Consider the following 137,060-nt stretch of genomic DNA (forward strand, 5'->3'; position numbering starts at 1 on the left):
TGAAGAGTCAAGTCGCAAAAAAAGGAAGCGCAAATGACTAACGAGTATAGAAAAGAAGACTCAAACTCACTAGTGGTCAGAGAAATGCACATTTAAATGACTTAACGACTAACACCCAGCAAAAAGGCAGAACTAGAAAAGTGAGTAATGCCAAGTGTTGGCAAGGACATGGGGAAATAGGAACCCTTGTGCTGTTCTTGTAGAAGGATAAACTGGTGTAGCCTTTTTAGCATTACTTAGTGAAAGTGGGCGTACCTATGCCATTTGACCTCATGATACCATTTCCGAGTCCATATCTCAGAGAAATTCTCATACAAATCCAGAAGGGGATACGCATAAGGAAGTTCAACACAGTGCTGCCTGTGGTAGCAGGGAGCTAGTGCCCACCTTGGTGTCCCTCTCTGGGGGAATGGATAAGTAAAATGGTGTGGATGAATATTCCACAATACTACATCATCCATCAGAAGCAATGAACCAGACATACATACGGCAACATGGATAGACCTTAGAAATACAGAACTGATTGATGAAAAGAGAATGAGGGTTATAGTACAATGCCTTTTATTTCAGTTTAGAATGCATAATAAAACTACCCCATGATCCAGCAATGCCACTTCTGGGTGTACATCCAAAGGAATTGAAATCAGGATCCCAAAGAGACACGTGCACTCTCATGTTCATTGCAGCTTTATTCACGATGGCCAAGCCATGGAAGCAGACTCAGTGTTCGTCAACAGAAAAACGGATAAAGAAAATGTGGTATGTACATACAAGGGAATATTATCCAGCCATTAATATTAATATTAATATTTAAAAACAAGAAATCCTGTCATTTGCAACAACATAGATAAACCTGGAAGATATTATGCTAAGTGAAATAAGCCAGATACAGAAGGATAAATACTATATGATACCACTTATATGAGGAATCTAATCAAACTTTAGAAGCAGAGAGTAGAGTGCTGGTTACCAGGGGCAGTGGGGAGGGGGAAACGGGGAGGTAGTAGTCAAAGGGTACGAGGCTTCGGTTATACAAGAAGTCCTAGAGAGCTACTGTATGCCATAGGGCCTATAGTTAACAATACTGTATCGGATTTTATGCGTTGTATAAAATTGCATTGTATAAATGTATTGTATAATATATATATAATATATATAGATGCATTGTATAAAAATATGCTAAGAGGGGAGAACTTATGTCAAGTGTTCTTACCACATACACACTCACAAAATAATAATAGAATGCACCCATATTTTAAACAACACTTCATTCTTCACGAAGATGTGCATTGTTAAGGAAACAAGCAAGCTCTCTAGAGTGCATGTGGGGGAGGGGGCAAAGTGGATGGAGACTGAAAAGGGGATTGGAGAAAGAGCCAGGAAATAAAAGCTGCAGCCCTGCACAGGCCAGTGACAGTAGCATGCCACCAGGAGATTAACCTGAGGCCCACACAGCGGGAAAAGAAAACAAAACCAGTGACCCAGAGTTTGAGTCCTGACTCAGCCACTCACGAGCTTGTGACCCTGGGCATGAAACAGCACAGAACACTCAGCTTCCTCATCTTTTTTTTTTTGTAAAGATTTTATTTTTCCTTTTTCTCCCCAAAGCCCCCCGGTACATAGTTGTATATTTCTCGTTGTGGATTCTTCCAGCTGTGGCACGTGGGATGCCACCTCAGCGTGGCCCGACAAGCGGTGCAATGTCCGCGCCCAGGATCCGAAACAGTGAAACCCCAGGCCTCCGAAACAGAAGCACGTGAACATAACCACTCGGCCAGGGGGTCGGCCCCTTCCTCACCTTGAAGCGGGGAAAATACATAAGGTGGTTGGGAGGACTTGGGATCATGCTGCACAAAGGGCTCGGCCAGAATTGTTGTTCAATAAATAATAATAATAACACCAATGATGGTTTACTATCCTCACTGGTAGTGTTCATGGCTTCAGTTCTGCAGAGCCACACGCCGGCTTGGTGTCAATATCTCTCCCTTTGTTCCTCTCTCAAGTGGGAGGAGAGAAAGGCAGAACCCGTCCCCAGCCCCTGGCTCTCTAATGTCCCTGGCCTCCTCATCTGGGCAGCAGCTAAAGGACAGACCTGCAGGGCAAGGTGAAGGCCTATGATTGCATATATACATATGTACGTGTATACATGTGTTTATTTCAACTAACAAAAGGCTTCTCATCCTGTCCTCACTGGCTGCTCCCTTTGGATCAATACTTTACTTAGATCTTTTGTGAAATGAAATTTATATTCACGCCCCACGGTTCCCTTAGTAACAATCTCCAGCAATCAGATCTGCTCTCTGGTGGAAATGGCCTTTGGAAACCGCCCGTGCAGCGCACGGTTGCACAATCTTACCTTTGCCAGAAACTGTTTTCTGATGTAGCCGGTATCTTTTCCAGAAAAAAAAAAAATTAACTACATTTAAGCAGACTTAACAAGGCCTTAAAATAGATATAAAGTGGTTTTACCCCACAAGGGGAATTCTTAAAATACTAAAGTACTGTTTTTAAGCATAGTCAAGTACTTCAGAAAAACTAATTTACATTCCAAACAATTTCTATGCTAATTACAAATGATTCTTTCCCAACCACTAGGTAATATTTTGTGTTACTGTATGTACCTGAAACGGATAAAATTACTTCTCTTTCTTTCTCTTTTTTTTTTAACCAATATTCACTCATTCAGACTGGCCTTTCCACAATTCTTCCAGATTTGCACTTTTATTGTATTTCCGGTATGAATTTGAGAATTTGATCCTATGGTATTGAGGTGAAAACATAAAAACAGATTTATCACAGTTGCGTGATAAATGGGAGGGTTGTGACTCTCAGATCTCGACTGATTTTGTCTTTTACTGCAAAAAAAAATGGAAGCCCCTGGATGCTGTCAACTGCTGACACCAGACCTGGCTGACACGGGCTGGCCTGCAGCCACATCTCGCCCTCCTCGGGTCTCCGTTTCAGCTTCCTTGCTCTTCATGACCCTTCACTCTTCTGGATGAGTCCTCACCTTGACCTTCTCTCTCCCGTCCTTCCCACCAGGGTGTAAACTTGCTGCAAACACAAAACTCTCAACCCCACGCCTCCCACCACCCCAATCTCTCTCCCCTCTCCTCATGGTCACATCTATTGGAGAAGTCTCTGCTTCCTCACCTCCCACTCCTCAGCCCACCACCTTCTGGCTCTACGGTGGAAACTGATGTCTTGGAGGTTACCACTGGCCTCCTCGTTGCTAAATCCAATGGACCCTTATCAGTCCTTCCTTATTTAACTGGGCAACATTTGACTGCTGACCAGTCCTCCCTCTTGGCTTTCCTGCCACAGCTGCTGGTCTCCCTCCTGCCTCTTCTCAGACTTCTTTGCAGGCTTCTCTTTGCCTCTCCCGTAAATGCTGGTGTTCCTGGCATTCCATCCCAAGGCCTCCTCTCCATCTACACATGCCTCCTGGGGGAATTCATCACACCTCGGCTTTAATGCTCGCTGAGGACATTCAGATCTGTGTCTCCAGCCCACACGTCCCTCCTGAGCTCCAGACCTCAAGCCCCAGCTGCTTCTGGACGGCTCCTTGGATGTCTCCCAGGCATCTCAGATTCATCATGTCCAAGACAGAACTCAGTATCTGTCACACCCAGACCGGCTCCGTCTCTGATGTTCAGAGAATGGTATTGCTAGCCAAGCAAACTCATGAGATTTGTTCATGACTCCTTCTCTCTATCGCCCAACCCCCTTAAATCAATCAATCACATGCAAAGTCTTGTCCATTCCACCTCCCAGTTATTTCTCCAACTCCATCCACCTCTCTCCATCCCTCCTCTGGTCCCAGCTACCAGCAGCTCTCACGTCGGTTAGTGAAGTCTCCTCCTGCATCCATCGAGCCTCTCCGGTTCGGTTCATCCTTCACACAAGCTGGAGAAGTTCCTCTAAAATGCAAATTGATGTTCCATAATGCTCTTCATGGAATGTCACTGCCCTCAGGTTAAATTGTAAACTGCTTGTTTTAACAGGTCCTTATTGCTTGATCTGACTCAGCCCACAACTCTGGCCACATCTCTCTCCATGGCTCTCCTCCCTTTTTATGCTCCAGCCACACTAGACTTCTTCCTTTCAGCTCCTTAGACCTGCAGTTTCTTTTTGCCTCCAGGCCTTTGTACATACTGTCCCCTCTGTCTAGGACACTCTTGGTCTGACTAACTTGCATTTATCAGTAAATGTGTGTGGTGGTGTGATGGAATGGACTCCGGAGGGAGGCAGACCTGGGTTTGAATTCCAGCTCTGTTGGTTTTGTACCGTATGTATGACCTTAATACTGTCAACTAATCTCTCTGAGCCTCGGTGTCCTCATCTGCTGAAAGAGGAATAATAATACCTGCTATATCTGACATAGATTGATTTTTCCTTTCAACTACCTGATCCACCTTCTCCTGTCCACTCTCACATACTTTTTCTGGGAATTGCCTCTCCTCCCCTATTTGTATAAGAACAGCGGTGGTTCCTAGCAGCCATGTTCACACAGCATGGTGAAGCACTCTCCCTCCAGATGATTGGGCCAGATGTTCGCACCTGGCCTACGTTGAACCATCAGTCCCTACCTCCTGAATGAGGAGCTGGGACCCAGAGGGAGTCACACTGGAGTCTTTCCTGTGCGGCTGGACTGAGCGTAGACCCAACGGCTGTCAGGAGCCATATGTTCCTGTGTGGTTGGAAGCAGAGAAAGTGATTGGCAACAAAGAGGATGGAAGTGGATGTACAGATGAAGCAAAGGCCCAAAGAGGAAGAGAACATGGAAATAGAGAGTCTTTCTCTGATGTGCGTTTGACATCCTGGTCACCGTGACTGACTGAGACCAGCTGCACTGAGCCTGGGAGAAACCCCCGCATCCTTAAACTAAAAAAGGAAAAAAAAATTTTTTTCTTAAATAGCTAGACTAGATTTCTGTTAGTTGGCACCAACAAAGTCCTAAGTAATTTACCTGTCTTAGAGAGTTCTTGTGAAAGTTAGAAATGAGATATGTACACATATGGTAAGTATTCAATATGTAGTAACAATAATATTATTACTAATATATTCAATGGATGAATGAGGTGAGGACTACGAAGGGATGTCAGAACTCTCTGCCCCCATTTCTCTAGAATAGTTTCAGAAATAGCGCCCAGTGCTTAGCACTATATCATCCCATGAGTATTTTTTGTTAATTGAAAAGGCAAAGTATCATATTTTGGTAATTTTGAAAGAAAGGAAAAAAATTACACATAATCTTGCCCTACCACATTGAAGCAAATATATTCGTTTTTGAAAGCATACATACTTTACATACTTATAACCATGAAGCACATTCCATTTTGTGCCCGGTATTTTTCACTTAAGATATCATAAACATTTTGATATTTCTGCACAGACTTCATAATCATTTTAATGATCGCATAATATTTAATGTGGTATATTATGTAATTTATTAAGCCATTCTGTGTGTGTGTATCTATATATATATATTCTGGGATTTTTTTTATTATAAATCATGCTGCAATGTATATGTTTGTGGATAAGCTATTTTAAATTAGCTTATGTTGATTGTTTTAATTACAAAAGTAATATATAGTCATCTTTGATGATAGAGATAATCAAGAGGAAAATATTTGTAATTTCACCATCCAGAGATAACTCTTGTAAACATTTTGCTAAATATCCTTCTAACTCTTTTATATGCATAATTTAAAATAAATATTATACTACACATATTTTATAACCTGCTTTTCCCCATTTTAACTATATATCATACACATCTTTTTGTATCATTAAATACTGTTCTACAACCTTTTGTATAGATGTACCTTACATGAGCAACTCTCTATTTTTGAATATTCATTTGTTACCATATTTTACTCTTTCAGCTGAACCTGTGATGGCGTTCCTGAGTCAGATCTTTATGCGTGTGTCCGATTACAGTATATTTTTGGGATGAATTCCTACAACTGGGGTTGTAGAGTTAAGAAGTATGTGGATATGCTCAGGATAATGTCTGGGAGTGGAATTATGAGGTCCAAGTTTAGAAATTCTTTTTTTTTTTTTTTTTAAAGATTGGCACCTGCGCTAACATCTGTTCCCAATCTTTTTTTTTCCCTTCTTCTTCTTCTCCCCAAAGCCCCCTGGGTACACAGTTGTATATTCTAGCTGTGAATGCCTCTGGTTGTGCTATGTAGGACTCTGCCTCAGCATGGCCTGATGAGCGGTGCCGTGTCTGCGTCCAGAATCCCAACCAGCAAAACCCTGGGTCACTGAAGCGGAGCACGTGAACTTGGCCACGGGCTGGCCCCCGAGTTTAGAAATTCTTTAAGGCTCTTGATCTGTTGCTCTTTTCCTCTTAAAAAAAGGCTGCCTTAATTTTCGAGGGTGGAATTTTAGTAGGGGAGGAGAGGAGAATGCTTTTTTGTGCTCTCAGAATCACCTCCCAGAGGAGACACAGATGGTGTGCACTGGGTTATGGGGACCAGCTCTTGCCCTCTTCCCTCCCTCCCTGTCCTGCACCCCCCAGGGCAAGCTGCCCTGTGGTCCCAGGCATTTCAGGGTAATGGCAAAGACCAAAAGACTTGGGTTCCACCTGCTGGTTCCAGATTTTACTGGCTAAATGACTCAGGCAGGTCACTTAGGTGTTCTGAAGCCTCAGTTTCCAGATTTGTTAGGTGAGAGCAATTATCTTTACTCTGGAGTCGTGCAGTTTGTCTCAAAGGTGAAGAGGAGTAATCAATCACTTATGAATCCCTATTCGAAGCCGTGCATTTGGTCAGCCCCACAAGGAAGCAACAGTGTTCAGTTCCAGGCTCTGTTTCTGACAGGATGATGAGGACATGGTGGCAGAGCGCTGAATCATGGAAGTCACCCACCTGGCCAGTGGTGGGGCAGGAGGGGAGTGAGCGCCATACACTCCTCCCTCCGGCCCCCCACCGTCTGGATGGAGCCTGGGGGCACGAATGGCGGCCAGCCCACTGTCGTAGGAGCTGCAAAAGCAGCGGTGGGATTCTTTAGCTTTAATCCACAACCCCTTCCCCCGCCCAGACACAGGCGGGTCCCTGTAGGTTCCCATGACAACAGCACGCCTGAGAAGGACCAGCTTGGGGAAAAACCAGATTTCACTGTAAGAAAAACTGGCCAGAAGCCACGGGCAGGGCAAGCTGGGACACGGGCTGTGGTGGGGCTGGGTCCTGAGACAAAGACCACAGAGGGGTGAGCACAGGCTCTGGGCTAGTTGAACTGTAGGACAACACCTGACATGTTTTGAGCACGTCCACGGCCAGACGCCAACAAACGTGCTGTATACGTATTGATTTGTTTGATCCTCATGACAAACCTATGAGCTAGGACCATTACTATCCCTCTTTTACAGGCAAGGAGACCAGTGTGGTGGGGTTAAATGCCAGCAGTCTGATTTCAGTGCCTGCAATATGGACCCCTAGAAAGTCCTAACTCTCCTTTCTACAGGCTTGGGCAACTGACAAAGGACAGTTTCATTCTATCCTCACCAAAATTTTGCAAGATAAAAATTATTCCCATATTACAGATGAGGAACCCAAAGGTCAGAAAGATTAAGTGATGGGCCTCGAATCACACAGCTAGTAATAACAGAGCTGGGGTTTAAATTCAGATCTGTCTGAACCCAAAGCCCACGGTCTTTCGTCTACTAAGGTGCCTGGAGATAGATCTGGGTGTTCATATCTTCACATGGGTACATTTGCCCATCAGCTTAGAGGGGCAGCTCATGATTGCTTAGTATAGTGGTAGGCGGTGGGGGGCATGTTTCTGTGCCTTTAGCACCCTACCAACCCTCTCCCAACCCACACACACATGCGCACACACGTACACATGCCCTGGCCTGCTGACGCGGTCCTCCTCCCAGCCAGGAATGGGCCCGCCTACTCACAACAAGCTTCCCAGGCAGGCGAGCCTGCCCACACCTGCTTGCCTCACCTGGGAGAGGCTGCTAGAAGGCACAGCTCCCCACCCCAACTCGTTGTGTGAGGCCAGCCTGGGGCTTCGCCAGGGAGGGAGAGACTTCGGAGGTCTGTGAGGCCGCTGGGACTTTTGGGTTTTTTTTTTTTCCCTAAACAGAGTCAGGAGCCTAAACTTCAGAGCTTGGTGCCTAGGCTGCTCTAGGTTAGAGAAGATTCTGTGGTCCCTAAAGAACGCTGTCCCTATTGTTCTTCCAGCGTCCATTTTTTGACTTAATATATTTAATTACCTGTCCCCTGATTTGATTATTCTCTGGATGGTGGCCTTTGGTTTTTGAAAGTCCTACAATCCCTGCGGTAAATGCAGTGGCCTCTGTCTAACTATCTGTCATTCTGTTGCATCTCTGACAGCCTGTTCCATCTTTTCAACCGGGAGCTTACCTCTAAGGTCTTGAAGTAAAATCGTGACATTTGCATAAGATCAGTCATTGCACAGATATTGATCCTGTGCCTTCCCTCTAAAGGCAGGGTAGACATGGGAATCTAAAGACACATTTAGACCCGCCCTTTCCCATCTCCACAGAGTCAAGGGAGGCAAGTCCTGCCAAGTCGCCTCTCAGATGCTGAGCTAGATAAGGGCTAGGGACCTGGAGGCCAGTCCTGAAGCAGAAAGCTTCCACCCGCTTGTCCACTGAACGCAGAGTTAGCCTGACCTTCAGCCTGACCATCTGCCTCCATCTAGTTCCCCTCCAAAGCACCCAAAGTCCATCCTTGGGGAAACTTAGAAACCATCCTAAGAGGCCAGGACACTCCAGCTTTCTCCAGCAGCTGACAGGTCCTGCCATGCCCGGGCATAAACCCTATTTCTGTCCCGTGCCAATCTGCCGAGGATCAGGTAGGTTTAGCACACTACAGCCAGTTCCCAGTTTCTCAGTTGTGTAGAAACTAGCCATGAAGCCTTTCTTTTTTTTTTTTTCTGCTTTCTCTCTCCAACCCCACCCCCACCCCCACCCCGGTACACAGTTGTATATCTTAGTTGCACGTCCTTCTAGTTGTGGGATGTGGGACGCCGCCTCAACGTGGCCTGACGAGCAGTGCCATGTCTGCGCCCAGGATCCGAACCCTGGGCCGCCGCAGCGGAGCGCGCAAGCCCCTGAAGCCTTTCTTTAGGGGACCCAGATGTCCATCCACAGGACAGCATGGACTCCAGAGCAGAGTGGGCAAGGGGGAGAGAGGCTGCAGGCTCAGGCAGAAGGACAGCGGGAAAGCAAGGAAGTGCAGGCTGGTGGGAAAGAGGGCAGAGCGGGGGACCATGGCCAAAATATGTCCATATCATGCATATTTTTTCCTCTTGTGGGGATGGCAGGGTAGGGCATGCTGGCAGTTTTGAGTACTGAGCACCTGTGCCTGCTGCCCACCCTGCCACGGCCCCCACGAGCCTGGCCCAGGCACACAGGGGGCATTTAGTAAGTGCACGCTAGAGCTGGCGGTTATGTTGATGAGATGATGGCACAGCACTCAGTCTGCAAAGTCCAGACTTCTGTCTCTCCCACCCCCTGGGAATTTCATAAATAAATCCCTGGACCTGTTCCAAGAAGAATTTCAAGGCTTCTCTGCGTGTGTGTGTGTTTCCAGAAACACAACAATTTTACATGCTGCCTGGTGTGCAAACTCCTAAGCAACTCATGGAGAGGATGAGGCTGGGCAAAGAGAAGGTGGAGGTCCCAGGCTAGACGGGCCAGGAAACCAGGAGGTAACAGCGCAAGTTCAAACGGAGGCCCTGCCGTTGGCTCCTGTGCAACTGGCTTCGCCAACCTGGCTCCCAGACGCAGACGCCCAGCCGCCCCGGGCTCAGGTTGCTCAGCCGCCCCTCCCCCACCCTTTGGCTTTGGCAGTATCCTCCACCAGGTTTTTGCAAAGTGCTGGGGTCTTAAAATAGCATAAAGGCACTCACACACTCAGACTATAGTGTCAATTCCCGTACCACAGAATGATCAAAAAGGAGGGAGAGTAAAGGGTAGAGGGAGAACTCCAGGACACCTTCTGGAGCAGAGAGCAGGGTGAGTGGTGAGGCCAGGCAGGAGGCAGGGGTGGGCACTTGGGATGAGGAAGGGGATGGAGGAACTGGGAGGAGGAAACAAGATAGAGCCTGTGTCTGGGTGTGTGTGACAAGGTGACAGGGCTAGTAGTCACATCTAGGGTATGTGTGTGTGTGTGTGTCTGGCGTCATGAAACCAGAGGCTGTGTTGGTGTGACCCATTTGGTGAGGGGAATCTGAATATCCCTCCTGGGCTGTGAACCCCTGTAGGGCAAGAACGAAGAACTTCCTCTTAATCATTCCCAGGGCCTGGTCTGGTGCCTGGCTCATAGACACTCTAATAATGTTCCCAGGATAAATGAATGATGGATGGATGCGTGGATTTGCTAGAACAGAAAATGACAGCAACAAAGACAGTCCAACTTCAGATGGCAAAATTAGAAATGGGCCCCCCAAAGTTATAAGTTTGATCAATCAGTAAGAATTTACTGCACGTCAGGAAGGAAACGGAAGTTGTAAGGTTTATGATCTCTCTGGGGAAGGAGAGAGGAACACACCCTGGAGGGAGGAGGGCTTCCTGGAGGAGTCAGGCCCTGAGCTTGTTCTGAAGCATGGGTAGAATTTCTTGAGCTGGTATTCTAGCCAGGGCTCCTAGGCTACAAGGATCAACACACTCAAACCAGTGGAGGTGAAAAGAGGATTTCCTGGAAAGATACATGGGAATCTCAGAGAAACCGGTAGTGGAAAACACAACCAGCTCTCATGGGATCTGATAAGACACTAGGCTGGGTGTGTGTTGAGGACAACTTGACTGTTCAAGTGGGTGAGGCTGGAGGGCGTGTGTGCACACGCACACACCCACAGGCTCACCTCCATAATCTCTCTCTCTCCTTCTCCCTGCCTCTGCTCCACTCTCCTCTCCTGGCTTCCTGTTGCCACATGGCCCAGGGTGGCTTCCAGGTACTACTCTGTAGCTCCTGCCACCGTCGAATTAACTGTTTCTACACTTCCTTAGTTCAAACGCTCATGAGAGAGAAGCTGAATTGCTCAACCAGTCTATTTATTGCTTTTCCTTGGTTCAGATGCCCAACCTGGTGCAATCATCTGTGACCAGAGGGCAGACCGTGTACTCACCTAGGAGAAGGGGGCGTAGGCAGGTGAAAGGGATAGAACTCTTGTAATCCAGATGGAAAAGAGGGAGCAGGGGCTGCCCAGGCAGGGCAAAGACTATGAGTGAGGACTTGGTGGGTGTGTGGGTGTGTGAGGGTGTGTGTGTATGTGTGTTTGTGTGTGAAAGGGGGAGGGATTGAGAGAGAGAAAGGAGCCAGGACAAGAGAGGAGCTGGAAGGACTAGGATCAGCTGGGTGATCTTGGGCAAGTTATTCCATCTCTTTATGCTTCAATTCCTTATCTCTACAATGGGGTGAATAGTGGTACCTCTCTCATGGGGTTCTTGTCAAGATTAATTAAGTAATCCACATAAAGCTCTTAGGAGGCTAAATGGTCAGTCTCTGAATGCTATTTTTAAGAGTAGGGGAAGTAAGTCTGGATGGACATTAAGTTTTCATCATGTAGAGGTCTTGACTGCCAGTTTTGGTTCAGTCCTGGACAAGTCACTTATCTTCTCTGGACCTCAGTTTCTCCATCTGTAAAACAATGGGTTCAGACGAAATAATTTCTAAAATCCCCTCCAGATTTAGAATGCCGTGCAGGTGGCCTCGTGTTACGGGCAATAGGGAGCCTGTATGTTCTCAACAAGGCAGACAACCAAATGAAGGGGGCTGTCTCAGAACATGGCCATGCCATGGTGTGCCTGGTGACAGCAGGGAGGGTGGCCAGGAGGTAGGGAGTTTGCAGCACTAGCAGAACCAGAGATGTGTGCTATGAGGCCTCACTGAGGGCATGAAGAAGAGGTGGGCCAGTTAAAGCTCAGAGGTCCATAACAAAAGGTGAATGACCAGGAGAGCCATCCTACTTGGTCACTAGGCATGACGGGATAGAACGTGAGGTATGAATCATCAGGGCTGAGGGTACCAGGCCTGTTTACCAAGCAGGCATTGAGGTGGAACGAGGTCAGCGTGAGGGTTAAAGAAACAAAATCTAAGATCATGCAATGGCCTTTGGAGCAGAAAGTGAGCAAGAAAAGCCTGGGAGGGGTTTTCTTCAAGAACACCATAGCTCAGCACCATTCCATGGGACCAGTGAGCACAGACTGCATGTTGCTGACAGCGTCAGGTCTCTGACATTGACTGTGGCCTTTGGGCTTCTCAAGCCCATACCAGTCCCTCTTACCAGGCTCCCATCCCCAGCCACCAACCACAGCACATTCAAGTTTCTTCCATTGCTTAAGCTGCCTTCCCTCCGCTTGCCTCAACTCCCCGGCCCGTCTGTTCTCCAGCTAGCCTCTATAGCTGCACCCCGCCCCCCCCCCAACACTTCAGCCTCCAAACATCCCCTCATCTGCTCCCACTCTGGGATGCTGAGCATTTCCAGAGAAAACTGTACCATCAGAGGCTTGTTATGACCTCAACTTTATGTTCTGCAACTGGGCCCCAGTGCCACTCTGGCAATCCTTTTCTGCTTTTCTGTATCCCTGGACACCACTCCCATCTCCACAGTGGCTTTTACAAATTCTCACCACTCTCTTCAGGCACATCCACCATCATATGTCATCCTGCCTCCTGATCATATTGTGCCAAAACAGAGGGCCATGCCTGCACCTTGACTGAGAACCCCAGGGGGCCCCTCTCTCACCTATAAACTTTCTGTGTTCATCTCCTTCCTCCAGCCTCCTAGAAGGTAATATTTCCCTTCAGGCCAAGGCTACTTCCTGTGCCTCTGGATCTTGATCCTGTGCTCCCCATCCACCCTGGGTTCTGGCTCCATCACTTACTCCTTCTTCTTCCTGTATCTTTGAACTCCTCTTAGCTCCTTTATTGCAGTCTAAAGGTGCCATCTCTCTCTTCTTATTAATGCAACAAAACACAGCAAACACTTCTGTGACCTTGTGTATCCTTCTGGAAATCCCCTTTCCTCTCTTTCTCTTGTCCAGTCTTGTCCATATTTTTTAATTGAATTATTTAGCCCATTCACATTTATTGTAATTACAGATATATTTGAATTCACTTTCACCATCTTATTTTATGCTTTCTATTTATCTCACCTTAATATCATCCTTTTTCTTTCCTTTCTTGCCTTCTTTTGGATTATTTTTTTCTCATTCTAGTTCCTTCCATCTCTTAACTTGAAAGTTTTATAATTATTTCTCTTCTATTAGCGAATATCTGACAATTAATAAAGTACACACGAATTCATATGTAACTTATACATTTTTTATTTAGCCCTCACTTTTGAAATACATTTTCTATCAGTATGCAATTCTAAGTTGATGTTATTTTTCTCTCAGTCCTATTTAACTGTTTTTGGATTTTTGATGCATAGATTATATTTCTTGGAATTTTGTCTGTGAGAATTCTTTGTAACCTGAGTTGAAGGCGGGTTCCTCTAGAGATGATTTGCTCATTTTTATTCTAGGTATTACCAGGAGGTACTACCAGCCTGGGACTACTTGAATCTAAATTTTTTAGACCACCCAGGTAGGGTGAATTTGGAATGAAATTAAATCATGCAGGCCAGCTTGTGGCTATGAATTCTCAGGGAGGATTTTCCCCCATTCTCACTCTGAGCAGAGGTTCAAGTCAGGCAATTTTCCTTGCAATCTCCTGGAGGAGTGAATTATTTCTAGTTCATCCTTCGACTGAGTGTATTATTATGCTTTGTAAAACACAGCTTTTTGCAGAGTGTTGCTTATTAGACTCCCCACCTTGGGCAGGCCTGGGCTTTGTCTCCTGTTCTCTGTATCCTGCTCACCTTTGAAAAACAAAGTTCAAGTTCACCTAGTATGCAAATACTCTCAAGGTGGAAACCAGCTTTGGTGTTCTGCTTTCCTCTCTCTGTTCCTTAGTTTTTAACTCGAGCATTCTTCACTTACTTGTTAGTTTACTGAGCTTTTTGAGTTGTTTCTTCAGCAGAAAGTTTGTTCAGGGAAACTGGTCCATCATTCTAAAGAAAATCCAAGTCTCTCCCTCCCATCACAGCCATCTTTTAAAGAATGGATGACACTCAGCCTTTCTAAGCCTTCACCTTCCATTCATTTGTAGCTCCCTGAAATCAGGCCTCCACCCTATCTTCTACTGAACCTGCTCAGGTAAAGCTCACCTGATGGGCTTCAAGTTATCAAATCCTGGGCACTCATTTTACTTGACCTTTCTCAATATTAGACACTACTGATCTCTTGAAACACTCTCCCACCTTGGTTTCCATAATTCTGTTCTTTCCAGGTTCTTTTCCTATTTCTTTGACTGTTCCTTTTCTGTCTTCTCTTTCCTGTCTGTGTTGCTTGTACTTCCAGAATTCTCTCAGTCCCTTGAGCTGTTTGAACAACTGTGATACACTGCTGACTTCCAAATCCATATCTTTGTGGCTCCACATACCTATATGAGGCCCTTCAAACTCAGTATGCCCAACAGGGAGCTCATTATCTTTCTCCCAAACCTGCTCTTGCTAATCTGCTGAATGGAGCCACCAAGCAGCCAGACACCTAAGTTAGATTATCCTGGAATCATATGGGGCCATCCCCATTTCCTCCTCACTTCCCACATCCAATCAGTCTTACAGTTTCTACCTACTTAAAATCTCTTCAATCTATTTCTTTTTCCCATCTCTATTGCTGCTGCCTAGGGTCAGGTCCTCCTCCTATCTTATCTAGGCTACTGGAATTGCCTCCTCTTTATTTCCTTACCACTTGTCTTGCCTTCCTCCAACCATCTTCACAAACCTCAAGTTCATTTGGTTCAGCAAAGTGGTCTTTCTGAAACACAAATATGGTTTTTAGCCCTTGCTTAGAACCCTTCCAAGAATTCTGCAGACAAGGACAGTTCCAAGTGTTCTTCTGTGTCTGTTTATCTCTCCAAAACTACCTTTCTGCTCCACCACCGGGCTCCTTCACCCACCACCCTCTGGGTGTGCTGCCATTGCTGCTCAGGGCTCCCCTAACTGCCAGGCAATTTTACCTTGGTATTTTGCTCATACTGCTCCCTCTGGCAGGAACAATCTCCTGCCTTCTCCTGCTCCATACAAGCTTGCCTATCTAGGGAACACTCTTTCATATTCCAATAGTCAGTTGTAGCACAACCTCTTCATGAAACCTTTCCCACCTCCTCAGCTTGTCCTTGCAGAGTTGAATCATCCACGCCCTCCTAAGTGCCCCCACTGACTCTTTACAGGTGTGTGCTATAGAATACATACAACACATTGTGGCTTTTCTTTTCTTATGCTCATCTCTATTAGATTGTAAATTCCATGAGGGCAAGGACCACGACCTATCTATGGTTTATATGTCATGCCTGGTATACGGTAGGTGCTCAGTAAGTGCTTGTAGAATGGATGAATGAAGATGAGCTATTGTCCTCTTGGGATTAGTGACCCTGCTGCTTGCCAAGGCAAACTGTGCTGAATCCCCCAGGAGGTGGAGTGTCTTGGTGCATTGTGACCAAGATGGCAGCTGTAACACCAGACGGTCTAGTCAGTGGAGCCTGGGGACTAAGAGCAGGGCAGACAAGTAGTTCATAGATTGTGATGTGGGTCCAGGCCCAAGATGAAGAAGGATTTCAGAAATGGACACTTTGCTGAGGCCTTCAGCGAGGGTAGGAGAGCCAGGCTGTGGGAGGGAGCACGTGTAGATTGGGTGGTCTGTTTCCATGCAGCTCAGGCAAGGCAGATGCGTCATCTAGGAAAGGTCTGACTTGAGGAGATGCCCCAAATGCTCAGAAATAGGGTGTAAGAGATATTACTACCCCTGCCCCCAACCCCATCAAGTCTAATTTCCCACCTTCAGCTGGCTCTTGAAGACCAGTCCCTGGGAAAGCATGAGATGCTGCGATGATGAAGCAGCACAGGACTGGTAGGCTGTGGCTTCTACACTTAATTATACACGAGCTTGGGCAAGTGACTTACCTTCCCTAGGTCTCAGCTGCCTCACCCGTAAATTGTGCACAGCCTGACACGCCTCAGCCACTTCACAGGATTGTAGTAAAGGTCAAATCATCACCATCATCATAGCTATTCTTCTTATATTACTTCCTATGTGTCAGAGACTATGTGAAATGCTTTACATACCACATCTTCATCCATCCTCACAAGATCTCTATGAGATAGCACTACCATCAGCTCCATTTTACAGATGAGTGAATAGAGGTTTAGGGAGGTAACAGATCTTGCCCAAAGGCAAATGCTGTCAAGTGAGCTGATGGAGCTGGCATTTGGTCTGTGGACCCATTCTGGTTTCCCGGGCTATACTCAGGTATGTGGCTGATCTTGCATTCTAGGAGTTAAGTAACCACAGGTCTCCTCGGGGACTCCTGGTCTTATAGCCACAGTGGCAGCACTTAGCAAGGTTTAGGGAAGGACACTCCCTCACCCTTGGCCTCAGAGACGTATTCCTGAGGGATCAGCTTTCCCTTCCCAGCCAGAGGGGTAGGGGAAGGCACTGTGTTGAATAGTGTCCCCCCAAATTCATGTTCACTGGATGGAAGCTGTGAATGTGATCTTGTTTAGAAATAGGATCTTCACATATGTAAATAAGCTAAAATCCCTTGAACTCATACTGTATTAGGGTGGACCCTAATCCAATGACTGGTGTCTTTGTTAGAAGAGAGAAATTTGGACACAAGGATACAGACACAGAGGGAGGACGGCCATGCGAAGACAGAGGCAGAGATTGAAATTATGCTTCCGCAAGCCAAGGAACACCACGGACTCTGGGAACCACCAGAAGAAGCTGGAAGGGACAAGGAAGGATTCTTCCCTAGAGCCTTCGGAGACAGCATGGGCGTGCTGACACCCTGGTTTCAGATTTCTAGCCTCCAGGACTGTGAGAGAATAAATTTCTGTTATTTTAAGCCACCAGTTCATGGTACTTCGTTCTGGCAGCCCTGGGGAACCAACACTGTAACCTAGTGCTGTGTTTTCCACAGCTGGGAGCCCCAAGGGTGAGTGGAGCAGAGTTTAGGAGACCAGTTAGATGGAGTGGGGGAGGGGGAGCTCAGTTGGGGGGGGATGAGGGAGATCAGTATAAAAATAAGGTGTTTACTCATCCAGCTCCACTGACCAACTTGTAGACAGTGCCTCTGCACTACTTTGCACGTGTGTGTTTGTGTGTGAGTTGTGTCTGGGGAATGTGTCTGCAGCCCTGTTTTTTCTGGATGTGAGGATGGGCGTTCTTCAGGTTGGTGACAACTTATAAGGTGAGGATTCCTTTTGAGAATCTCCCCCTGGTTTGGTCATTCGCTCCACCCCTAGATCTCAGATGATGAAACTGGGCTTAGAGAGATTAAAAACTTGCCCAAGTTTTCATGCCAGTTAGTTAGAAAAGGAGAATTCAGACACAGAACTCTGGATCCAAAGACCTGCCCTTTTCATGATCTCTAGCTCTTTCTCAAACTAAAGATAGTGAACTCTTTACAAAAAGATACAGGTAATTCAGTTTACCTTTTATAAGTATTTTTTTTTCTAAATTTGAAATTAATACCTATTTGTAAAATATTTAGAAAATATTGAAATGTTTAAAGAAAAAGTAAAAAATTAATCTGGCTATAACTACTGATCATATTGGGTCATTTCCTTTCAGTCTTTTTTCCTTCCAAACAGATACATATAATCAACAAAATTAAAATACTGTAAATAGTTTCCTATTTTGCTTTTTCATCTAACACCATGTCATGAACATTTTCTCATGTCCTTAGTTTTTATAAACATAATTTTTAATTACTAAATAACGCTCCATCACATGGATGGGTCATATTTTGTCTTCCATTATTGCCTACTTAAGTTTCCAGCTTTTTACAATGATCAGTATGCAACAGTTAACATTTTTCAGAAATATTTGTCCTCATCTCTATTATTTCTTGAAGACAAATAGGGGATAATTCTGGGTCAACGGGTATGAATATTTTAAGGCATTTGATACATATGCCAAATTGTTTACCAAAAGGGTTCCACCTACCAGGAGAAGGAGAGTGCCTCACACAGCACCCTCGCCAAGACTGAGTACTATCATTAAAAGCCTCGGTGTGCTCTGAAAAGGGGCATCCCACGATTCCATCACACGGGTTGCTGTGCGTCCAGAGGATTGCAGGGGGCCACACAGGGCTCTCCACACCGAGACCGGTTAGGCGACGGTGCCCATGACCCCGGTGGGACGTGATGGGGGCTTGAGGCTAGGCAGTAGGGATGAAGGGAACAGGAACACGCACGGGACTCATAGAACATTCGATGCCGGGGAGAGCGGGTCGGCACAGATAGGATAACTATGCGCTGTGTGGGGTGCAGGAGAGGGCGGAGGCTGCGTGTCCGGCCCGGCCTCCTCCGCGCCGCGCTCGGCACCCACCCGCGAGGTTGGCCGCGGCGCGAACCCCTCCCATCCCTTTAACAGGGACACTCCCCTTTAAGGCGGGCGCCTGCGCGCACCCGGCCCCGCCCTTCGGGGGCGCGCGCGGCGGTCGCGGCGCCGGCTCCGCCGGGAGCGCACGTGCCGGCGCCGGGCGGAGGAGAGGGAGGCGGGAGCGGGGCCGCGGGAGGAGGGGAGGCGCCGGGGGCGCGCGCGCGCGCTGGGCGCTGCTGGGCTGCGGCGGCGGCGGCGGCGGCGGTTACTATGGCGGAGTCGGCCGGAGCCTCCTCCTTCTTCCCCCTTGTTGTCCTCCTGCTCGCCGGCAGCAGCGGGGCCGGGCCCCGGGGTATCCAGGGTGAGTCCCGGGGCGGGGGGCGGGGGCCGGGATGGAGAGGGCCGGGCGAGGGCGAGGCCTCGCGCCGCGGCCCCTGGCGACAGCGCGCCCCCTCCCCACGCGCACAATATGGCCGGGCGGGGGGCGCGGAGGAGTCGGGGTGACCCCTGGTCGGCTTCCCCCGACCCCCGAGGCGCGGCCGCCCAGCCAGGACCCAGCTCACGCCGGGCCCCGGGGCACCCGAGCCCCCTTCCAAGAGGAGCTGGATTCGGGGAGCTCTCGGGGGTCGCGATCCCAGCACCCCCATGTTCCATAGAGGGAGTGCGGGCTTCCTTCCCCAAGATTTGCAGATCATGTTTGTGCCCCTCAGCTTGTCCAGGGGCGGGGGTCTTCATTCCCTCCCTCCAGATGCTCCCGGGGGGCGCCTTTTCTCCCGCCAAGACTGTGGGGCTCGGGCGATGGAGCCTTTGCTTCCCCGAGGTATCCTGATGTTGAGAGGCCTTGCGCACCTCAGATGATAGGGGAAGGGGTCTCTAACCTTTCCTTCGGGTCCTACACTTGGGGTGTCTCTTCCCCTCCCTCTCCTTCCTCCCTAATGCTCTGGGAGACGGAGTCTCATTTCCCCTTCGTTCAGTCCCTTAAGTTCAGTGGGGCAAACCCCCCACCTCCAATACACACGCCCTGTGGAAGCTGTGTGGAGGAAGTGAGACGGAACAGGCCCCTAAAGCTTTTTGGAGCTTGGCTCTGGAATCTCTCTAACCCTAGGAAACCTGGTTCCAGAACGTTTAATCTGCATCTAGGTGTATTTGCTTTCCGCCTCGCCTCTCCCACCCCACCCCAGGGGGCCCATTCAGTTAATCACTTTGTGGATGCCTTTTCAGGTGAAATCCTAGAACCTGCCTCCAACCCCCAAGATTATTTAAAGATCCCACCACTGGACCGTCTCCTGGCCCTTGGTCAGTACTTAACTTACCTTCCCACACAACCCCTCTGCCCATCCCTTCCCCCCACGCACTCCTCCACTCTCACTCACCCCTTACCTCCCAACCCCCACGGCTTTCTGCTCCCTGATACCACCTCCACCCTGCCCACTGTAGAGGTGGGTAACCTTCTGTGGGACACTCAGCTGGGTGTGTTGTTTATGAGGCTTTGGGGGCTGAGAAGAGCAGATGAAACCCTAAAATATTTAATTTAAGAGATTCGCCTCAGATGTGTTTTGGCATTGGGGTAGCAGATGAAGGTTATATTTGGCAGTTAGATTGAAGTGATTATTGACCCACAGATGGATCTGGGAGAGACGATCAGGATTGTGTTCGCTCCTGAGGTACAAAGCCTGCTGCTTTGACTTCTCAGCAGCCCCTAACCTTCCAGCCATGGGAGCTCAAGTGCGTGTTCCGTGGCTCTCCTCGCCACTAAAAATAATGATTCTCAGGTGGATTCAGGCTTCTTTAATAAAGCAGACAATCAAGAAAAGACATCATCGCACTTTGGAGTCTCAAAAACAAGTTCATTATCTCCAGCTTTGATGTTCCCTCCCAGTGGTGCAGCCTGTGCAGTGGGGTCTTTGTTTACTGGCTAATGCTTCTGTTAAGCACCTCGTGCGTGTTCCTGGCTCTGCTGCTCCGTGGCGTGGGTAATGTGCTGCAGGGTCTGATGAAGACGATGCAAGTGTATGAACACAGCCTGACGTTTGTGGTGAGAGAATGGCTTTCATGAATAATGTTTGCTGGGCCTCATTATGGGCTGTGTTATTGAAATGTGTAACATAGTGTTATTTCTCTAGTGAGGTAGTAAATAAGGAGACTCAGCCTTCAAGTTTGTCATTTTATATGCATATGAATAAATCTTTAAGTTCCTTCCATAGGAATTTTTGTCCTGTCCCTAATATATCCGAGATCTTTAACAGCCATTTTCCTGTTGATTTGGTGGCGTGTTTGTGGGGTTTTTCGTGTTGTTGAGAGCCTAGTTAAGAATGTTTAATTGATAATCCAACTGGTTCTGAATGGGGCAGAGTTCATTTTTTTGTAACCTTCCTGAAATGGATGTTTGTTGGGGTGAGGATGGGTGGGCATAATAGGGAGTTGGTTTCTTTTTTTGGTAAATTGGAAATTAGGTTGTGTGTCCAGCAAACATTCTCGAAGGCCTTTAAACTTCTTGGCCAGACACTACAGTTTTTTCCGGGACACGTCTAGTTGCCAATAGTGCATGCTACAGAGACCACTGTTGCAAAAGGCTGAAAGTAAAACGTCAGTTCTGGGAAAATAGAGGCTGTGGGATACCAAGAAGTTGATTGCTTTCCTCCCCAGCACTTCCTCAGTTGGGCTCCGCTAGGTGGGCTGGAGGAGTGGCCGAGCCTGGCAGCCCTGAGCCTGGTCCTTGGACGTGACATGAGGGCAGCAAGCATAGGTGTTTGTGTTAATTAGCGAACTAACAGCAACTTAGCAAAGGGTCAGTAATAAGGAAAATGAGTTCCAGGTTATAAACAGCATCCGTTTGGTTGGTATACCATGTTTTAAGGCCTAGCTTTGGAATTTTCACATTGGTGTTTAAAAATGTATAATTGAACCAGTTAGCAGGAGAACGTGACATTCACTTAAGACAAAAGCGACGAGGGAGACATTTGAGCTTATGATAGGAACATTTTGAATTTTTATGAACAGACTAAAAGTCTAATTTCTGGCCGAGACTTGTAATTTTGTTGAGTGGATGTAGATTTGAAGTTCAGTGCACGTGAACTCTTGTAGAGAAGAATTGTCTCTGGTTAGTTTTGTTAAAAGAGCTCCTGGAACAGATGTGATTAAAACATAATCAAATGGCTACTGTGGTTAAAGGTTAGAGCCAGAGGGAGGGAGGAGCCTGGTGTTCGGCCCCAGAACTTTGCTCCCGGACAGGTTGTCCTTGAACAAGTCACTTAACCTTCCTGCGACTACCTCAGTTTTCCCTCTGTAGACTAAGGAAATAGTGCGTGTTGCTCTTATTGGGACCTTTGTGAGACTGACTTACTGATAGCCAGTTGGCCGGGAGGTATTTTTAGACACAGTTTCTGACTTCAGTGAACAAGCACTGTTGGGTTACTTTTTATCTTATGGGGCAGAATCACACACCCTTGGGATTGCTGGAAGCAGCACATGTCGGTGTGGTTAATTTCTCCTTTGTGCACTCTGGTGGACCCGTTTCAGATTTCCTCGAGTTGATTTGTGTCTTCTGACAGGCCCGCATGCCGTGGACCGGGCAGCATACCTGTGCTGATCAGAGCCAGTCCGGAGGGAGTGACCTGCTTTGGGCTTTATTGGTTTGGCAACGTTTTAATTCTTACGCAACTCTGGGTATGTTTATGACACTATGTAAATGTTACATAAGAACATGGAGGCTGAGAGTGGCCGGAATGGCGACTGTGCACACAGGAAGGTTACTGAGGACTTCATCCGAAAGGACCTTGGGCGTCTGCTGTCAGGGCAGGAGGAGGTTGCGCTTCACCTTCCTCTAAAAGCCTTTTCAGATGATTGTGTCTTTCAGGTGGACTGCTGTGTTATAAATAGGTTTATTCTCCACCGGTGAGCTAATTGTAACCTTGCCACCAAAATGTGAATCAGGAAACGGGGAGACAGGAGACGCGCTGCTGCCTCCAGCACGTCCTGTTGAATTCGTCCTGTTGAATTCGCTTGTTGCGTTTTGAAACAGGAGTTGAATGGCAGGAGTCTGTTCTCGCAGTAACCCAGGGGCATAGGGTGTTGAGATGGAACGCAACTCTCAGTTCATGGCGCTTTAGATCTTCTTTATTTTTGAAGGTTAAATTAGAATACCAAAGTGACTCTTTTGTTTTACTTTTGAAATCCTTATTGTTTACTGTTCAGTTTTTGCTCGGAGCAGCAGTGAACATTAATTCTGGAATCCCGCCTCTTTGTCTCGGATTCTTGTGTTATTTGTCTAGTACAGTAGGAGTTGACGTAAAGGCATCTTATCTCATTCTCCTCTCTGTACTTATAAAAAGAAAATCCTAGAGTCCTCTTTCTCGTCAATCCCCCTGACGCTGGAAGTGCTACAGGCATGCGGAGCCCATCATCCTGCCTGGCCTGGGGCTCCTCAGACGCGGTCCCCTGCGATGTCACTTCATTTCCCCCAGGGCCAGGTTCCAGCGCCTGCTCTTGCTGTGTGCCCTCCTCAGTTCTCAGTCTCACGTGTGGTCCGACCTGCGCTTGGGCTTCAGGACGCACCATCTCTGCTCCTGTCTCTTCTCCCTGCCTGCGGGCTTCTCCATCATGCACAGATGGAACCCAGAGCCAAAATACCGTTTCAGAGTGTTTCTTTCTTTCCCTGACTCTGTAGAGTTGCCAAACTGTGGTTTAGCTGTGAAGTTTCCGTCCCAGGCCGTCTTACCTGCTCCCTCCGTTTCAAAGACGGGGGCGCTTCAGGCATCTCTGCTGGTCTTTTCGGGTTTTCTTCTCTCTCCGCTTAGTCCTAAGCCTGCATTTGTCTTGCTAAATAATTAGAATTTAACATAATGAAAGTAACTGCCTTTCAGTTTAAAGTGTTGGTCATTCCTAATTTATACAATTACATATGGGACGTTTCTTTGTTCAGTCGCATCTACCTGGAGTGGTTCTTGGCATGGAGAAATGACAGAGAACAAGATGGGCAAAAATCCCTAAGTCTGTAACTGTCGTGAAATTTACAACTAAACTGGCTTAGACTGAAAATAAATAAGTCACCACAGTTTTCAATCATGAGCGCTGTGAAGAAGATAAAACAGGGTGATGTGCTGGAGTGCGCTGGGACCTGCCATTTCACGTCTCTCTCAGCGTCATTGTTTTATCTGTAAAATGGGGTTAATTCAGTGAAGTCTCGGTGCTCGTGGTAGTTAAGCTCTATAAATTCGACTCTAACTCTGAATTACTGGATACTGAACCATTGCTCCTAGGGGAAACACAGGGGTAGGTTCCTGTGAGCCTCTGGTGACATTTTCATCAACCAGTCAGTATATAACCTTGTTTTGTGTGTGTTTCTGCTTAAAGACACTACTTAATAGACAGTCGTGTGCCGTGTAACAACGTTTTGGTCAATGACAGACCACATATACAACGATGGTCCCATAAGATCGGTACCATATAGCCTAGGTGTGTAGAGGGCTGTCGCATCCAGGTTTGTGTGAGTACACTCTATGGTGTTTGCACAAAGATGAAATCACCTAACGACACATTTCTCAGGACATATCTCCGTCGTTAAGCAATGCATGGCTGTAGATTGTTGGTTCGTTACATTGAACTCAGGGCCAGCAGCACTATAATGCGTGCTTATCCCGAACAAAGCTTATCTAATATACGGGTTTTCTCTATAAGGCGCCTTGCTGTCTTCTTGAGCTTAGGAGCACTAGACAGCATTTACTCTTGGGGGCCATTTTAAATAGTGAAATCACCACCAAAAACCACGAAAAGGCAAAAATCATGGCTGTGAATATTCCATGAACAGGATGCGTATTTACCGTGCGAGGGCTCAATCGGGAAGGCAGAGTGTTGCCTTGTTCAGCCTTGGCTAGAACTGTGTGCACGGATGACTCAAATTTCTCACCACTGTGCACGTGTACGCGAAGGACTGAAGGCACTGAGAGTATTGATTTTGGGTCACAAATAAATTGTACCAAGTAGGCAGATCCACATGTGAAATCCATGAATGATGAGGAGCCACTGTGTTTCATTAAAGCCATACAAATAATTGTAGTGGAGAGAAAATTATGTGGAATTCCAAGGATTCTTAAATGGCTTCTGTAAACCACGATTTTAATATTATACAGTTAGAAGTCCCGTTTCCAGCCTGTAAATAAACTAAACAGATATCTGTATATTGGGTACTACTGTTGTGATCTAAAGATTCCTTTAACACATACATATGGAGCACCTACCACATGCCAGGCACTGTTGCAGGTGCTAGAGATACAACAGTAAACAAAAGGAGACAGGAATGCCTTCCTTCTTGGAGCTTATCTTCTGGCAGTTGAGAGCTATAATAAGAAAATAAAATATAAGGTGATTTTACCTACCACAGTGTCCCGTCCCCTCCCCCCCCCCCCATTCCTGGCCTTTGGTATACACATATATTCTCCCAGTTGTTAAATCAAACACTAATCTGGGTACTACTGTGAAGGGATTTGGTAGATGTGATTAAGGTCCCAAATCAGTTGACCTTCAGGTCGGGAGACTTGTGGTAGACCTGACCTAACCAAGACAGCCATTTGAAAACAGAGGATTTTCTCAGCTGGTTGCAGAAGAGGAAGTCAGAGATACTCTAGCTGGTTTGGAAGAAAGTAAACATCCGTGTGTGAATTGCCCGTGGGGGCCACGTGGCCAGGAACTGTGGGCCAACAGTAGGAGCTGAGAGTGGTCTCTGGCTGTCAGCAAGGAGAGAAATGGGGACCTCAGTCCTTCATCCACAAGGCAGTGGAGATTGCCAACTACCAGTGAGCTTGAAAGCGGTCCCAGCCCTAGATGAGAAAGCAGCCGTGGCCAACACCAGTCATGCTGTGCCTGGACTTCTGACCTGCAGAAACTGAGAGATAGTAAATAGGTGGTGTGTTTTGAAATGTGTGTGTGTGGTGAGTCAGAGGGTGACGTGAGGAGAAGGAAATAGGAGAAATATCCCAAGATAGGCTTGTGAGTACTTGAGACCTGGTCCCCAGCATGTCGGTGGACCTCGTACTGAACAGAAATCCTTTGATCACATGTGGCTTCCCTCTACTGCCGGTTACCTTTTCCTAGATACTCGTTGAGTGTTTGGAGGAGAGAGAAGATTATGGGTGTTTTGAACATAAGGTTTTTAGGTGGTTGGGATGTTTGAGTTGAGGTATGTGGGTATTGAAGCGTATTTTTTTTTGGTAAGTATTTGTGGTGAACTTGCCTTGCCCCAAATCTTTGTATTGTCTTGGTGTGAGTTTGTATGTTACTTTCTGTACTTGTAGTAGCTAAGATTGAATCGAATGCAGTCAGTGTTCATTTCTAGTATCCAGGACCAAGCTGAATGTTGAGAGGGATACTGAGGAAAGAATCTCTCCTTGCCCTTTAGAAGTTTACACACAGATTGACTTTTCTTCTGCTGGTTGGAGCAACCACAGAACTACGAAAAACTCCCACCCCTTCTCATTCACTGGGATGACAGTAGTAATAAAAGCATCTGATTTAGTGGATGTTTACTATATACTTAAGTGTTATGCTGAGCACTTGCGTTACATCATTTACTCTATACAGCTATTCTCTGAGGCACTCCTATCCCCATTTTACATGGGAGAAAACTGGGGGGTAGAGAGGTTAAGCGGTGGGCCTGAGGTCTGTCTGACTTCAAGGCATGTGCTCTGTCTAAATACTGCACTCTATATTATGATGACTCTCACAGTGATTTTCTAACCGGGCTGCCTCCAGTCTCCCGCTTGTGCTCTCTCCTACTGCTGGGTTAACTTTGGAAAACGCACCTTCTGCATCTGGTGGTTCCACCACTTTTATGTGGCCTCCAGGATCAATTCCAGACTCCTTAGCCTGGCATCTCAATCAGTCTCATCTGGCCCTAGTCTCCCTTACTGCCCTTGTCTCTGGCTGGAACCTTGGTATTGTTGTGGCATCTGTCCGTTTTCTGTGGACCTAATATGCCTTGTGCTTTTCATGGCTTTGGCTTTCTCTACCTAGCCAAATCCAGCATCCTTCAGTGTGGGACCTTCTTTGTCCTCCAGCCTTCCCCAGTCAGTAATTCCATCCTCTCTCCTTTTCTCTTTGGTCCACACTGGTAGTATAGAGGTTCACACAGATTTATAGTTGTCTGCTCCCCGCCCCTCTCACCCTCTACCCCTAGAAAGTGGTGCTAGGAGCTGGCTTATTCTTTATATGGCTTTGTTCTGTCACAGAGCCTTGCGTATCTTAAGTACTTAATAAATTTGTTTAATTGAATCCATTCATTTCTTTTCCGTCCTCTCAGCAAAATCAAGGTAAATAATTCCAGTTCTGTCCTGCTGTAATTTTATTATCTCCTGTATCTACAGTTTTTATCCCAGTCACTCAAAAGTGCCACAAACAATTGTGAGTTACTTGGAACATGATAATCTCTCTTCCTACCTCACCTCTTTCATCTCTGTTTATTCTACCACCTACCCATTTTAGTCCAGCCAAATGGACTTGATCTCAACCTCATTAGTTTTATTCTCAGCCCTGGCTGCTTTTTTTTCCTCCTTCATTGTCCCAGTTGCCTGAAACAACCATTCCTCTCCCTCTTCTACTCAAAACTGTGACATACAGCATCTCCTCTCTACTCATCCATAGCATAGTAAATAGGTCAGGAGGCAGATACGGAATACCACTGGTAAATAGCCTCCCTGCCCTCATGAGGCAGGAATATGTCTGTCTAAGTACAACAAAGAAAGAAAACAGAATCGTTTTATGTTTTCACTATAACTGCAAGTAAAGGAGAAATACCAAATCACTGGTAGGTGTTCTGAATATGACGGCAGAGTCTGTCCACTTAGATCCTGGGAACGTGGGACACGCTCCATCGTAATGGTGCCGCTCGTTCCAGTTTTAGCCGACATTCTCCTGGGCATCAGGTGGACCCTTGCTGGATGTTCGGGTATTCACAGTCAGCCATAAATTAAGTTGCAATGACAGGTCTCCTTAGCATAAACATCAAACGTCTCTTTGGAGGGAGAACAAAGCTCTTATTCTCTAGACCTGAGGCTTAAGGGTGAGCTTGTTTAAACAGCTCTCTAGGTTGGGTTTGTCTCCAAGCGGAATGTCAGAAAGGCAGTTTGTAGAATAGGTAGCGTGTGGAGCTGGCTTCCCAAACACCTTTCTCTTATGCAAACCCCATTCCGAGACCTTTTCCCAGATTGGAATTAAATACCAGGCTTATCAAGTGTCTTATTGTTAGACCTGTGGGTTTTTCCCCTCATACAAATAGCTTCCTTTATTAAGTCAGTTATATTTTTTTCATACATGCTTTTTACCAGTGCAGTTTTTGGTTGTTTTAGGTACCACCAACTACACGTGTAAAATTTGACTTTATTATGGCTCTTGGGTACTTGAGAGTTTTTGTTTTGATGTATTTTTAAAATTTAATTTTGGGGCCGGCCGGGCGACATAGTGGTTAAGTTCACACACTCTGCTTCAGCGGCACCGGGTTCACAGGTTCGGATCCCAGGCGCGGACCTACATACTGCTTGTCAAGCTGTGCTGTGGTGGTGTCCCACATATAAAGGAGAGGAGGATTGGCACAGACGTTAGCTCAGGGCTAATCTTCCTCACCAAAAAAATAAAAAAATAAATAAAAATCTAATTTTGATGATTATAAAAAGTGAAAATGTAATTTGGGTTTTTTTTATCGGTAGCATCTGATTGCTTTACTCTAACGCTGCAGGATTTCCCACTTAGGTTAGTTGGAACTTTGGCTGCTGGTCCAGTGTCAGTTCCTAGTTGTTGCCCTCCCACCTCACCCCCTACACCCCTCCTCAGGAGAACCAAACCTTACCTCGCTTGTGACAGTATAGTGCCACACACCTCCATTTTTTTTAACCTGATTCAGGATTTTCGTAAACATTTTGGCAGTTGTCTAGATCAGTAGTTAGTGAACGACATTTTTCTTTGTGTTTTTAAAGCAGTGGAACCCTTTTAAAAATGAAAAGTGTAGAAACATGTATAAAATGGATAAACGCTGAGCCACTCTAGCAGAGCCCCCTTTGCTCTCAAATTGTGAGGCTGAGATTTATCTAACGAGGCTTATTCCGCACACTGCTGTTTGCCAGGCACCGTGCTGAGCACCTGCATGGACCTGGTGCAGAGGGGGACACTGCTCCCCGCCCCGCGCTGTTCACAGGTTCCTGGACATCTTGGGCAGCCCAGGGATTCAGGAAGGACACGGTCTGAAGAACGTTGTACCTCTAGGTTTTTTTCCTGTGTGTGTGTTAGGTTTTTTGGGTTTTGTCATTGAGATTATGTTATACATATTGTTTTACAAAGACTTATGGTATTTTTTAAATTGTGGTAAAACACATGTAACAAAATTTGTCATTTTTAACCATTTACAGTGTACAATTCAGTGGCATTGAGTACCTTCATAACGTTATGTGAACCATCAGCCCTGTCTAGTTCCACAACTTTTTCTTTACCCCAAAGGAAACCCGTAACCCATCAAACAGTCACTCCCCGTCCTCCCCCCGCCGCAGCCCCTGACAACCTCTAATACGCTTTCCAGATGTTTAGTATAAATGGAATCATACAACATGTGGTTTCTTTCACTTAACATAATGTTTTCAAAGTTCATCCATATTGTAGTATATATCAGTAGTTTATGCATTTTTATGGCTGAATAATACTCCATCCTGTGAATATACTACGTTTTGTTTATCTGTTCATTATTTGATGGACATTTAGGTCGTGTCCACCTCTTGACTCTTGTGAGTAGTGCTTTTGTAAACATTGGTGTACATATTTTTGTTTGAACACTCGTTTTGAATCTTTTGGATACGTACCTAGGAGTGGAATTGCTGCATTATATGGTAATTCAATGTTCAACTTATCAAGGAACCATCAAACTGTGGTCTGCAGTGGCTGCACCATTTTACAATCCTCCCAGCAATGTGTGAGCATTCCAGTTTCTCTAAGTCTTCACCTACACTTGTCACTTGTTATTATCATATGTGACTCTGAAGTGGTATCTCATTGTAGTTTTTATTTGCATTTAAATTTCAAGTTCATTTGCATTTGTTGGACATCTTTCCACATGCGTGTTGGCCATTTGTGTATCCTCTTTAGAGAAATGTCTGTTCCAGTCCTTTGCCTATTTTTTAGTTGTTTTTTATTGTCATTGAGTTGTAAGAGTTCTTTACATATTCTGGATATTAGACCATTATTAGATATGTGATTTGCAAATATTTTTTCCCATTCTGTAGGTTGTCTTTTCACTCTCTTGATGTTTTCCTTCGATGCACAAAAGTTTTAAATTTTGGTGAAGGCCAGTTTATCTGTTTTTCTTTGTTGCTTGTGCTTTTGGTGTGATACTTAAGAGACCACTGCCAAATCCCAGCTCACTAAGATTTACCTCTGTTTTGTTTTTAAAAGTTTTAGCTCTTATATTTAGGTCTTTGATCCATTTTGAGTTAATTTTTGTATATGGTGTAAAGTAAGGGTCCAACTTCTTTCTTTTGCATGTGGATATCCAGTTGTCCAGCACCGTTTGTTGAAGACTAGTCTTTCCCCCTGAATGTACTAGACACTCTTGTCAAAAATCAGTTGATTACAGATCTATAGGTTTGTTTGTATAGGTCTGTTTCTGGACTCTCAATTCTATTCCTTGATTTATATGTCTATACTCATGCCAGTACTACACTATTTTGATAACTGTGGCTTTGTAGTAAGTTTTGAGATCAGGAAGTGTGAGTTCTCTAACTTCGTTCCTTTTTTGTTTTTTCTCAGATCATTTTGGCCATTCAGGATCACAGAGTTGTATAGAGTCGTGGTCTTTGTTCTATCCTAAGGAAGCTGTAGGGGGTTTGGATAAGGTCTGGGGAAGAAGAATTAAAATAATCATGGGTTGTAATAGGCCCTTGTCAGTTTGGCCTGTCTGATGGATGCTGTCATCTGGAGGGCTGAGGGCTGAGAGGCAGTTTATGATCAAGTTGTAAAGTCATGAAGGGCAAGGGTGGTGCAGGCTGGCTTGGGCACTAGCCTCGGACACCGTAGGACTAGAAGGGGGCCCAGGGAAGTCTGGAGGAGACAGTGTGGTGTACATCAACAGGCCAGTGCTCCACGAGATGATCTTATTATCCCTGAGGGGCAATTCATAGAAGCTGAAAATCAGGAATACTGTAGACATAAACCATTTTATATATATATATTTTTTAAAGATTTGCCTTGAGCTAACATCTGTTACCAGTCTTTTTTTTTTCTTGTTCTTCTCCCCAAAGCCCCCGAGTACATAGTTGTATATTCTAGTTGCAGGTCCTTATGGTTGTGCTGTTTGGGACGCTGCCTCAGTATGGCCTGACGAGTGGTGCCATGTCTGCACCCAGGATCCGAACCAGCGAAACCCTGGGCTGCCAAAGCAGGGTATGCAAACTTAACCACTCAGCCACGGGGCCGGCCCATCTTAAGCCATTTTAGAACTCTTGTGGGCCTCTGCCTTCCAGGACAGACGGCATGCCTCCTGCCTTCTGAGGCTGGTGCCACTGCCCTGTGCTCTCCCACACTCTGTCTCTGGGATGTGGTCTGAGGCAGGAGACTGGGCTGAGTGGCCTTAAGGTTAGCCCTGTATGGTGGTCCTTGGGAATTCTCAGGGAGCCGGGTCTCATTGAGTGTCCACCCAGTGTGTGCAGTGGGTCAGAGAGCAGACCCAACCCGCTCCAGTGCCCCTCTGCAGTGAGGTCATCTTTGCCGAGACCTGGCTGTGTTAGTGCCCCCATAACATGCAGCTGGACACTCTGCCCAGGTCGGGGCTTGTCAGCCTTCCTCAGAACACAGCCTCTCTCGTAAATCAAATTTGTATTTACATGCTACTACAGACCACGTGCTAATCGTGTTTTGGTACCATGTTCAAATCCTGCCAAAGTGGTTTTGTCTTTGGTTCAGGTTTGACTGACTTGTTAATAACAAAAGCTGGGCTGGCAGGAATTATCGTCCTGACCACTTGTGTGTGTGTGTGAGAGAGGAAGATTGTCACTGAGCTAACATCCGTGCTAGTCTTCCTCTATTTTATGTGGGATGCTGCTGCAGTGTGGCTTGAGGAGTGGTGCTAGGTCTGCTCCAGGATCCGAACCCATGAACCTCGGGCTACTGAAGTGGAGTGCAGGGACTTACCCACTGCACCACCGGGCTTGCCCCTTGTCCTGACCACTGTTTAACCAGCTTGTGTGTAGAGTGATTTGGTTGGTCCTCTGTGATTGGTTTTCCTGATTATGCTGTTTCTCCCGCGTAACTCTTTGGTTGTGGAGTCTGGAGAGTTTTAGGTGTGTCTTGTTTATAGCTGCATGTGGACCGATTCACCTGGTGAGTCAGTGTGAAACAGATCACACGAATGGCTGCTATCATTAGCCCAGATTTAGCTTTCAAAGAAATCAAAATTAGGTTTGTGATGTAGTCTTAAGAGTAAATTTACAGTAAATTGAGATTTTTTTGTAATCATCATTTATTTAGTTTCAATGAAAAATGAATATTAACAGAAAACTAGCCCTGATGTCTGTGTTTAAAATGCAGAAAAAGGTATATAAAATTTAAAGCAGAACTTCCCAGTGTTGGATCAGTGATCTAAACAATGTGAATTTAAAAGGAAGCTCGGTTCAGTTTTCAGCTGGAGGATTTTAGAGGTCATCTAGTCCGGTCCCTTCTTGCTGGTTAATCAGGAGATAAACGAGGTCCGGTGGGTTGCGTGACTTGCCCAAAGCCACACGGCCACTTACCGGCAGAGCAGAGTCCCCCACAGCACCTCCTTGCTGTGGTCTTGCCGTAACTTGCCACTTCCTAATTAGTAGTTAAAGAGACACAGTTCATGCGTGCGTGTTTGTTTGCGTTTTACGTTGAGAGGAGGGGTTAAAATGTATCAAGCACCAGTTTGCTGAGCACTATTTAAATATATTATTTCGTGTAATTCTTACGTAGTCCTCTGAAGTAATTGTTAACAGCCCCACTTTGCAGATTGGGACACCGGGTGCAGGGAGGTCACTGACTTGCTCAAGGTCGTCTGATTAGTGGGAGAGCTGACATTTGAGGCTTGGGTCTTTCGGGCCTGTCCCTGCCGTGACAGCCCACTGTGACTCTAGTGATAGTAAGGGAACCTCCTCTGGGGCGTGGGCAGTGGTGAGGGTTATCTTAAAATGGATCTTCTTCAGACTCCTCACTCGTTCTGTGAACTGCAGAGATGTGCACAGATAAGTGCAGAGAGAGGCTTTCTCAGAGTCCCCACAGCACTAGGCGGATGTTTGGCTTGTCCTCTTACCATCTCTGTAAGCGAAATGGTATTTTCTGGTTGACCCGCTGAGGCTCAGAGAGATCCAGGGACTTGCCCAGTCTCTTATCACAAACCCGCATGGCCCTGCTCCCAGTTCCGCTCTTCGTCCCGTCTAGCAGATTTCACCACTTTTGTTCTTTCCTGTCTTACACCAAGATTGTTTAAGTACTTCCCAAAAATAATGAGCCACGTGTGGGTGTGTTCGTTCTCCAGAATGAATCACTGTGAAAGAGGCCGTGAACCAACGAAAGGAGAATCAGTATCTGGAGCCAAAGGTTCTGGCTCTCCTGTCTGCTAGTTGACCGACTCTGAAGTGAGCTTTTTTTCGAAAGGCGGCTGCGGGTCTGGCCTGCGTGTCCCACTGTGCTCAGAATAGCCCTCTTGGAGTTGTTCGTTTTCCCGTCTTGCTTCCCAAAATAGACCCGTTGCTGTTCTCTTTGCTGGACACCATGGCACATGTATGGAGAGGGGTGCAGTCCACGGGGAACCCCTTTGTGCCTGAATGTCCCCACGGACACCAGGGGGCGTGGGCATTAGTTTTCTTGGATTAACAGTCAGGACTCCAGTGTGAGTAAAAGAGGTTTGGATCCAGTGTGCTGAGATTCAGAAGTAAATTTAAGTTAGCCAGAAGAGTGAGAGAGGAGCAAATCAAGGTATTTGGGAGGAAAAATGAGGAGGTTCCTTAGTCTTTCTTGTGTCTAAAAGGGTTGGAATCGAAATTTAGGACGAATCTGCTTTTAAAATTCCCTTTATGGCTTGGATCCTAGTCCGCAGGGCACCTGGTTAAATGCCCTGCCTCGAAAGTGTAACTGCCTGACCCTCCGGCAGGAGCTACGCGTTTTGGAAGTCTCCCGGGAGAAAGGGGTCTGGTCAAACTCGGGGAGAAAACGCGACTGGCGAGAGCGCAGCTCCACACTGTCCGTTACCTGCCAGCGCCGTCTCTCCTTTGTTGCTTGGGTGGGAATGGCCGGGGATTGTGACATTTATAGAGAGCCTGAGGAAGGAGGGGTTGGACACTGAGATATTTAGAATCTCTCTTTGGGTTTGAAAAGCCAAGAGATGCCTTCCAGTGTATTGGAGGGAGAGACCAAGATAGACCGTTGACAGCCTGGAGGGTGAGTTGCGACAGGCTGGTTTGTCATGGGGCTGGTCATCGACATCTCTTCTCCAGGGGCCCCAGTCTGAGCATATTCCCACTGGGTATCCAGATCGCATTCACTTAGTGTCCAGTCTGAGGCTCGGGTGGGCCCTGTCACCTCTGCCCCTGATCGGCGAATGCTTCTTTCAGCACTGTGGGTCCCAACTGAAGTCTCGTCATGGCCACAGCCATACTCCTGCCCATCCGAAGAGGTCAGGGCTAGGTTAGGCCTGTGGGAGACAGTGTTGGGGAGGACCAACTGCTGCTGTCTGCGCTATTCTTGTTAGACGGATAAATAAAGGATTTCAGATTCCAGGGCTGCCGAACTGGCTTTCCGAGGCGCCAAATTCATTTACGGTAATTTCCTGTCAACAGCGCACACTTATGTGTAATACACGCCTAGCAAAACTCAGTCCCAGAGACCATTGCACACACAACCTATTTGAAAAATATATATGTATATATATATATATATATATATATATATATATGTTATATTTTTAAAGTGATATCCAGGGCCCTTCAGAGTGGGTTGAATTTATGGAGCACTTTTTATGCATTAGCTCGTCTAATCCTCTCAATAACCGTAGGAGGGGGCGCTAATATCATCCTCTTTGCGGGGGTATGCTTTGAGAGGAGCACCAGCCGTGGATGATGTTGGACTAGTCAGGGGAAGCGTTTCAAAGGAAGTGACGTTTAAGCTGAATTTTAAAGGATTTATAAGAATTAGCCAGGAAAAAAGCATTGCAGCAGAAGAATGTGTGAGAGCCGGCATACTGCATTCAGGAAACCGTGGGCGGGCCTAGTGCCTGCGGAGATGGGGCCGATGATGGCTCCGAGGAACCCTAGGTGGTTTGGATGGGGGCGGGGAGGCGGTGTCCTATATTCTCCAAAGGGAAGGTGCCTTCCTTTCATCCTCAGGCATCTAAATTTAAAGGAAAACTTCTTTCCCAGCCACAGAATAATTTATAATAAGTCTAAGGCTAAGTTCAAAAGCTAGTTTCTCTATTTCTCATAGGCGTGATAGAGAGCACTTAGAGGAAGATGGGGGGCCGGCAAGGCTTGTTTGTGAGCTGAATAAACAGGTAAAAATGTGCCCAATTGACGATATCCTCTTCAGTTGTCTATAAAAGCACCTTGCTTTGGAGCGTCAAGTATGCTAAGGGATTATATTGTAAGTCTGGAAAAGGACCTGGGGTCAGTTCTCACCATTGATGTTATTGTGCATTCCACCTTCCCTGCAGCTCTGCTGTGTGCGTGCACCAGCTGCCTACAGGCCAACTACACGTGTGAAACAGATGGGGCCTGCATGGTCTCCATTTTCAACCTGGATGGGATGGAGCACCACGTGCGCACCTGCATCCCCAAAGTGGAGCTGGTCCCCGCCGGGAAGCCCTTCTACTGCCTGAGCTCCGAAGACCTGCGTAACACCCACTGCTGCTACACTGACTTCTGCAACAGGATCGACCTGAGGGTGCCCAGTGGTGAGTGACACCCTTGTCGGACTATTGGCTCCTCTTGGAGGTAGGGCACCCACGTCATTTGTCCTTCTCTGCTCTTCCTCATTCCCTTGGTTTGATGATAGATAAACAGTTCCCCAAGGTGACAAGGGATGGGGTTCCTCTCAAGTCAGATGTGTGGATTAGAGGATAGGGAGACAGATCATCAGGTTGGTCCCAGAGGTGAAAGCTGCGTTTTGGATGGTGACTGAGCAGCCATAGGCAGCTGGTGAGGAGTGGAGGAGCCAGGCAGTAGTCCGCACGGGAGGGTATGGGACTGATCCCAAAGGAGACAGCCCCAGAGCCGTGTGAAGGCAGCTGCTGGGGTGAGGGTGACAGCAAAATGGGAAGAGGGGCTAGAATAAGAGGAGGACAGTGATGGAGACTGAGAAGTATTAGATGCCACCCCTTTGCATGTCTGCTGTTTAGATGACGTTACTGGGGAGGTCAGAGTAGAAGGAGAGAGATGGGCAGAGCTTAAAGGAGCTGTTGTAAGTGGAAGAGTAGACCCTGGCATGTGTCTGGGGGCGCTGAGGAGGGAATGGTCCCATGAAATGCTGTGAAATTACAAAGTGGGTTGTGGCTTGACTGTTGCAAAGGACACCTTAACTAGAGAGGTTTGAATTTGAGAGCTTCCAGGCAGACCAGAAAGATCCAGGGCACCGTGAACCCACGGAGAGGGAAGGGCATCGGCACTTGGAGCAGGGTTGGGGGTAAACAAGCCCACAGCCTTCCCTTGTTTTACTCTTTGTTCTTTCCCTCTCCTCTCTCACTCGACCCAGGTCACCTCAAGGAGCCTGAGCACCCTTCCATGTGGGGCCCCGTGGAGCTGGTAGGCATTATTGCCGGCCCGGTGTTCCTCCTGTTTCTCATCATCATCATTGTTTTCCTTGTCATTAACTATCATCAGCGCGTCTATCACAACCGCCAGAGACTGGACATGGAAGATCCCTCATGTGAGATGTGTCTCTCCAAGGACAAGACGCTCCAGGATCTCGTCTACGATCTCTCCACGTCAGGGTCTGGCTCAGGTACCGAGTTCCTCAGGCGGCGTGTCTGCTGTGGGCCTTCATCCCTGCTTCTGCGTTTACAGAGGAGGCCTGGCCTTGCACTTGTTTCTACCAGCTCTGAGTCATTTGGTTTCATAATTCCCCTTCTTTTGGAGTCTGATATGCAATAAGATAAGATAATGGGTTCACAGAAAATCTTTCATTCCCCAGATTCCAAAGGTCAAGTGCGAATCTCTCCATTCCAGAAACCCTGCCACTCTTTGAGTCTTGTACCTGTACATCTATTAAAATTCACCTGGTTCCACCTGAGCAGTGGAGTGCTCAATGTAAGGGCCCCTTTTGAGAAACAGGAGAGCGTCGGCTTCCTATGAGGCGGTGACAGCTAATCATTGATCTCCGAGCAGCCCCAAGGGGAGTTTAAGGACGCTGAGTAAAGCTGAGAGCTGGTGCTTGGTGAATCATTGACTGGTACCAGTTGCCCAGGGGTTTTTTGGTGGGGGTTAAAATAAAGGCAGCTCTGGGTTCCAGCATGGCGTCAGCACCATTTCCTGCACTGCCTGTTGATAACCAAGTCTTTCTTAGATGAGGGAACCGAACCCAACAGTGGACCTTGATGTGAGACCAGCATTTAGGATAAAAGGAATTGGGTTGTTCAGGTCTCAGGGTATAGCTCAGCTAGCTGTTAAATGTGAACGTGACTTCAGAAGAGTCTTTTTATGAAGATAAACAATTACTTTAGTGATGGTGATATTCTGTTCTTGTAAAAAAATCACCCGCAAAGGTCACTGTTGCCATTCTAGCTAAAACATACAGAATCATATTTGTGGCATTTCCATGCATGTTATGTATGTTTCCTTGCCATGTGACAAGACTATTCTCTAGGGGAATTATGCCATCAGTCATGGCCAGACGTTCCTCCTTGCACACACGGAGTACTTTGAGCTGTGACATCTCCTGAATTTCAGTGGTTTTGCCTTTATTAAGCTCTGCAGTAGAGAGTGCCAAAGTGATGGATATATTTAAAAGCTGCATATTTTTAGGAAGACAGAAAATATATGGCTTGTTCTTTGCTGAAAGAGGTAGGGCAGTGGTTAGAACTGCGTGACTGACTCTGTGACTTGATTTGCTGCTAGAGGAGGGTAGCTCAGGTTTTCTGGAGTCTTTTTTTTAAGATCAGGACTAGCTGAGGCTAGGGAAGGTCCATGCGGTTACTTAGTCATCTAGAGTAACATCATTAATACCTGTTTCTCTCTGGATGGTTTAGTCCACTTTTAATTCAGAATGTCAGGAGCTTCCAAGGTGTTGGAGTTTTAATACTGTGGATTTGAAGTAATAAGTCCTTGCTGCTTGTGTGACTTTTGAGCCACACCGACAAATCTCTGTGGACCATCCTCTGAGGGATGCGAGTAAACAAAGAGGAGGAAGGGGCTGAGCCAGGGTCGGCTGGGAGAGACGGGGATTTCTGGCAGGGGTCTCACAAGGGAGGACAGGTTTAAAGGGGTCTCGAAGACTTGAGTTGGAAGTTTTTAGGGAGGTAAGAGGGCAGGGAACATTCCAGGCCAAGGAAAACCCATGAAAGTTCAGCGTGTGTCTGGGGAATGGCAGCTGGCAAGTGGCCCCAGAGCAGGAGCGGCTGGCTGGCCCAGGCAGAGAGCACAGTGGGTGCCATGCTGTACCCCCTGAGGGGCGAGGCAGCTACTGAAAGTCTTCGTGTGGGAAAACAGCTTCATATTTTCTTGTGGAAGGAATTCTGGCCGTGGTGTGGAGGATGAATTCATTCATTTACCAGCCTCCTGTTAGGGAGGCCGGCGAGGCGGGGCCGTGTGTGGGTGTGCAGGGCAGGAGCAGGGTGAGGGAGGCGGAAAGGCCGGTTGGAGGTCTTACAGAAGGGCCAGAACTAGGACAGGCACAGAGTGGGTGGCGAGGAGGGGTCTACTTTGGGAAATGTTTTGGTGGTTCTGTACTGTTGTAGTTAAAAGCATAAACTCTGGAGTCAGACAGTCCTAGATTTTAATCCCTGCTTTGCCACTTACTGCTGGTCTCAGTTCAAATGAGTTGCTTAACCTCCCCTATGAGCCTGAGATCTCTCATCTGTAGTTGGGGTAACAACAGTATCTGCCTGATGGGTGTCTGCACGGTGAATGGGAGCTCACGTCCACACAACGGTGGAGGGATTAGGAGCATGTTTGTTTGATTGGCCAGGGAGAGGGGGTGCGAGTTCAGAGTCGCTCATGATGGAGAGGTGGTTGGATAGATCGGAGACTGTGAATGGGTCACACGAGGCAATAAATGGGTGCTATAAAGACAGTAGAAGCCGTCCTAGAATAAGCGTGGGTGGTCCTGGTCTACATCTGGAGCTCCACCCCCAGCAGGACTTGATCTCTGGAAAGGGGTGGGGGCCTTGTGTGCTCGGACCACTGTCTGGCTTCCATGGGCCGCACAGCACTGCCCTCTCGTGGCCGATGAGCAGAGCAGCCAGAAGGCGGCTCCCAGCGCTCAAGCTCCCACTTTGTCTTCTCTGCCCTCTTTCCTCCTCCATCAGCATAAAGCAGGTGTGGGTGGATTGGCCTGCAGGAAGCTAGCTGCAGAGTTGGTAAATCTGGTCAGGCATTTATATTCAATCTGTCATCCGTCCCAGCTTAGAGGAGAAATCGCTTAGATCAGGAACAGCTAATGGTACGCATTTCCCTTTCTGCGTTCACTGGCCTGGTTGCTGGCTGCCTGGATTACCTGGACGTGCTACAGGCGGCCGCAGCTCTCCATGGTCCTGGACCCGTGTAGAATGAGGCCGGTGGGGAGGGCTGTGCCAGCGTATCAGTGAGAGTGAGAGGTGCAACGTTTAGCAGGTGTACTGCATCAGCTCTCCTCTTTCTTCCACCCACAGGGTTGCCCCTTTTTGTCCAGCGCACAGTGGCCCGAACCATCGTCTTACAGGAGATCATTGGCAAGGGCCGGTTCGGAGAAGTGTGGCGCGGCCGCTGGAGGGGTGGTGATGTGGCTGTGAAGATCTTCTCTTCTCGTGAAGAGCGGTCTTGGTTCCGGGAAGCCGAGATATACCAGACGGTCATGCTGCGCCACGAAAACATCCTTGGCTTCATCGCTGCCGACAACAAAGGTAAAGGGCTCGGTTTGGATCCAGGGGATCCCAAAGCCCACAGTAGCCCAGAGGGAAGGGCAACTGGGGATGCGGGACAGCTGTGGGACAGCCAGCTCTGTTTGCCTTCAGAGTTGTCGCCCGTAGAGACTCTGAATGAGGTGACAGTCTTCAAACGTGTCTTCTGCGCAAAGCTTGTGTAGAAACCCAGGTTCTCAAGCAAGCCAGCGGTTATTGAGCAGATAAACGAGATAAAGGCCTCTCCCTACCTGCCCGCTTTCCTTCCCCGACGCTCCCGAGCCCGCCTCAGGGTAGTCCCTGCAGGGCCTCCAATAAGTTTTCCTTGAAAACAACTGGAATGAGGAATTGTGGCCTCAGCCCCTGCCTGGAAGGGATGGCCCCAGAAGAGCGTGTCATCCACGTTCTGTGACGCGCCAGCAGCAAACCCAGCTCTGCCTGGAGCAGCAGCTGAGTGACAGCCTGCCTCCCCCGACGTGCTGCCCGACCTGCTGCCTCATGGCCTTGGGCTCAGCCTTTGGCCTGCTGGTTCCGGAAGCCCCTTATTTCCTCCTCTTCTCCCTCTAGTGTTGCTTTAGTTTGTGAATCTCTCTTGTGTGCCCAGCATGTCCTCGTTCCTGAGGACCTCCCTGACTAGCAAAGAGACGAGTAAATTAACGATTGATTGTGGGAAGTAACCAAACAACCACCTGTTCTAGTGAGCACAAATTGGGGGTGCAATGGGGGTCCGAGAGGTCACACCTGAGCTTGAGGCAGAGGTGGCAGGAGTTGGTCAGGAAGAAAAACTAGTGAGAGGGGCACTCTAGATTCATGTACAAAGGTGAGGTGTGTTGGGCCGGCCCAGTGGTGTGGTGGGTTAAGTTTGTGCGGTCCACTTCAGCGGCCCAGAGTTCACAGGTTCGGATCCCGGCACAGACCTAGCACCACTCATTAGGCTGTGCTGTCGCAGTGACCCACATAAAATAGAGAAAGACTGGCACAGATGTTAGCTTAGGGTCAATCTTCCTCACACACACACACACACACACACAAAAGAGGTGTGTTTGGGAACCTGCCAGTAACTTGGCATGGCTGTGTGACAGCAGGATGGGTCAGAGAGGTAGTGGGGGCCAGATTGTGAAGGGCTTTTCTTTTTTTTTTTTCTTTTGGTGAGGAAGATTGGTGCTGAGCTAACATCTGTTGCTAATCTACCTCTTTTTTGCTTGAAGAAGATTGTCCCTGAGCTAACATCTGTGCCAGTCTTCCTCTATTTTGTATGTAGGACACTGCCACAGCATGGCTTGATGAGTAGTGCATAGGTCCATGCCTGGGATGTGAACCCGCAAACCCCGAGCCACTGAAGTGGAGCACGTGAACTTAATCACTATACCACGAGGCTGGCCCCTGAAGGGATTTTTTGAGAGGACTGTGTTCTATTGTGAGATAGTGGGTAGTAAGGGAAATTTCATTCATTAATTCAGTAGCATTTATTGACTGCTGTGGCTCAGGACTTCTGCCAGCTGCTTGGATTATCACACGTGAGATCATGACATAGGCCCTGCCCTCACCGCTCTCAGGTAGAGGGGACAGCAGGCACGTGGCAGGTGGTGCACGCGAGTCAGGAGGACGACGAGCTGGCAGCCACGACACAGTTTGCTCCTGGGGCAGTGACTTCGAGAAGTGAAGATCTGCACAGCCTACAGAGGGCGCTAAATATTTTTCCTTCCTACAAAACAGCAGACTGCTCGTTCCTCATGTGGCTGGGGGGGGGTTGGAGTGGCCTCAGCTGCCCCCAAGCTGAAGAGTCTTGGACTCGTACACAAGGGAAGAAAGGGGAGAGTGAATATTCTAAAGGATCAGGAGATGCCTTCCCTTGTGGCTTGTTGCCCGGGTCCTCAAGACCTCGCCTGGCGGGCGTGGGAGAGGGGTGTCGGGTGGACCTTGTTCACAGCAGAGAAGACAACGTTGGTACTTTTCCAGGAGCTGCTCCCTTTATTGATTCTGGCCACTCGTGTGAGTAGGAAGCTGGCTGTCAGAACTCACATTAGGGCCGCAGGAGGAGAAAATCGTCCTGGCTTTTTTAACATGATACATTTATTATAGTGTCCTGGAACCAGCACCAGCCTGGAATTTGGGAGATCCCAATGCAATTTCCAGCCTTCCTGGTAACAGCAGCATAGCCTAATTAGTTTACCAGGTTTTGGTTTCTCCCCCGCGAATTCCATTCCCCCCCCCCCGCCCCCCCCCCCGGCCCCGGTGTTTGAAAGTGCGGGCTCTCCACCTTTCCCTGGCTCTTCTGAGCATGAGACGACCTCTTTGGAATCCTTGGAAGTGTGCTCTTTGTGCCTTGAAAAGCGTTTTTTGGCCTGGAATGCAGTACTGTCTGCAGGAGCTCCTTCCTGCTCTGCAGAGCTCATAGCCTGGTCAGGGTGAGGGGCTGAGAGGAAACGGCACGAGAAGGTGCTGGGGGGCAGAGGAGGACCTGGGCAGTGGTGGAGTCTCGTCGTGGTCGCTAACGAGTAGATGAGCAGGTCTCGTCAGGATCAAAGCAGTGTAGCCACGATGTTACCTGTTTCCCTGAGCATGAGCTGCCCCTCCTCCTGGGTGCCTCAGTTTCCAGTTTGTGTCGTAATGGAGCACTGTTCAGAATTCTGCAGCCTTGCAGGAAATCCTGCAGGAAACAAGGGAGCAGGTGTAAGAAAGGATGCTGCTCCTCTGTCCTTCCTGGAACCTGAATCTGGTGGACAGCTGTCAGTGAAACGGGCACAGAGGAAGCCTCGGGGTGGAGGCGAGGAGTGGGCGTCAGGAGCCTGGCTGGGGTTGGTGCTGTGCACACTCCTCGTTCCCGCCTTGGCCGCTGTGCTGGCTGGGACGCCTTCCCCAGAGCTCTCTGTGGTCCTCTGCAGATAATGGCACCTGGACACAGCTGTGGCTCGTCTCGGACTATCACGAGCACGGCTCCCTGTTCGATTATCTCAACCGGTACACCGTGACGATTGAGGGCATGATTAAGCTGGCCTTGTCTGCTGCCAGTGGGCTGGCGCACCTGCACATGGAGATCGTGGGTACCCAAGGTGAGTGGACCCAGCTGAAGGCCCGGGAAGGTGGGTAGCCCTGAAGCCTGTGCCATCCTGATTCAGCTCCCAGAACTCCTTTCTATGGAGAAGGCTGGAGCTGGACCTTGGGAACTGTGGTCTCAGCCTTACTTGAGTGTGAACAAGAGGTGTCTCGGGGTTCTTTTCACCTGTCTTCAGAGCCCCCCGGGACTCCATGACGTAAGTGTTCAGTTGTCGTTCGATGGCCTGCATAGTTGTTGGCTGGTGAGCCAGTGTTTATTGAGTGAGGTCTCAGAAGCCTGCAGCGCATGTGGGAAGGAATGGGACTAAGACAGTTAATCAGACTAACGAGCAGGGGCTTCACTTTTGTCACTTCACACTCATTGTTGGGGAGAGCTGGCTCAAAGACTGCTGGGTGGATGAAAACACTGGGCCTGACCCCTCGCAAAAGGTTTCCTGGAGGAGCAACGCCTCGAGCGACCTTGTTGGTTGAGGGCAGCATCAGCCCTTTGAGGCCCTGCATCTTGTTGGGGTGGCGGCTGGGCTCCCTGAATCCTGGTTGGCCAGGGCAGCAGCTCTTGCTGACCGGGACAGACAGCCAGCATTCGAGTGTGGTCCTGTTGCCAGCCTCTGTGCTGATGTTAGCAGTCTCCTGGGAACCTCGCCAGCGCGGCAGCTTTTCTGGACTGGAGCACACTCGTTCAGGGAAGGGCAGTCGTGCTGGTATTGGTAGTAATATTAGCTAATACACATGCCCTGCTAAGCTCTTTACTCACCTCCGTGAGTACATTTAATCCTCACAACATTCCCCTGAAGTAAGTACTGGTCTTAGTCTTATTTTATGGATGAGAAGACAGAGGTGCAGGTGGGTTAAGTCGCTTCTCCAGGGTTATGGGTTAGTGGGAGGCAAAACCAGGACTCGAACCCACCCAGTCTGGCTGCACAGTCCATGCTTTTACCATTTATACTATCTTTCTGTAAAGATCCCTGTTTCTTTCCCTGCCAGGGAAGCCTGGAATTGCTCATCGAGACTTGAAGTCAAAGAACATCCTGGTGAAGAAAAACGGCATGTGCGCCATCGCAGACCTGGGCCTGGCTGTCCGTCATGACGCGGTCACCGACACCATTGACATTGCCCCAAACCAGAGGGTGGGAACCAAACGGTAGGAAGGCCTCTGCCCTTGCCCTGCACTTGTAGTGAGCTGCCCGCACGGGCCCTGTCCCATCTGCTCAGGAGCAGGGCCTGTAGGGAAAGGAGGTGTGGTCCTCACTCTGAGACAGCAGGAGGTGGAGTTGAGCGCCCACTCCCCACACGGGACTGTGCGGCTTGCACTGAACAGACACAGGTGCCAAGAGCACAGCCCCGTAGGACTGCATACGCGTAGATGGTGGTGGTATTTGGCAGGGGAGGCAGCAGAGAAAGAGAATCTGGAGCAAGATTCGGAAGGGGGTTGGACAGCAGGCCGGCTGGGGGACGAGGGAAAATGGCACTGCCTGCAGGGGTGGCTTATGCAGAGACCGCTGAGGAGGCAGGGAGCGTGGTTTGCCAAGCCAGAGGAGATGTAGGTGAGGGTGCAGACTGGGCACTCTTAAGGGTTATGGGCCTGCCCCCCACTTCACCCCGAGGTGAAGTAAGGAGTTGTGATTGTGGACTGACTTCAGCAGCTGGAGACAGAACTGTCTGGATAGCACAGAGGAGGAGGTCTGTTGATCTGAATCTCAGGGAGTGCACTCCTATGCTGCTGCTTTTCCCTTCCTTTTCACCTGAGTGATTGCACCCCAGGCCCTGGGGGAGGCCTGAGGGACCCCTGGTTTGCCTTTGTGTGGGGGAGCAGCTCGAGTGGTACTGACTAACTGAGGGGCCTTTGATGACTCTGGAATTAGTGTTCGTGTATCTGCAGTCAGGTCAGATAACAAAGGACGCTCGAAATTCACCTCAGCCCGTCACTGTGGGTGCATTCGATAAAGTCCAAGACCCCAGTAGCAACCAGAAAGCATGCGCTGTTACTGCCCTGCCACCCACAGCACAAATACTTCTGCCAAGAAATCAAAACACGCTGGAAATAACTCTCGATGGTTTAAAAATAGAGGTACAAATAGGAGTAGTCTAGTGTCAGCAGACCTGTGCTGAAGCATTAGTAGATTCAAGTCCAGAACATGTGGGAGTCTGCAGTGAAGAGAGTGGAGCGTCCCTTCCCCAAGGGGCTTTCTCGGGGTGGTGCTGTCCTACATGCAGAGCCCCTGAACCAGCACTTGGAGTGAGAGGCGTTGCCGTCATCTGTGCGTGATAGAGTTTCCTTTGCTGCTGCAGATACATGGCCCCTGAAGTGCTCGACGAAACCATCAACACGAAGCACTTCGACTCCTTCAAGTGTGCGGATATCTACGCCCTCGGGCTCGTCTATTGGGAGATTGCACGAAGATGCAATTCTGGAGGTACCTTCCTTTTATACCTTCTCTTTCTCCTGCCTCCCAGTCCAGAATGCTGATCACCGAGGATGCTGGTGTTTTTACTGCCTCCTTTCTTTTTACAGCCTGTCGGATGCCTGGTGCCCGGGCCCGCATCGCACTCAGGGTTCTCATGAAAGATGACGAACCTTGGAGGCAGCCGCGCTAAGGCTTGTTGAATAGTGTTGTACGTTGTGGTAACCATCGTGGAGGCTCATTTGGCTTTTTTTTTTTTTAAACGCATTCTCTTTATCGGTGCACAGAGGGTGGGAAGGCCCTGGTGGGACAGCACAGAACTAGTGCAGGGGTCTCCCATGCACGGGAAGCGGTATGTCCTAACACACCAGCTCTCAGGCCGTGTTCCTGGGCAGCCCTGGGGTTTCATTGACAAAACAATGGCGGTAACGTCTCAGTTTGCTGGAGGAAGCTTGTTAACGCATAGAATTTTCTCAAAATGAGTTTTTCTCGTATAATTTTTTCTTAAATCTTTGACATTTACAACTGTGCATATGTGTCGGAATCTAGTAAAAGATAGTATCAGATTTAGCAGAAAACATTTTTTATCGTCAGCTTAGTACATCAGTATTTTACGATGACTGCTGAGTATTCTGCCACGCGATCCAGGTCAGGAACCGCTAGCAGCCTGCGCTCAGCTGCTGATCTCTGATGGCGGACGCTCCAGGTCAGGGAGTGGTTGACTTAGAAAGAACTGGTGGGTCCCCCTGCAGAGCCCTTTTGTGCATCACTGCCTTTTTCCATCTGTGTGTTTAGTGAGATCCAGATTATGGCGGAAGCACCCAGGTATTCATCACAAAGTTCTGCATCTTAAACTTTGATCGTTTTGTACAGATAAAACAAGTGAAGAAAACTCTGGCCACACAAGTCTTAAACTGTGAATAAGTTAATTTTTTCTTTCTCCGACTGTCCAGAAATTGGGGCCTAAGTATGTAACAATAATATATATATATATTTTTTTAAAGATTTTATTTTTTCCTTTTTCTCCCCAAAGCCCCTCCTGTACCTAGTTATATATTCTTCGTTGTGGGTGCTTCTAGTTGTGGCATGTGGGATGCTGCCTCAGTGTGGTTTGATGAGCAGTGCCATGTCCACGCCCAGGATTCGAACCAACGAAACACTGGGCCGCCTGCAGCAGAGCGCGCGAACTTAACCACTCGGCCACGGGGCCAGCCCCTGTAACAATAATATTGATTTTTATTCACCACTTGCTATGTATAAACTCACTTAATCTTTACTACAAGCCTGTGATGTGGGTATTGTCACTGTTTTGCAGATGAAGAAAAGGAGTCACAGAGAGGTGAGGTGATTTGTCCTGAGTCACAGGGCTGATAACCTAGGGTTCGAACTCTGACAGGCTGAGGCCGGGGCAGAAGTTCCTAACTCCCCTTAGATAGTTACCAAATCAGCCTCTGTTTAAAATCTGTCCCTTAGCTCAGTACAGCAGGACTTTTCCTGGGAAAAAAGCAGGAGAAAGTTACATTGGATTTTTTTTTTGTTATCTTTTTATCATGAAAAATATTTGTTTGTATCTCTAAAAGTTAAGGACTTCAAAAAATATGATACTATTACCACACTTTAAAAAATGAACGTTAATTAATATCCTTTAACATCAGTCAGTGTTAAGATTTCCCCAATTGTCTCCTGATTTTTTTTTAAACAGTTTGTTCAAATCTGGGTTCAATTATTGTCCATCACTGCAGTTGATTGATACGCCTCTTAAATCTTTATAACCCACAGGCTCCATCTCTACTTTTTTTTCTTCTGCAGTTTCTTTTTTGGGGAATCCAGATCGTTTGTTCTGTAAACTTTTTTTGTCTAGATTTTGCTGATTGCCTCTTCCTGAGGTTCACATGTTCTTCTGTTCCTGTGAATTTCCTATGATAGTTACATCTTGTGACTATAATCGTGTATACATAGTTTTTGGGGTTTTTTCCCCAAAATCCTCCTGCTATAAGGCACATAACGCCGGTTCTCTCTCTTTTTGTGATGTGAACGGCCATCGAAGATCATTGTCCAAATTCTAATTCATTAGACGTTGAAAAATGCCAATATTGTGCTTCTGTCAATCGTCATGTATTAGCTAGAAGAGAAACTTCTCCTAATTGTCTATTTGGTTACCAAGATGTATAGTTTGAATAGGAAAGGCAGAGAAAATTCTTAACTCTTTCCATCTCTTTATCAATTGTTCCAAATAATGAGATTGTTCCCTATCATCCTACAAATGTGACTGAGGGGCTTTTTTTTTTTGGTTCTTTAGTATCATGAACTGGTAGATTTAAAACATTTGTTTCTGTTGAGTTATCTCATCTTTGGCCACTTGGGAGTTTTTTGAGTTGATAGCTTTTGACATGACCTCACTAATCTCTGATAGCTTCCTTGCTTTTTGGTATGAGAAAGATGTTCCTGGCTAATCTGGTGTGTGTCTTGTCCACACCTAGAACAGGCTAAGCTCTGCAGGGAGCCCTAGCTCCTCTTAGTGGGACGTGGTGTTCCCAGGTCACAGTGTGGGCGGTGGTGGTGGCGTTTGAGTAACCTCTTCCTCCTGTTGCTAACTCAGTGGATGTTTCTTTCCTTTTCTCTCAGGAGTCCACGAAGAATATCAGCTGCCATATTACGACTTAGTGCCCTCTGACCCTTCCATTGAGGAAATGCGAAAGGTCGTATGTGACCAGAAGCTCCGTCCCAACATCCCCAACTGGTGGCAGAGTTACGAGGTAGGAGCCTCCTCCGCCTCCTGCGACTTTCCCACCTGCCTGACTTCTCGCCTTAGGAAAGGGCTTCCTGACAGTGGGGCGGACCCCAGGGGTACCCTCTGCACGTGTCAGCTCTTATATGCTACTATGTGCTGTTATTACCAGTCCCTGAGGGGCCACCATCCCTTGTCCTGGGTGCTGTAGGGTCCCCTTTGGAGCTGACAGCCTAGTAAGAGAAAAAGGCTCGGTCCCCAAGACACAGGTAAGAGAGGTGGTCACCAAGAGACAGAAGAAAAGCCGAGCGGGAGCTGTTCGACCTGTCTGACTAGAGAGTGGCTCTGGAGCCGCAGGATGAGCTAAGCTCCCGAAGTAGGCATCCGTGAGGCTGTAGAAGAGTGAGGGGCGGGCCCCACGGGAAGACGTGTCTGTGAGGGAGGGGGCCTTTCTAAACTCGGAAGAGGCAAGGAGGGCGTGGAGAATTTGAATTTGGGAGAGATGCAGATGAAGTGGGGAAAGGACAGCATTCGGTGGAAGTGATTGAAATGAGGACAAATGTGTGATACAGACTCGTAATAGGCCTGGGAGTCTGGGTCCTCGAGCCATGAGGGCAGCTGCGTGTGCTGGGCTGCGGGCCCTGGGCTCCTCCCTGGCTCCACTTTTGTGGAGTGACCACCAGAGGGCGGTGCAGCCCTTCCGAACAAGCTGAGCGTGTCAGCCTGAGTGGTGTGCCCGCGTGTCATAGAGCAGCCTTTTCCCCAGGTTCCTTGGGGCCGTGAGGTTGGCTTTACCTCAGGATAGAACTGGGCTTTCTGCCCCCGCCCCACGGCCTTTTCCCTCAGTGCTGTTTTTCTGCTCGGACTGCTTTTGGAAAGTGAGTTCCACTGTTAGAAGGAATTTTGGAACCCACTGGCTAGGACACAGGAGCTTTGTAGCCCCCAGTAGCCGGTAGCAGTCCTTGGTGACCTTCCACATCCACCCCCTGGCCTGACCATCCGGGCGGTGGCGTTGTAGCTCTGCCTCTGATGAGCTTGCTTTTCGGGGCTCCTTTTGTGCTGCCTCACCCCCCGCCCCAACCCCACCCCGCACCTCTGCCTGCGGGCCATGGGATTCCAGCCGTGTGTGTGCACATGCCCGGGCGTGTCCTCTTGGCCTGCTTCGTGTGCTACTTCTTAAAAGAAATAACTGGTAAACAATCATAAAAATAGATTCTCAAACTCAACAGGAAGGATTTTCAGATCACAGGCTGTTTGCAGTTCCTTCTTTCAAGGTCACCCAGCTGACGGGCGGTAGCCGACGGTACTTGCAGAGGTCTGCCCTCTCCAGGCTGCGGCTTTCTCCTTTGCCCGCACAGCCTGTCCCTGAAGGAGGGGAGAGCCAGGGGCGCGGGAAGCCTGCAGAGCCTGTCCCTGGGGTCACAGGGGTGGGGAGATTCTGACAGATGGCACCAAGAAGCGAGGAGGAGCCGAGGAGTCAGGAAGGCCTCCACGGGGCAGGGTCGCGTTGATGCCCTGGGTTTCTGTGTGCAGGCTTTACGGGTGATGGGGAAGATGATGCGAGAGTGTTGGTACGCCAACGGCGCAGCCCGCCTGACCGCTCTGCGCATCAAGAAGACCCTCTCACAGCTCAGCGTGCAGGAAGATGTGAAGATCTAACCTGCTCCCCTCGCATACACGCAGCCCTGGGCAGCGAGAACGACACGCAGCTGCCATGTTGAGCGTACGCTGGAGGCCTACCTCTCGTTTCTGCCCAGCCCTCTGTGGCCAGGAGCGCTGGCCCGCAAGAGGGACAGAGCCCGGGAGACTCGCTCACTCCCATGTTGGGTTTGAGACACAGACATCTTTTATATTTACCTCCTAATGGCATGGAGACTCTGAGAGGGGATGGTGTGGAGAACTCGATGCCACGACTTGAACTGGTCGTAGTGGGAAGTCCCGCAAAACCTGGTGCATCTGGCCTGTAGCCAGGAGTGGTGACGGGTGGCCGGGAGGGCCCAGGGGAAGCTGAGTGTTGCCAGTGCTGAGCAGCACCGAGCGTGTTCCTCTGGGGACCGAGCCCAGCACACCGAGGTGGCCCAGAGGAACCGGAAGTACAGCCTTTCTCACAGGCAGCCCTGGGCCGCGTGCTGCCCTCCCTCACACGGATGTCTGGAGGGACTGCCAGTGGAGACGGACTCTTCCACCTGTCTGTCCAGCCGTGTGTGCATGTGCTGAGGTGCGTCCCTGTTGTGCCTGGTCCGTGCCACGCCCTTACACGTGTGTGTGTGTGTCTGTGTGTGTAGGTGCGCACTACCTGCTTGAGCTTTCTGTGCATGTGCAGGTCAGGAGTGTGGTTGTCAAGCCGTCTCTGCGTGCTGGTGCCTCTGTTCAGTAGCGAGCAGCGTCTGGTTTCCCTGGGGGCCCTCCCCGCCCCGGAACCCCCAGGCCACTGTGGAAGTCCCTTCCCAGGAGCCTGCTCTGCCTGCCCCTGTTGACACAGCTCTCCTTCTCCATTTCAGACCATGGAACCAAAGCTGGCCCAGTTGTCCATGGCAGGCCAGGCTTTGGGGTCCACATGTGAGGGAGGGAGGTGGGATGGGCAGGGAAAGAATCTTGGGGGAAGTCTTGGGTGTTGTGGTCAGTAGCAACCATGGGAAGTGAGCCAGCCCAAGGGCATCGTCCTCAACAGCATCAAGGAAGGGCCAAGGAATTTGAAGCCCAGATCTGGGAACTCAGATTGGAATGTCACATCTGTCTTTCATATCCCAGATTCTGGAAACAGCAGTGTATATTTTTGGTGGTGGTGGGTTTAGGGTGGGGAAGGGAAAGGGGGGCAGGAGTGGGGAGGGAGTCGGGTGGGGGGAGGCGTCTGCATGGGTCTTTTCCTGGATTATCTGGTCACGGTGGAGGGAAGATGTGAGACTTGCGTCCACTGCAGGGACCCTGCTAAAGGCACAGCCCGAGCTGAACCTGTTACTTAACCTGAGCGTGGTGTTTAACGACGTCAAGAAGTGCGGCGGGTGGCGGTTTGGTCAGTGTACCTTAGGTATATGATGACTTTGAAGCCATAACTTTTAACTGGAGTGGTTTGGTTTTTTGTGTTCTTTTTGGTTTTTGTTGTTTTTTTTTTTTTTAAATTTTATTGGGAGGGTCTGGATTTTAACTTTTTTTAATGTTGTTAAGTTTTTATAAAAGGAGAACCATCTCTGTGTGATGATTACCTTTCAATCTATTCGTTTTTAAAGAAATCCCGATAAAAACAACCACAAAAAAATGCTCCAATCAAATGCACGTAGCTCAGTCACACTGGAAGCATCTGTCCCTGAGCCTGCCCCTCGGCGGTGACATCTCTCTCTGCCCTGGGGTCTGCCTCCACCCGCTCCTCGAGTGGTTCTGCCCTCATCCTAGCCTTCTGTGCGTTGCGCAGCGGGTTGCACCTTCTCCTCCAGGCTTTTATTCAGCGAATGTTTGCTGAGTGTCTGTTGGGTGCCAGGCACGGTGCAGCCGCTGGAAGACGTGTGGGAGCAGGACAGCTGCGGGTCCCGCTCCTGGACCCCTGAAGAAGGAGCTGATCTGAGGTGGGGGGTGCCTGCTTTGAGACCCCAAATTTTCTTAGTCGGTTCCGAGAGCCTTTTGCGCCTGGAGTGATTGCTCTTATAGAAGCCCACTGAGGAGCGGGGACGCCCGCCCCCCTCCACCAAAGAAACCGTGGGCAGTGAGACCCCAATCCTGGCATTCATTCTGAGCCCCCTTCCTGCCCCCAGGGAGGCACAGTCTGTCTGCAGCCTCAGAGCACCCCCACCCCCAGCCCAGCAAGCCTCTGCCAAAGCTTGAGGAGGGCAGCACTCTCCCTGCTCTCACCGTCTCCCCGTGCTGCCTCGCTATTTATTTTCCTGGTGAATTGCTTCTGTCCTTGCATTAGAGGACATCGTCCCCTAATCCTTTGGGCCAATTTACTGGCTACTGACTAATTTCCCTTGAACACCAATTGTGTCATTGGGGGACCTTCTTTCCCCACCCCTGCTGACGCCCCTCCTATCCGCCCTGCAGCAGAACCTGGTGGGTTTAGGTGATAATGGAATTTAGACTCCTGCCCCAGTCACAACCAGCCTCTGGGATCTGCCAACACTCCTGGACCAGGGAGTCCCAAGCCACTGGCCCACTCCCCAGGTGGCCCTTCTGTCCTCCCCACACACGCAGTCTAGCTCCTCCACCTCTGGGGAAGACTGAGCAGTTTTTTGGGAAGCTCCCGCCCCCACCCCTGCCACTCTTAACATCAAAAGTTAGGAGTTAGAGAGTTGGGGAGAAACTTAAGCCTAAAGCCGTGGTTTTTGGCCCCTTGAGGCCAACCCTGATCCATAGGGCTACCTGCTCCTCTGGATTCATAGACCAAGTCCAAGCCCGTTCTTACATCGCCATCAAGGCCCCCGAACGGCATTCTCGGTACTTCTGTTTGTTTTGTACATTTTATTAGAAAGGACTGTAAAATAGCCACTTAGACACTTTACCTCTTCAGTATGCAAATGTAAATAAGTTGTAATATAGGAAATTTTTTGTTTTAATATAAGAATGAGCCTGTCCAATTTCTGCTGTACATTATTAAAGTTTTATTCACAGAGCTTTTCTGGTGCCATGTGTTGTACGTATGTGGCCTGACTGCCCGGCGTTTGTCAGCGGTTGGGAATGGGCGATGTTCTGAGGTCGCGTTCCCGCCCTCCCCGGCCGGGTGCTGGTGGTAGCGCAGTTGCAGCCGACCTTGTCCGAGCAGGAGCTGTGCGCTGAATGTCGCGGGCCTTCCTGAGGCCGATCCTCGCTGTTCCCGGAGGGACGGCCTGCATGTGAGAGTAAGCAGAAGACAGACGACACCTTGTCTCGGGCTTTGTCTATATTCGTCTTTTACCTTTTCCCTCTTTATACAAAAGAGAGTCTTGATCCTGGTTAGTCACAAGCTGCCTAGTCTCGAAGGCAGCCTGACTCCCTTCAGTTTTTTCTTTACCCCTTGTAGGTTGAGTCTAAATGAATTTGGGGATGCTTGCTTCAGTGGGAGTCTTCAGAGGTTACTCTGGTATTTTCAGCGTGTGGGTGGCTGTGAGTGTCTCTCTGTCTCCAGGCCGAGGGAACCCAAGAGAGCAAGTCCTAGAATCAGAGAATCTCAAGTTTAGGTGGGACTAGAGGTCTGGTCCACCACCCACCAGGTGCCTGACTCCCCCGCAGCATCCCTGCCAGGTGGCTGTGGGCCACATGCTGTAACCTCAGGACCACAACTTCCACCTGCCAGCCATCTGCGCCGTAGAAAGCTCTTCCTTACGTAGAACTGGGCAGCCTGCATGTGACTTCTATCCACAGGCGGTTCCAAGCTGCTCCCCTCTCTTCCATATAAGCTCCCTTAAAATACTTGAAGGCAGCGGTCATGTTATCATGAAGTTGGCAAAGGTTAGAGTTTCTTCAGTTAATATTAGGAAATACTTATTGAAAACTTACTGTGTGTTAAGGAATGCACCAAAATTTGCATTATGTATACAGTCGTGTGCCGCATAATGACATTTCAGTCAGCAGCAGACAGCATGTACAACAGCGGGCCCATAACATTAGTACTATACAGCCTGAGTGTGCGGTAGGCTCCGCCATCTAGGTTTGTGTAAGTGTCCTCTGTGATTTCGCACAGCTACGAAGTCGCCTAACGACGCATCTCTCCGAACGTATCCCCGTCGTTAAGCAACACATGACTGTGTCAACTGCTTTAATCTTTAGAACAACATATGAGGTGTGCATTGTTGTCCTCTCTTTATGGATTAGGAAACTGAGGGTTAGAGAAGTCAAATAAATTGCCCACGTAGCTCATGGGGGTAGAAAAGGCCTTGAGTCCAGAATGTCTGACCACAGGCTACAGCCCCTTAGCCTCTCACCCTCCTGCCTCCATGGTTCCATGTTCTTCCCCCCAGGCCGGCTGCTCTCCGCTGAACCTGGCTAGAACCTGGGGCCAGAAAGGGCACCTGACATCCTATCCAGGCATCATCTGACAGTACAGACCAGAACAAGAGTCCCAGACTGTGATTGACACCTGCAGGTCACCTCCCAGGACTGCATTAATTGGCTTGGGTTGAGTAAAATCCAGCCACCTCTTCCTTCCTCCATCCTGTGTAGGAGCAGTTGGTATTTTGAACTAACGTGCAGGACCCTATGTGTCTACCCCGTTAAATTCTACCATAGAACCTGCTCATTGCTCCAGCCTGTCAATATTCTAAAGATTGGCACGTGAGCTAACAACCGTTGCCAAATTTTTTTTTTTATTCTCCCCAAAGCCCCCCAGTACACAGTTGTAGATTCTAGTTGTGAGTGCCTCTGGTTGTGCTATATGGGACGCCGCCTCAGCGTGACCTGACGAGCAGTGCCATATCTGTGCCCAGGATCTGAACCAGTGAAACCCCGGGCTGCCAAAGAAGACCGCGTGAACTTAACCACTCGGCCATGGGGCCAGCTCCCTGTCAATGTTTTAAAATGCTAATTGTCACTCAGAATTTTCCATTGTTTTCCCATCTGAGACTGTTAGGCTGGGGAAAATCAAGTAACACTTCTGGAAATTGGCTTTAAGTTTGGCACATATCCCAATAACCGGGATCAGCTGCTAATTAAATTGTCCTTGTGCCTGGCCATAATTCTTTCATGGACAAAGATAACAGCAGAAGCCAGAGTACCTCACTCAAGTGGCAAGGTATTATTGGGGCTGCCGCATCGCTGATCTACCCGTCTGTGGGAAAGAAAGGTGAAGTGGTTTGTAGCAAATTTCAACCCAGTTTAAAAGCCATCCAGTGAATGTCCTCTTGCCAGGCATGGACCTAAAAATTCACTAGGCTATGGATTGCAGTAACTCTTGAAAATCACTACCTCTTCATGTTCCCTTGAAGGTTAGTAACAACGTTTCACATTTGTAAGACCCATGACACAGGAGACCCGAATTCATCTGAATGGCGTATCACTTGGGCTTTTGTTTCACACCTCTTCAATTTCTGTCTCCCAGGCCATGTCTTCTAAACTTTACAGTCTGGAGAACATGCTTGCTAAATACAAAACAAAATTTGGAGTAGAGTCATAGAGGTCAAGAGAGACTCGGGAACATGTGAGGGATGCATAATGAAGGTTGGGGGCGGGAGAAGGCTTTGGATCAAGCCGGGAATGGTGTATTAGGGTTCTCCAGAGAAACAGAATTAATTGGATGGATGGATGGATGATAGATGGATGGACAGATGGATAATTTTAAGGAATTGACTCAACGACTGTGGGAGCTGGCAAGTCTGCCATCTGCAGGGCAGGCTGCCACGCTGGAGACCCAGGGGAGAATTGGTGTTGCAGTCTGGACTCTGAAGGCAGCCTGGAGACAGAATTCCTTCCTCCTCAGGGGACCTCAGTCGTTGAAGGCCTTCAACTGGTTGGATGAAGCCCATCCACATAGAGGGTAGTCTGCTTTACTCAAAGTCTGCTGATTTAAATGTTCATCACATCAAAAACATACCTTCACGGCAACATCTAGGCTAGTGTTTGATCAGACAACTGGCACCATACCCTGAAAGTTGTTGGGCATCCCATGGTCAGACAGAGTGGGATTTAAGGAATGTGGCAGATAGCCCCGGGTCCCTCTGGGAATGCTCCTTGGGAGCAAAGGCTGGGGGCCAATTGGGTAGGAAGGTTTCAGGAACAGTGGATAGACTGGGCCCTCTTTGATAAGCATCTGTTGAGCGACCACAGTGTGTGAAGCAGTAGGCAGAATGCAGGGAAAATCTGGTCTCTGCTCTTCAGGATGGAGAGAGGACCTGTACAGAGAACAGTGAAGGAGATTTTGACAAGTCCCATTACAGGGCAATACACGACGTGCGGTGGGAGCACAGATGACATGTCCCTGCCCTCCAGGGGCTCCCTGCCTGGTGGAATGGACCAGTGAATAGATAACTACCGGAGTGAGGTAAGTGCTATGACACAGAATGCCCTGGGAACACAGGACAGACAGGAGATTGAGGTCGAGAGAGGTGACATGTCATCTACTTTGGAGTACGCATTGGCCTACTGACTCGGGTGGGGGGGTTGGTCAAAAACAGTGTGCCGCCCACCATTTGAGAACCACAGATGTCCAGTATGGCTAGAGCAAGGGAGCCGGGTGCACAGAGGGTCTGTTGGAACTGTCATGCTGAGAAGTCAAGACTTCCGGGGGCCACCAATGCCATCACTTCCCTTGGGACAGCTACCTCAGACTGTGCTAATCAGTAATTTTCCCCTTCAGTCTGGACTTGATCTCCAAGTTTTCCTCAACAGCATGCTTCTGTGGAGTTGTCCCAGAAGTTAAAACCGCGGTGTCATTCCTGATGTGGGGAACAGGCCATTACAGGGTTTTAGGCGGGGGAGTGATGCGACCCCGTTTGTGTCTGGGGGAGATCACAGTACTGACTTTCGGAGGCAGTGGTGGTGGTAGAGGGACAGCTGGAGGAAAGGGGGACGGGGCATGATCAGGTGCAAACAGTGAGGGAAAGAGGGCATCTGACTTCAGTGTGGAGCAAACGGGGGGATCTTAGCCTGGTGCACAGTGCTGTCCCCTGGGAGGAAGAACTGGGGATGAGCCATCAGAGCAGCTGTATTTGCCGGGAGGGAGGAGACCTGGGCAGAGCTGTCATGTTCTGTCCTAGCTAGCTGTACCTGTTCTAAATGAGGTGGGTAAAATAATACACATGCTATGTCCTAGGAATGGCACGTGGCTGCCCTAAGGAAAGCTGGAGAGTTACCCTGCCTGCCTTCTGCCAGTCTAACCTGTTCAAGTCGGAGATACCTTGCCATCCCCACCCAAGAGGCAAGATGGTCCCTGGCCTCTGGGCGGGACTAGACCCAGAGGCCACCATATCCAACACAAGTAAACTCTCACATCCACCTTGGCCCTACTCCCAGATCCCCTAGAATTGGGTCTCCGGGCTGTCTGGATCCCCCCTGCTGCCAGGCCCCCCTGGGCCCCAGTACCACACACAGACACTGTCCCGTGGAAACTGTTGGTAATAGGAACCATTAAGAAAAACAGCCACTCCCTGCCCAGTCAGCTGCCCACCGGCTGTCCATGCCTCCCTCAGTGTCGTGCAGCTGGGGCCCAGCCCCTCATTCCTGACCAGAGAGCCAGCTGAGTCCCTGGCACTCTCCCTCCCACCTCCCCAGCTTAGAACCAGTGGCAGTACCCAGAGAGAAGCCCCAGCAAACTGTTCACCCCTTCCAGGGCTGGGCTGAAATGATGCTGTTAGAGCTCTGACATGGCGTCAGACTCCAGAGGGGCTTGAGGTTCTGGTGTTCTTCCCCGAAGTGCCCTGACTTTCTGATGGCAGCCTAGGGCTTAAGCAGGTCAGTGGGGGCAAGATTCAGTTCTTCCCATGTACTCCGTGGAGGATTGTTGACTGTCAAGTATCTGGGCAAGGGCTTGTCCCAAGGAGAAGGGGTCTTTCTTATCTACATGAGCCAAGCCCCTGCTATCTGTGCCCCCACCACAGACCAAGCCCTATCCCCCAGCTGGGAGCCAGGGCAGCCGGAGCAAAAGGAAGCCAAAGCCGGGGAGCTGGGGAGTGAGGTACAGATTGATGGCAGATGCCTGAGGAGCCAGAGCCATGGGGCTTTTGCACAGAGGCTTCCTTGAGGGAGGAGAACAGAAGGGGGCGGAGCCCCAGTATGAGGGTGGGGAGGCGTGCAGCATGCCCCTCCCCCCATCTTTAAGGGACTGCCCAGGATAGAATGAGAACAGATGCTAGACAAGAGACTCGGGCTTAGGAGGAAGTCTTGGAGGGGTGGAAAAGGCAAAGCTTTCAGGGCCTCGTGCACTATCCGGCGGTGACACTTACTGCCCTGAGGAGGCCTGCCAGCTCTCTGCCCTCTCCCTGATGGATTGCACCTGCAGCAGAGTAGCGCTGGCTGAGATCAAAGACAACTTCCTAACCAGGACACGGGTGAGATTCCAGAACTCGGTGACCAAAGTGGACCATCTCAGTAGAACACAGACCCCTGGGTGGGAGAGGAGTTGTGGGGTATCTGTAAACCCGGCCGGGGTTCCAGGTGGAGTCTGCCACCAGGGAGACATCCCTTCAAAGTCTGGCTTGAAGATTTTCCACCGAGAGACTCCTGGCCACCAGAGGGCATCACCACCCCATCGTGTGGCATCCTGGGCTCCCCATCACCTCGCTGGAGAAACTGGGGAGGCTGGGAGGAGGAAGCAGGCATGGATCTCTGAGCTCTCAGAGCAGCTACCAGCAGCTGAATTAATAAGTCCCTGGAGTCAGCATCTAGTGGGATCTAATGGGTTCAAGCCCCTTTTGCCACCATCTTTCCTTCCCTGGCCTCAGTTTGCCTCTTCCGTTAGATGAGGGCTTGGACCACATGGTATCGTTTCCAGACCACAAGGCCCTTTCTGGCTCTGAAATCCCAGGATTTGAAGAAATCATGTGACGAACTGACAGACATTGCACCTCCTGGGCCCACTCTTCCTCTGGGATTCTCTAGGGCTCTCTGCCTGGCTTTACGACTTGACTTCTCCAGTGGTGTTCTCTCACCTGGATGCGGGGAGGCAGACTCCTCTGCACACTGAGGGGAATCACGGCCTCCATGTCAGCCTGAAGGAGGAATGTCCCCAGAGGGCCATCAGACACAGGTGCTGTGACGCCCGTGCGGTCGGCTTCTCCAGGTCTCAGGCAAAGATGCCTCTTAGGAAACCCTCTGGGATAGGTGGGGCGGTGGTCCTTCCCAGAAGAGGCTTTACAAACAAGCTGCCCTCTTGTGGGTCCCTTCAGGGATAAGCACCAGAGTGCAGAGAATAGAAACCATTGCCTCTCCTACCTCTGCTCGCCTCCCCACCCCCACCCCCACCACAGATGCCGTCTGTCAGGAGCAGGCAGCAGACGGTCCAGGGGTCCATCTGTGCTAATGCTTCACAATAGAGTCCCATGTTTCCCCACCGACACCCCCTCGGCCCCTCAGCTGATGGCCACTTCATGGTGCCAAGGCGGGGAGGTGGGAGGAAGGCACTAAGGGGGTTGCTCTTGGCTCCCGCAGTCCCCAATCCACCCCTGCCCCCCACCCAACAAGCATCCTGCCATCTGGACTTGTGTAATCACTGAGGGGTGGAGAAGCACCCCTCCCACCCACACCTCCTGTAGGGGCTGGGGCCTGGGGCCTGGGGGTGGGGAGAAGACAGACAGAGGAGGCGAGGAGACTGAGACAGACAGGTGAACTGAGATGGACAGGAGACATCCTGGCCTCGCCAGCCCCTCTGGAGCCCTCATGCCTTCCGTCTAATACAGCACATGTCCCACTCTCTACCAGACCAAGAGCCTGTGTAACCCCTGAGCCTAGCCAGGACCTGGCACGGTGCAGAGCTTAAATGTAGGAAGAATGAAGGACTGAAGAAGACGGCATCACATAGCCGTTAGACTGCAAGCTCTGGAACCAGGCTGACTGGGTTTGACTCTCAGCTCTGCCACTGAGTGGCCTAGAACAAGTTACTTAACCTCTCTGGGCTTCAGTTTCCTCATCTGTAAGGGATGATAATGGTACCTATTTCATAGTGTTGTTATGAGGACCAAATTAGTTAATACATGTATGTAAAAGCACATGCAGAACAGTGTGTACGGCACATGGCAAATGCTCAATAAATGTCAGCTCTAAAGGCATAAGACAGATGTGGGAAGACGGGAGGAGGAGGGGACAGATGGAACTGTGCCTCCCCAGCCTCTGTTTCGTGGTCGATGTCAGGACATGGACCCCCAGCCAGTGGTGCTGACGTCCTGTGGTGGCTAGCCGCTCTCTAGACGCCAGACCTGGCCTTCCACTTCCTCTTCTCACTTCTTATTCGGGTACCACTGACGATAGAGACTTCAGCTGGGCCATCCCCACCTCTCCCGTGGCCTGGCAGCCACCGAAACTTAGCCTGCAGGATGGTCCTGAAAATAGGGCCAGAGAATGGCTGAGCACCACCCCCCAACCCTGAGCACCTGCTCAACTTAGTCACATCCCACTCCCCATGAGTCAGCCCCACGGTGAGGACCTGCTGGGAAGGGGTATCTGAGCTCCACCATCAGGAGATGAGCACAGGTTTATCCAGGAGGGACCACTCCGGACCCTCGGAGGGGACAGGCCAGAATGAAGTCGACTGCTTCAGGGTTTCCACCTCCTCCCTTTCCCCTTGACATGGAAAGTGGAGGCAGGCTCTTTCGACTCTTCTAGGGCAGCTGTGTAAAGGGGAAATCCTGGGCCCTGTCACTGCGTGGGGGCTTCTGCAGTGTCAGTTCAGGCATCTCTTCCCTCCTTCGGGGACCTCCCCCCTCCCCCGTCTATGCCGCTCTGGGGGTGCACAGCCCCGCGCGCTCTCTCCCCTTTAGACTCCTAGAATCTTCCCCTGGGCCTCCAAATCCCCTCACAATGACCCCTTACTGTCCCCTCACCACCAGATTCCATGAATCTCCAAAGCCATCCATCCCTAAATTTTCAAATATCGTGCACAAGCCCCTTCACAGACCGCCCCCCCCCCCTCACCCGCATCCCCCAGGTATCATGCAGACCCCTGGCCCCGCTCCGGGATGCCCTGTCCCTCTCGCCTCCGCGACTAGGTTCTACCCCCGTCGAGCGCTCAGGTCCCCACCACGAGTTTCCCGGTCTGGCCGGCGGCGGGCGCTGTGAGCCGGGCTCGGAGAAGCGGCCCCCCCGGGGGCGGGGCCTCCTGCGCTGGGGGCGAGGCCACCGGAGGCCCTCCCCGCCCGCCCCCAGCCCGCCCGCTCTCCAATCCTATAAAGGGAGGCGACCCGCCGTTCGGCCGGCTGGCATCCCCGCGCCGCCGCCAGCCCCGCCGCGCGCAGCGAGCGCCGCCTCGAGGGGCGCCGGAGCCATGACCCTCCGCCGACTCAGGAAGCTGCAGCAGAAGGAGGAGGCGGCGGCCACCCCGGACCCCGCCGCCCGGGCTCCGGACTCGGAAGTCGCTCCGGCCCCAACCCCGGCCTCGAGCCCCCCCGCTGCAGCCGCCAGCCCCGGGCCCCCCGGGGACGAGCTGTACGCGGCGCTGGAGGACTATCACCCTGCCGAGCTGTACCGCGCGCTTGCCGTGTCTGGGGGCACCCTGCCCCGCCGAAAGGTGCGTACCCCACCCGCCACCTCCCGCCGCCCCCCAGCTCTCGGTCCCCTCGCGTGTCCCTTCCCCAGGACCTGCTCAAGCCCGCAGCCTCCCCCGTCTGTGCCTGCTGACCCCAATCTCCCCGCTGACCCCAAGAACATTCCCCTCGGGGTCCACCGAGCCCTCCCCGGTGACCCCCGCGGACACGTTCAGAACCTGCTGAGACCCCTGGGCCCCGTTGTCAACAGGCGCAAGACCCCCCGCCCGATCCCCGCCTTCCCCGATCTCTGTGCCTGTCCATTCCGCGCCCCACGCGCCCAGTCTCGCTCCCCTCCTTCCTGACCCCCCCCCCCAGCACCCTCTCTCCTGCTCGCTCCGTCTGGCCTTCAGCCCCCCGCGCCCGGGGGTCTCCAGGCCCCAGGACCCCTCGCCCGGGCTTCTCCAGTTGGGGCAGGGAGGCCTAGGGCCGGGGTCCCGCCGCTCGCCCGGACACGATGAGGGTCCGAGAGCCCGGGGGAGAGGGAGGGCCGGGCGGGGACGCCCCGCGTGCCTTCCCTGGCCGAGGAAGTACGTGCGGCGCCGCTGACTCCGAGCGCTCACCCTTTCGAGGGGACGCCCGGATGCCCCGGCTCCGGCCGGCCGCCGTGCCCTGCGTCTGAGCTGTGGGGTGCGAGGCCACCGCTCCTGGGCTGCAGCCGCGACCGGACGCGGTGGGAGGGGTCTCAGGGCGCCCCTGGGCCAGGAAGGATGCCGGCCGCACCCGCCCTCTGTCGCCCCCTCCGCGGGGCTCCTCCTGCGGCCCGACAGGGATCTGGGCGGGGGGGGGGGGGGGGGGGGGGGCGGGCCCAGGTTAAGGAGAGGAGGCTGGTGGCCTTTCCCTGCTCAGCCGCCCTCCTCCTCCCCTGGCCCCTGGCTCCCCCCCCCCGCACAATGAACAGCTTGTTGAGAATTTGCATTTTATGAAAATCGGGCAGAAAGACAAAGGGGTCTCTCTATGCTGCCCAGTCCTTCTTCCGTGGCCCATTTGGGAACCGTCCCCACCCCTGAGGCCAATCTTTGGTTCCAGAGAAAGAGAACCCCCTTCTCTTCTTAGCCTTGGGGCAGCCTAGGGGGAGGGTTAACAAGGACACTGACCGGCACGGCCCTGGGCTGTTTGGGGCCCAAAGGACAAGGGCTGGTGCAGGACAGGGATTCTTCCACGGATCAATAATTTAGGGAGGGAGAGACTGCTTTAGTTTCTCAAGGGCCCTAAAGAGGCAGAAACTCTCACATCCCTCCTCCCCCCCCCAAAAAAAGAACTCCCAATCTGTCCTTATGTCTAATGAGACTTAAGGACAAGTTTGAGATCTAAGGTCTCAACTAAATATATGACAATGTCAGAGACCCAGGTGGAGCTGGGCACAGCTGGCCACCAGCATCTGGGATCCACACTTGGTCCTGGGAGAGAGGCTTGGCTCCTCTGTCCCCTGCCTTTCCATGTTCAGGCTAGGACTGCCGGCCCTCCAGACCCGCACGCCTGACCCCAGGCCCCCCAAGCTACTGTCTGTGGCTGAGAAATTAGGAGGAGAGACCCAACTGGCTGGAGGACTCTGAGTGCCTTGATAAGCAAGCCCAGGGGCCCCCTGCCCTCCTCTGAGTAATATCTGAGCCCCTGCAGACCTGCACCCTGGGGTGGAGGCTATTCTATCTAGAGGTCCCACTCCGAGCCTGGGAACCGGCACAGGGCTTAGAGATTCAGGCATCTGGAACCCAGGAGGACTGTTATGTCCCCATAGTCCCCGTCAAGGGGGGAAAGCCTAGGGAGGAAGCTGTGGAGAGATGCTGAGAGAGGCATTCAGCAAATAGTTACACCAGCACCAGAGCAGGTGCGGAACTGGGCCTGGACAGACAGGCAGCAGGAAGGGAGGTGCCGGGTCCAGGGCTGGAGCCCAGGTGAGGGACCCCCCCCCAGAGGAAGGCTCTCAGCATCTGCTCGAGGACAGCCCCTCTCTCATCTGCTCCTTCCTGAGTCTCTGTCTTCCCGCCCAGGGCTCAGGATTCCGCTGGAAGAATCTCAGCCAAAGTCCTGAACAGCAGCGGTAAGTCACCGCCATCCCAGCCCCTGCCCTGGTCCCAAAGGGTGGGGTGCTGGGGTGGGGTGGGGGGCAGCACGACACAGCATCTGAGCCCAGCCAGGGGGATTCATTCTCCCACCCCTTCAGCGTGGCTCCCTTGCTAAGAGTGACGGGCAGGTGAGGGTGTGGGCTGTGGGAAGGGGGTGGCAGAGAAAGGAGGTAGGAACTTTTGAGTCATCAGGTGCTCTTTAGCCCACCCCCGGTGCCTGCCAGTTACCCCTCCCTGGGGAGATCTGGATCTGGGAAGTGGGGGAGTAGGAGAAGTCTTCAGGGCTCCCTTGAGGGCTCCCAACCCCAGAAACCCCCATGGCCCAGACCACAGCCAAGCTGTGTCCAGCTGCTTGAGTCTGGCTGTGGCTGCCTCCAGGATCTGAGTCCTGTGCTGGTCCCCTCCTGTGGTGGCCCCTTAGGAAGGATCTGAGATGAGGCAGCGGTGGGTGCTAACCTCGGGCCCCACTCTGCCTGTGTCCTGGCCTGATTTGGGCTTGGCTTCTTCTAAAATGGATCTGGACTATGGCCTGCTGGCCAGATTGGCCTGTTTGGCCCTTGAGCTAAGAGTTGTTTTTATATTTCTCAAGGGTTGTAAAAATAAAAACAAAGAACAATATAGGATAGAGCCGGAATGGGTCCCAAAAAGAAAGCCTAAAATATTTACTATCTGATCCTTTGCAGAAAAAGTTCACCAACATTTCCAGAAAACACAGAATTTTCAGTCGCCCTGCTCCCTGCCCCAACACAGACAGAGGGGGAAGGCCTGGCTGGAAGTGGAGAGGACCTGGGGTGGGGCTGGCAGTTGCTGCTCAGCATTGGGGGGTTTCTGGGTCAGGCTGGGAGCTGGGGACCTGGGTCTCCAGGGCCTTTCTGAGGCTGGGAGACTTGAAGGGGCCTTTGGAGCCTGCTGTAACTCTGCCTCTGGCTGGGCGGGAAGGAAGGGGGTGGGAGGGGGCAGAGGAAACTCTGGACTCCCCCAGCAGGCGAGGATTTGGAGCGACTCCAGACCATTGTGTCCAGTGGGCAGGCCCTCAGTGCGGGAAGGGGCGGCCTCCAGGCTCCCCTCCCCCCAGCTCTCACATCTGGTGGGCTGGCCCCACCGCAGCTGGGAGGAGCAGCTGTGGTCTGGGCTGAGCCTCGTGACTGGCCTCTGGGGGTGGGGCCAGCCCTCTCCCTAAGGCTGAGAGCAGAGGAGGCTCCAGGCTGGGGCCGAGTTTGGGGCCTCAGTTCATCAGTGAGTGGTCCTCTGGGGCTCTCTAGAAAGCAGGGGTATGGCTGAACAACTCAGCTCGGCCACCCCGTCGGGGCCAGTCATTTCCAGTGTCTCTTCCCCACGGAGGCTGGATTGAGTGGCTGGATTGTGGTTCGATGAAGCTGATTTCACTTGGGTATGGGGAAGGACTTTCCAACAGGCTGTGAGGAGAGTGCATTGTCGCTGGAGACAGTGAGCCCAGCCTGGATGTTCTGGAGCAGACTCCGGCATCCGTGGAGGGCCATGCTCTGGGACCGCCAAGCTCCTTTTAATCCTGACAGTCTTAATGAGATGTGTCTCCTGCAGGAAAGTGCTGACTTTGGAGAAGGAGGAGAACCAGACCTTCGGCTTTGAGATCCAGGTAGGAGAAGCGGAGTGCAGAGGGAATGAGGAGGTCGGAGGCCAGTCTGAGGGGTGCATGGACCCCGCCCTGCCCCTGGGCTGAGGGTCCCCTTGTCTGTTACAGACGTACGGCCTTCACCACCGGGAGGAGCAGCGTGTGGAGATGGTGACTTTTGTCTGCCGGGTTCATGAGTCCAGCCCTGCCCAGCTGGCTGGGCTCACACCAGGTGGGGCCTGAGCCCAGGACACAGGGCTCTGGGAAGGCAGTATGATCTTACTCCCTAGCAGAGGGGGTGAGGAATCTCTTCCGAAATCAATTCCTCTTTCTCCTCCTCTTTTGAGAAGGCCAGAAAGAAGAATGAATAGAATCTAGGCTTTGGATCCGGGCAAATTTACCATTTACTGTGTGATCTCGAACAGTCCCATCTGCAAAACGGGGGCAGTAACACATTCTCACATCACAGTGTGTTGAGGGGCTTCCCTGGGCATAGAGCCAGGGCCCGGAAAGTGCCAGATGTTGCTGCTGCTGTCGTGCCTCCTCCTGGCAATCCAGCATGGGCAGAGTTGAGGAAGGGGCAACATTCCATTAGATTTGCTCTATATTGGGGATCAGGGCCTATCCTGCCCGACCTGGCCCAACTCTGGGGTACCTATGTTACTTCCTCTAACAAGGAAGTGATGCCTCCAGCAGGAGAAGCTTGGGATTGGCCAAATCCAGAGTCCCCAGGTCCCAGGAAGGGGCAGCCTGAGACTGTATGAATTGACCTCCCCAATTCTATCACCCTTGCTCCCCTGAGCCCTTACCTCCCTCCCACTCACCAGCAGCGCCCCCTCCCCCCCCCACCCCCCCCCCCCCCCCCCCCCCCCCCCCCCCCCCCCCCCGCCCGTGGCTAACTGGTCTATTACAACGTTGCAAAGTAGCTCATATCACTGTCCCTCCTGACCGAGGTAGCCACAGCAGGGACCCACACCCCCCTTTTTCAGATGGGAAATGAGCCCTCAGACATGGTGGCTTGCCCTGCCTGAAGTCAGGCGGCTGTGGCACAGGGAATCAGAAGCTGAGGCCTCTCGCGCCTGGGACCAGCTTTAGTTCCCAGCTGGGTGCTACTCACCCTGCCCCCTTCCTGTCTTTGCTGGGTCTCATGACAGCCTGTGGGCTGGACAGAAATAACCAACTCTGGGGGCAGACCCGGCCTTTGAGGACAGAGCTTCCTGAGTGTGGGGTGAGCATGTGGGGGTAGGAGGGCCCTGGCCCCTATGCTGGGGGCTAGGCCTGAACATGGTCTCCCCAGAACCATGAGGAGTGGGGGGAGGGAGTTCAGGAGTATTCTGTGGGGTGATTACCCCTCCCCTTTCTGGCCGGGCTAGGGGGCTGGAATTCTTCCGTCCTGCCGGGTGGAGTGGATGCTGACCCCCTCTCTGCCTGGCAGGGGACACCATCGCCAGCGTCAACGGCCTGAACGTGGAAGGCATCCGGCATCGAGAGATCGTTGACATCATTAAGGCGTCTGGCAACGTTCTCAGGTATGTCCAGGTGCGGTCCCTGAGGATTCCTGAGCTCAGCCTTTCTCGGCGTTTCCGCACCCTGCCGCCCACTTAGCGTCTGATTCTCTGACCTCCTCAGGCTGGAGACGCTGTACGGGACGTCAATTCGGAAGGCGGAGCTGGAGGCTCGTCTGCAGTACCTCAAGGTAAAGCAGGGGATCGTGTCCCGCCTCCACCTCTTCTCCCAAGCCCGAGCCCCGGCAGGCCCCGCTCTTTGTCAGGGGGTCATTTATCTGTCCGAACCTCCTTTTAACCTTAAGGTTTCTTCCGCGGACTCCCCGATCCCTCAGTCCGTGCCCACCTCCTGCTCGTTTCTTGCTAGCCCCTGACGGTGAGGCGGGGTGTCTCTTGCAGCAAACCCTGTATGAGAAGTGGGGAGAATACAGGTCCCTGATGGTGCAGGAGCAGCGGCTGGTACACGGTGAGTAGACTGCAGTGCAAAGGGCCACTTGCGCCCCTCCTGGTACCCCATCCAGTGCTTCCCCCTCAGAACTGGGGGGTTCGTTCCCCCTCCGGAGCGAAGCGAGGCTTGTTGAGCTGCCACGTTGGGTCCCGCACTGCCTGGGGCTGGTGCACCCCCATTTTTAGTTTATTCTCACAATAGCCCTCCGAAAGCATTAGATAGTATCATCTCCATTTTACAGATGGGAACACTGAGGCTCAAAGAACTTGTTTCACATCCCTTCCGCGGTGGCTCTTGTGTCATAAAGGGCCCCATAAGGATTTGAGTGTATGACTCCGGCTGTACCGATGAGGGAAGTGGGGCTCAGGGTTGTGACTCCCTCAGGGCCACGCTGAGGGCTCCTCCCCATGCCCGCCTCTTGTGCCCCGCAGGCCTGGTGGTGAAGGACCCGAGCATCTACGACACGCTGGAGTCGGTGCGCTCCTGCCTCTATGGCGCCGGCCTGCTCCCGGGCTCACTGCCCTTCGGGCCCCTGCTCGCCGCTCCCGGGGGTCCCCGCGGGGGCGCGCGGCGGGCCGGGGGCGACCCCGACGACGCCGTCTACCACACGTGCTTCTTCCGCGGCGCCGAGCCGCCCGGCGCGCCCCCGCCGCCGCCGCCTGCGCGCGCGCCCGGCCCCGCCGAGCTCCCGGGCCGCGCCGCCCTGAGCCGCAGCGCCAGCGTGCGGTGCGCGGGCCCCGGGGGCGGCGGCGGCGGGGGCGCGCCGGGCGCGCTCTGGACTGAGGCCCGCGAGCAGGCGCTGTGCGGGCCCGGGCTGCGCAAGACCAAGTACCGCAGCTTCCGCCGGCGGCTGCTCAAGTTCATCCCCGGACTCAACCGCTCCCTGGAGGAGGAGGAGAGCCAGCTGTAGGGGCGGGCGGGGGAGGTATTTATTTATTTATTCGTTCCTGCCGGGGCAAGCCGGGGGCGGGCCAGCGCGCCCAGGGGACCCCAGGAGCCCGGAGCCGGGGAGAGGGTCCTCGCCGCCCCTGCGCGCCGGCGGGGTTCCTGTGCCCGGGCGCCAGACCCCTCTGCTCCTTCCCGAGCCACAGCGGGAGGGGGGGCAGGAGAGACGCGGGCCAGCTCGGGGTTGGGAGAGGTTCGGGAGCCAAATATGGGGCGTGCCATCCTACGTCTGGGTCAGTAGTGCCTTGTGGGGCATCCAGGTAACCTCCTCCTCCGGAGGGGGACCCTATCCCACGAAGCCCTCTCCTCAGCTTTACTTGCTCCCCACCCTTGGCCTGGAGCAGAAACGGCTTATGGTCGGTGGTTCCCTCAGCCTCCACACACATACACAGTTCCAGTGAACCAGTGGGCCCCTGAGCGGGCCTAAGGTGCTGGTCCCCCTCCCTCCCGGCCTTGACCCCTAAGGGCTTCGCCCCTCCTGGGGGCCTGTAACTAAGTCGGGTCCTGCCGGCCAGGGATCCTGGGTTCTCCACCCCTTGGGGGACAGGAATGGACATGGCCAGGTGGGGTGGGGGCAGCCTAGACTGTTCCACCGTTTTGCATATTGTTGCTTCTGAACCACAAACTGTATAAAATTGCCGGTTTTTTGCATCCGTGTCAGTGTGGTGACTGCCTGAAGGGGAGGACTGGGCTCGGGCAAGCTCTGACTCCATCACGCACCCGCCTCCCAACTACACACATGCGAGCGCGCGCACACTGTATTTTACATCTTATTTGGTTGGAGCCCGCAGCCAGGGAGATCGTCTGAGGGATTTTTAACTGACATGTGTGGGCCTGAAGGAGGCCCCACACCCTCTGCAGAGCTTGGGCCTCTTGTCTGAGTGCATCTTGAGCATCCTTCCCAAATACCCACGGCAGGTGGTGGCCAAGGCTGGGCTAAAGTCCTTAGCTATCCCTGCGTAAGTAACTATGCTCGGCCTCCTCTCTTCCGCGGGTCAGGGGTCTCCTGCAGAGGCAACCTCAGCCTTCATCCACCCAAGTGTGACAGGCCCAATCACTGACCACCCCATTGCTCTAGAACCCCTCAGTGGTTTCCCAGGACTCCCAGAATAAAATTCTGGCTCCTGTCCTGGGGTATCTGCCCCCGTCTGCCTCAGTTTCTTGTCTCCGTCTTGCTCCCTGCTCTGGCCGCTTTGCTGTACCTGGTCTACCTCTGATCCCCCCCTCGGGGTCTCTGACTTGCTCTTCCTGTACTTGGCTCCTTCACTCCTCAGCTCTGCCTCCCAAGGCCTTCCCACGCCGTCTAGAACAGTCACTCCCTCACTGGGACAGAGCCCTGCTTTATTTCCATTGCGCTGCTCATCACCATCTGGAACTGTCTTGACTTCTCTGGGTTTCGTTCTGTGCCCATCCCTCCAGTTCAGAGGCACGCGCCTTACAGCAAAGCACAGGGACCTTTTCTGTCTGATTTGCTGCTTGATTTCTGGCCCAATATTAGCACATAGTAGAACCTCAATAAATACTGTACAGCACATGCTCAGAGCATCTGCAAGAGGTGGGCCCTACCTTCTTTGAGGTAACTCAGGGCAAGTGACCTCTGTAGGGTCACAGCAAGGAAGTGGCAGAGCTGGGCCTGAGACTCGAGACTCACGCGCCAGTGCTCCTCCCCGGCAGGAACCAGCACACAAGGGATGCTGTAAGAGAGGTCTAGGTGGCAGCTGCCCGAAGCCAGGCCAAACCCCACCCGCTCCCTCCTGCACCACTGCACTTGCCTCCTGAGTGAGCTCCCTGCTTCCTCTCTCGCCCCCGGACCATCCCTTCTCCACACAGCAGTCAGGGCCGTCTTTTCAAAAAGGAAATCAGATCACTGTTTAAAACCCATTATGGCTTCCCCTGGAATAAAAGAATAAAACCCAAATTCTTGACCATGGCCTATCCATAACATGTCGTGCGTCTGGGTAGACAAATGACAAAAAGGCATCTCTTCCTCTGGGTTGACAGCAATCACACAGGCCCAACAATTTGGCAACTGGGAGCCGTTGTGCAGTGTACAACCTCTGCAAGCACTCTGGGATGCCATACAAGAGGCCCCCCAGGCTCTGGTCCTGGCGTCTCTTTTCAAGCTCAAACTTTTTCTCCTTCCATGTCACTTATCAGAGTTAAGCCACACTATTCTTTCTACCGCTTCCTCAAGTATGCCCAGCTCCTCCTGCCTCTGCCTGAAATACTTTTTGCAAGACTGATTCCTCCATCCTCAGGTCTCAGCTTAAACATCCCTGATCTGATCAGCAGTAGTTCCCTGTCCCTGTTATTCTTTATCTGGAGCCCTCTATTTTTCTTTCTTTATAGCACTTACTTCCAATTGGTAATTATAGTGACTTGGTTTGAATCTGTCTTTGCCTTCCTAAGGCAGGAAACTCAGCCTTGTTACATTGTATCTCCAGGGCTTAACAGCCTGGCACCGAGGGTGCTCAATAAACAAGAATGCCTCCTTGGGGCCACCCTGGATCTGGGTGACCACCACCTCCCCACATCTCAGCCCTGGGGCCAGGGAGAGGAGGCCCCTCCCTGGCTCCATCTGTAGCTGGCATCTGTGGACCCCACTTGTGCAATCCCTTCAGGGCTGGGTGTCGGCTGCAGCGGGGCACCTGCACCTGGCAGCCCTGCCCGCCCTGGTCCTGGGGAGGGAGGACATTTGATTAAGAAAATGGAGCTTCCCCGCGCTCTGTGTTTGAACAGCTGCTGTGCAGCGATGACAAACAACAGCTCCCAGGGCTCAGGTCTAGGGGAGGGGCCCTCTCGCACCTTTGTTCCCAGAGCCCAGGGCTGCCAGGAGACCGGCTGCATGGGCATAGCACCTTACTGGGGGTGGGGGGCTGCAAGGGCCTCCCTGGCTTTCTCCTCCGGGCATAGATTCCCAGCCTGTTCCTCCCCCACCCCCCATGCAGCTAATCTTGGGAGTGAGGTCAGTAGCCCTCACCCAAAGGGGGCTCCTGGCTGGCTGTGTGCACCCAGAGGAGGGTGAGGGGGTGCCCAGGGCGGGGCTGGATCCCACCTCTCAGCTGATGGGATGACGGCACCAGCACAGCAGCCTCCTGCCGTGTAGGTGGGTGACAGGGAGTGACTAATGTGCGAGCTGCGATGCTAAAAATTAACCCAGGGATCGTGTTTGGTGGAGGGGTGGGGGTGGATGGGAAAGGAGCAGGGGCTCGGAATATTGTGTGGTCGGTATTCCCCTGCCCTGCCGCCCCTCCGTCACCTCCCACCAGCCTTCTGCTCCTCTCAAAGCCATAGGGGCTCTGTGGGGGTCCTTCCCCCCTCAGGCCAGAAGGTGCCCCCAATAATACCAGGGAGGAGGAGAGGGGACTCCACTCCACTGTGCATGGTAGAGTGAGGACACAGCTCTGCAGGTGGAGTTCTGGTGTGAGGTCCCCACGGAACCCCGCTTCAGCCCCCGTCTCCTCAGCATGGTGGCTGCATGCCCCTGGGTCCCGGTTCTTCCCCCTCTGCCCCGGGACGGCGGGGGAGGAGGAAGCAGCCAGGGTACAGAGACAAGGGCAGGTTCCTACCAGCAGGCTGGAGGTGGGGGACAGAAGGGGTGGCAGCTACACCTGAAGAAAAGGACAGGGGACTCTCCCAGAGCACCTCCCATGTGCTGGTACTGTGCTAAGCACTTCACATCCATCACCTAGCTCAGGCCCCCCAGCATGTCTGAGAGCCCCGTATCACTGTCTCCATCTTACAGATGAAGAAACAGAGAGTTATAGAGGGGAAGGTGGCACAGCTGGTCCCCGGCAGAGCCTAGACTGGGGAGAGGGAGGGCTTCCTGGAGGAAGGTGTGTGAGGACAGGGTCCAGATGGTAAGGAACCATTTAAAGGAGCTGAACCTCTCAAAGCTGGGGGCTTCACTTGCACGGAGGGAAGGTGGGAGGGAGCCAGGAGGGTATCTGAAAGGTGGGAGCTGAGGGGGCAGGGTCTGGGATGTGCCAGATAGCAAAAGGGGGAGGAGATCAAGGTATTCAGAGGGATCAAGGCTCCATGGATGTGGGTGCTGCTGTCCTGGAGTAAGGTGAGAACGTTCCCATCAAAGTGGTGGGGGGGGCTCTTAGGAATGGGTTCTGGGGGCCACAAAAGGGGCCTGGGCTTGGAGAAGAGCTTTGTTGACACGTCATAAGAAAACCTGTGAGAAAGAATGAACCCATAAACACTCCCGTTTTGCCTGGAGACAAAACCAAAGAACTTGAGCTGAATGACAGCAGGAGGAGAAGAGGTGAGACAGCAGAAGGCACTTTCTGCTCACCAGTCAGTTACTCGTGAGGTTGGGGAAGTGAGAGAGGCTCGGGGACTCTCCAAAAGTCAGGAGAAACGTCAGGCCATCTAGCTGGGAGCCTGCCTGATCTTGCATTGACGGCTGGATGGGATGACCTAAAGCAGTGAGTGATGAGCTGAGAGAAGCGAGAGAGGAAGGAACACGGGGCCGTGGAGAGGGCAGGGGACCACGGAGGGCTCCTCTATAGCATAAAGCAGCCAAGAGATTGACGCACACTGGAGAGTAGAGCGGGCGCGCCTGACCCCTGGTGGGGACCTCAGGACACCGCACCTCTCAGCCCTGAGCTGGAGCCCGGGAAGAGGTAGGGCACGGCATCCGCCAAGGAGCTGTGAAGGCAGCTCTCCCTCTTCAGAGCCCACCCCTCCAGCCCCTTCTCAGCCTGCCCCGACTCCCCCACAGTGGAGCCTCCTCTGAATCGCACAGTCCAGCCGGAGCTCCCTGCCGCCCTTGCTGTGCCTGGCACTGAGTGGGCATTCAGACAGCCTTGAGGGAAGGTGGGTACGTCTGAACGAATGAACGGACGAGTTCAGAACTTAGAAGATACCAAACACATCTTCTCTGCGGGGAAGCCCACATGGTCTGAAGGAGTGCGAAGGGGATGCAGGGGAGCGGGGAGGAAGCACACTCGCTAAACGGCAGGACACAAGGATGGCTGCCGTAAGGGAGACCTCCTGAACCTCAGGAAATGTCCCGTGCCTGGAGTTCAGTCTTAAATAGAGACACACAAATCTATGCAAAAGGTAAAAAGTGTGCAAATATGGCCCCTCTGGGCCTCTTTTCCAGCTGTTTCCCTACGGTCACTCATCAGCCCCCCTCCCAGCTGGCAGGTCCATTCAGCAACCCCTCTCCCGCCACCAGGGAAAGGCCACCAAGGTCCACTTTCAGCTCTCCAAATCTCGCTCTGATTGAAGGCTCGGCTCAAACTCCACACTCTCCGAGGAATGTGGTCTCTGGTGAAGTGAATGCAAGGCCAGTGGTTACCAACCACAGCAACAAATCGCCTGGGGGGCCTTTAACGGCAGACAGCATCCTACCCCTACCCTTACGATTCTGATTCAGGAGTTCTGGGGGGCGCTGGAGAACTGGTATTTTTAAAAATGCCCCAGATGCTCAATAAAGATTTAGTGATGGATGTTTAATGAAGATGATTCTAGAGAGCTCTGAGCTCCCTCCCACCTAGAACCTTGGTGTTCCAAATACTGACAGAAGTCAGGCCCCCCCTGAGGTCGTGTCATCTCTGGCATTCTCAGCAAGCGGAGGATGTGTGCCTCCCACCGGGACAGAACCACTTTCTGCTTCCTGCTGTAAGTTTTGGTATGTGTGTCTCCCCCACAGAGTGGGAGCTCTTGGAGGGCAAGCAGATCCCATCGGACACATCTGTGATCCCAATGTGGTTGGAGTTGGGGGTGGGGACACAATACAAGAACCCAGGACCTGCTGGCTGACTGGGTGTAGCCAATGCCCAAGGGTGAGGGGACGGGGGAGGAGGCTGGGGTTGAGTAGGGGTTCATGTCTACACGGTATTGGGAGTCAGCACGGGGAGATCTGACTGGTGGCGGTGCTGGGGGAGCAGCCCCACGAGCTGAGCTGCCAAACGGCTGCAAGATTGACCTTCAAGTTCTGGACTTGGTTGAAGGGAGGTGGGGGTGGGGGTGCCAGTCCCGTGTACCAAGGGCAGTGTTCTGGACTTGGTTGAAGGGAGGTGGGGGTGGGGGTGCCAGTCCCGTGTACCAAGGGCAGTCGGCTGGGCACCCCCCTCCCCACCCTCGCCCACCCTGAGGCTGAGGGCTGAAGTGCAGAGGCAGGTTCCAGCCTGGGGCGGGGGGCGGGGGGGACAGCCGCCACTAACGGGTGAGGGTGGAGATGGGGACTCTGCGTTGTGTTTGACTGGAAGCTGGGAGGGAAGCAGGTGGCAAAGCTGAGTGAGTAACCACTTTCCCAGAGCAGCAAATCTCGCCGCCTCAGGAAGGCCCACAGACGCGGCGCCGCCTCCCGCGCCCACGCCGGGCCCTTCTCCTGGCACACACCCACCCCCGCTCCGCACCGCCCGCCCGCCCGCTCGCTCCAGCCCCCTCTCCCGGCCCCAGACGCGCCCCAGCACACTCGACCCCATCGTAGACGCCCACAGCGTCTCCGCGGCAACCTCGCCTGCGGGTCCTCTCTTCTTCCCTTGCCCTACCCCATCCACCGCCCCTCCATCCCCACGCCCCGCAGGCCCTTCAAAATCGGAGGGAGGGGCTCCTCGCGGCATCCCGGTCCCTGAGGGGCTGGTCGCGGCGGGGGCGTGGCCTGGGCAGGCTCGCGGAGCTTCGGGGCGGCCTCGCCCTCTGCTGGGAAGACTCGGGAACTGCTCGACCTCCCCGTCGTCGCGTCCTTGCCCAGCCCCCTGGGCCGCCGGGTTTCAGACCCTCCTTGACCTCTCAGCCATCTCTCTTCTTTCCTTGACCTGACCCCTGGAGGACCTCAGATGTGTAAATGTCGGTCCCGGTCCCAGCTATGCTGCAGGGTTTCTGCGGCAGTGTCGCAGCCTCCTGAGGCTCGGGTTCCTTCCTTGGGAAACAGCAGTTGTGAAGACAAATGCAGGACCGTGAAAGAAGACACTTTGTTACCCTAAAGGGAGCGTCTGAGCATGAGACGTGGCGGTTGTTAATGCTAAGGGCGTTCTCTCCGCCTTCTGGGGGAGGGCAACATCTTTCTCCCTGTCCCAGGGCCACAGTGGAAGGAGAGGTATAATTCATCCCTAGAGAGCATCACATTTTGATGTACTGCCTTTCAGTCTTCCTTTCTACATATATAAACGTATTTGTGTATTTTAATACAAATGTCACCCATACTTTACATGCTGTTTATGTCCTGCCTTTTTCTTTTTCCCAGTGCACAAGTCATGGTTAAAAGCCTGGATTCTGGAGTCACACAAACCCGATTCGAGTCCTTGTTCTGTGACTTGATATTTGTGTCTTTGGGCAAGCCACGTAACTCCACCATTCTCAGCCTCAGTTTCCTCATCTGCAAGATGGCGATGATGCCAGGAAAACCCACTTGCCAGGCTGTGTTAGGGCCCCAGGCATAGCCAGCTCAGTGTGTGTTGATTATGTTATTGTGCTTGTGTTTCGAACAGGACTCTTCTCTAGCTGCGTGATTCTTGGAGCATGCAAGGCTCCCTCCTCCATGTGTTCTCCCTTCCACATGTGCCATCACGCTAAGAAAGGGCGAGATCTTCTCTGAGCTCGCTCTCTCCCCGACACTGCTCTTGGCCACATGGGTCTCATTACTCCTCCTGCACACCCAGAATTTCCCCTTCTCGGTGCCCTGGAGCCCATCCTCAGCCTCCCTGGCCTTTTCCCCAGATAAGGGCCCTTTCCCTCTCTTCCCTGGGATCTCTCCCTCCTTGTGGCCTCCTCAGAGAAGCCTCTGTGACCGTTCCTTTGTAATGAGCAGCCTCGGTCATTCTCTAGCCACTTACCTGCTCTGTTTTTCTTCATAGCACTTCGCATTACATGGAATTATGTTGTGTATGTTTTTATCTGTGTGCCTGCCGCCCAATGTATCTCCGTGGAAGTTGGGGAGTTTCTGAGGTTTTTTTCCCCCACTTCCGTGGTTTCTAGAAGACTGCCTGGCACGTAGTAGGCTCTGGATAGATCTTTGTGTGAATGGGAATAAAGCCGCCGCCGCTCACCTTTCTCCCTTCAGAGGCAGCAGCCCAGTAGAGGCCACTTCCGTCCAGTAGAGGGCACCACCACACAGCATTTTGGGGTCTCCCAGGGCTGGAGCTGGAATGGGAGATATTTATAAGGCCCACAGGCCTGTCTCCTCCCGCTCTGTGGGCGCTCAGTCGGGCTGGGACCGGAAGCAGGAGGGCCCCCCGCGCTAATCTGCCCTGGCAGCGCGGAGCTGGCATGCCCTGGCCGCATCCTCCGTTGCACTCGGGTGCCCGAGGTCGGAATACCCTGCCGGGCGCCCTGGACACACCCCTTAGCAGCTGATGCTTTTGGACAGATCACACCCTGTCCTGGGCTCTACAAAATGAGGGCAGTGACACTCGGCGCTCGCTCACGGGTTCGCTGGGAGGCCCAGACAGCAGGGTGTGAAATGTTCCGCGAATGTAAACACCAGACAAATATAATTTATGCATGCCTTTATTGGCCGTGGCAGCAGACTAGCAACCAAAGAGGAGAGCTTAGAGGGAATGCAAGGCGGACTGAAGGTGGGTTTATGAGGGGGATTAAAATAGTGAAGGAGAAAGAGGTTAAAAATAACAAGTACCTTTCACCAAGAGCTTATTAGGAGCCAAGGCTGGGGAAAATGATCTGCAAACTTCGTCTAATTATAGCTGACACTTAGACGGTGCTGCCTGTGCCAGGCACCGTTGAAGGGCTTTATGCAGAGAAACTCACCGGGTCCTCACAATTTAGGGATCTGGGTAGTATTACTGCCTCTATTCTACACTTGAGGAAACTGAGGCACGGAGAGCTGAAATAACTTGCCCGAGGCCACACAGATAGACTGAGCAATCGCCCTCCCGGAATGTTCTCCTAAGCCCTCATAGTCACAACCACACCAGAAAGGAGATATTATGGTTCCATTTCTCAGATGGGAAACTGAGGCTCAGTGAGCTTGCAAAGCCATGATGTGAATAACCGTATCTGAAACCTGCTTCACCACCAAGCGATGCTTTCCGGTCCCCACCAGAGTTAGGAAGGGGCGTCAAGATGGGTACAGGGTTCTCACAGAGGGGCCAGGGGAGGCCATACTGGGCTGAGTGGGTGAGGCCACCAAGGAAAGGCTGCTCGGTGGCCTCAAACGGAAGGAAGGAGGCTGAGCCATCTTCTGGGCCAGGTTAGGAGGGAGGAAGCACAAAGTGTGCTGGTAGACACCAGGCTGTCCACAAGCATCACACCCAGCCTGTGAGCTCCCCCATGCACAGTCCTCCACAGAAAGAACCGGGGCTCTGAGGGGCTGGCCTCACAGTGGAAGGTGGGAGCAGCCCTATCCCTTGTCACAAGTGCCCCCAGCCCAGTCCCTGGCTTCCAGCCTGTTACATAAGCTGCCCCATACCTAGGGACTGGAAATAGCCATGGCTGTGCCGGGCTGGGCTGGGGGCATGATGAATGGTCCCCAAGAGCATCAGCTGACTCCTTCTGAAGTGACCTGAGGTCCTCCTGAAGTGCCTGCTGGCAGCTCAGGTTACCCGGCCCTCCCTGGGCGGAGGCTCTGCCTGGCCTGCAGAGGACAGTTCCAAAGTGACTCTGCGTCTGGACATTTATGGTGCGAGTGTCTGAAGGATCATCCCACTCAGAAGCCTGAGTGGCTAGGGCAGCTCACAGCCTCACCACACCCACTGCAGCCTCCCTGGGTGCTGGGAGCCAGAGCCTTGCCAGAGAAAGTACTGTGGGATCTCTGCAGCCAGCACCAGGGAGAGCTGGGAGCTTTGCTAAGAGAGCCAGAGAAATGAGGGCCAGGATGGGCGCTGCTGGCAGGGGCAGGGGGCGGGGGGGAGGGTGACAAGGCTGCAGGCTCCATTAGTCCAGGGCTGCACTCCACTTCCATCCGCATGTCTCCTGTGTCATAGCCCACTCTGTCACCACCCTCAGGGCCGCTGGATCCAAGGAGGTGCCCACACACAGTGACGCCCAGTGGAGAGGGCAGAGCTGCTCTTCGCGGTGCTCAGCTGTCAGGGCAGGGCTCCCCTCCAAACGCCTGCAGCAGCACTCCCTGGAAAGGCCCTGCCCCTGGCTCTGCCACCCTCCCCATGTGCCTGTGCGCCCTGGACTTCTGAGGCCATAGAGCGGGCACAGGGGAGACAGGCCCCAAAGGTATGCCAGAGAGCTAAGGGGTACCCACCCCACTGCCAGGTAAACCTGGACGGAGAGAGGCTTGGTTTCCCGTGCCCTCCCGCCTGCTTCCATGTCTCTCCAGCCCCCACCCCCAACCCCAGGGAGTTGTCACCCGTAACCAGAGCTGGCTCTCCTGGTGAGAGCCAGAGGAGCAGCATCGCTAGGCAACTGGGATAGCACGCAAGATCCAGCTAATCCGGGCTGCCCTGGCACGCCAGGCCCAGCAACCCTCCAAGGGGGCTGCCTGCTGACCAGCAGCACACCCCTAGAGACAGATGCTTAAAAACGTCTACCTCTTTCCACTCCAGGAAACCCTAAGTTCTAGCAAACCCCAAGGTCTGGGCAAAGAGGACCTTTTCTTTCCATGCCCTCCCTACTCTCCCTGTCCCTGTGTCCTTTCACAGCACAGTGAAAAATCTGCAGACCTCTCTGCAGGGCTCGGCTCTGTTGCAAGCCATGACATTCAGGGCAAATCACTTCACCACTCCAAACCTCAGACTCCAATCTGGGAGGCAATGACCAGCGGTTCAAGGCACAGACTTTGAGGCCACACCAACCCGGACACAAATCCGCTCTGCTATTTCTCAGCTGTGTGACATCTGTTCCCTCAATACTAAGCAGTACCTACCTCAGAGGGCTGTTGAAAGAAGGAAGAGACAAAGCAAGAGAAGTACTTAGCCAGAGCCTAGCACACATTTGGCCCAGGACTCCTCTCCAGCCTCATGTCCCGAAACTCTCCCTTAGTCCCTGGGCTCTAGTTACTCACCTTATTCTGCTGCTCGAAGGAATCAAGCCCTTTCCCACCTCTGGGCTTCCACACATACTGCTTCCTCTCCCGGGAACACTTGGCTCTTCCCCCCACTCCCCACCCCACAGACACTCCTTAGTTTAAAAGCTGCTTCCTGGGGCAGGCCCAGTGGCCGAGTGGTTAAGTTCCTGCACTCTGCTTTGGGAGCCCAGGGTTTCGCCGGTTCAGATCCTGGAGGCTGAGGCGGCGTCCTACATAGCACAACCAGAGGTACTCACAGCTAAAATATACAACTATGTACTGGGGGGCTTTGGGGAGAAGAAAAGAAAAGAAGATTGGCAACAGATGCCAATCTTTAAAAAAAAAAGCTGCTTCCTTGGAGAAGCATTCCCTTATCTACCACCCCTGTCTAATTTACAACTCCCCATTGAATATCTCATTGGCATCCTGCATTTCCTTTTCTCTTTATGCCACTTAGTACTTATCTGTAAGATGGTTTCACATCCGTCTCCCTTACTGGGCTGTAAGGAGCCGGGTAGGAGAGAAGGAGCTGTATCTGTTTTGTTCTTTGCTGTGTCCTCAGCGAGGACGTTGACCTAGGTGTTCTCCAAAGCACATTCCAGTTTTCTGTGTCTTTATGTCTTATTTCTTCCTTGCTCTCATTTCCAAGTTGACCTAAATAATTTTTGCACCATTTCTTAGGTTCACTGAATCTCTAAGAATTGGGATCTAACTGGAAAGACAGTTCAAGAATTAAGGCCGCTGACCCTTAATGACACTCCATCTCCCTCAGGACTGGCTGGACCAGATTTACGACAGAAAGGCCGCAAACAGCCCCTGCTGATTTCGAGACCCCTCTTCCTCATCCCGCAAAGACGTCTATTTGCATACGCCAGACTCGAGGGAAGCGGCCGGCGGTGGCTGATTTGCATGCTCTCGTGCTATTGGTTGGGAGGGCGGCACGGGAGCCAATGGCTTGCAGCAGCGTTTACCCGGCGCCGCCTGGTGAGGTAATGGAATCCTGGCTGGCCCCGGCCGCCGGCGCGGGCCCCCGCCCTCCCGTGACGTAGCGGCTTCCCCGGCCCCACCCGGCGCGGCGCAGCCGCCCCCGGGAGCGCGCAGGGGGCCCGGCCGAGGCGCGGCGGGCGGCGGGGGCTGCCTGATCCTTCCGGCCCGGCCCCTCGGGCAGGGCCCGCGGGGCCAGATCCGATGTCTGGCGACGTGGAGAGCGATCTGGAAGCAGACAGCGGAGGATTACCGAAGTCTGCTCGTTTGGGAGTGCCGGGCCGGCCTCTCACTTCGTAAATCACGCGGTTCTGCATTTGTTTACAGCGAGCCTGTTTGATTTTGCAATTTAAAAAATGAGTTACAGAAGATTTCTGTTTGTTTTTAATAAAGAGCCTGGCTTGCGTTTAGGGGAGATCTTGGCGTTCATTTCAGCTGTCACCTCCAGCCTGGTGACCTTGGCCGCTTTTTCGTGCCGGCCCTGACTGCCTCCCATGGCAACGAGGGAAGAGCAAATGTGGAGGCGCTTCGAAAAAGCACCCAGCGGGCCGCCTCATCCTTATGTAATGCAGAGCATGTAACCCCATCTGGGCGGTGTCCCTGGAAGGCCCCTGATCCCTGGGACAGCCCCAGGAAGGTCCGGTCTTTGTGCCCCCATTTTTCTTTCTTTCCCTTTAATTCCTCCTAAACCTGGGGAGGGGTGGGGGCACCCCGGTCGAGTATTTCTTGATCCTCAAGATAAAGAAAGGAATCATGAAGGGAATCCCCGCCACAGCCCCTCTCCTCATCGAGGGCCAGGCCTGGGCAAGGGAGGTCTTTTTGGGCCCAAATGGGCAGGGGAACCCCCTTGACATCCTTTTCCCCCACGCTCCCCAGTGAGGGAATGGTGCCTCCACTACTGGTGTGGTTGGATCAAGGGTTTCTGCCATTGTGAGATGGAGGGCCATATGGGGAGGACCACTAGGGGTCTGGCTGATTGTCGTGGGTCCTGGGGCTTTCCATCCCCAGAACCTCAATCCTGCCTCTGCCCCATACCTATGAGCTTCGGGTCAGCCTTTCTCCTCCAGGCGAGGCCCTCCCTTCTCTCTGCCTTGCCTGGTCCTGGCTCTCCCTTCACACTGTGCCCCATGTTCCCTTCTTCTCATGGGGCCTGTCAGATTAACCCTCTAGATTCCACCCCAATGCCAGCTCAAGGCCTCTTGGAGGCTGCCTCTTGGCCCTTCTGGCCATGTTTTTATAACTGTTCTCGTGTCCTGCCTCCCAATCAGACTAGGAGCCAGCTTTCTGCAGGAAGATCTTGTCCTTTTCCCTTAGGAACTTCCCAGGATGTGGAACAGCACCGGCCGCAGTGTCTGTTTTCCCCTCTAGTCCCAGCTCCTCGGCCACGCAAGTAGTTGACCTCCTCTCCCCTTGGTTTTCCTACCTGCAGTAGGGGCTGTGTTGTCGTTCCTGGAATTTGTGTAGAAAGAGGAGGGGCAAGGTATGAAGGAACGAGACGGTGGGTTGAAAAGAGAGCCCCGGTCTGGGACTCGGAAGCTCTGGTCTGTGGTCCTGGCTTGGCCACTGACAAGCTGAGTGACCTGGATCAAGCAGACAATAAGGGTGTTGAAATTCACGGGACATCCGTAATGACTCTAAGAGGTGACATTGCCCCCATCATCTGTGCAGCTCCTCAAGGCCCCAAATAAACACACCAGCTGGGCAAAGCTATGGTGAGTGCTATGCATGTACAGCTTCAAGACCAGGTCCCCAGCCCTCCTTCCCCCAATTCCTCCTGCACGGAAATGGCAGGTCTGTCACTACGTGCCAGACTCCTTGCTGCATTCTTTCTATCTGCTATCAAAGATGCGCTCTTCACGGGGCCGGCCTGGTGGCCTAGCAGTTAAGTTTGCAGCCAGTTCGGATCCTAGGCGCAGACCTACACACCACTTATCAAGCCATGCTGTGGCGGGCGTCCCACATATAAAATAGAGGGAGATGGGCATGAATGTTGGCTCAGGGCTAGTCTTCCTCAAAATAAATAAATAAATAAATAAGAGAAAAAGATGCACTCTTCATGATGACTCTGTGAGATGGATATGTTGTCATCCTGAGGTTTCAAATAAAGAAAGTGAAGCCCAGAGAAGGTGAGTAACTTCCTTGAAGTCACACAGTTGGAAATGGTTGGAAGCAGTCTCAATCTCAGGCCTCTGGAGCTTGTGCTCCCTCTCGTGCCTCACGCTGCTGTCATGAGCCACACAGGTGTGTGTGTTTTAGCATTACATATTTTAATATAGGTTTTACTTCATTATAAAACAGGACAGGATATAATAAAGCCAAGTTGTGCTTACGTATTTATAGAAGGGAGAGACCTCTGTGGGCTGGAAGCCTTCATGGAAAAACTGGTAACTGAGCCTTTTTTTTTTTTTTTTTTATCCTTCCTGTCCAAATAAATGTATTTCTCCTACACAGGCAAATATTTTAAAAATGTATTTCAAAAGTTAGATTTCTGGAAAAAGAAAAAGAGGGGGTAGTGGCTTCTTTAAAGAGCCCATTTGGAAAGAAGTCTTGGGGTAGGAAGAAGAGCGGGTGGGGGAGGAAGCAGCCGGCCCAGGGCTACCCCCACTTTGCCATTTTTGAAGCCGTGGTTTCTTTGTCTCTAGATCAGCCTAAGACTTGAATCTGGGAGAGAAATGTCAAGGTTCTGAGAAGTTGATTTTGAGACAAGCCAGAGATTCTTGGGATCATTATGAGGAACGAGAGAAAGGGGTTTCCGATTGCCGTAGGAGTTTAGGACAGGTCCAGAAAAGGATTTCTGGGGGTGGACAGGGGGCCGGGGAGAGGAATGTGGCCCTTGGAATGAGGGCTGAGCTGGGGTGTGGGGCCTCTTTAGGAGTTTCGAATGCAGAGGAGATTCTTGGCTGCGTGGGCCTGGCCTGGGTGCCGGCATTGGACAGCCTGCTGGTGATTTAAGGTGGCTCCAGAAACGAGCAGGGGCTGGTGGCTGGTGCAGCCGAGCGCAGGACTGGTCCTGCTTGATGGGTACAGGAGCAGACACTGTCACCCCAACCCCACTCAGCCAGATGCCGGCCCCACTGCTCCAGCTTGGCCTGGCCTGCCTGAACCAGCCACTCCTGAGCAGGCGGCTGTCAGGGAAGGGTCTGCTCAGGATGAGACAGTGCTCCCATTCCCACCGAGTGTTCCAGTCAGGGGGGAGGCAGAAACCTTCCAAGCTTCCTCCTGGGGAGGCCTGTGCTTGGAACTTTCGTCAGAAGAGGGTGGGCCACTCACAGCTTCCTGGCCACTGTGGTGAGCCTCTGTGGATGGGGGCAGTCAGACTCCTAAAGGAGAGCGAGGGGAACAACTGAGTGCTTGCTGTGTACACGGCACCTGCACCGGTTATCCATCCTGCCGATAAGCAGAAAAGGTGGATCCTATTAGCATCCTCATTTTATAGGTAAGGACACTGAGGCTCAGAGAGGTGCAGTGACTTGCCCTAGGTCACACAGAGTATGGGAGCAGCCAGATCAGTGACTCTACCACCAGGGCCTGGCCCCTGCCTGCACACCTGCCTCTAGGGACGCTTCTCTTCAGGAGAAATTTCACCCTCCCAAGAAGTCCTCTTTCTCTAACCTGCCTTCTTGTGTGGAAGCTGGGCACCCCGCTAGCTGGGTTCCTTGCCCTTGGGATGGCACGCAGGCCAAGCGATGCTGGTGGGGGTGTCCAGGGCTCAGAGGGCGGGGGCCCTGTCCCTCAAGCCAGCCTAACTGCTGTGTGACTTCGGGCCGCTACCGCGCGTCTCTGGGCCTCACTTTTTCCACCTCTCCCTTAGGGGAAGCCCCGGGTAAATTTAAGTATAACCCAGCTCCAGGTTTGCCGCCTCGGAAGGTGTTAGCCAGGCCACAAAACCCTCCCCTGCAAAACAGCTCCCCGAGCCCGGTCTCCCCGCCGCAGGCCGGATTATGTAACGGGGTGTGCGGCCCGGGGGTGGGGGGGGCCGCGGGGCGGGGCGCTCGCGACTATTCCGAGCGCCGCTATTTTTAGCCCATTGATGAGGCTGCGTCGGCCGCCGCCGCCGGGATTCCGGAGACGTCAATGGGCGCGCGTCACGGTGCCCGCCGGGGGAGGCGCGCCGGGCCGGGCCGGGCGGCGCGGGCTGCGGGGGCGGGGGGCGCGGCGCGGCCGGAACTGCGGGCGGGGGGCTGCGGGCGGGGGCGCGGCGCGGGAGCGCTAGGCGGCGGCGGCGGCGGCACTGGCGGGGGCCCCGCGGCGACCCCGACCCCGGCATGGGCCCCCAGGAGAGGAGCGGCTGCCGCCTTCGGGCGCGCGACCCCGGGAGGCGGGGTCGGAGAGGCCAGCCGAGCGCGCCGGGCCAGGTGAGCGGGCCGTGCGGGGAGGCGGCGCGGTGGTCCCCGGGAGAGGCCCGGGAAGAGTGGGGTCTCCGCGGATGCACGGGGCCGGCTAGGCCCCGCTGGGGGTCCTGCTGGGAACCGGGGCGCGGGGACAGGGACTGGATTCCCAGCTGATCCTGCCAGCTCCGAGTCGGCCCCCAGTGCGGCGGCCAGCGCTTTCTGTCCCCAGCCCGCCAAGGGTGGGGTTTGGCCCGCGAGGGGCGCTGGAGGTGGCCAGGCTGGAGAAATTCCTTCCATTTCCCAGCCAGCTGCGGGGAACGGGTTCCAGGAGTTGGGGAGCTCAGCTGCCAGGACGCCGAGCCGGGACCAGAATTGCCCGGGGCAACCCTTTCCTGGGACTGAGTGGAGGAACCGGGCCTGGGGAGGGTCTCCTGGAGTCAGGAGCCGACCCGGGCTTAGAAATTCTGCAGAGGCGACATTTACCGTGGTTTACAGTGAATATGAATTTGAGTTTGGGGCTAGTGTTCACAGCATGGTGGGGAAGGAAGGCTGGACAGAGGTAGGTGGATTCGCAACAGTCATGCCCAAAGGCTGCTGATGGGTTGAGGGGGCAGATAACAGCCTGGAGAGCAGCTCAGCGGTGCTTGCGGGCTGGTCCTAGACCCACTCCAGTGAATGTTTGGATCAGTGACTTGGATGAAGACTTATGAGGGAAGCCAGCCATCTCTTTGTCGTGACCGAGGGCTGAGAGGTATGACACCATCAAGATCCCAAATGATGGCAACTGGGCAGAAGGATGGACCAAGACTAACAAGATGAATGCGTTGTTTTATAAATGTTGAAGGGTGTCCTGAAGTTAGAAAGTCAGCTCAGGGGTCAGTGCCTGGCTCAAAAGCCCAGAACCCAGGGCCCGGGGCTTCCCACCTGCTCTCTGGTGTTGGCTGTGCAATCTGAGGCCTCTACCCACTGAACAGGTCCAACTGGGGAAGAGGGACAGCTGGCCCTGGGCTCCCTGGTGGGGCTCTCTGGGTTCTAATCCCAGCTTTGCCGCTTCTTAGCTGTGTGATCTTGGGTGAGTTGCTTAACATTTCTGGGCTTTAGTTCCCTCATTGGTAAAATGTTCATAATAACCCTTTCTCAGTGTTGTGAGTCTGAAATGAGAAAATGCACGTAAAGTGCTTAGTAATGTATCTAGCACGTGGTGTTCAACAAATATTAGCTGCTGTTATTGTTAACAATAGTAATATGCCCATTTCTGGGTGGGCACGTTGGCCAATACAGAGCTTATGCCCGGGAGGCCAGCGGGACTGCAGAGGGCCTGTCAGCCGTGTCCTGTTACAAGGAGGGGTTTAGTTAAGGAAAGACTCAAATGCTTGATAGGAAGGAGGAGAAGGAGGTTTCGGGTGGGTCCGGAGCAGAGCTGGGGTCCGGGGCTGGGAGTTCCTGGAGTCCGGGTTGTGACTCAGCGTAGGGAAGAACCCTCAGACTTTGGCTGCACCCTGCAAGGGAAGGGACAGCTCCTTAGCTGCAATGTCCTCTCCACCTCCTTCCAAGCGACTGGCCAGCTCTCCTCCTGCCCTGTGCCCGTGCATATATGAGTCCTCCTTTCCTCCATCCCGCAACTACCTGCTGAGCCCTACTAGTGCTGAGCTCTGCGTCAGAGATGGGAGACTCTGCAGTGACTGAGACGGACAACTGAGCAAAGCAGCAGCGTTCGTCCTGTGGAGATAATAGAAATAGGTTCCTGTGCTGGGGTGGCAGTGGAGGCTGTCTGAGGAGGTGGAATGAGAATGGAAACCCAATTGAGGAGGAGCTAGCCATACAGACATCCCAGGCACTGACTGCCTGCGGAGGGAACAGCCACTGCAGCGGTCCTGAGTGCGGAAAGCAAGCCCGTGGGGCTGGAGCACAGCAAGGAAGGGGAGCAGGAACTGGGTGCTGAAGTTCGGCCGGATGCTCCCACCCCGCTGGGGGCATCACTCTCTCCTGCTCCAGCCCACTCAGCCCCTGGTTTGTCCTTTGGTTTGCACAGTGCTGATTATGATTGACCTTGACTCATTCCTCCATCATAACCCCCTGGGGCCCAGGGACCTTGGTTTGCTCCTTCTGGGTCTCCCGTTGTTCACGGCCTCCCTGCCAGTAGGCCCCCAGTAAATGCTTGTGGAACGGCTGCTGAGTAGGCGATTTTGATCTGGGACGGGAGATGGCATCAGATTCCTGCTCTGAGATGTTAGGAGTCACTTTCTGGGCACCAGCTGGGTCCCTGACTCTGGCCCCGGTTCTCCGACGCAGGTGGGGAAGACCCAGGCGCTCAGGTTGGGCCTGGCTGGGGCAGGAGGTGGTTGGCCCTCCCTGCCCTTCCTCCTCAGCTGTGGGTTGGTGGGGAGAAAAGGGAGGGTTGGGGGGGTCCCTGCGGCCCGGCTGCAGACCCATTTCTGGGGTATGGGAAGATGACAGTGTCATTCTAGGAGGCAGGTGTAGCCGGTGGGGGGCGGGTTTGGAGCCTGACCCTGCCTACTGTTTGGGGCTGGAGGACCTCCAGATGTTCCAGAATACCCTTCTCTCCTTCTCTCCTGTGGCCTTCACTCCCTGCTCCCATCATACTCACAGGGATGTGAGGGTGCTCATAGCTCTGTAAGAGGAGAGTCGGGTACTGTGGGCCACAGGAGCTCCCCTGAGCCTGTGGACCCTGGGGCAGAGGTCAGGAGGGCGAGGAAACCCATCCCCCACCCTCTGATGCCCTCCTCCTTACTCCCTCTGCCTCCCATCATGGAAACATCTGCTTCTCTTTACCAGTCCTCATCTTGGCCTGAAGGGCAGCCAGACAGCCAGAGAAGTCCTGTCCTCACTCTGGGGCCCAGTGGAAAGGGGAGAGGGCTGAATAAGGGTGGGAAAAGGGAAGGAGAGATGTGGGGTCTGGGGTGACCTGGCTGAAGGGGGCTTTGGAACCAGCACGGTCGTAGGGGAGCCCTTGAAGAGGCTGGAGGGGTGGTGCACACAGTTGGCTCCAAAAGGAGAGGCCAGGTGCCCAGAAGTGGCGTGGGACAGGAACCAGGGTCTAGGGTTAGCTTTTGTGTGTCCTCATGTAATTTCTGCTAATAATGATATCACATGTGTGTCTCCGGCCCTGTTCTAAGTCCTTTACACATATTAACTCATTGTAAGCCTGATGGAAACCCCCTTGTTGTTCATTCGAGAGATGTCCGTTACAGACTGTCATTTTTGCAGATGAGGAACGTGAGGCACAGAGAACAGAGAGGTTGTGTAACTTGCCCAAGGTTACAAGTGATGGGGCCAGGATTTGAACCCGGGCAATCTGGGATCCAGCATCCTGCTCTTAACCACTCTCCTCCCAGCTGGGCCTTTTCGTTTTGGGACTGGAGTCCCGTCACAGGTTTCCTGAGAGGCCCCATTGCTCTGGTTAGAAGCCTGGGCTGCCTGGAGATGGGGCATAGCGCCCCTGCCCTTTGGGGGCCTCTGAGGTTTTGGGGGTCGAGTTGGAGCCCCTTAAGAATAAAGGGGTATTCTGCTCTGTCCTCACGATAGCTCCCTTTTCTCTGCCTAAAAAATGCCCTTTTGTGCACCTCACGAGGCTGAGAGCTGGACTGAGGCACCCCCACCCAGAAGTGGGGTGTGAGGCTGAGGGGCTGGGTGCTGGCATGTGTCTCCATGGCCCTGAGAACCCTGCCAGATGCTGCTGGCAGCTCCTGGCCACACCCTACATCCCCAAGAGCTGTTTGCTTGGGGTGTGGGCCTCCAGGCTCTGACGCCCACCCCAGGGAGGTCCTTGGGCTGGCTTGCCCCTCCTCGTGGCCTGGGTCCTGCCCTTGTTCCTACTGCTGTTTCCTGGCTGTGCTGTCTCCAGGGAAAGTCCTGCTGGCTGGTTTCCCCTCCCTCACACTGACTCTCCCTCTGTAGGCTTCCACCATGGACAGAGGCCAGCCCCGGCCCCTCTGTGGTGTCCTGAAGGCCCATGGGATGGTTTGAGTGTTGTCCAAGTTCTGTGGGTCCACCCAGAGTGGTAAGTGCTCTGCTGTTGTCCCTTGTACACCCCCTGGGCCCCCGAGCAGGTGGGGCTGGGGGCAGAGGTGGGTGTGGAACTGCCTGAAGCGGATGTGGCTTGGGGAATGGAGGGGGAAGCCCTGCAGAGGTGGCAGGCGAGGTGCGCTCAGCATGGGGAGATCTGATTTCTTCAGTGGGGGGGGATGCAGGGGTGGGGAAGGGAGGAGCCTGATTTTCTTAGTCGGATAGGCTGAGGGGCTCTGGGCCCGGGTGACATGGGCTGGTGGCAGGGGATGGGGGGTGGGGGTGGGGGATGACAGCATGTGCCTGGTTCCAGGAAGCCGCAGGGGTGGGGTTGGGGAGCTCAAGGCTGGGAGTGCAGTGGGGCAGACTTGGGGGATGGGAAGCTGACTTGTTTCTAGGGTGTAGACACTGTACCAGAGGGAAGGCCAAGACCACCCCATCCCTCCCTGAAAGGGTGGGGACCACCGCCTCCCCACTATGTCAGGCCTTTAAGTCCAGTGGGGTCTGGTATGGGGGGGTGCCTCTGTGAATGGGGAGGCTCTTGCTCACAAAGGGCAGGGACGGACTCTCTACTGTTCATCCGACATCCCTGATAGGGAACCCCTCGGACTTGTAGCCGTGGCCAGAGGGATCCTCGGCCATTGAGCTCACCTCCTCCTCTTACAGATGAAGAAACTGAGTTACAGGGAGGAGAAGTGACTTTTAAGGTCCTATAGTGAGGACAGTAGAGCCTGAGGATGCTTCCAGAGAAGGTACAAGCTGATCAGTGGGTGAGGGGTGGAGTGTGGGAATGAGATTTCCACCAGGTCTTTCCTTGGGGGCCTGAGATACTGGGATGGGGCCAAGGGCACCACAGTCCTGGCTTCTGTGTTTCCCTGAGGAAGCTGGAGTTCAACCTGGCACTCTGGACAGGGACCCTGGGGTTCCTCCCAGAACAGAGGGCCATCTCTGAGCAGCAACCCCGTTCAGGCCTTGAAAGGTCCCTGGATGAAGCAAGAGCTGGCTTAGGGTCTCCCCCAGACCCCCAAACACTGCTGCCTCGTGTGGAGTTAGCAGAGAGTCCCAGAGAGGTGGCTGGGATGGGGAGGATGGGGTATCCAGTCTGAGCCTGGGTGGCAGGAGGACAAGCCCTGGGAAGCAGGGCCTCCTGTTCCAGGGGCTGGGCTGGGTGTGCACCGGCTCCTGCTGACAGCAGATTCTGTGCCACCAACCTCAGGCTGGGGACAGGGAGAGGAATTCCCAGTGTCCCTGGTCAGCCGGAGAGCTGAACTTGGGAAGCACGTGAGTGAAGATGACAGCAGTGGGCCAGGTGTCTTTCCCTCCACTTGGCCCCCACCTCTACCCTCAGCTCAGACCCAGCCTCCTAAGCACCCAGCCTTCCCTCTGGGTACACAGCAGTCCCCGGGGACAGAATTCCTTGTGTTACCCTGTTGTCTGGGTGATGGTGGCGATTGGGTGGAACTCCCATGCCAGACACACTGCCAAGGCCACCCTAAGGGGCTGCCAACCGGGGCCCCATGAGTGCTAGAGCTGCTGGTCTTGTGACGTGGGCACCTGTCTGCCAGGCCTGGGCACGGGCCCAGGGTCACGCTCACGCTGGGGCTCCCGTCAGCTGACTATTTTGGGCTCTTGCTGACCTGGGCCAAAGTCAGGCCTCAGCCAAGAGGGCCCTGAAGCAGCTCCCCCTGTCCCCAGAGGCCGGCTCTGGTTTCGGCTATATAAACAGAGGAGAACACACTGGCTTGGAGACGGCTCCGTGTCCTGAGCCCGCTCAGCCGGTGCACAGCTTCAGCCAGGCAGGACGGGCTAACTAGGCAGTCACATCTCTTCCCGCAGGGCTCCCTGAGGCCGCCAGGAAGGGCCCTCAACCAACCCTGGGGTTCTCCCGTGGTGCAGCCGTCCAGCATCTCTGAGAGTCAGCAGATCGTGAGGAGGGAGCTGGTGAGTCTTGGAAATGGGGAAACCGAGGCATGGGAGCTGGGCTGTTTGGATCTTTTTCCATTGTGACTGTCTAGGTTGTGCTTTCTTTGGCCTTGGGCAGAGGTGGGGGTCGTGGGGAAGCAGGGGTGGCCGACCACCCCAAGGAATGAGAGGAAAGGCTTGGCCACAGTTGGATCATGGGAGTCAGACTTGCGACATTTGGTGACTGAGAACCGGGGAACATGGGACAGGTGATGCCATCTCTCTCCTTCCTCGGAGACTTCCAGCAGGGTCTAGATGCTTCTCTTTTGTCGACCTGGCCTGGACCAGGCCCTGGTCTGCTCTGGCCGTGGAGGGACGCTAGAGTGAGCTGGTGTCTGTCATGGAACCTCAGCATTGGTCCCTGAATGGGGTCCCTGGGTCCCCAAGCTGGTTGGGACCAGGGGGCTGAACCCGGGGTTTGGCTTCCCTGAGCCCTCAGCCTTGTCCTGCTCTCCGTGCCTGGCTTCCCAGCTGGTTTTGGTGCCTGAGAAGCAGGGCTGGAGCGAGATCTGGCAAGTCTGCCAACCAGCCTGCCACAAACACGCTCCGCGGGCCCCGAGCCAGGGGCTTCGGCCCGGCCTGGAATAAGTGGCAGCTCCTGACGTGGGAGGCTCTCCTCAGTTCTCAAAAAAAAATTTTTTTTCCCTTTCTGAACGTGAGTCTCTAAACGAATCCAGAGCCTGCGACTAAAAATACTTTAACAATAGGAAAATGCATCAGTCTTTCCGGCTGGGGCTCGTTATCAGAGGGTTTTTATTTTGAAATTTGAAATTTTGCCCAAGGAGGCTGGGTGGAGACCTGCGGCAGGGACAGGGGCATCTGGTGGGTGTTGATGTGCTACAGGGCTGTTGGGAGACCCTCCAAGGGTGGAGGAGAGGGGAGCTGGCCAGGAGCTGAGCAGCCTGAGGGGCACGGAAGGAGACTTGAGGAGGGTGCAAGTTAGGGCCCGCCAGCCTTTCCCAAAGGAGCTCTGTGATCTTGGCTGCGTTTTCCAGTCTGGCTGTTCTTTCTGAAGTCTGATCTTATTCCTTTATGCTGTCTGTTCCTTCCTTCTGGCTGACAGTGCGTGGGGGTCAAGAAATCACTGGACTGAAGATAACCTCTGTGGAGAGAGGCCTGACCTCCTTAATTAACCAGCTTTCTTCACGGTATTAATTGAGCACTTGCTGCATACGGAGTCTGGAATTTTCCTGTGGCTGGGTGGAGCCACATCTCTAGGCACACTCTCATTTCCTTTCCCTCAGCCCTGGAGGGCGAGAGAGGGAGATGGGGTTACTGTTTATCTCTAGTTCTTGAAGAAGGGGGTGCTGGCTCCCCCAGCTCCTTTCCCTGCCATCCCAAGATTCCGCTGGAGGGGCCTGGGGTCCCGGCCCCCAGATAGTGCTCTGTTACACTGTTGGGCCTCTGCCTTCTGTTAACAAACTGAATTCTCGCAGCACAGGGACTTGCAATGTTGTCTGCGTCAGGCCACTGAGGAAATGGTCTCGGAGAGGGCAAGGACTGGCTACAGGTCACACACTAGGCTTGCTGGCTCCTGGTCAAAGATGCCTCTGAGAGCTCCTCCATCTTTTGCCTCTGCTGACAGCTGGGGTGGGGGCAGGGGGGCACCGACTGACCTCCCCACGTCCTTGGGAGCCTGTTTTCAGGGAGGTAACAACACACGTGGTCGTGGCAGGGCCTGGGCCTGACCCTACATCGCCAATTTTCAGTGTGGTCCCCCCAAGTTGGAGGCCCCCCAAGGCCGTAGGCAGTGCTTCCCTGGCCACAGCACAAATCCCCCTGGCCACTGCCAGGGCAGGAAGAGGAAGTGGCCGGGTCAGGGCTGGCAGTAGGTCCTGGGGCTGAGCAGGGGGAGCTCCCGGGGCCACTTCTCCGTGGGAGGAGGCAGAGCTCGCTCCCTCTGCCCACCCTGCGGGAAGGGTGTGGACGCTGTCGAGGGGAGTGGTCTGGTAAAAGGACAAAAGTAGGGCAAGTTCCTGCCCTCTGCTCAGCTGCGGTGGGGCCAGCCCGAGGCGGGGGCAGCGTGGGAAAGGCCTGTGCGGTTCCACTTCCTCCATCCCACTTACCCCGCTCCACACTCGCCCTCTTGGCTGGGGAACGATGGTGGACCCAGATGCCCTTCTGGGGCCTGCCCTGGGCTACTTACTGTTGGGGGTGCACGAAGGGTCCCCCTGCAGGTGGGGGACACAGGGCCTTGCCCTCATGTGCACATGTTGGTGGGGAGGGATGGGTCTGAGCGCGAGATAAGTCCTCGGGCCCATAGGATTTGACTGAAGGGCAATGGCCTAGAGAGTGGTTCAGAAAACATACTGTGTGAGGATCTTTTCTAGTGTCAGATGTCGCAGCTTCTCCTGTCTGGAGATGTACTGAGTACTTGTTGCTAGAACAAATACGTAAGGAGAAACAGCCACTGTTTTTCTCTGATTTCAGGAACACACACTTGCATGAATTTGTATTCAGTCAATTCCAGCACTGTCTGCATCCATTTGAGTAACTATCTCTCTCCCCTTTAGGTGTGGCTATTTTTTATTTTATATTTTTTTTATATTATTTACGTATAACTTTTATTTCTGAAAGTATAACATACGAAACAGAAAAGTGTACAAATCATAGATGTGAAATCTTAAGAGTGTAGCTTGATGGCTTTTCCAGTGTGAACACACCCAGGTGACCATCGTCCGGATGGGGAACTGGAGTGTTTCCGGTCCCACCAGAGACCCCCCTCACAGGCACCGCTGTTTGCTGTTTACAGGCTGTGTGTGTACCTGGCTCTGTGGGACACTGTCCAGGCCTGTGGGGCCAGAAGCCACAGCCTCTGGAGTTCAGAGTTGAGGGCAGTGGGTCCAGGACAAAACTGGGAGTTAGGGGACCTGAGTCAGAGTCCTGCCCCCCCGCCTCCATCCCCTTGTTTATAAAATGCGGGTCATGATTGCAAACCTGGAAGGCTGGGAGAGGATTAAGTGGAAGAAGCCACATGGAGTGCCCTGGGCAGAGGTCTGACCCTTGATTGGTGTTCCTCATGACCCCCACCCTCCAGGAAGGTGCTTATTCTTAAGAGTTGGGCTGGTCTGGGAGTGGACCATGATCTGAAGTCTTGGAGGATCAGCAGGATTAGAGAAGAAGAGAGGAAGAGGAGCAAGGTGCCCATGGGTGGTGGGAGGGTTTAGCCCAAGGTCCTCATATGGGGGCAGCAGGGAGCCGCGGGTGATGAGAGCCGAATGGTGGCTGGGCCGCGCTGTGGGAGCCTTGTGTGGCCGCTCAAGGGGCTGTTCCTTCTGATCGTGCAGTTGAAGGCTGGACCTGGCTGTCCCTCGGGAGTCTCTGTCCAACCTTAGACCAGCTTATTTAGGCCTCCCAATATCTGCATCAATTATGCCTTTCCCCAGAGTTCCACCTTAGCCAAATCCTACCCCTTTCAGAGCCCCAGGCCACCCTCCCCGGAGGGCCTCTGGCCAGCAGAGGGGTCCCCAAGCCCCTCTTGCCTCTCTCCCGTCTGTCTTAGGCTGGGTGCTCCACATGGGTGCCTGAATGGGTGGCCCTGGCTGCGTTTCCACAGAGGGACTCTGCCTCTTTCTCCTTATTGACTTATTTTCAGAGTGCAGTGTGTTCAGACCCCCCAGCGTCCTCGCCTCCACAAGCACGGCCAGGTGGCAGCTGCCATTGCCTCACCCTCCAGCGAGACAGCAGCCTCCAACCTGGAACACCCGGGGAGGCGGGGTCTGGGCTGCAGGCACAGATCTGGAGGCTAAATGATGAGATTTAGAGATTTAAGCCTGGGCCCTGGACAGCTCCTCACCACACTTGAGCTGTCTGAGGTTCCTGGGTGGGCTGACTGCACAGGACGGTAGGGATGGGCTGTGTTGCTTTTTACAAATGGAGAGTGGTGGGGAGGAAGGCGGGTACCAGGGCTCACGCTGGCTCCGCTCTCAAAGAACCGTTATGGCTGGCTGGAGCACAGACTGGTCAAGCTGCAGATAATACACCTGTTTTGCTGGTGATGGATGGAGGGAATGCTATTGATCTTTTGCTGACATATTAAAGTCGTTTTTATTTCCTGAGGAAGGCCCTGCTGAGGTGGAGGGAGGCGTCCCAGAACCCGGTCGGGGGCTGGGTGGGAAGGCAGTCCGTGACATGGCTGGGGCCAGTTTCAGCAGCCCAGACTTGCTGTGTGCTCCTGAGCAAGGTGCAGCTCCTCTGGGAACCCATGAGTCCTTATCTGCAAAATGGGAGCATGTGAATTATATTAGTGGTTTCAATCCCTTTTTTTTTTTTTTTTAGCTGTGGCATGCTTTTTCCGAGCAAAATCTTATGCAAAAGCCCAAGACAAAGAAAAACAAAACTTTGCCTGAAGTGGGGTGGAGATCCTGGAGGGGTCCCAGCTGTTTTATCCTGCCCATGCTTCACCTTCACCCAGGAGGCCTTGAAGAGTCTCTGAAAGATGGTTTGGGAAAAGCCAGAGCTCTCTGGAGCCTGGTCCACACTGAGGTTGCATGCTGTGACACGGGAGCAATGGCAGGTTCTAATTAGATCACTAAAGGAGATTGGTGTTACATGAAGACTGCTCCAGGGGCCAGCCTGGTGGCAGCGGTTAAGTTGGCCCGGGGTGGCCTGGTTCAGATCCAGGCGTGGACCTACTCACTGCTTGTCAAGCCATGCTGAGGCAGGCATCCCACATATAAAATAGAGGAAGATGGGCATGGATGTTAGCTCAGGCCCAATTTTCCTCAGCAAGAAAAACAAAAAGAGGATTGGCAGCATTTGTTAGCTCAGACCTAATCTTCCTCAAAAAAAACAAAAGGCTATCTGCGGTGGACAGTGGGATTTGGAAAGAGAAGACAAGATTGTTAAGGGGCAGTTTTGTTAATGAGCGTAGGCAAGGACAAGGGCAGGTCACTGGTCTGCTCCTTCAGGTACCAGTGAGGTGTGGGCTGTAGCTGACAGTAGGAACGGGGGATCCAAGAGATGTTCCAAAACAGAGTTTCAGGAAAAAGTGACAAGTCGCATGGGGCATCAAAAGCAGCAATGGGGTGGCGGGCAGGGCGTGCAGCGATGACAGGCTCTGTCTGGGACGGATCAAGTTGGAGATGCTGGTGGGACCTTTGAGTGGGCAGAAGTGGGGGCTGGAGACAAGGGTGTGGGAAACCTGAGATGGGACGGGAGGGCGGAAGTGAGGGGCAGGAAGTGCCTCAAGGGTAGAGGGAAGTGCTGTGGGGTGACCAGAGGAGCGGAGAGTGGGGTCCAGGCTGCAGGCTCAGTGAGCAGAAATGCTTCATGTTGACCTACAGAGGAGAAGGGGGCTGGGCGGAGCCCCAGTGTAGGGGGGCTCTCTTCTCCTTCTAAATATAGCCCTTCTTTCGTCCTCTCTTACCTGCTGGTGAGGGCTCCCCAGGCTTGGGGCAGAATGGGGGTAGAGGGGTGACAGCCAGACCAGAGAAGGCTCCAGGTGGCTGCAGGCTGGTCTTTGCTCGGATCCAGCCCTGGCAGGCCCTTCCCCCTCCACGGGGCGGTTCAGAGCTGCTCTGCCCACAGGTGCTGGAGGTGAGGCGGGAGTGTGGGTACTCCCTAATCGTGGACGGGGAGAGAGCCCTTAGAGAGGCAGGCAGCGGCCCTGGGTTCCTCCCCAGTGTGCCGCCACTTCGCTGTGTGACATTGAGCAAGTACTATTATTTCTCTGAGCCTGTTTATTTATAAAATGGGGAAGAGTCGGCACAAATTCGAAAAGATTTCTCAGGCTCCACCCGGTTCTGAAATTCGGTAGTTTCCCAGCTAGGTGCACTCACCCTGTAAGGGACTGGGGAGAAATCAAGTTCAGCGAGTGGAGCAGAGCCCATTGGCCCATCTTGGTCTGGCAAACCCCTGCCCTCCGGAAGGTACTTTGCATGGGAAATTGGGGGGAGGGAATAAGCCCGGGGCGGGGGGGGGGGGGGGTAGGGTTCTGATTGACATGCCTGGGGCAACCTCTCAGACCCAGACCGTGCTGAGGAAGACCGGTCAAGTGCACAGGCTGCTCCTTGGCCTAAGGTGGGGGCGCTGGTTCCCCAGGCCAACTCCCTACTTGCCAGCCCTAGTCCTGCCCTGGCCGCCTAGCAGCGGCAGAGGGCGACCCCCAGGCCTCCAGGAAGGGCTTGGGAGGGTGCAAAGGCGGGGCCGGAGGGACGGGCGCGGCCGGGGCTCCTGGGAGCAGCCGGAGGGTGAGCTCTTCGTCGGGGAAGCCCCGCGGCAGGGCTCTCGAGCGCCCTCTTCTCGGGCCCTGGGGGCTCCGGGCCGGGTCCGAGGACCGGCGGGGGGAGCCGCGAGAGTCCGCGAGCTGCTATTTTTAGCCGGCGCGGCAGGCGCGAGGGGCCTATTTATAGATCAAACGCTCCGCGCTCCCTGCGTCAATGGAACCCCGCGTGCGTCACGCGCGCAGACATTCCAGCCCCCCTCGCCCCGCCCCCTCGGGCTCCCCGGCCCGCGCCTCCCCCTGGCCGCCTCCCGCCGGAACCGCGCCGCCCCCCGCGCCCTTGTATGGCCACAGCGCGCCGGGCCGCGTGCGTCAGCGGCGCCCCCGCCCCTCCCCGTGCGTCACGGAGCGCTTAAGAGGAGGGTCGGGCTCGGCCGGGGAGCCCCAGTGGCGGAGGCTGCGAAAGTTGGGGAGTGTGCAGGACGGCGGAGCGCACGCGGGACAAGGCTGCGACTCGGGGCGCTGGTCCCGGGCAGGGGGAGCAGGAGCCGGCCGGGTAGGTGCCCCCGCGGGGAGCGTGCGTCTCAGCAGGACTCTTGTTTTGGTTTTTAGGGATGTTGCATGAAGGAGATGGGTGTACGCGCGAGCAGAAAGGATGTTGTAGGGGCTGCATGCGGGAGGGCTCGGGGAGGGTGCAGCTCTGGTGTTGCGGGGGAGTGGTTGGAACGGGATGAGGACCCAGATCGGACTGGAGTCTGCTGGGCGCGGTGGGTGTGGGGGAGTGTCTGTGCAAGGTGGAAGCCGCAGGGGGTGAGGGTTGGCGCCAGGAGTGGGGACTTGTCCAGTAGGAGGCTGGCGGGAGTTCAGTCTCCCAGGGTGCCTAAGTGGGCACACTGCGCCCTGCACCGAGGTGCTAATGGGGGTCTGAGTACAGTGGGGGAGAAGGCACGCAGGGCTTCGGATGCTGGGATCCATCCGACTTCTACAGGATTGGATTTCCAAAAGGATCTCCTTCCTTCCAGCTTGTCAGCTCCCCTCCCCATGGCCCTAGTTGTTTTCTTAACAATTTAGAGGTTGTGGCTCAGTTTGCAGGGATTCCTAGCCTGAAGTTTCTGCCAGAACTGTCTTGGGAGACCTCTGGATTGCTGAAGGAAATGGCCAGCATTGGTGGCTGAACTGTGGAGGAGATGTTGCTGTCCTGGAATAAGCGAGTCTTCTTAGGGGCAGGAGCAGGGTCTCTGGAAGCACAAGGAAGATTGTTTTGGCTGTAGCTTGGATCGCGCGCGCGCGCGCGCGCGCGCGCGTGTGTGTGTGTGTGTGTGTGTGTGTGTGTGTGTGTGAGTGATATGTGGAAACCCTGGTCCTTGGGGATCCTGGATGGGAGGTGCTAATTTTGGAGTCTCTGGTGCGGTACTATGGAGGACCCCCCTGCCCATAGTCCCTGGTGGATCACACAGGTAGGGTGCAGTCTGAGGCTTGCTCAGCGTAACAGGTGCAAACCACATTGTTGCCAGGACCTGCCTGAAGCCGGATTCTCCCCGCTCCCTCCTTCAACCCCGCCTCTTCCTCCTCTCTGTGGGACGGCTCCCCCCCCCACCCCATCCCCCGCCCCCAGGCTAGATGTAGGTCCATATCTTGCGTTGTCCTTAAGTACCTGCACAGAGTGGGGGGGGATAGGTTAGTGGAGGTTGATCCGGATGTGGGACGTCCAAGTGGAGAAACAGGATTTGAATAAGGCTGGAACGCCCAGCCCTGCGTGGCTGCCACCTCTCCTCCTCCACCCCAATCCCATCCCTGCCCAGGCTGTCCTAGTGCAGGCAGACGTGGCCACCCTTATCTCGCAGGTGCTGTATGCCTGTGGACGGGCACCACTGGGCGGGTGGGGCCAGAGCTTGAGGGGCTCTGCTGTCTGGGTTGACTGTGGGAGTGTCAGGCCAGGGGTGCAGCTGCCCTGTCCAGGGCCCATGCAGGTGGGAGAAAGGCTAGGACCAGAGGACTCCCTGGGCTCTTAGCCAGGAGGTAGTGCCAACCTTTGCCCCCTCCCACTGTCCTCCTTGATGATGGCACTCTCTGTTCCAGCTTGCTTTCTTACCCAGCCTCCCTCCCTGACTGGTGAAGCCAGAGTTGTGCAGACCCCAGGCATGGAGTGGGGATGGGAAACTGTCCCGGAGCCTCTTCCGTGTTACTTTTTGACCAGTCTGCAAACTTAAGGATCCCCCTGTGTGATGCTATCTCTGCTTCTTCAGGCTCCTCAGGACTGGGAGGTGTAAGCCCCTTTGCCTGAGCTGCTGAATTCTTCAGGGCACACTTTCTAGTGGGGGGACCTGGGCAGGGGCAGGATGCCCACCATCCACCCACCAGCGGGCCCGTTCTCCTCCCTGCACAGCTGCCTCAAGTCTTCTGCCGGACTCTCAGAGTTCTCTTATAAAAATAACAAGGAAAAAAGTGTTGGGGGCAGCAGAGAAATTTCTCTTAGGGACTGTCTGTTCTCCTGGAAGTCTGGGGGGGCTGATCCCTCCTCCTCCTGCCCCCTCTCGGCCTCTCTCCAGCATATGGCCTTTAAATGTCTGCAGCCAGGTTACCCGATCCCCTGGGGAGCCAGGGACCGAGTGAGGGGCCTGGGCTCCTTTTCTCTTTGCTTCTGGGAGCATCCCTGGCAGTACAGAGTGGCTGCCCATCCCCAGATGGCAAGGCCCGTGGTGCGCGTGGGATCTGCAGCCTTTGCTCAGTATTCAGGGTGCGGGCAGGAGTGGGGGACAGACTCCATGCTGCTTAAGCCACTTTCTCAGGCGGCTGGGGCTTCACTCCCAGCTCCTCTTCCATTTTCACAGTGTCCTTCTCCGCAGGCACTGGAGGGAGGAGGAGAGGGGGCTTTGCAGAGGCTGGGCCATGCCTGGGAATAGTCCCACAAGTGCCAGGTTGGAGAAACCACATATCTGCTCCCGGGGCCTGGGCTCAGGCTTTGCGTGGCTGCCTCTCCCACCCACCCTTCTTTCAGCCACTACCCATGCCTTACCCACTGAGGGAGGGCAGGGGCTGGAGGAACACAGCTTCCCCCTGTTCCAGCAGAGAAATGCTGGCTGGATGCCTTCACCAGGGTTCCCAGGCTGCCTGGGGTGTGGCTGGCCTTCCGACTGAGCCCACTCTCCACTGGGCCATTGCCCAAGGGCTTTGTGACATGGAGGGCGAGATGGTGCTCGGGCCAGGGGCCAGGATTCCTGGGTTCTTCGGTGGGCCGTGGCCCTAACGCCTGTGTCCCATGTCTGGCTGCGACTCCTGCCACCTGACTGCTCAGGGCCTATACTCAGAGGTCAGGCTTCTCTCACTGACTCCTTCCCACCCCTTTGGTCTCCTCCCTCTCCAGAGATGCCCTGTATCCAAGCCCAATATGGGACACCAGCACCGAGCCCAGGACCCCGTGACCACCTTGCAAGCGACTCCCTGAGCCCTGAGCTCAGCAAGCCAGCCATGGACCTGGCCAGCCCCGAGGCGGCCCCCACCGCCCTGCCCAGCTTCAGCACCTTCATGGATGGGTACACAGGGGAGTTTGACACCTTCCTCTACCAGCTGCCGGGGACAGCCCAGCCCTGTTCTTCAGCCTCTTCCTCGGCCTCTTCCGCGTCCTCGTCCTCAGCCACCTCCCCCGCCTCTGCTTCCTTCAAGTTCGAGGACTTCCAGGTGTACGGCTGCTACCCCGGCACCCTGAGCGGCCCCCTGGATGAGACCCTGTCCTCCAGCGGCTCTGACTACTACGGCAGTCCCTGCTCAGCCCCGTCACCCTCCACGCCCAGCTTCCAGCCGCCCCAGCTCTCTCCCTGGGACGGCTCATTCGGCCCCTTCTCACCTAGCCAGACTTATGAAGGCCTGCGGGCATGGACAGAGCAGCTGCCCAAGGCCTCTGGGCCCCCCCAGCCGCCGGCCTTCTTTTCCTTCAGCCCTCCCACGGGCCCCAGCCTGGCCCAAAGTCCCCTGAAGCTGTTCCCCTCGCAGGCCACCCACCAGCTGGGGGAGGGAGAGAGCTATTCCATGCCGGCGGCTTTCCCAGGCCTGGTGCCCACTTCTCCACACCTGGACGGCTCGGGGATGCTGGATGCGCCCGTGACCTCCGCCAAGGCCCGAAGTGGGGCTCCGGGTGGAAGCGAGGGCCGCTGTGCTGTGTGTGGGGACAACGCTTCGTGCCAGCATTATGGCGTCCGCACCTGCGAGGGCTGCAAGGGCTTCTTCAAGGTACTGGGCTGCCTGGGGCGGCTTTGCGTGAGGAGTGCGGAGGGGCCGTTGTCATCCCAGCGGGGTCTGTGGGAGCCTCTCTTGGGTTTTCCTCCCAGCTAGTCCTGCCCTTCAGGAAGGGGGCAGCATGCCACGTGGGCCACCCTCCTGGGGACCCCGAGCTGGCAGGGGGCTGGGACCTCTCCTGCAGCGGAGTATGCAGGGCAAGTGACACTGCAGTGAGATGGAGGGAGGGGTGAGGTGTGGGCAGAGGGTGCCGGCCACAGCGCTGCCCAGGAGGGGAGCTTCCAGTGGCAGCTCTGGTTTTCCTCTGCCTGTCCTTCCCCCACCCAAGGTCCTGGTGGGAAGGGCACTCGTGTCCCTGGCATGAGATGAAAAGACCTGGGAAGAGGCTTGGTGCTTGAGGGCTGGGGGTGGACCCAGGAACAGGCTGTGTGTTTGTCCCAGTGCTGGGTGCCTGCTTAGCTTCCGTCCCCACCCCCGCCCCTCCTTGGCCCTCTCTTGTCTGCCCCAGGGAAGGGCCAGGTGGACACAGGCACATTAAGGACTACAGGTGTCTGGGCTGCTGGGGAGCCCCTGCCCCATATCTTACATCCTGAGGGTCTTTCTCTGGAGGCAGAAACCACCCCCAATGTCCCCAAGACTTTCTTGTTCCTCCCCCCACCCCTTCATCTCTCCCTCCCCTGCCACCCAAATGTTAGAAAAATAGCTGTGAACAGAGAGAGCTTTTGTCTGCGATGGCAGCAGGATCTGGACGGTCCTCTCCCCTGGGCTCCCCCCTCCCCACCCCACCCTCTGACAGCCTGTTCCGTGTCGCCCCCCCCAGCGCACAGTACAGAAAAACGCCAAGTACATCTGCCTGGCTAACAAGGACTGCCCTGTGGACAAGAGGCGGCGAAACCGCTGCCAGTTTTGCCGCTTCCAGAAGTGCCTGGCTGTGGGCATGGTGAAGGAAGGTGGGTGGCTGGGACCGGCCGGCAGGGACAGGCAGGCCTGAGGCGGGTGGGGCAGGCAGAGGCCCCCGGACATCTGTGCCCGTGGGCTGGGCTGCAGGGGAGACCGTGCCTGGACCTTATTTCCACCCCATCTCCAGTCCACCTGCCTGGCTTACTGCGGGGAGGTCCCTGTCGGGTCTGCTGGCTCTCTGGGGCTCTAGGTCTGGATTCAGGGGTACTTCCCAGCATGGGTGTGCACAGCGAGCGCTGAGTCCCCTCCTCCCCCCGCCTGTTTCTCTGCAGTTGTCCGGACAGACAGCCTGAAAGGGCGGCGGGGACGGCTCCCTTCAAAGCCTAAGCAGCCCCCTGATGCCTCCCCTGCCAATCTCCTCACCTCCCTGGTCCGGGCGCACCTGGACTCGGGGCCCAGCACGGCCAAATTGGACTACTCCAAGGTGAGGCCCACCCTCCCCACATCCAGCGCCTCCGTGCCCGTTAGAAAAGGCCCCCCTCCAGTCCGACAAGTTGCAAAATGAGGAGCCCCCTCTGGGCTGACCAGATGGGAAAATGTGCCCCCTCGGGTGGGTGGCTAATTAGAAAAATGTGCTCCTTCCAGCAGCCATGGGCCTGGGTTAATACGTGAGAATTGGCGAGCGCCAGCGTGGGCGGACTGTCGGTCCCACTCTCTCTTCCCCGGGATCTGGCATCTGAGCACATGACACGGCTGTGCCCCGTGGCCCTGGTGCGGGCGCTTTCTGGGGTGCTGACCCAGCTGGACCGCTCTTCTAGTTCCAGGAGCTGGTGCTGCCCCACTTCGGCAAGGAGGACGCTGGGGACGTGCAGCAGTTCTACGACCTGCTCTCCGCCTCCCTGGAGGTGATCCGCAAGTGGGCCGAGAAGATCCCCGGCTTTGCCGAACTCTCGCCAGGCGACCAGGACCTTCTGCTGGACTCGGCCTTCCTGGAGCTCTTCATCCTCCGCCTGGCCTACCGGTGAGCTGCCCCCTGTCCGCTCGGCCCCTCCCCTGCCACCTGCCCCCGAGCCCTGCTGACCGCCGTCTGCGTCCCACCTGCCAGGTCTAAGCCGGCCGAGGGCAAGCTCATCTTCTGTTCGGGCCTGGTGCTGCACCGGCTGCAGTGCGCCCGCGGCTTTGGCGACTGGATCGACAGCATCCTGGCCTTCTCCCGGTCCCTGCACAGCTTGGTTGTCGACGTCCCTGCCTTCGCCTGCCTCTCTGCGCTTGTCCTCATCACAGGTGAGTGGCCAGCACCAAGCTGGGCCCTCAGGAGGGCACCATCCCAAGTTGCGGCGGGCTGGCATCTAGCACTTCCTGGGCCCCTGCATTGTGAAGTGAGGGCAACTGGACACAGAGAGGGGCATGCACTTGCTCAGAGCCACACAGCTGGTGGGCGGCAGAGCCGCAGTTCAGGTCCAGCTGCGTCTGACTGCAAAGCCCACGCCAGTCTGTGAATTATCCCAGGCTACCCGAGATCCGGACTGTATGGTGTCATGTGTGGCGTAGGGTCTTGGTGTGTCTTTAAAATCTTACTGAATCTTATTATACACAAAAAAGTGCACAAAGGATAAATTTTCGTTAGCTAAGCACACTTGTGTAACCAGCACTGAGATCAAGACGTGACCAGTATCCCAGACCCCTCCTTGTGCATCTTCCTCATCAGCCCTCAGGGTGACTCTGCCCTGACTTCTGACAGCACAGGCTGGCTGCACCTCTGTGTCCTTTATGTAAATAGAATTATGTGGGGGGCGGGCGGCGCAGGGTGACTCTGGTGTTAAATGTGGAGCTTTTCAGATCTCTCTTCTTATTTTGTAAAGCACCAGAACCTGCCCCCATCCCTTTTCTACTTAAATTTCACAGGGGACCCAACTATATAGGATAAAGTCCAAGTCACTCTGGGCGAAGAATGAGTGGTGGGTTTTGGGGCCATCTTTCCCTGGGGGTGGCCTCGAAAACACTGCTGTTCAGCTCCAGGGCTTCTCAGAATGGAAGAGTCTGGAGGAAAAAACCCACTGGCTGAGTCAGAAAGCCAAGCTTAGGATTTTATGTCTTTTTCGTGACCCTGGGCAAGTCATTTACCTTCTTTGGGCCTCAGTTTCTTCCTTGGAAGATGAGGGTAATGAGCATTACTCACTTCCTAGACTGCTGATGGGGATCAGCAATGGGCTCATGTGTGAGAACATGCTTTTGCAAAAACAGCCAGTGAAGCGTAAGGTCAGTGGCAGGAGTTTGAGAGACCTGCAGGGGGCCGGGTCTCGGGGGAGGTCTGGTCCTCAGATGTGTGGCTAATCCTGCACCCTCCTCAGAGCGGCACGGGCTGCAGGAGCCACGGCGGGTGGAGGAGCTGCAGAACCGCATCGCCAGCTGCCTGAAGGAGCACGTCTCGGCCGTGGCGGGTGAGCCCCAGCCGGCCAGCTGCCTGTCACGCCTGCTGGGCAAGCTGCCCGAGCTGCGGACCCTGTGCACCCAGGGCCTGCAGCGCATCTTCTACCTCAAGCTGGAGGACTTGGTGCCCCCTCCACCCATCGTCGACAAGATCTTTATGGACACGCTGCCCTTCTGACCCCAGCCCGGGGACACGCGTGCACTGTGTGTGCATGCTCATACACCACCCCACGTGCCTTTCGCCCATGGCCCACAGACCCCCATGGACCACCACCCCCTGGTCTGGGCTGCAGACTGGCTGGCCTCGCCACTCACTCTGGGAGATCGGCAGGGAGCTCACGCCCTGGGGAAGGGAGTGCATTCACAGGGTGACCCCTACTATATGTCTTACCCCCCAAGCCCGGTCCTGGCCTTCATGTTTTTGTAAGATAAACCGTTTTTAACACACACCACCGTGCTGTAAATAAGCCAAATGCTGCTGTAAATACGGGAAGGAAGAGGTTGAGGTGGGAGTCGGGGTTAGGAGGGAGGGGTGGGCCCCCAGCAGCCTGGGCAGGCCTGTCCCAGCCTCCTCCTCCTCGCTCTCTCTTCCCAGCCTCCTTCCACATGTACATAAACTTACTCTAGGAGGAAGACAAATGACAGATTCTGACATTTATATTTGTGTATTTTCCTGGATTTATAGTATGTGACTTTTCTGATTAATATATTTAATATATTGAATAAAAAATAGACATGTAGCTGAAACTGGGATCCCATCTATCTGACACCCTCCCGCACACCCCGTCATTACGTCAGAGACAGAGGTGGCTCCCCGTAAATCATGGGTGTCAGTAGCCTAAGCTAACAGGCCTCAGTCTACTCAGTTGTAAAAGCTGGATCGTAATGGCAGCTGCTCCGCAGAAAGCCTCTAATGACAGGCCTGGCTCCAGGATGGAGACTGCGCGGACACCGACGCTGAGGGATGAGCATTGCTCTGGCCGTCCCCATTCCTAACCTGGGAGGATGGTCTCCGGTTCGGCTTCCACGCCTGCAACACAGGGAAGGGGCGTACCCTGCCTCACGTTGCCACTGGGATCACAGGAGTGTGTGTGGTGCTTACCACGGGGCTGGGGACAGGGCGGCCCCGAATGGCGCTAGCGGCCGCTGTTACTTTGTCAGTTTTTTTCCATCCCTGTTTTCAACATTCCTCCCCACTCGCCTAGCGCCCCAGCCACAGGACCCAAGTTACTGGTGGCCCCTGCCCTCTTGGCAAGACGATTGTTCTGAGGCCCCTCCCTGTGCCCCAGTGCCCCGCATAGGTTCTCCTACCCCCCCAGCTCTCAGTTGCTTAGCTGACTTAAATGCAGATTCCTAGGCTCTGCCCCAGGGACTTGGGTTTGGTGAGGGGTGGGGCCCAGGAGTCTACTTTTGCCATGCACTCAGCTGCTTGTGATGCAGGTGGTCTGGGGGCCAATCTTTTGAGAAACAAGAACCTAGATCAGCCCCAACCTGAGGCCCAAGGTAGCTGGTCACCATGCGGGGTCCAGTCCCCTTCACTCTGCTCAGTGCCCGTCCAGCCTCATCGTTTCCTCTTTGAGGAACCGGTAGGAGCCCTGAAAGCAGTGCCCCTCACACTTGTTCCTCACAGCCCTTGGCCCAGGACCCCTGACTCTCCATCTGCACAGTTTCTGGCAACTGGCTGGATGGGGGCAGCCCCTGCTGGCTGGGGATTGATCAAAATAGGGTCTGCTTCAGAGTGGGACAGAATCAGGGCCTACGCCAGGGCTCCAGCCACAGCCTGCAGGTTCCCCAAGGAGCCCCTGGCCACATGCCCTCATAGGGTTCTGGGAAGACAGTCCAGCCCCAGCCTTCTGAAGGGTCCCCGTGTGGGTGTGCTGGGGAGTCCTGGGCCCTGTGCTGACCCATGGTGACTGTCATCCCAGCAGTGTGTGGACTTCAAGCATCTGTCCGTGGCACCCCCTTCAGAGCCCCAGAGTGAGCCTGTGTCGCAGCCCCAGCACTTGGCAAGGCGGGGGGTGGCGGGGTTCAGGAGATCTTCCGTTCTTAGCCCTGCCTCCGACTCCATGCTGCTCCCCAAGAAGCCCTTCCTCCTCCCCGAGCCTCAGTTTCCCCATCTGTTCAGTGGGGAGGTGAGTCTGGTGGCACCATTCTGGTCAGGAGCAGAGCTTGCTGGGAAATCTCCCATCAGCTCTGGCTAGACTGAGTCCCTCTTTCTTTGGGTCATTCCCATGTCCCTGCCTTTAGCACAGACAGATATGGAGCACCAGGCAGCCCCTTGGGGAAGGCAAAAGGACCACGTAGGTGTTTGAGGAGGGGCTGAGGGTCAGGAGTGGGGTGGGGAAATGGAGACTCTTGGTCCCTACAGATCTCTAAGTCACACAGTGATGACAATAGCTACTGTGTATGGTGTTCTGCCACCTACTGGGTCCTGTTCGTACAGTATTCGTCATTTCTAGCCCTCGATACCGCTCTGTGAGGAAAGCGTGGTCGTCCCACCTCACAGGCAGGCAGCACAGCAGAGCAGGAAAGAGCAAGGACTCTGGAACCAGACTGCCTGAGTTTAAATCCTGGTTCCAGTTCTTTCTCATTGTGGAATTTGGGGCAAGTTACTTAATCCTTCTGTGCCTTGGCATCTTCCTCCACAAATGGGGAAAATAATTGTACCTATTTCATAAAGTTGCTATAATGATTATGTGAATGAATGCATACAAAGTGTTCCAGACAATGCCGGGCACATAGCAAGCATCTAATAAAGAATAGCTGTTGTTTTTACTCAAGAGGAGAATTCATTTCAGAGAAAGGAAATGACTTTCCCAAGGTCACTTGGCTTCTCCGCTGCTGAGCTGGGTGTGTCCAACTACTTAACCACTAGGTCTCCCTGCCCAGGCCTTGTAAATAGAAGCAGCTCCATGGATGGTGGCTCCTTTCCTCCTTTCCAGGACTCTGGTGACTGGGGTGCAGGGTTGGGGGGCTAATTTCTCCAGCCCCGCCCTGCCCCGCCCTGCCCCACCCAAGGGCTGCAGCCCCAGGCCAGGCCCCTTCTTTCCACTGAGCAACTGGAAGAACTGGCCTCCGAGTCCTGCTAGGGGCCAGGAGGGCGAACAAGGGGGCATTGAGCCCGGTGGGGCCTCACAATGGTCGCTCTGTCCCTGCTGGCCGGGGGCAGGGCCCGTTTCCGACGGGGACAATAGTCAAAAGGCAGTGACGCCGGCAGAGCCTGGAATCCCGGGCGGGATTTTCCGAGGCCTCAAAGCCTGCTGTTTGTCCTCATATGGAGACCCAGGAAGGCTGCCTCTCTGTCTCCCCCCACCCCACCCACGCTAGGCCCCGTGCCCAGAGGCCCTGGCCCCCTCCCCAGCCCTGAGGTGCCACTGTGACTGAGGAGAGGTGGCTCTGAGGTCTAGGGTCTGAGTAGAGGCTCGACACCCCAGGGGTCTGTGCCTGATGGCTCTTCCCCGGGGCCAGGGATGGAGGAAGCTGTCCCACACCTGGGCTTGGGCCTTAAGAAGGGAGATGGCGAGGGCTGGCCTCAAGGAGGCCAAGAAGCTTCTGAAGGTCGCAGGCAATCACTCTGTATTTGAGCTGTACGGTGCCACGCGGTTGTCTCTGAGCGTCCAGCATCCCGGCTGTGTGGTAGCTGGCTCTCTGGCTGCAGAGGGGAGCCTGTCAGAGGTGGGAGGCTGCTGTGTGGTGGCCCGACAGTCAGCGGATTGCTAGTGACGTCCTTTCATGAGGTAGCTGTGTTGGGCATGTCCTGGTTGAGGGACAACTGGGTCCCCCTCACGTAAGAGCTGGCCCTGGGGATTCCTGGGGAGTCTTAGCTTAACTCTGGACTAGCCCCGGCCCCCTCAAGACCCTGCCTGCAGCAGAGACCCCAGGGCCACCTCAGAAGATGAGGCTGAAGGGGTCAGCCTCTGTCTATCCACCGTCCAGCCCTGTCTGGGCCTGGCCCTGTAGCCCCACAGCTCTGCTGGCAGCTGCTCTGTCTACCCTGGAGCAGCCAGAACCCAGCCCCAAAGCTCGGCCTCCACCCCTGCTCCAGGCTCCGGCTTCTGCGGGCACTTGGGTAAGGCCTAGGCTGGATTGTGGGACTTTGAAACTCCAGCCCCCTGTGGTGAGGACTGGAAGGAGTTCGTGCAAGGCCGAGGAAAACCCCTCTCCACCCCCGATACCTCCTTCCCCACAGAGCAGGGACATCTGAGGACAGGAAGCTCATTCCAGGGGCCCCAGCTGGACTTAGAGCTGGCCCGAGGGCTATGGGGCCGTGGAGGCTCTGGCCTTGGCTTCTGCCTCCTGCCCCCCACGCCTAGGCTCATGCTCCAGTCATCCTCCTCACCACCCTGGCTCCTCTTCGCTGCCTGCTGGGCCCTGACCCTGCCAGGCGAGGTGGGGGGCACTTGAGGTCTCCTTCAAGGTCTGAACCAGGAGCTGGCACTGTCCAGCTCCTACTCAGGACCATAAATCAAGCCTGGCACGGCCGCGGGGGCTGGGGGTGGCAGCTGGGACGGGAGGGGAGTGCGGGGGGGCCCTGTGCTGGTACATGCTGCGTTAGCAGGGAGCAGTGCCCAGCTGCAAGCCAGGCCGGTGGCGTGCTGACCATCACTGCCCTGATCTGGGCACATCAGAGCAAGGGGCCCCCATCCGGGGAGCCCAGCCTTGGGCGAGACCAAGCAGGAGTCCTGGGTCCCCTCCCAGGTAACTGGAATATGTTGAAGGTAGACCTACAAGAAACCAGGACACAAGAGCAGCCCCCAGGGGTCGGTGGGGAGTCCCCCCAACTAGGGTGGGTGAACAGCCCTCTCCTTCGATAAGGACAGTCACACTGAATCCTCTGCCCCAAACAACAGATGCACACACGTGTCCCAGAGGAGCAGATGCGCAGACCTTGCAGGAAGGAGAGACGACCTCCTTACCCCTGAGGGTCAGACACAGACATAAAGCCCCACGCTCACTCCAGCTTGGTCAGAGAGACAAACCTATGGACCTTCCTGGAGAAAGAGACAGCACCCTCCGTACCACGCAAGGACAGATTCCCACATCCCCCAGGAGAATAGGCACAGGCGCGCCACCTCCCGCCTGGCCCAGGTCTAGAGGCTGCCTGATGAGGCTGGGGCTGGGAGGCGCCTCTTTCTCACGCTCTCTGCCACTCTCTCGTCCGCCCAGCCATTTCCTCTGCCTCAGAGGAGGGGGGCTGGGAGTGACAACCCAGAAAGGGTGGGAGGCGAAGGAGCCCCTGCCCAGGATCCCAGGGGGCAGATGTCAGAAGGCGACAGCTGGTCCTCCTCACCCCTGCGGCCTGGCCAGGCTGGAGGGTCAGCAGGCAGGGAGCTGGCTCCCCAGCCAGGCTGAAGACCGTCAGGAGCCCCCAGCCTGACGTCAGTCCCACTCATTGTTGTTGCTCTGGCTTGAGTCACTCCCTGTGACGCCGCCACCGGGGTCAGCTCTGGAGAGGCTGGGGGTGGCCTGCAGGGCCAGCCTCAGGGCTCAGCTCTCCTGGGGCACACACTAGGATGGGGTGGGGCCATCTGAGACCACACTCACCATTGCAAAGCCAGCTGCCTACTCCCAAGTCTTGGGTTGGCCTTTGATGTCCCTCCACAGGCCTGCGCTGCAGGCGTGGCTGGGAGGGCCTCAGCCGGTAGCCTGTCTGCCTGGCTGGCCTTGGCCTGGGCTCTCACTGAGAAGTCTGCTCTCTGTCCTTGCCTCTCCTCCCTCAGAACCCTCTGTTTCCACCCACAGCCCTCTGTAGGACCTCTCCCCTGAGCTCTTTTCCTTCCGCTTCCCCAGGAAACCTCCCCAGAAGAACTCCCCCCAGTCCCACTTCTTCCTGGAATCACTACCTGCTTCCCGCCCAGCTCCTCACGCGCTCTCCTGTGTCTCTGCCGCCGTCTCACTTTGCTTTGTGGTGCCCAGTCACCTCCCAACCTGCTGGGAGCAGGGCCTGGGACTCCTCTGCACTCTGAGTGTGTCACTTTCTATTCCAGGCCCAGGCCTCTCTCTGGGATGACAGCAGTGGCCTCCATCCTGGCCCTCTCTGGCTTCTGCAAAACCTGCTGCCCTTTCCCACACAATCTGTCGTGTTTTCTGGCCCAGGTGTATCTCCTGGGCCGTCTCCCCCATGAGGCTCTGGAGGAGCCAAGACTCCTCCGAGTCTTGTGACTTGTCCACCTTGGTATGCCACAGGCCGGGTACGTGGACAGTTACTTACATGTGGCCTGAATGAATGAATGAATGAATGAATGATTACATCTTGATCATCGGGGAAGTGGCATAGGCTGAGAGAATTCATTCCACACAGTCTCACGCTTTTGGCCAAGACCCTCTCTCCCTGACAGGACCACCGGGATGGGCATGGAACTCAGGGTCTGAGGTGCAATGAGCACCACTCTGTGAGGACTCAGAGAGGTAAGAGGAGGCAAGGACTGGCCAGCATCTGGGCCTGAGATGGGAGAGGTGAGGGGTCAGCCTCCCTCTCAGGCAGGAGAGCCTCCATGGAGAGGGCGAGCTTTGGAGTAGGGACGAGAGTGGGTAAAAAGGCTGGGGGAGTGAAGAGAGTAGCTGTGTGGCGTTGTAGTCATCAGGTTCTCTGGAGAAACAGAACCAACAGGATGTGTATACATTGAAAGAGACTTATTAGGAAGAATTGGCTCACGTGGTTATGGAGGCTGATGAGTCTCAAAATCTGCAGTCAGCAAGCTGGAGACCCAGGAAAGCCAATGGTGTAGTTTCCATCCAAGTAGTTCCAAATGTGCCAGGCTTGAGACCCAAAAACAGATTCTTCAGTTTGAGTCTGAAGGTGGGAGAAAACCCATGTCCCAACTTGAACGCAGTCAGGCAGGAGCACTTGCTGTTACTTGAGGGAATGTCAGATCTTTTGCTCTATTCGGGCCTTCAACTGATTGAATGGGGCCCACCCTCACTGGGGAGGACCATCTGTTCTCCTCAGTCTAAGGGTTCCAATGTTAATCTCATCCAGAGACACCCCCACAGAACACCCAAGACAGGGCTTGACCAAATGTCTGGGCATCCTGCGGCACAGTTAAGTTGACACAAAATTAGCCATCACAGCAAGTCACTACAGATCACTGAGCCTCAGTTTCATCATCTGTAAATTGGGGGGAAATTATATTTCCCTTCAAAGGTAGCTGGAGAAATCAACACAATAGCGCATGTGCAGTGCTGGCACGGTGCCCAGTAAGGCCCAGTGACTGGTAGTAGCAATGATGATGATGTCAGGAGAGTAGCAGTGGAGGGCGCTGAGACCCAGTGTGTCGGGATAGGGACATCAGTCACTCCTCTCGCCCCCTGGCAGACTCTGGGAGTTGGGCTCTGGTTCCTCCCCCTCCCCAGGGCTGGTTCTGATCCCCCTTGCTCCCTGCCCTTCAGCTCCTCACAGACTCTCCCCTCTGGATGTTTTCTTCTGAGATTATGTCCCAGTTAAGTCCAGGCTACAGAAGAGGCTGCTGGTGTGTAAGGCAGGCAGCTTTCTCCTTCCCCAGGCCTTGGGGGTACTCCGCGGCTACCTGGGGAGAGGTGCCCACATCTGGGAAAGCGACAGACCAGAGATCAAGGCTGCAGAAGGGCAGAACTACGGGGAGGAAGGAGAGATGGAGAACAGTGGAGGTGAGGCCAGTTGGAAGAAGGGGTTGTATAGGGGGGTTTGGAAGAGCTGGATGGGAGAGAGAAAGCTAAAGGGTGGGTAGGTGATGGTGATGTGCTGGAGCCAGATGGTACCCGAGAGCCGATTGTCCCTCTGATGATCAAAGTGTCATCCTTCATTCATTCTGGACTCTGCATTCAGTGATGTCCTGTAGCTTGAAAGTGGCCATAGTAGCAAGGCAGCAAATGCTGCTAATCAAGGCAAGAGAGCAGGTGCTGGGAGGGGAGTACTGGACAATGGCAGCGCATTGGGACGGTCAGGCTGGAGGGTCCAGAAAGAGAACTTCTGCCGTGGTAAGGAATCCTGCATTTGAACCCCAGGCTCCAGCACTTACTGAGTGACCTTGGGCAAGTCACTTAACCTCTCCCAGCATCAATTCCTTTATCTTCCTTGTAGGAGTGATTGGTATCAGGCTGAAATTAATTGATATATATAAAGCACTTAGAACAATGTCCTTTCTATGTCACTCGATAAATGTTAACTACTATTATTTTGGGAGAGAAAGTGTATGGCAGGAAAATGAGATCTTCATCCCCAAGTAAACACCTCAAGAGTGCCTCCTGTTGGGGTTGGGGGCATGCCAGGCTCTATGGGTATTAACGGAGCAACTGATGAACCCGTTTGCCCTGGACTTACAATCTACGTGGAGAACCAAACGTGCGCCCAGGAAGTTACACAGCACTAAAATGCACTCAGACTTGTATACCACTTAGTCCACAAGGGTTTTCCATATGAATTACCTCTTTTGATCCTCACAACAGCTCCCTGTTTACAGATGAAGAAATCAGAAAGGATGAATTACATCAAGAAGGACACATAGGCAGTGGCAGAATTACAAGTCTTACAAGAACTGTCACCAGATCCGTCATGGTAGAGCGCCAAGCAATGCTCCTGTGTGAAGATACAGAGTAAGGTCAAGCCCCCTCCTCCATCATCTTTGCAGGAATCCTGTCTATTAAGCATATTGGACAAACTAAAGTTTTGCCATCCACTCAGCGTCATGCAGCACACTGGCCTGGATCCATCTCCAAATAGCATGCCCTTCTTCTTGGGGGATCGGTGCCCCTTCCAGGCCTCTGAGCCCAGAGTTGGAGTCCACGATTCTGTCCCAGGGGCCGGCTCGCTGCCGATGACTCCTCTCAGCCTGGGGAGGCAGCACAGAGCCCATCAGGCCTCTCCTTCCCTCTCGTCTCTATGGCGGAAGTGAGTTGTTCCAGCCGAAATACAACAACATGCTCGGTGGTGAGAGGGAATGGACTCGTCCAAATGGGGGGGGGGAATACTTCTCTCCGTCAGATCTTAAAATCCGAGAGATATCAAGAAAAAGGTAGCTTGAAAATCCTAGAGCATCATGTGACTCTACTTATCCACGTGTGTGAATGTCAAGCGGCCCGGGCTGCTGCCGTGGTGTCAGGGCTCGGCCGAGCTTGGCCGCGCCCCCGCCGGAGGCCGGTGAGCAGGTGGAACCCGCCGGCTCTCAGAGGCGGGGCGCGGGGTTCCGGTGCCGGTGCTGCCTCGCGCCGCGGTGGTCTGGCGCCGGCGGGGAGGGTAGTTGCGGGGCGTGCGGACGCAGGCTCGGGAGGTAGGGGAACGTTCTCCTTGTGTGCCCCCGTCTCCTGTGCGGCGCGGGCGCTCCCGGGCCGGCGGGAGGGAGGGCGCGCCTCGAACCCGGAGCCCAGGCTGGCTCCGCGCGGGGCGCCGCCCCCGAGACCGTCCCTGGACCGTGGCGGTGCGCGGGTCGTGGCTGTGGGAGAAACGGGAGCCGGGCGGGAAGTCCTTCCTGCGTCCCGCCGGAGTCTCTTGATGTCGGGCCGAATAGCTACCGCTCTGTGTTTACTTTTAGTCCATCTCTTGCGCTCAGTCGCCTGCGCGGAGGTTGGGGCGTACCTGCGGAGGGCGTACCGGGGCGTGAGGAGGACGGAGGGCATGGTCCGAGCCTGAGGGATCCGAGCTCCAGCCTTTACGCGTAAGTTGGGGATGGGGGTGTCCAGGGCGCTGGCCTGGCTCTGAGAAGGCATCGCTCGGCCCCTGTCCCTGTGCTCTGCAGACCGGCGCCTTGGGGAGACCAGAGGGACGAGACTTCCCAGGCCCTCTTCTGGAGAACTGCCCAGCTCACCGGGGGCGGAGGCAGGAGTGGGGGTGAGGGGACCGACAAGCTCATCCCAGACCGAAGGTGGCTGCTGTGGGAAGGAGGCTGGGGTTGGGTGGTACTGACTTCCCGGAGGAGTGGAGCCTGGAATAGCACTGAGAATGAGTGGAGAGCCTGGGCTTGGGGCCAAAACGAGGCGAGGTGTGTCCTGTTTGAAGGTGTGTGGGGGACACAAGAGGGGGCAGTTGTGGAAGAAAGGGGAGCTGGATCAGAGCTGGGAGTCTCTAGATGGGAAACTGCTGGATGGAGTTAGTCTAGAGGGCAGAAATGACCCAGAGAGCCCAGTCCATGGTGGAACTGAGAGTATAGGAGAAACCAACCCAGCAAGGCTTGGAAGGCCCTGGAATTCCTGGGTCATGATGAAGTGAGCAGTTACTTTGTACTACGTTCCAGATACTGAGTTTCCAGTGATGAATAGCATACAGTCCCTGCCCTCAAAGAAGTCTGCCTACTGGGAAAGACAAGACAGCCCCGTGAAAAGATGACTCTAGGACAGGTAGACCTGGCAGGTGAGGGGCCAGGCTGGCTGGATGTCTGAGCAGTCGGGATAGAGGCTCCTGATAGCAAAACAGAGACCAGTGGTTTGAAGTACTACGAGCCAGCTTCCTTCAACAGAAGGAGCAACTGGACAAAGCTGACTCGAGCCGGAACGGTCTGCTGTGAGAGGTAGTGAGTGCCCCGTCAGGGGACATGTGTGAGCTGAACACTTTCGGCTGAGAAACTGGACAGTCGCTCTCGCTCTGGGCTCGTGTTCAGTTACCTCCCGAGCTCTGGTTCTCAGGTCTGTTCTTTCCTTCCCACCCCTGCCACCAGTGCCGGCATGTGGCCTTGCGTCATCTCAGCAATAACAATATGATAATGAGTTACAGCAGCTAAGCTTGCTGTTTACCACTTGCCAGGTATGGCTTTAGGTGCTTTATGGATGCTAACTCATCCGGTCTCCGAGACAATCTTTTCAAGTTCGCTATTAATGTCCCCTTTTTATTAATTGGGGAAATTGAGCACATAGGAGTTAAGCAGCTTGCCCAGGATCACACAGTGAGTAAGTGGCAGAGCTGGGGTTCCAGCCCAGGCTGTCTGGCTTTAGAGTCACTGCTCTTGACCACTATTCTACTGTTTTTCATGTGTCATTTTATGTAATCCTCACCACAGTCGAAATTTACAGATAAGAAAACAGACTCAGGTTGAGTGATTTGCTTAGGGTCACAGAGCAAGATATGGGAGAGCTGGGATTCCAACCCAGGACTTTTGGACAAGAAAACCCCCACACTCTGCTCTTCACTCCCCACATCCCATGTGCTGCCTCTGTAACTGCCATTACTGTAGTCGCCTCTATCTGGAGTCCTTGCCCAGCCTTTCTGCCTTAAATTGGCAAGTTTTTCCCCTAGTCTGTGGCTGGCCCTGGAAATAGGGGAGGTGTCGTGTGTCTGTGTGTGTGTGTGTGTGTGAGTGTGTGAGTGTGAGTCAGGTTAGAAAGCCCAGTCTTCTTAGCTTTCCGTGGCTTCTCAGAGCAGTTCGTGACCCCAGAATAGTGAGGAGCTGTTCATCGCTTGTCAGCCAGAGTTCACTTCTTGATCACAGATTTGGTCTTGGCACAATGATGCATTGAGTCTTCACTGTCCTCAGGACAGAGGCCATTGCCTTGACCTGGTCATTCAAGGTCCCAGGAAACCAGACTCCAGTCTTCCTTTTCTTCTCGCTCCCGCTTTTTAGTCTTGCCACTGTGGTGGCGTTTAGTCCCCGTCTCCCCTCCATCGCGGCAGCTTCTCAAGGGCAGGTGCTGGGCTTGCCTTTGGACGGCCCGAGCCAGGCAGGTGTTGCCGGTCAGCATTGGCTTGAACTGCACTGCAGACCATCGTGAACCCTGGCCGGTTGTTTGGAGTGGTAACTTGGAAGCTCCCCCATCTCAGATCCCGGGAGTGTGAGCTTCTCTGATGGTCTGTGCTGTGCCATGTAGAGGAGGGCTGTAGAGGCAGTGGCTGGGCTGGGCCTGGACAGAAGTGAGCAGGTGACATGCAGGTCGTGCAGAAGCTGGCAGCCTTCAGACCTCATCCCTCTTGCAGGGCAACCCCTGTCGGGTGAAGCTCCCCGTCTCTCCTCCGATCCCCCACCTTCGGGGGCTGCCGGCTGCAGGATGAACTGCCGCTCGGAGGTGCTGGAGGTGTCAGTGGAAGGGCGGCAGGTGGAGGAGGCCATGCTGGCTGTGCTGCACACGGTGCTGCTGCACCGCAGCACGGGCAAGTTCCACTACAAGAAGGAGGGCACCTACTCCATCGGCACCGTGGGCACCCAGGATGTCGACTGTGACTTCATCGACTTCACCTACGTGCGCGTCTCCTCCGAGGAGCTGGACCGCGCCCTGCGCAAGGTTGTCGGGGAATTCAAGGTAGGAGTGTGGCTCGGCGGGCGGACCGCGCGGGCCGCGACTGCCCTTCCACTGTGCCTGCTGTGACCAGCTAACCCTTCCTGGGTGTGCCTGTCGGGCTCTTTCAGGTTCTAAGGAACAGGTGTGTTCTGAGCTCCTCTGGGGGGCTTGTGTGTGTGGCAGGGGTGAGGTGGGGGGCTTGAAAAGCTACCCAGCGAATGAGAACAGGAAGCCCTCGTAGCATTGGTGGTCAGGTCCCTAGGGTGATCATTGCCTCCGTGGCCTTCACCTTCTCTCTGACTCCACAGCTCTTTCTGCTGACATTTTTTCTCGGCTTCCGCTTCCACTTTGCCTTGTCAGTCTGGGCCTTTCCCATGTGGAACGCCCAAGGGAGGATAGCTGGGCTCAGGCCATCGCCATCCAAGTGGAGCGGCCCTTTGGGCAGCGTGACCTGTGTTTGTATGTGCCTGTGTGGGCGTGGGGACAGGTGGGAGGGACACACCAGCCTGCCGATGTTGGTCACCTCGGTGGGCATGGGGGTGTGGTTTTTAATTTTGTCTTCATTCAGTGTTGCTGTGTTTCACTGTTTCAACCAGTGGGTGTTTTTTACATTTTAAAGTCACAAAGGGAATTTTTCTTTAAGGTACCTTCTCTGGAGTCAGAGGAGTAGGGTGGTCTGTCTGATTTTCATTCCACAAATGTTCGGAGAGCCCCTGCACTGCCGGGCCCTGTGTGATCATTGCAGGGGGTGGACCCCCCCCCCAGGCCCCCCCGAGCCCAGGAATTTGTAAGAGTTTCCCCGTCCCCTTCATGGGAGGCCGCCGGTCTTAGGCTCTGTGCTCCAGATGCCTGTGAGAGGCCGGAGGAGCAGTGTTGAGAGGATGGGCCCTGGAGCCAGGCTCTGCCACCCAGCAAGTGTGTGACTTTGGGCAAGTGACTCTGCTCCTCTGGGCGTCAGTTTCCCTGTATATAAAGTTGGAGTGCTAATCGTACCCACCTCTAGGGTGTATGCACTGTGAGGATTAAATGAATCATTGTCGAAGTGTTAGCCCTTGTTACTGTCAGTCAAAGTCACCCGACCTTGGTTTGTTGGTGAAGGAGAGACTTATTCCCTGATGGGCAGTTCAGGACTTGAGGGCAGCATTCTCACCCTCTGGGTTAGTCCCAGCTCAGATGGATAGGTGTTCAGGGTCCCGGCTGCCTGAGGAGGAGGAGGAGGAGGAGGAGGAGGGTGGGCCCCCTCCCCCGCCATGAGGGGGAAAGGCAGAATTATTGGACCAAATGGTCCCCTTTGCTTCTCAGAGGAGGAGAGGAAGCAGCCCGGGCTGGTCTGTCCTTCCTTTCCCTTCCCCTTTCTGTTCCTTGGCTTCCTTCCTTCTAATCAAGGACCGCTGGGCTTTAGAGTGCCCTCTCCTGCTTTTCTTTGGGGACTGTGAGTTTAGGTTGTCATCAAGTGAATGAAGTAGAAGGCTTGTGCTTCCCGGCAGTGGAGAAGGTAGATAGGGTTTACCTGGGGAGGAGAGGCTGGAGAGAAGCTGATTTTGGAGAATGTTTGGAAGGATGGGGGCCAAAGAGTGGGGTTGTGGAAGCAGAAGCAGGGCCCTTCATGTAAAGGTGAAGATCAAGGGTTTTGAAACCGGCCAGTCTGGATTCAAACCCTGACGCAGCCAGTCACTGATCTGTGACTTTTGGCAAGTTACTGTGCCACAAGTCACAGGCCAGTGCCTCTGAGCCTCATTTTCCCTCAATAAAATGGAGGTAATATGCCTGCCTCATAGAGTTGTTGAGAGGAGCGAGTGAGATTGTGTGTGTAAAGTGCTTGGCCCAGGATAAGTGTTAGAAAACCTCAATTCTGACCAAAGCTGGAGGAGTTGGGCAAGGAGACGTTTTGTTGGTTTGCCTGAACCACTCAATTTTAGGCTGGCAGTTTGCTGTGTCACTCCACACAAGTCCTTTACCCTCTCTGGGTCTCATTTCCTTCCCCTCTCTGAAGGACTAATACAGCCTGGCTCCCTGGGGCGCAGGAAGCTGGCCCTCACAGGGGGGACCTCCGCAGAGGTCTTGGCCTGCTCACCCGCTGCCCCTCCTTCCCCAGGATGCGCTGCGCAGCTCCGGTGGCGACGGGCTGGGGCAGATGTCCTTGGAATTCTATCAGAAGAAGAAGTCCCGCTGGCCCTTCTCAGACGAGTGCATCCCCTGGGAAGTGTGGACGGTCAAGGTGCACGTGGTCGCCCTGGCCACGGAGCAGGAGCGGCAGATCTGCCGGGAGAAGGTGGGAGAGAAGCTCTGCGAGAAGATCATCAGCATCGTGGAGGTGATGAACCGGCACGAGTACCTGCCCAAGATGCCCACGCAGTCCGAGGTGGACAACGTGTTCGACACTGGCTTGCGGGACGTGCAGCCCTACCTCTACAAGATCTCCTTCCAGATCACCGACGCCCTGGGCACCTCGGTGACCACCACCATGCGCAGGCTCATCAAAGACACCCTTGCCCTCTAGGCCTCTCGGGGGCCTTGGGTGCTCCTTGATGGCTCGCAGACCTTGGCTTCTAGGGATCGTACTGTTAGGCCCTTGGGGCTCTGGAACCTGCTCCAGGTCCTTGATGAGATTGGAATGGCCACCCCTGGCTTCCTTGTTTTGTGGTCACCAGTATCTGGTCATTCTCTTAACCTTTGCTGATGGTCAAGTCTGGCCTCCACTGTCTCCCCACAGCCCTGTGGGGTCCTGCTTCCTTCTCCACTGTACAGAAGAGCCATCTGCTAGGGTGGTGAATAAAGCTGAGAATGTGAGTTTGGGTCAAGCCGTCTCTCCCTTGGCTTGTGTTGTACCCTGAAATGTCCACACTTTCTGGCAGACCTGTGAGGACACAGGTGTGTGTTGAGGGCATTCTTCCAAGGTGAAGGGAATGCCTAGATGGGATTAAAGACAGATGAAAACCGACTGATGTTGTACTTTGTTGGACTTTCACATAAGCAAGTGTCACCCACCCAGGTGTGGCCGTGGTCAGTCCCATGAATCAGGATCTGTTGCTTTTGGATATGACTGTGCTGTTTCTCCTCCCTTCCTAAGGAAGCTGTGACATCCCTGGCCTTTATATTATCTGGTCTTGCTTCATGACAGCCCCAAAGAATATCTTCTCTGTCTTCATAGGGCACACAAAGGCCGCCAGGTGTATCAGAAAGCTCATTCGATTTGGGGTTTCTCTCTCGGGAGATTGGCCAGTTTGAGACTGGTGTCCGGTGACACTTCTGCCAGGCTGGGCTAGCTTGCTGGTTCTGAGGACATTGCTTCGGTAACTCACACTCATTCCTACACAAGCATGCTCACAATCAGTGAACTCCGTTGTGTGCTTTTCATTGATTTATTCCATATTTTGTAATGCCTTTTGGCTACATCTGGGCCAGTTCTAACCAGACTCAGTGCACTGTGTGTAGGGAGGGGTGCAGAGGGAGAAATGACGGTAGGGTGGTGGAATGGCGTCTTGCCCGTGGTCCTGGAGCAGGTAGGTAGCCAGGATGGCCAGGAAGTGTTTGCACATTTTTCCCATTGTAGGCCAAGTGGCATTTCGTGACGGGTTTTATGATGTCCTGCCCTTGGTCTTGGGGGTGTTGGGGAATTGAAGAACTCCGGAGTTCTCAGGGGTTGTGGGAGGGGAAAGGCCCATTCCCAGCAAGTCCTTGATGGTGTGTGATCCCCACCTGGCCTGCGGAGGGACCTTCCTTTCCTGCTAGCTGGCCATCAGCTGATCCCTTCTGAGAGGGAGGCTGATACAGGTGTTTGCTGGCAGTGACTTTGTGTTTAAAGAGAGCTCAAGGTTGCTACAGGAGTTGTCAGGAGACCTGTGCTGGGAAGTCTTCCCTCCGTCCCAGCTTCCCCAGACTTTCTGCTTTTCTGCAGCCAGATCTGCTCCACTTTCCCGACCTGGCTTCGCTATGGGACATCCGGCTGTTAGCGAGCTCCCCTTGGTGGACAGCTCAGCAACATCTCCAGCCCTTTTGGCATTGTGATTCCCAGAGGTAGGGCAGTGATTTTCTCAGGAGTCTTGGGCACTCAAATCTGTGCTCTCCCACTGCTCTGTAACTCTCCTTGACCTCTGGGGCCTGAGCAAGGGTGTGGGGGTCGGTGGTGAAATCCCCCGCACCTCCATCTCCCTGCTGTGCAGTCAGTGGAGGCTTCTGAAGGGTATGATGGATGAGGAAGGAGGGCATGGCTCAGGTCAGGAGCCTCCCCATTTGCCTCCTGCTCCAGTGGCCGCCTGGGCCACCTCGCAGTGTTGAACTTTGGCGCAGGCAGAAAGCCCAGGAATGGGGATGGCCCTTGCTTGTCCTGGGTCCTGCTCAGTCCGGGGCAGCACCTCTGCCAGCACCCGGGGTGGGGCCTGGCAGATCTTTTCAGGGCTCTGAGGGAGGTGCTACCCCTTGACTTCCTTTGCCAGGAAAGGGGCAGAGTGCTGGGTTTGGCTGGCTGGGTGCACGGGCCGGATTTGCATGCGCGGGTGTGTGCGCCTTTGGGAGGAGAAGGGATACCCCGGCCCCGCCCCGTAGTCCACCCTGGAGGAGCCCTTTGTCTTGGAAGAGCCTGAGCCCTCTGCGCGAGGGGTGGGGGCCTAGGGCGCCTGGGACCCGCCTCTCGGGTCCCTCCTCGATCCGCCGCCCGCCCGCTGCTGGCCCGGGCTCCGGCACATCTGGCGGTCCCGCGCACATCTGGGCAGCCGGCGCCGGAGCATGAACGGCTCGCAGGCGGACGCCGGGGCCCAAGCCGCCTGGCTGAGCTCCTGCTGCAACCAGTCGGGGGCGCCACCGGAGCCCCCCGAGGGGCCGCGCGCCTTGCAGGCGGCGGTGCTGGGCGTGCTGTCGCTGCTCGTGCTCTGCGGGGTCCTGTTCCTGGGCGGCGGCCTCCTGCTCCGCGCGCAGGGCCTAGCCGCGCTGCACACCCGCGAGCGGCGCGCGTCCCGCGAGGCTGAGCCCGGCGGCGCCAGCGGGGGCGACGACGACTCGTAGGCGCCCGGCCGCCGGGAGCCCCGACGGCTGCTGCGGAGCGAGGCCCCCGCCCCGGCCTCCCCAGGCCGCGCCCGCGCAGGTGAGAGGCGGCCGCGGCGGGGGCGGGCACAGGGCCGGAGCCGCCCGACCCAGGGGCTCAGCGCGGCGACTCTGGCCCGGCTCGGGGCGGCGGCTCCCGCAGGTGTGCGGAGTCTGCCTTTCCCTCCTCGGCCTTCGGTTCTCCCGCAGCGGCGCCTCCAGCCTGTCCTTTTTCGAGAAGAGCCGGTCACGGTGTCACTGGGAGAGGGGAGGCAGGCGGGTCAAAGAGGAGGGGTGCTCTGGGGCTCTCTTCCCCACCCCCCGCGCCGCGACCCGCAGTTCCAGCCCCCCTGGTTCCACGACCCCACCCCGTGGCCCGTTCCACCCAGAGGCTGAGGACACACAGGGCCACAGAGACGGACACCCCAGACCTTCGGCTTCTGCTTCCCCCCCGTCCTTTCCTTCGTGAAGCCTCGCCCCTGGAAGGGGTTTAAGATTCTGTCCTGCGGCCCCCCTTGAGGCGGGGATGGGAGTGCGGTAGTGTTTTAGACCGGAGCCAGGGGTCTGGATGACCCTGGGCGATGGGTTGCTGTGCTGCGACCCCCTCCTTTAGCCCCTGCTCAGGCTATGAAGAGGGCTGTGGCCCAGAGCAAGGAGCTTTGTCGGCGTGTGTGTGTGTGTGTGTGTGTGTGTGTGTGTGTGTGTGTGTGTGTTTGGGGGGTGGGGTGTAGATGGCAAGGTTCCCAACAGCTGGGGGGCCTCAGGAGCTCGTTGCTCCAGGAAGCTGGGGCTGAGGATTCCTGGCTGTGGGGGCTCCATCTGGCCCTCCTGCCTCTGCCTCTCCCAGGACAGGAACCATCTGGAGGAAGGGCCTGGGTGGCCTAAGACAAGGTAATTCCAGGCCAAGGCCACCTCAGGCAGAGCCGGGGTTGTGGGGGGAAGCCTTGACTGTCCTTCTCCTCTGTCCAGCGTCATACCTAGAGGCTCCTGGGAGGTTTCTGTGAGTGGGGCTGGTTGCTGGGGGTGGCTCTGACCCTCCTTGTCCCTCCTATGCAGCAGCCCCTCCCTGCTTGCCAGGGGCAGAGGCAGGGGCCCAGCTCCCCGCTGAGAAGGGAGCCGGCACAGGTGAGGAGGGGCCGGTGAGGGGTGGGGGGCCAACGGGCGGGCGGCTGAAGCTGAGCAGCTGTGAAGCTGACGACGGGTGATCCTCGTGCGGAGCAGCCCAGGATTTGGTGCTAATCCTGGCAGCCGTGCCATCCTGGCCCCGCTGAGCCGTGGACTTCTCACCTCCGGGACGCCGCACCCCCGCCTTGGAGACAGGGCTGTCCAGGGCGGTGAGGGTATGTGTGTGTGTGTGTGTGTGTGTGTGTGTCTGTGTGTGACTGCTCTTGGCACAAGGGCCATGGGCTGGGCCTGGGGACATTCCTCACCTCCTTTGCCGTGTCCTGCGGGAGGGGTGGGAACTCCCTCTCTCTATGGTATCTGGGGTCATCTACCCCGTGGCCGCGTACATTCTGCTGCTTTTCCATCCGCTCTCCCTGTGCTCTCCTCTCCTTCCCCAGCTGGGGCCGAGGAGTCCCCATGTCCACCAGGAACCCTTCATTTTACAAATGGGGAAGCTCTGAGAGAAGGAAGTGACCTTCTCAAGTGACACATAGAGCTGGAAGTCACCCCGGGGTTCCTGATCCCGAGCTCAGGGGTTGGGGGCGGCATCCCTGAGTGAGAAGGCCTCCTTTGGGTTGCCCTTCTTGCTCCGTCTGGCTCCCTTTCCCCCTCTTTGAGATGCTGATGCAAAATATGGCCTTTCCCTCCCCAAAGGAATGAATCTTTACGCACACATTTGGCGCATGGTTTCTGAGACTGGAACCCAAACCCCTGTGTCCTGCCTCCCTCCTGTCCCTGATTCTCCACTGGCCCTTTTAGATCCCTTCTTGCTGCTGGGGACAGTCTTCCAGAGGTCGGCAGCAGCCCCCAGCCAGCCGGGCTCAGCTTTCCTGGCCTGAGCCTGAGGGTGGGGGTGGGCTCGGGGGGGTCAGCTGGAATGTACATCTATGGAGAAAAAGCCCCGCGGTCAGAGAAGAAGGATCAGAGGCAAGGGCAATGACTTTAGATTGGCCTTTGAGATCAAATGCGGGTGGTGGCAGGGGCACAGAGAGGTTTGGTGGTGGCAGGAGCTGTGGCCCCAGTATCATGGTTTCTTCTCACACCAAGGCAGGGCTGGGGCGAGGCAAAGGCTTTCTTTATCCAACTTCCTGCCTTTGCTGTCCCTTTGGCTCTGTGTTTGGAGAGCCGAGTGTGGCGTGCGCTGGGGACCTCGATGTTCCTGGGGAAGATGCGGAGATGCTTGCTATGGAACTCTGACCCTGGTCAAGGCTGTCAGACTGAGTGGGAAGAAGAAGAATTTAGAAAATTTAGAAAAAGATGGGTGCTGCTGTTAGCCCATCTCTCAGGCTCCAGCTGGAGGGAGAGGTGGGGGAATGGGTGCAGGGCTGAGAGCTGGGGGATGAGGCTGGGCATCTGGCTCCTCAGCAAGCTCTGTCAGCCTGCAGCATCCGTGGGGGAAAGGCTGGGACGACAGTGGGTGGAGATCTTGCCTAAATTTCCTCCAGCCCCTGAGTTTCACCCTCAGCTGGAAAAGGCTGTTGGGGATTTATCCAGTTTATTCCTTGGCTTCCACATGGCACAGCTCCCTTTCCAGCAAAGATGGGGGTGGCGATCTCTTACAGATTCCTGAGCCTTGCGTGGTCTGTCCCCTAGACAGCTCTCCCTCCAGCCTGCTGCCATGGGAACTCCTGCTGCCTTTGATCCACGCGGTGCGGATGACAGACTGGGAGAAACCCGGACTGTGGCATGACCTCCCACCTGGGACCCTTGCACTCGGCTGCTGCCTGTCACCTGCTCCACTCAGCCTCCTGAAGTACTCATGGGTGTGGGTCCGGGAGGTCCGTGCTTCAGGAATGAAAGCCCCTGGGGGACTGCTGTGTGTCCTGGGCACTGAAGTGGCCACACACCCTGGATGCTCGGTGCAGCAGACGCTGGCCTTGCCCCCGGCCCACCGGGCCTCGGGGGACATGAACATGTCTTGTCTCTGGTGCAGGGCGGTTGTGGTCTGACTGTCCCTGCTGAGGGCTGTGGGTCATGTCACCCATTTGGAGGTCTTGGGTGCCCCAGCAATGCCCCAGCACTTCCTGTGGCTGGTCATGCAAGCTTAGGTATACAGTCTATGTTTCCAGCTCCTGACTCTCCACCCCCACTCCAGTTTGAACTGTGTCTGGCAGATACTGAAGTAGCAGCCCAGCCATGCCCCTCTACCCTGGTCTCTCCTCAGTGGCGGCTATTCCCCTTCACTCCCGGATCCAAATTTTCCTAAGGGTGGTAGGAGGTGAGGCCGACGGTGACTCTCACGCCGGCACTCGGCTGCCCCCCTGTGGCCAACGTGCGCAGCAGCACCACTTCATCCAGTGGGAATATTGGGGTCAGACAGGAGTCCAGCCTGAGCCCCGAGGGGGGGAGTTTGAAATGGAGTGAATTTTGTCATCGTGTGCACTTAATTCTAGATTGTAAACCTTCCTGAACCTCAATCTCTTCGTCCATAAAGTGGAGGCAATGATGTCACTGTAAGGATCAAATAGGTAACGTGCTTGACTGTAGATAAAAGGCTTCCTACGCTGTAATTACCATGTGACCTTGTTATTATTTTCCCTGACTCTGACCGTCCCCAGAGGAGAGGATTAGAGCCTCCCACCCTGTTCCTGGGAACTCCTCCTTTGTTCATCTTTTCTGTGAGTGTTTACTGGGTGACTGCTGTGTGCCAGGCATGCTCTGGGAGCTGGGCATGAGGAGGTGACTGAGACAGAGTCTCTGCCCCCGGGAGCTCACAGTCTAGGGAAGAGCTGCTCAGAACACTGAGTTGAAGTCGACAGTCGGAGGAGCCCAGCATCGACAGAGCCAAGTGCAGAGGGGGACGGGCTAGTAGAAGAGGCGGCGTCCGAGTGGGAGAAGGACATTCTGGGCAGAGGTGCAGAGGGGGTGGGGCCAGGCTGCTCTGGAAGCAGGGGTGTGAAGGGAGAGGAGACCAGAGCGGGGGACACCTGGGGAGGAGTAGAATTTACCCTGGGGGCAGCCAGGTGCCTGCAGGGTTTCAAGCCGGGGAAGTGGCTTGGTGGGATCCGGACCTTAGGGACCTGGGGGGGTACATCTGGGGGTGGGAGCAGGACGGAGGTAGATAGACAGCAAGGAGGCTGTGGTCAATAACTGGCAAAAATGCTAGGGGCCCCGACAAGGATGGAGAGGAAGGGGACAGGTCCAAGGGATATCCGGGATTCGGGCTTTGGTGACTAGTCTGGGGGGGGGAGGCCAGGGGCCAGGGCGGGGTCACTGAGGGAGTGGGGACGCCTGCCGCCCACCCAGGTGATGTGTTACCAGTTAGGACATTTTTGGTCTGAATTTACTGGAAACTCAAACAAACGTGTAACCCAAACATGTGCCTGGAAAGCCTAGGGCTGTCTCCGGGCTCAGGGACTCGGGTCTCAGTCGATGCGAGCAGGCCTTGCATCCCTCCCTTCCATGGCCTGGTCTGCTCACCTGTGTCAGCCTCTGCAGGGTGGCCTAGTGGTCGAGCAAGGACTTGGAATCGCACCGCTGGATTTGAGTGCTGGCACCATATTCACTAGCTGTGTGACTCACGCAAAGTGCTTAACTCTCTGTGGCTCCATTCCCTTCTCTTTAAAGGGGGAAAAGCAGGGCCTAGCTAGTGCAGTTTTTGTTAGGATGACGTGAGGTTCACTGGTATGGAGCACCTGGCACAGGGCGAATACACGGTAAGTGTGCATATTTTCACTTTCAGACGCCAGGGGAGGCTCAGTATTGGCATCAGGGCCTCTCAGGTTCAAATCTATCAGGAAAGAGGGGGGCATCTCCCAGGTCACTCAGGCCAAACCCTGGGAGCAGCTGTGACTGGGCCTGTTGGACTCTGCTAACCCTGAATCACTATGCTGTCAGTGTGGAATGTTCTAGGCCTCAGTCACATGCTCTACTCAGAGTGGGGGGGTGTCAAGACACCCCAAACCACAGGGCCCAAGGGAGGGGCATGTTTCCTCACCAAATCTAGTCCTGTTTCAGCCCTGGGGTGAACAGATGCCGGGGTCATGGCTGCTGCAGATGGGGGGCCACAGGCAGGGGGCAGGTGATGAGCCCAGTTCTTGTGTGTTGAGTTTGAAGCACAGCAGGGACATCCACGGGGCGCTGTCAGGTGGACGATTAGCATATGGGCCTGGGGCTCAGCAGAGAGGTCTGGGCCATGATGTTGCTAGAGGCAGAAGATGGAGCTGTGGGAATGGCTCAGGTTGGGGTGGGGTGACCTGCTGCATGCAACCCTGCAGGAGGCCACCGCTTACAGGCAGGGCGGGGGTGGGGAGGGGGGGGAAGCCGGGGAGTGAAGAAAGGGTTTCAGGACTGAGGGGTGTCCAGGAGGTTCCACACCCCCAGCAGTTCTGAGGCCTGGGAAGAGGCCTGCAGCCAGAGGCTTGGGGGCGGGGGAGCTCTGCCTCAGGGGGAGAGGAAGAAAGGAACCCCAAACAGAGGCTGGTGGGGACAGGCTTCCCTCTGGGCTGTGTGTGTGTGTGTGTGTGTGTGTGTGTAGGGATGGGTTTATTTTCTGTCGCACGCTCCCTTGTCCTGTGTGAGTGCTTCACCCACACACACGTCACAGCTAGGCTACAAAATGAAACAATAAATACCCAAACAAGCAGGCACAAAGGAACGCACACATCCCACTCCCCAGCTACTGGCTTCCCTTCTAAGCTCAGCAGACTTAGACTTCAGCCACCCCCCTACCCTCCGAGTCGTCTGTCTGTCTGTCTGCCTGTCTACCTTGACAGGGCTCAGAACTACCAGTCTCTAAAACCCCTGCTTCAGATACTGCTGTGCTCTCTGGCCACACCCTCTGTTCTCAAACATTTTCATGATGGTCCCTTGAGCTCATCCGTCTCTGCTCCCTCCTTGTCCCTGAGCCCCTTCCGGCCCCCACTCCCCTCCCCCAGTTAGAGTCCGGGGTGTGTTACTTCAGCCTCGCCCCTGCCCACTGCCCGATTGCCCTCCTCCTCCGAGCCCTCCTGGTGGCACCTCAGCCCTTGATGGCTGCAACTCTCTGTTCTTGGAACCTGCACCCGGGCTGCTGCGTGCTCCGGAGGAACATCCCAGCCCTGGGCAGACCGGTGGCACCAAGACTGGCCCCCAGCCCTGCTGGACCCTCGCCACGCCCACGCCCGCTCCCGCCAGCTCTCTCTCCTAATGCTGAGTGATGCAAACCATCCCTGCGCTCAAACCCCGACCCTCCCCTGCACTCTGCTCCGATGCGCTCGCCTCTGACTTCCCACAGAACAGAGGCGCCGGCACTTCTGTCCCCAGACCTGGACCAGCACTTCCTCTGGAGCCAGGGGCTTTCCCTGCGTCCCCGCCCTAAGGATGCGCTCTCCCCTCGGCACCCTCGCACTCTCGCACTCCTGGGGCGCTGAGTGTCCTCCTCCTCTTGGGTTTCTTAACGCCTCTTAAATCGCTCCTTCTCTGCTGGCTCCAACTTCAAAACCACACTCGGGTTTCTTCCACCTTAAAATAGCCCTCCTCTGCCTGCGGGGCTCCTCCAGTTACCACCCCCCCCCCCACCCCCGTCTCACTTCATTTTGCGGCCAATCTTCTCCACGACCCGTCCTGTCCCTGTCCTCAGCTCTGCTCGCCCCTCGCCCCTCTCCAACCTGGCTTCCCTCTGCGGGAGCGGTCAGAATCTCCAGCCCCTGGCTGGTTGCTCCCACCTGCTTTTCAGGTCTCCTGGCCCCTCCTGCCGCTGCCGGCCCCCCTCCTCACAGGTTGCCCCTCTGCGACAGAAGCTGGTGAGGAGGAGAGGAGAGGCTGAGACCCTGAGTTCCAGGACAATGCTGAGTCCACATGCTGGGGCTGCCCCTCGCTGGGTGACCGAAATCCTCTCCCTCCTTAGTGAAATGGGATGAGGATAATACCCACTTCAGGAAACTCCGGAGATGATGTGGACTCAGGAGCCTGGACTCCAGAGCCCCTGCCTGGCTGGATCCGGCTCCCAGCTCGTCCCTGTCTCACGTCTCTCTGAGGGTCCTGAGCCAGCATCTCCTCTTTCTTTCCCGAGTGCTCACATGCCCTCTGGCTCTGGGTGCCCCCCTCCTGGAGCTGAAATGGCCATCCCTGTGCCAGGCTCTGGAATCTGCAGCCCCAGCCTAACCTGGCTCCTGGGCGCTGCAGTAACCTGTTGGTCCGATCTATGCTGATTTACTGAGCACCCACTGCTCCAGGTGCAGGGTGCACGTGGTAAACAGGGCAGAGATGTCCCTGTCTCCAGAGCCTCCGTTCTGGTGGGAAGGGACATTTGATGGATGTGTGAACAAATACACAAGGTAACTGCAAATAGTGATTGTGCTAAGAAGAAAATACAGCAGAGCAAGGGGATGGGGACCTGTGGGGCTCCTTTAGGTGGAGGTGGTCAGGGAAATCTTCCCTGAGGAGGTGGCATGAGTCGAGACTTGACCTGGGAGGAGGATCCAGCCAACCCAAGGGCTGGGGCACGGTGTTCCTGCCAGAGAGACAAGAGGTGAAAAGGCCCTGCCCCAGAATGTGATTGGCACGGCTTGCAGGCTGAAAGCAGGCTAGGCCGCAGGACCCTAGGGAGCGGGAGGGAGTGGTGTGTCGGGGAGGAAGGCCGGGCCAGAGCACGGAGGCTCTCGGCAAGGGCAGCCTTGTTCCAAGCGCATCATCTTCACTCCTGGCATGTGCTGGCTCTCGGTGTGTGGTACCACCTCCTCCCTAGCAGCTGTCCTCAATTCCTCCCTCTCCTTCCCCTCCACAGCCAGTCCAGCATCAAATATAGGAAGCTTTGCTCCATCCCCCTGGCCACCATCCTCACCTCTCGCCTGGCTCCATCACCTCTCACCTGGCTCCGTCACCTCTCATGTGGTCCCCCATGTCCATCAGTGCTTCTCAGCCCGCCCATTCTCCAGTCACCAGAGTGGTCTTTAAAAAAAAATATGCTGTTGAGCCACTTTCCTGTTTAATGTCTCCCCCTTCCCTAGCATGGCTTCTCATTGCTCAAAGGATAGAGTCCAAACACGGTCCCCAAGCTGTTGCCTCTAGGGTCTCTGCTCCCTCTCATGCATCGTCTCTCGCCATTCTCCATTGTGTCCTCTGGGCCTTTGGAAAGCTGTTCCTGCCTCTTCTCCCATTGCCTGGCTGGCCCCTTCTCCTTCAGGTCTGGGGGGGTCCCTTCCTCGGGGAAGCCTTTCCTGACCTCCTCCAGACTAACTGGGGCCCCTGTCAGGCCTTCCCACAGCAGCCTGGGATTGCTCCTGCGAGGCCCCCTTCATGTTTTAGTTACATGACTAGTCCCCTGGGAGCTCCGTGAGGGCAGGCCCGTGACTGTGTGTGTCTCCCGTGCTCCCCCAGGGACTATCATATGCCCAGCACATAGTAGGGTGCTCGGTAAATATGTGTTGAGTGAATGGAGGGTCGAGTTCTACAGAGGGCCCTGGGAGAGGAGGATGGAGAGGAATCTCAGGCCGGGCCCTGCTCCTCGAAGCTGGCCGCCCTCTACCACGCTCATTTGCTCACCCAACAAGGGGAGCCTGGGCTTCGCGGCCTCTGTCTGGAGCTGTTTGCCCCTGGCTCCCTCCAGCTCTGCTTCCCGTCCCGCTCCTGTTCTCCACCCAGCTCATCTTCCACCCTCAGCGCTGCGGGAGGATGCTGCTCCCTGGGCACAGGCCTTGGGTTCTTCTTGACTACCATTGTTCTCACTTCTTTTTTTTTTTTCAGGAAGATTAGCCTGGGGCTAACATCTGCTGCCAACTGTCCTTTTTTGCTGGGGAAGACTGGCCCTGAGCTAACATCCATGCCCATCTTCCTCTAGTTTCTATGTGGGACGCCTGCCACAACATGGTTTGACAAGTGGTGCCATGTCCACACCTGGCATCCAAACTGGTGAACCCTGGGCCATCAAAGCGGAACGTGCAAACTTAACTGCTGTGCCACTGGGCCAGTCCTCATTGTTCTCACTTCTTGGATGCCAACAGCTTCTCTGGGAGATGTCTGCACCCAACATAGCCAGATCCTGGGTCCAGCCCCAACGTCAGCCCAGATGGGACAGTTCCAGGTGACATCAAATTTCAGGGGTAGGGTGCAGGTGGCTCAGGCAGGGTGGAGCGGCAGGGGACTGGAACTGCATGGAAGGGGAGGGTGCTGGTGGGGTTACCATCCTTCATGGAAGGTGCTCTGGAGTGGGGAGGGAGAGGCAGATCAGCAGCCGGGTGCTAGTCTTCACTGGGTGTGGAGGCGTGACAGGTTTCATTCATTCATTAATTCGTTCATTCCACCAATATTATAAACACTTATCATGTGCCAGGCACTGCAGTAGGCACTGAGAGCACAGATGTGAAGAAAACAGATGGAGATCATTGCCCTGTGCTGCTGGCGTTCTTGTGAGGTGAGACCGATGATAAACCACATATGTTATTTAAAAATAGATGATATTGGATGGTGGATTGGTTTTCCTGGGCTGTCCTAACAAAGTCACACAAGCTGGGTGGCTGAAAACACCCGAAATGTATTCTCTCACAGTTCTTGAGGCCCGAAGTCCGAGACCAAGGCGTGGGCAGAGCCTCGCTCCCTCTACAGTGTGTTGGGGGCCCTTCCTTGCCTCTTCCTGCTTCTTGGGGTCTGCTGGCACTCTGGGGTGTTTCTTGGCTTATAGGACTCCAATCTCTGTCATCCTGTGGTGTTTTCCTGTGTGCCTCTGTCTCCACTTTCTTTCTTCTTAGAAAGACGCCGGTCCTATTGGGTTAGGGGCCCATCCTATTCCAGTGTGACTTCATTTTTATCTAACAGGGAGGGTGCATGGAGAGTGTGGGGAAAGGTTGAGATTTTATGTGGGGTCATCAGGGAAGGTGTCACCGAGAAGGTGACATTGAGCAAAGACCTGAATGAGAAAGATCAATAGAGATACGTAGGGGATAGCGCTCCGGGCAGTGGAACAGCAAGTGATGAGACCCTGAGAAAGGAGCTGGCCTCTGTACTTGAGGAACGAACAGCGAGGAGGCCCAGGGAGTGAGGACACCGTGATGAGAGCTGGGAGTCAGGAAGCACTGAGAACTCGGACACCCCAGGCTCCTGGCCCTCGGTGGAGAGCCACTGAAGACTGTGCTCTGCTCCAACCTGCGAGTGAGCCAGGCATGATGGCACCTGGGCCCTGGGAGGGGAGAGCCGCCCAGCAGTGCTGTCACACCCTGGGAGGGAGGGCTGACCGCTGCCCCACGAGCTCTTGGGCCTGGTGACTGCTGGCGGGTGCTCTTCTCATCCAAGAATCCGCAGATGGCCAGCAAGTGGGACAGCTTCTTCTTGAACACTGTCCCTGTCCCTGGCTGCCACCCTCCCCTGGCCCAGAACACACTGGACTTTGCTGGAGGCCCGGGAGGTATTTAGCGAAGGATCGAGTTAGGGTTCCAGAGCCGTGTGGCAACTCGACTTTACTGCCTCGCTCGTGGTGCCGCCGGAGGGTCCCTAATGTTTTCACTTCACTGTCCCTTGTGTTCCTCGCACAGCCACCTCGCCTCTTGCTAAGCTGCCACCCCAGGCTTCAGGGGGCTGTCATGGAGGCAACCTCAGGCTGGGCCTCTGCTGTTTCCACAGGGGGACATGCTGGTGGCTTCAACCCCCGCTCCGTTTCTCTGCCAGGGTCTCTCTCCTCCCCGGCAGCCTGGACTCCCTCGCCCCAAGAGCTGCTCTTCATTCGCAGGTGATGGTCTGTGTAAACCCTCCTCTTGCCGTCAGACTTTGGACCCCGTCCTTGCACAACAACAACCTGGCTAAAGGGAGATTTGCCTCCTTCTCGGACTGGTTTTCATGATAAGATCCACCCTATTAGCTGGAAACTTCTCTGCTGAGCCATCTGCTCTCACGTCAGCCCCATTAGGATAGGGATTTTTGCTGTTTTCTTTAATTGCACATTGAGGGCCGTTAGGAAGTATATATATATATGTCTATTTTAGGAAATATATTTTTGAATGAATAGCATCCTCCCTTAAATTTCTTCTTTGATCACAGGGTGGGGAGGAGAGAGAAACTATAAATGCATCATAGCCCCTTAGTTCTCTCGGGAAAATGCGTGTTCACTCCCAGAAGCGTGCTAGAAGCTAAGTGAGGCACGTTGGAGCGCATCCTGTGACGCGCTGCTGGCATGAAGGACGCCGTGGAGAGACAACAGCGAGGTTGAAAGACTTGCAGATATTGTCATGCTCATCTTCGGATTTAGCAACAATGAAGTTTTGTGAGGAAATCAAAGAACTCCCAAATGCTTTCAACACCGACACCGTCCGTTCTTTAGACACCACTTTTCATGGGTTTGCAAAAAAGGATCGGCTCGGTTTTTCCCAGTAGGCAAGCTGGGAGGAGAGGGGCCGGCCTGCGTGGTGGGTTGAAGATCTGCCCAGCAGGCTCTGCCCTGGGAGGGCGTTCCAGAGGTTATGGAGCCGGAGAGCAGAACCAGCCCCTTCAAACGCACAGGTGGCTGGCGAGTGGAACAGTTCGCTCACTGTTAGTTCCCAATTTTGAATGTATCTTTTTGTTTAAAATGTCTTTATCAGATACCAAATGTTACAGGAATTGTAGGCGAAATGAATTAAAAGTAGAAACAATATTTTGTCCTTTGTCATTTGAGAGAAATGATGAATATTCCAAAACCATTTGGCAGAAAGCAGGGGATGATGGCCCCTCTTCCCCTCCCCAGGGGTGAAGGCAGTGTTCCTTTATTTTTAGTGAGGAAGATTGGTCCTGAGCTAACATCCCTTGTCAATCAGGAAGATTGTCCCTGAGCTAACATCTGTGCCAACCTTCCTCCACTTTTGTATGTGGGATGCCCCTACAGCATGGCGTGATGAGTGGTGTGTAGGTCTGCACCCAGGATCTGATCCCGCGAACCCCAGGTTGCTGAAGCGGAGCATGCCAACCCAACCACTATGCCATGGGGCCGGCCCCAAGGCAGTGTTTCTTAAAGTGGGTTCCGTGGTGCTCTCACCTCAATGGGCTTTAATGGGTGTTACTTGAAAAAAGGGTTCCATGGTCTAATCTGTTTGGGGATTATTGTGTTAAGCAAAGTTAAACAGGCTTCTTTGTGGCAGTTCTTTTAAGAGGCATTAATATGCCAACATGATAATGAAGCTAAGAGAGGCAAGGAGGGTTTCCAAGCCACTTTGACCCAGGAATTCTTTTTTCCCCTTCCTCCTCCTCCTGTTTTGTTTTTTAAATGGAGCATCTCATGGGACCACCGTTCCAACAAATATACTTTGGGAAACGTCGCTTAAAATCTTCCCTTTCGAAGGGAAGAAAAGTTTTGGAAAAAATTATGCCACTTCAGATAGTACATTTCCCTGACTTTGTCAGAACAACAGGATAAAATTAATTTTATTTCCAAGGACTGTAATGCCACATTGCTAAATTTAAATCCACTTTTTCCCCAAAGAGTGTCTTAAAGAACACATTTCGGAACCACTCCTTCTGTGAAACAAACCTCTACAGGGAGCAATAGCCAAATATGTTCAAGAACTTTATCTGGGATGCAAATGTGATCCCAGAATTTCAGTTCTGCTGCAACTGTTTTACCCAGCGTTCACTGTGCTCTGTGGTTCCTGCCACGCGACGGATGCCACGCCATGAATGCTGGCTGGGTCTCCTTCAGCGAGGCTGTCACCAGCAAGAAAGCCCGTTCCTCCAAGGGCTATTTTGTGTGCTTTGGTTTGACCTATCTCTACAGTGGGTCAGCGACCTTGTTGCCTGAAATGCACTGACCCAGAGACTGGGGTCAGTGGCCTGGGCTGTTGGCTGCAGAGCAGGGACCGGAGGCCAAGCCGAGGAGCCGGGAGGCCAGCGGGGCGGCTGCGGGGAAGCTGGTGGCGCTGGCTGGGAGGTTGGGCGTGTTTCCCCAGCCGCATCTGAGCTCGCCTCGGTGTGTCTGAGTGGGCTATACAGGCTGCGCTTTAGTTTCTGAGTCGTAATTCCGGCCCCTGTGGTTATGGCGGGAGGTGGTCCAGTTGGCTCTGGGGCTGGACTAAAATGATGGCAATGAGCAGATTCTTTATGGAACTATTTTATTATTAAAAAGTAAGTAACCCTTTGGGAAGAATTTAACTTGAAAATTTCTCACAAAACTTCTTTCCTCTTGAGTTCAGTTTCCCTCAGAGGGGCCTCTCCCTCGCACATCCAGGTCACCTGTGTCCCGCCACCCCCGTGGGGCTGGTCACGTCATGGCCTGGCCTCCAGAGGTGCTGGGTGCCGACTCTTTCTTCAGATGCTCCTCCCTCCCGGGGCCTGAAGGATTTACCCCTCACCTGCTGGCCTCTGAGGCTCCCAGGCCTCCTGGCCTCCACAGGGCTCCTGATCTCAGCTCCCTGGGTGTCCGTGGGTTCAGGTGCCCGCGGGGTTAGTGTGTGCTCCCTCTTCCAAGGCCGAGACACAGGCGAGTCCAGTGAGGTCCTTGCCTTGAGCACAAAACACTCAGGAATCAAGATTAGGACTATTTTAGCACGATATTTTAAGAAATCAAAGTTAATGCGGAAAATACACGATGGACAAGTCTCAAAGCTGTAAAGAGAGAATCTGGCCCTGCCCTTGCAGGACGGCCTCTCTGTCTCACCCTAGGCTCTGCCCTGCATTGTCTTCACTCTCTCTTTCTCTGGGTAACCTTGTGCATCCCACATTTTTGACGACTGTTTCAGTTTTCTATTGCTGCACGACGAACCACCCCAAATTGTGGTGGCTTGAAACACCACCATTGGTTTGCTATGTGCTCCTGCTTCTGCAGGTGGGCAGGGCTCCGAGGGGGGCGCCGGGCAGCTCCCCTGGGGTTGGAGGAGCCAGGACACCTTGGCGCCCACAATTGGTGCCTCAGATGGGGTGGGGACTGGCTGGGTGTCTTTCTCGCCTCTTGGTCTCTCATTCCGTAGTCTAGCCTGAGGGTCTTAACATGGTGCTGGGTCCTAAGAAATCAATCAGTGTCACCTCTGCTGCCTTTGGTCAAAGCAAGTCACAAGGTCAGCCCAGATTCAAGGGGACAGAGGTGGCACCTCTTGATGAGTGGAGTGCAAAGTCATTGGAAACGGGCCTGAGGGATGGGGAGGTGGGGGTTGGGAGTCTCCTTTGAAACAGTCTACTGCAACACCAAATATACTATCGGGGTGGTCCACATGCTGTCCACAGGGATAGGCGGGACCCCTATAAGGGAGGGACCCCAGGTGACTCTTGCCTGAGGGAATTCAGTCCCGATGGTGTCAGATCTTCTGGTTTTTCAAGAGGAGTTGGAAATCTAGACTTTTATGTAAATTCAACTGATTTTAAAATGTAGGTTCCATTAAAAAAAGATGATGCAAGACAATTCAAAGTCCATCTGTGGCCTAAGCTGACCCATGGGCTGCCACATGCCTCCACCTGGATGTCCCAAGGCATGTCAATTTCTGCACGTCCAAAACTGACCTTGTTATATCTTCCATGCCTATTGTCCTGGGTTCCTGTTCTCAGTGATGACTCAGCAAGCATCCAATCACCCAGGTCCCTGGGGGAGTCCTCCGAGGGCCCCCCACTTCATCACCAGACTACTTCCTGCTTCTAGTTGTTAACCATCTCCACATCCATGCCATCCTCTGCGTTTCTCTGCCATTGTCTTCAGGCCCCCCTCCTCGCTTACCTGGACCATTTCCACAGGCATCCCTGCCTCCAGTCATCCCCCTTCCCGTCCTTCCTCCAGAGCTGTGCTGTCCAGTATCGTAGCCACTAGCCACCTGTGACTGTTTAAATGGAAATTAATTAAAATTAAATTAAATTAAAAAATTCAGTTCCTCAGTCTTAGTGGCCACCTTTCAAGTACTCAATAGCCACCTGTGGCTAGTGGCTTCCATTTTGGACAGTGCAGATGCAGAGCATTTCCATCACTGCAGAAAATTCTACTGGACAGTGTTGCTCTGAGCTCACATTACTGCCTCAAACCTCCGGGGTCGTCCAGCTCCCTCCGGATAGGGTCCAGTCTCCTTAACCCAGTTTACACCTCCACCCTGTCTGGATGCACCTGTCCAGCTGCCCCTCCCGTCTTGTCCCCGCACGCACCCTCCGCTCTAGCCACCCCAGCTTCCCGCAGCCCCCTGCCTGTGTCGACTCTTCCTGCCTGCACGCCTGGGCACCCTTGGTCCTGCAGCCTGGAGCCCCTTGTTTACCTGCGTAACCTGGGCTGGGTTCAAACACTGCTCCTGCTTAGCGTTTTGTGGCTCGCACCCCAGGCCCACACACCTGAGTATGCGCTCTCTTAACACCCTTGGCACGGGTTGACTCGAGCACTTAGCACCCTGCTGCTGAGTTGCCTGCCCCTCTCTGTGAGGTCCAGAGGTGCTTCCTTCCTGTCTGCAGCCCTGGCCTAGCCCAGTAGGGGGCGCCGGGGTAGGGGGTTGGGGTGGGGTCAGGAGAGACTGGGGAACACGATCCTGAGAAGCACCCTAAACTTAGCAGGAGGCTTTCCTTTGCAAGGACACACCTCGCTCACACTGGGTGAGGCAGGAAAGGGGGTTTATGAAGCTCCCAGCTGGCCAGTGCCAGGAAGGATGGACCTCAGGGCCGGTTTGACTCCGGCTCAGCTGGTCAAGGCCTGGGAGTCTGTGGTCTCTCCAGTCACGAGCTGCACAGCATCCGCCTGAGACTGGTGCCCCCGTGTGGCCCAAAGGGGTACAGCAGCTCCCGGGGCTGAGGCTCCCGGGTCCAGGCCCCCGACTCGGGGAGGGAGCCTTTGGGAGGGTCTTCTAGGAGCGGGGGAAGCGACTCTCTGAGGAACCCAGAGCCAAACTCTCCTCAGCCCAGACGGCTCATATATTCCCAGCCTGACCCTGTAACTGGTGGGGGATGGGCATGGTCTTTGCCCACCTTGGAACCCATGGAGGAGTCAGCGCCTCACAAAGCCAGACTCTCCCCTGAGGGTTAGTAGGAGTGGGTGAACATTGGCCGGGCACCCCATTCTGTCCCTCCCCCAGCCTCAGGGAGGGGCAGCCTCTGTCCACAGCTGCGTAATGGAGAAATCTGGGGAGATCGAGCCTGCGGAGCCCATCAAAGAGACCCCCCTCCCCTGCCCCCTCCACCACCCCAGCTCCAGCCACTCTGTCTCCTGGCTCCTGCTCTGAGCCGCCAGCCCTTCCAGCCTTGAGGCGTCTCAGAGGCTGCGGTACAGCCTGGAACACTTCCTCCTACCCTGCTCCCCGACCCCTCCTGCACCCCTTACTTATGCAACGGGTGGGAGTGAGGGAGGCCGTTTATCGCAGCTTAAACTCCCTGGTAGAGGCTCTCAAGGCACCCCGAGAGTGTGCCGGGGAGGTGAAAGACCCCTCATTTCCCCAGAGGGAAGCTCTGAATCAAGGAAGGTAATCCAGCCCAGAGCGGTGCTCTCCTTCTCTTTCCAGTGGGCCCTGGGGGGCCAGGAAGAAGTAAAGGATTCTAGACAGAATAATGGGGACC

At 54.3% G+C, this 137,060-nt stretch overlaps 5 protein-coding genes and 3 long non-coding RNA genes across 25 annotated transcripts; 7 read left to right on the forward strand and 1 right to left on the reverse strand.

Annotated features, from left to right (window-relative positions):
* The first annotated feature begins 9,889 nt into the window (after window positions 1-9,889).
* On the forward strand, window positions 9,890-16,937 carry LOC138924914 (uncharacterized). The gene is made up of 2 exons (XR_011440260.1): window positions 9,890-10,000; window positions 16,688-16,937. It is a non-coding gene; the product is annotated as an uncharacterized lncRNA (long non-coding RNA).
* A 1,669-nt stretch (window positions 16,938-18,606) lies between these two features.
* On the forward strand, window positions 18,607-59,329 carry ACVR1B (activin A receptor type 1B). 4 transcript variants are annotated; one of them, XM_014740953.3, is made up of 10 exons: window positions 18,607-18,779; window positions 35,106-35,345; window positions 36,143-36,391; window positions 39,255-39,485; window positions 42,368-42,535; window positions 43,524-43,680; window positions 44,829-44,953; window positions 47,567-47,697; window positions 55,505-55,608; window positions 56,380-59,329. In XM_014740953.3, exons 1-9 carry the CDS (start codon window positions 18,689-18,691, stop codon window positions 55,589-55,591), a joined length of 1,479 nt encoding a protein of 492 aa, XP_014596439.2. In that variant the 5' UTR covers window positions 18,607-18,688; the 3' UTR covers window positions 55,592-55,608; window positions 56,380-59,329. The 4 variants fall into 4 exon arrangements, with proteins under 4 accessions (XP_014596439.2, XP_070126346.1, XP_070126347.1 ...); XM_070270245.1 differs by lacking the exons at window positions 55,505-55,608; window positions 56,380-59,329 and adding an exon at window positions 49,203-52,269 and having other exon boundaries at window positions 18,608-18,779; window positions 35,106-35,385; XM_070270246.1 differs by lacking the exons at window positions 55,505-55,608; window positions 56,380-59,329 and adding an exon at window positions 49,203-52,269 and having other exon boundaries at window positions 18,610-18,779; window positions 36,271-36,391.
* Window positions 52,244-61,489, reverse strand: LOC111773985 (uncharacterized). The gene is made up of 2 exons (XR_011439758.1): window positions 61,363-61,489; window positions 52,244-52,787 (listed from the first exon to the last, which is right to left on the reverse strand). It is a non-coding gene; the product is annotated as an uncharacterized lncRNA (long non-coding RNA).
* TAMALIN (trafficking regulator and scaffold protein tamalin) lies at window positions 60,456-68,005 on the forward strand. The gene is made up of 8 exons (XM_023643597.2): window positions 60,456-60,783; window positions 62,791-62,840; window positions 64,426-64,480; window positions 64,586-64,688; window positions 65,892-65,985; window positions 66,086-66,152; window positions 66,361-66,427; window positions 66,841-68,005. Exons 1-8 carry the CDS (start codon window positions 60,541-60,543, stop codon window positions 67,317-67,319), a joined length of 1,158 nt encoding a protein of 385 aa, XP_023499365.2. The 5' UTR covers window positions 60,456-60,540; the 3' UTR covers window positions 67,320-68,005.
* A 10,407-nt stretch (window positions 68,006-78,412) lies between these two features.
* Window positions 78,413-79,681, forward strand: LOC111773984 (uncharacterized). Its single transcript, XR_002808763.2, has 2 exons — window positions 78,413-78,536; window positions 78,969-79,681. It is a non-coding gene; the product is annotated as an uncharacterized lncRNA (long non-coding RNA).
* A 6,589-nt stretch (window positions 79,682-86,270) lies between these two features.
* Window positions 86,271-104,063, forward strand: NR4A1 (nuclear receptor subfamily 4 group A member 1). 3 transcript variants are annotated; one of them, XM_014740987.3, is made up of 8 exons: window positions 86,271-87,623; window positions 89,465-89,569; window positions 99,118-99,980; window positions 100,807-100,936; window positions 101,219-101,370; window positions 101,705-101,907; window positions 101,992-102,170; window positions 103,238-104,063. In XM_014740987.3, exons 3-8 carry the CDS (start codon window positions 99,120-99,122, stop codon window positions 103,492-103,494), a joined length of 1,782 nt encoding a protein of 593 aa, XP_014596473.2. In that variant the 5' UTR covers window positions 86,271-87,623; window positions 89,465-89,569; window positions 99,118-99,119; the 3' UTR covers window positions 103,495-104,063. The 3 variants fall into 3 exon arrangements, with proteins under 3 accessions (XP_014596473.2, XP_001504414.3, XP_023499366.2); XM_001504364.7 differs by lacking the exon at window positions 86,271-87,623 and having other exon boundaries at window positions 87,964-89,569; XM_023643598.2 differs by lacking the exons at window positions 86,271-87,623; window positions 89,465-89,569 and adding an exon at window positions 94,707-96,309.
* Window positions 104,064-112,184: 8,121 nt separating this feature from the next.
* On the forward strand, window positions 112,185-118,434 carry ATG101 (autophagy related 101). Of its 4 annotated transcripts, none has more exons than XM_023643601.2 (5): window positions 112,459-112,561; window positions 112,823-113,152; window positions 113,522-113,637; window positions 115,192-115,514; window positions 117,589-118,434. In XM_023643601.2, the coding sequence occupies exons 3-5, from the start codon at window positions 113,610-113,612 to the stop codon at window positions 117,991-117,993; spliced, it is 756 nt and encodes a 251-aa protein (XP_023499369.1). In that variant the 5' UTR covers window positions 112,459-112,561; window positions 112,823-113,152; window positions 113,522-113,609; the 3' UTR covers window positions 117,994-118,434. The 4 variants fall into 4 exon arrangements, with proteins under 4 accessions (XP_070126348.1, XP_001504419.1, XP_023499369.1 ...); XM_023643600.2 differs by having other exon boundaries at window positions 112,823-112,945; XM_070270247.1 differs by lacking the exons at window positions 112,459-112,561; window positions 113,522-113,637 and adding an exon at window positions 112,185-112,431 and having other exon boundaries at window positions 112,823-112,945.
* Window positions 118,435-119,763: 1,329 nt separating this feature from the next.
* On the forward strand, window positions 119,764-132,216 carry SMIM41 (small integral membrane protein 41). Of its 10 annotated transcripts, none has more exons than XM_070270251.1 (5): window positions 120,089-120,573; window positions 129,342-129,678; window positions 129,928-130,008; window positions 131,211-131,316; window positions 131,625-132,216. In XM_070270251.1, the coding sequence occupies exon 1, from the start codon at window positions 120,219-120,221 to the stop codon at window positions 120,492-120,494; it is 276 nt and encodes a 91-aa protein (XP_070126352.1). In that variant the 5' UTR covers window positions 120,089-120,218; the 3' UTR covers window positions 120,495-120,573; window positions 129,342-129,678; window positions 129,928-130,008; window positions 131,211-131,316; window positions 131,625-132,216. The 10 variants fall into 10 exon arrangements, with proteins under 10 accessions (XP_070126357.1, XP_070126352.1, XP_070126355.1 ...); XM_070270254.1 differs by having other exon boundaries at window positions 131,256-131,316; window positions 131,625-131,861; XM_070270248.1 differs by having other exon boundaries at window positions 131,211-132,216.
* Window positions 132,217-137,060: the final 4,844 nt, after the last annotated feature.

The sequence above is a fragment of the Equus caballus genome, chromosome 6 (genome assembly GCF_041296265.1).
Source record: "Equus caballus isolate H_3958 breed thoroughbred chromosome 6, TB-T2T, whole genome shotgun sequence".
In the NCBI taxonomy this organism is placed as follows: domain Eukaryota; kingdom Metazoa; phylum Chordata; class Mammalia; order Perissodactyla; family Equidae; genus Equus; species Equus caballus.

Bases quoted from the DNA above. Each gene is read 5' to 3' on its own strand.
- ACVR1B (XM_001494129.7), top strand. From the start codon at position 18,689: ATGGCGGAGTCGGCCGGAGCCTCCTCCTTCTTCCCCCTTGTTGTCCTC. The intron at 35,346-36,142 runs GTGAGTGACACC...CACTCGACCCAG, and splicing joins CGACCTGAGGGTGCCCAGTG to GTCACCTCAAGGAGCCTGAG. The intron at 39,486-42,367 runs GTAAAGGGCTCG...GGTCCTCTGCAG, and splicing joins CATCGCTGCCGACAACAAAG to ATAATGGCACCTGGACACAG.
- NR4A1 (XM_023643598.2), top strand. From the start codon at position 95,535: ATGCCTGGGGCAACCTCTCAGACCCAGACCGTGCTGAGGAAGACCGGT. The intron at 96,310-99,117 runs GTAGGTGCCCCC...CTCCCTCTCCAG, and splicing joins GGGGAGCAGGAGCCGGCCGG to AGATGCCCTGTATCCAAGCC. The intron at 102,171-103,237 runs GTGAGTGGCCAG...CACCCTCCTCAG, and splicing joins TGCGCTTGTCCTCATCACAG to AGCGGCACGGGCTGCAGGAG.
- TAMALIN (XM_023643597.2), top strand. From the start codon at position 60,541: ATGACCCTCCGCCGACTCAGGAAGCTGCAGCAGAAGGAGGAGGCGGCG. The intron at 62,841-64,425 runs GTAAGTCACCGC...TGTCTCCTGCAG, and splicing joins CAAAGTCCTGAACAGCAGCG to GAAAGTGCTGACTTTGGAGA. The intron at 65,986-66,085 runs GTATGTCCAGGT...TGACCTCCTCAG, and splicing joins GCGTCTGGCAACGTTCTCAG to GCTGGAGACGCTGTACGGGA.
- ATG101 (XM_023643601.2), top strand. From the start codon at position 113,610: ATGACTCTAGGACAGGTAGACCTGGCAG. The intron at 113,638-115,191 runs GTGAGGGGCCAG...TCCCTCTTGCAG, and splicing joins AGGACAGGTAGACCTGGCAG to GGCAACCCCTGTCGGGTGAA. The intron at 115,515-117,588 runs GTAGGAGTGTGG...CTCCTTCCCCAG, and splicing joins AGGTTGTCGGGGAATTCAAG to GATGCGCTGCGCAGCTCCGG.
- SMIM41 (XM_070270256.1), top strand. From the start codon at position 120,219: ATGAACGGCTCGCAGGCGGACGCCGGGGCCCAAGCCGCCTGGCTGAGC.